This window comes from Oncorhynchus masou, chromosome 11, assembly GCF_036934945.1.
Source record: "Oncorhynchus masou masou isolate Uvic2021 chromosome 11, UVic_Omas_1.1, whole genome shotgun sequence".
NCBI lineage: Eukaryota > Metazoa > Chordata > Actinopteri > Salmoniformes > Salmonidae > Oncorhynchus > Oncorhynchus masou.
In genome coordinates, this window is record NC_088222.1 from 19,936,718 (window position 1) to 20,077,467 (window position 140,750).

A 140,750-nucleotide genomic window follows, 5' to 3' on the forward strand; every position below is an offset into this window, starting at 1 on the left:
TGGGCTACTGCTGTGTGGGATGCCCATAGTTCCTGCTGTGCCAGCTACTCTGCCTTTGCTGAGGAATTCAAACGAGTGTTTCAAGGCCCAAGCAGTGGTTCTGACTCAGCCAAACAGCTCCTGACTCTCCATCAAGGTTGGCGCAGCGTGACGGACTATGCCATCCAGTTCCGCACGGTGGCAGCAGCGAGTGGCTGGAACAACGAGGCGCTCACGGTGTGCTTTCTGAAAGGCCTTTCCGACACTATCCAAGATGAACTGGCCACTCGGGAACCACCGGACAATCTCGAGTCCCTGATCAAGTTGGCCTCACGCATTGACCAGCGTCTGAGAGAGAGAACTCAACCGTAGACCTCTAGCCCCTATCAGTCCCAGCTCCGAGTCCCCACCTTTATCATCGCTGGCTCCACCGGAACCCATGCAGGTCCTACGTGCCAAGCTACTTGTATTTTCCAGAATTCCCCGAGTTCTACTCCCGAGTCTTTAGAATCCATCGACCTGACCCGAGTTCCCGAGTGTTACCATGACCTCAAACTGGTGTTTAGCAAACAGAGGGCCACCATGCTACCACCCCATAGACCTTACGATTGCCCCATCGACCTGTTTCCGGGCACTTGCCCCCCCAGGGGTCGGATCTTTTCCCTATCTCCACCCGAACGAGCTGCTATGGATACCTACATCAAGGACGCTCTGGAAGCAGGCCTCATGCGTCCATCCACCTCCCCGGCGGGAGCAGGGTTTTTCTTTGTGGCCAAGAAAGACGGTGGATTACGTCCTTGCATCGACTACCGGGGACTCAATGACATAACCGTCCGTAACCGTTACCCGCTACCCCTTATGGCCACAGCCTTCGAGCTGCTCCAGGAAGCAGTTGTTTTCACTAAGCTTGACCTGCGGAACGCATACCATCTTGTGCGGATCAGACCTGGTGACGAGTGGAAGACCGCTTTCAACACGCCTACTGGTCACTATGAATACTTGGTGATGCCCTTCGGCCTGACCAACGCCCCAGCGGTGTTCCAAGCGCTCATAAACGATGTGCTTAGGGATATGCTTAACATATTTGTGTTCGTTTACTTGGATGACATCCTCATCTTTTCGAGCTCCCTTCAAGAACACACTAAGCATGTCAGACAAGTACTCAAACGCCTCCTGGACAGCCATCTGTACGTTAAGCCGGAAAAATGTGAATTCCATTCATCCCGAGTACAATTCCTGGGATTTGTAGTGGAACCCGGTCGAGTCCAAATGGACCCTAGGAAGGTAGGGGCGGTAGCGGATTGGCCCACCCCCAAATCCGTTAAGTATGTTCAGCGTTTCCTGGGCTTCACAAACTTTTACCGCAAGTTCATCAAGAACTTCAGTTTGGTGGCAGCTCCTCTCTCAGCTTTAACCAAAGGTGGCAATGCAAGGTTTTTGTGGGGAAGAGAAGCTGAGACGGCCTTCCAAGGACTCAAGCAGCGCGTCCTCTCTGCTCCCATCCTGATACTACCGACTACGGATGAACCATTTGTGGTGGAGGTAGACGCATCAGAGGTTGGTGTTGGAGCTGTCCTGTCTCAGAGGGGTGAAGACAAGAAGCTTCATCCGTGCGCTTTCTTCTCACACCGGCTTACCCCGACTGAGAGGAACTACAATGTGGGGATCGTGAACTCCTAGCGGTTAAGATGGCATTGAAGGAATGGAGACACTGGCTCGAGGGGGCTTCTCACCCGTTTCAAGTGCTTACGGACCACAAAAATCTGGAGTATATCCAGCAGGCGAAGCGATTGAACTCTAGACAAGCTAGATGGTCTCTTTTCTTCAATCGATTCCAGTTTATCCTCACCTATCGGCCCGGGTCGAAGAATCTCAAACCGGATGCCCTGTCCCGAGTCTACGCTCCTGCCATTCGAGATGACACGGACATGCATGTCCTTCCTGCTGCTAAGATTGTGGCTCCGATCTCGTGGCAAGTTGAGGATACCGTGAGACGTGCTCAAGCTAGCGAACCGGACCCTAAAGGAGGCCCTGCCAATCGGTTGTTTGTCCCCAAGGCAGTGAGGACTCAGGTCCTTCTGTGGGGGCACTCCTCTCGCCTCACCTGTCATCCGGGCGTAGGTCGCACCTTGGAGTTCATCCAGCGTAAGTTCTGGTGGCCTACCATAAGAGAAGACGTTGCCACTTTCGTCAATGCCTGCCCCGTGTGCTGCCAGGGCAAATCTTCTCACCTCCGCCCTCAAGGACTCCTTCACCCTTTACCTGTTCCCCACAGACCCTGGTCCCATATCTCATTGGACTTTATTACTGGACTTCCTCCATCCCATGGCAATACTACTGTCCTAGTCATAATCGACAGGTTTTCAAAGGCGGCCAGGTTCGTCCCTCTGACTAAGTTACCTTCTGCCAAGGAAACGGCTGAGTTGGTAATTAATCATGTGTTCCGAGTCTTCGGCATTCCTCAAGATGTGGTTTCTGACAGAGGTCCCCAGTTCGCCTCAAGGTTTTGGAAGGCCTTCTGCCAACTCATGGGGGCTTCTGCCAGTCTATCTTCAGGGTACCATCCGGAGTCCAACGGCCAAACAGAGAGGATGAATCAAGAGCTGGAAACCACCCTCCGATGTATGACTCGTGACAACCCGTCCACATGGTCATCCTTTATTGTTTGGGCCGAATACGCGCACAACACCTTGCGCTCCTCCTCCACTGGTATGTCCCCGCACGAGTGTCAGTTTGGCTATGCTCCTCCATTGTTCCCGGACCAGGAGGCAGAAGTCAGAGTGCCTTCAGCCTTGAGGTTCGTCAGACGCTGTCGGCTTATGTGGAGGAAGACCCGTCTTAATCTGATGCGTTCCTCACAGAGGTATCAACAACAAGCCAACAGACGTCGCCGTCCCGGGCCTACCCTGCGCCCCGGCCAGAGAGTCTGGCTTTCCACAAGAGACTTACCTCTACGGGTGGAGTCTCGCAAGCTGTCCCAAAAATACATCGGTCCCTTCAAGGTTGCCAGGAGAGTTAACCCAGTTTCTTATCGCCTACACTTACCCAGATCCCTTAAGATTAATCCCACATTTCATGTGTCATTGTTAAAACCTGTTGTTTTTTCTCCCCTTGTCCCGGCAGACAGACCTCCCCCTCCGCCTCGTGTCATTGGAGGCCAGCCGGCTTATACCGTCCACCGGATACTGGATTCCCGCCGGGTGCAGCGGTCCTGGCAGTATCTGGTGGACTGGGAAGGCTACGGTCCTGAGGAGCGCTCCTGGGTTCCTGCCAAAGACATCCTGGACCCTGACCTCATTCGTCAGTTCAGGGTCCTCCACCCTGAGAGAGCTGGTAGGAACGTCAGGAGCCGTTCCTAGGGGGGGATTCTGTCAGGATTTGGCCAGGGTTGTTCCGGGTTTTGGTCAGTAGATGCCCCCATTGTGCTTTTTGTCCCTATGTTTTTCCCTTGATCCCCATTATTATTTGCACCTGTGTCTCGTTTCCCCTGATTGTATTTAAACCCTTTGTTTCCCTCAGTTCTGTGCTCTGTGTTTGTATGTTAGCACCCTGCCCTAGTGTTCTGTGTGCTCTTGTCGATTCCGGGTGACGTTCTTGTGGTATTCTGTTTTTTGTTTTTGTTTATTTTTTGGTGAGTTTCTTTTGAGTTCTTTTTGTGTTTTACCTACCACCTTTTGGATTTGCCATTTTTTGTATTTTAGGATTTTTTCTTTATTAAATACACCGTCTTAAGTACTGCTGTGTCTGCCTCATCTTCTGGGTTCTGCTGTCTATTCGTGGCTCAGTTGGTTAAGTGACTGTTTCTCACTCCGGAGACCCAGGTTCGAAACCGGGTCCTGACATAAGTATTTGATCACCTACAAACCAGTAAGAATTCCGGCTTTCACAGACCTGTTAGTTTTTCTTTAACCTCTAGTGACGCCCCATCCCGCATGCGGGAGCGTAATCATCGACTGATACTAATTAGCATAACGCAACAGACATAAATATTCCTAGAAAATATTCCTATTCATGAAAGTCACAAGTGAAATATATTGAGACACAGCTTAGCCTTTTGTTAATCACCCTGCCATCTCAAATTTTCAAAATATGCTTTAAAGCCAAAGCTAGACAAGCATTTCTGTAAGTTTATCGATAGCTTAGCATAGCATTTTGTCCAGCTAGCAGCAGGTAACTTGGTCACGGAAATCAGAAAAGCAATCAAATTAAATCGTTTACCTTTGATGAGCTTCGGATGTTTTCACTCACGAGACTCCCTGTGAGATAGCCAGTGTTCATTTTTTCCAAAAATATTATTTTTGTAGGCGAAATAGCTCCGTTTGTTCTTCACGTTTGGCTGAGAAATCGACCGGAAACTACGGTCACGAAAACGGTGAAAAATATTCCAAATTAGCTCCATAATATCAACAAACATGGCAATCGTTGTTTATAATCAATCTTCAAGGTGTTTTTCAAATATCTATTCGATAATATATCCACCGGGACAATTGGTTTTTCAGTAGGACCGATTGGAATAATGGCTATCTCTGTATTTTACGCGAGAGTCACTCTGAGAGTCATCAGGTGACCACTTACACAATGTAGCCACTTACGGGTATTATTCAACATAAATGCGTAAAACTACGTCACAATGCTGTAGACACCTTGGGGAATACGTAGAAAAAGTAATCTGGTTGATAGCCCATTCACTGCTCAATAGGGACGCATTGGAACGCAGAGCTTTCAAAACACGAGGCACTTCCGGATTGGATTTTTCTCAGGCTTTCGCCTGCAATATCAGTTATGTTATACTCACAGACAATATTTTTACAGTTTTAGAAACTTTAGAGTGTTTTCTATCCTAAGCTGTCAATTATATGCATATTCTAGCATCTTGTCCTAACAAAATATCGCGTTTACTTTGGGTATGTTATTTTTCCAAACATGAAAATACTGCCCCCTTGTCACAACAGGAAGTCCTCCTGTTCTCCACTCATTACCTGTATTAACTGCACCTGTTTGAACTCTTTACCTGTATAAAAGACACCTGTCCACACACTCAATCAAACAGACTCCAACCTCTCCACAATGGCCAAGACCAGAGAGCTGTGTAAGGACATCGGGAATAAAATTGTAGACATGCACAAGGCTGGGATGAGCTACAGGAAAATAGGCAAGCAGCTTGATGAGAAGGCAACAACTGTTGGTGCAATTATTAGAAAATGGAAGAAGTTAGAGACGACGGTCAATCACCCTCGGTCTGGGGCTCCATGCAAGATCTCACCTCACGAGGCATCAATGATCATGAGGAAGGTGAGGGATCAGCCCAGAACTACACAGCAGGACCTGGTCAATGACCTGAAGAGAGCTGGGACCACAGTCTCAAAGAAAACCATTAGTAACACAGTACGTCTTCATGGATTAAAATCCTACAGCGCACGCCAGGTCCCCCTGCTCAAGCCAGCGCATGTCCATGCCCGTCTGAAGTTTGCCAATGACCATCTGGATGATCCAGAGGAGGAATGGGAGAAGGTCATGTGGTCTGATGAGACAAAATTGAGCTTTTTGGTCTAAACTCCATTCGCCGTGTTTGGAGGAAGAAGAAGGATGAGTACAACCCCAAGAACACCATCCCAACCGTGAAGCATGGACGTGGAAACATCATTCTTTGGGGATGCTTTTCTGCAAAGGGGAAAAGGCACCGTATTGAGGGGAGGATGGATGGGAACATGTATTGCGAGATCTTGGCCAACAACCTCATTCCCTCAGTAAGAGCATTGAAGATGGGTCGTGGCTGGGTCTTCCAGCATGACAACGACCAGAAACATACAGCCAGGGCAACTAAGGAGTGGCTCCGTAAGAAGCATCTCAAGGTCCTGGAGTGGCCTAGCCAGTCTCCAGACCTGAACCCAATAGAAAATCTTTAGAGGGAGCTGAAAGTCCGTATTCCCCAGCGACAGCCCTGAAATCTGAAGGATCTGGAGAAGGTCTGTATGGAGTAGTGGGCCAAAATCCCTGCTGCAGTGTGTGCAAACTTGGCCAAGAACTATAGGAAACGTATGATCTCTGTAATTGCAAACAAAGGTTTCTGTACCAAATATTAAGTTCTGCTTTGCTAATGTATCAAATACTTATGTCATGCAATAAAATGTAAATTAATTACTTAAAAATCATACAATGTGATTTTCTGGATTTTTGTTTCAGATTATGTCTCTCACAGTTGAAGTGTACCTATGATAAAAATTACAGACCTCTACATGATTTGTAAGTAGGAAAACCTGCAAAATCGGTAGTGTATGAAATACTTGTTCTCCCCACTGTATATGTTATATTTGAGATTCTTTAAAGAAGCCACCCTTTGCCTTGATGACAGCTTTAAACAGTCATTCTCTCAACCCGCTTCACCTGGAATGCTTTTCCAACAGTCTTGAAGGAGTTCCCACGTATGCTGAGCACTTGTTGGCTGCTTTTCATTCACTCTGCTGTTCAACTCATCCCAAACCATCTCAATTGGTTTGAGGTTGGGTGTTTGTGGATGCTAGGTCATCTGATGCATAACTCCACCAATCTACTTCTTGCTCAAATAGCCCTTACACAGCCTGGAGGTGTGTTGGGTCATTGTCCTCTTCAAAATAAAATTATATTCCCACTAAGCACAAACGAGATGTGATGGCGTATCACTGCAGAATGCTGTGGTAGCCATGCTGGTTAAGTGTGCCTTGAATTCTAAATAAATCACAGACAGTATCACTAACAAAGCTCCCTCACACCATCACACCTCCTCCTCCATGTTTCCCTGTGGGAACCACACATTGAGAGATCATCCGTGCACCTACTCTGCGTCTCACAAAGACACGCGGTTAGAACTAAATATAAAACATTTGGACAGATTTCCCTGGTCTAATGTCCTTTGCTTGTGTTTCTTGGCCCAATCAATTATCTTCTTATTATTGGTGTTCTTTAGTAGTGGTTTCTTTGCAGCAATTCGATCATGAAGCCCTGATTCACAGTCTCCTCTGAACAGTTGATGTTGAAATGTGTCTGTTACTTGAACTCCATGAAACTTTTATTTGGGGTGCAATATAAGGTGACGATTTCTGAGGCTGGCAACTCTAATGAACTTATTCTCTGCAGCAGAGTTAACTCTGGGTCTTCCTTTCTTGTGGCAGTCTTCATGAGAGCCAGTTTCATCATAGCGCATGATGGTTTTTGCGACTGCAAAGTTCTTTCATTTTTCCGGATTGACTTACCTTCATGTCTTAAAGTAATGATAGACTGTAGTTTCTCTTTGCTTATTTGAGCTCTTCTCGTCATAATATGGACTTGGTCGTTTACCAAATGGGGTTACCTTCTGTATACCACACCTACCTTGTCAAAACACAACAGATTGGTTCAAATGCATTAAGAAGGAAAGAAACTCCACAAATTAACTTTTAACAAGGCACACCTGCATTCCAAACACACCGCCCGGGCAACGAAGGAGTGGCTTCGTAAGAAGCATTTCAAGGTCCTGGAGTGGCCTAGCCAGTCTCCAGATCTCAACCCCATAGAAAATCTTTGGAGTGAGTTGAAAGTCCGTGTTGCCCAGCAACAGCCCCAAAACATCACTGCTCTAGAGGAGATCTGCATGGAGGAATGGGCCAAAATACCAGCAACCGTGTGTGAAAACCTTGTGAAGACTTACAGAAAACGTTTGACCTCATTGCCAACAAAGGGTATATAACAAAGTATTGAGATAAACTTTTGTTATTGACCGAATACTTACTTTCCACCATAATTTGCAAATAAATTCATTAAAAATCCTACAATGTGATTTTCTGGATTTTTTTTCTAATTTTGTCTGTCATAGTTGAAGTGTACCTATGATGAAAATTACAGGCCTCTCTCATCTTTTTAAGTGGGAGAACTTGCATGATTGGTGGCTGACTAAATACTTTTTTGCCCCACTGTACATAAGGAATGTGGGGACAAGACAGGGAATCAACAGGCAGAAGGGTTAGACACTAAAGCTAGAAAAAGAACAGAGGGAGCAAAGAAAGAGGAAGTTACTAAGAAAGAAGAAGTAGCCAAGAGTATCTAATGCCCACTCTAGGAGAGATAGCCAAGAAGGGTTGAGGTGAGAAAAGACAAAGGACCCGTAAGAGAGAAGACAGAGGAACCTAAATGTTACAACTGTAGCAAGCCAGGACATTTTGCCAAGGAGTGTGAAGAACCATGCATGTACTGCAATAAGGTGGGCCACAATCACTGAGACTGTAGAAAGAATAAGGACAGAAAGGATAGGAGGGGGTGCAAAGGCAAGAACAGAGAGAAAAAGGTCAGGTGCCTACAGCCAGACTCAGAGGAGGAATAGAGAAGAAAGAACAGAAAGGAGCAGAGTATGTAATAGTGACTCTCGGGGTAATTGTAGACCAGCATAGGGGAGGATTCAAGGGTAGGAAACCTGGGAAGGACAGTGGTAAATGTACCAGGAGCGATTGGAAATGTTTTAATTGTGATAAAACTGGACATTTTGCTAGAAACTACAAGGTACCTGTTCCAACTGTCGTAAACTAGGGCATATTTCCCGAAACTGTGAGACCAAAGGGTTAGGAAGGAGAGAGGATAAGGGGACATACAGAAAGATAGTGAGAGACAGAGACAACCAAAGCGAGAGCAGAGTGAGTGAGTTCATTGGAATTTTAGTTTTTTAATTAAACATGTGAATTATTTTGATAAAGGAATGTCCCGGGAACCTGCGATAAAACATGCAGGAAATGTTTGACTATTTTTCTTTAATTTGTCTAACATCGTAAGAAACACTTCTTTGAAGGGTTTGTATGACCTATGACCTCTATCATGACTTTCCATTGTGGTTTGATCACCTCATTGGAAAGCTATTTGGATGGAGAATTTAAGGTCATTTGCAATACTGATTTCAAGGTAATTCCTGAAATTGATTATTATGATAAAGTTTGAAGTTCTTAGACATATTTGGAATTTGGGACCAATGTGAAGAAAGAAAGGGCATTGCCTTTGACTAAGGGTAGGCTTCCTTAAGTCAACATCCTAATGATTTATTCTGTACTAAGTTTGAAATGTTTATTTGACCGGTAATATCACTTTTTGAAGTTTTTGTCTGATATAACGCTGACCAGAATTAGCGTTTGGATATGTATACCAAACCTGCTAACAAAAGAAGGTATTTGGTCATAAATAACGGACATTTTCGAACAAAACAAACATTTATTGTGGACCTGGGATTCCTGGAGTGCTTTCTGATGTAGATCATCAAAGGTAAGGCAATATTTATCATGTAATTTCTTATTTATGTTGACGCCATCTTTGCGGCTGTGGTGTTTTTACTTTTGAGCACAGTCTCAGGTTATTGCATGCATTTTATTTTTCCGTAGAGTTTTTTAAAAATCTGACACAGCGGTTGCATTAAGGAGAGGTATATCTATAATTCCATGTGTATAACTTGTATTATCATCTACATTTATGATGAGTAATTCTGTTGAATGATGTGGCTATGCAAAATCACTGGATATTTTTGGAACTAGTGAATCGAATACGCCAATGTAAACTCAGATTTTCTGATAAATATGAACTTTATCAAACAAAACATGCATGTATTGTGTAACATGAAGTCCTATGAGTTTCATCTGATGAAGATTATCAACGGTTAGTGATCATTTTATCTCTATATGTGATTTTCCTCTCTCTCTCTTTGGCTGGTAAAATTGGCTGTGTATTTTAGTGAGTTGTTGGTGACCTAACATAATCGTTTGTGGTGCTTTCCCCGTAAATCCTATTTGAAATCGGACACTGTGGTGGGATTAACAACAAGACTACCTTGAAAACGATATATAAGATCCATGTATGTTTGAGGAATTTTAATTATGAGATTTCTGTTCTTTTGAATATGGCGCCCTGTACTATCACTGGTTGTTGTTATATCGCTCCCGGTAACGGGATCTTTAAAAAAAAAAAATATTTTACCTTTATTTAACCAGACAAGTCAGTTAAGAACAAATTCTTATTTTCAATGACAGTCCAACGCTCTAACCACTAGGCTACCCTGCCGCCCCATCTCAAGCCATAAGAAGTTAATAAGGAGAAGTATATCTCTAATTCCATGTATAATAGTCGTATCTTTATCAATGTTTATTATGAGTATTTCTGTAATTTGATGGGGCTCTAAGCTAAATTTTCGTATGTTTCAGAACTACTGAACGTAACGCGCCAATATAAAATGAGATTTTTTAATATAAATATGCACTTTACCGAACAAAACATACCTGTATTGTGTAACATGAAGTCCTATGAGTGTCATCTGATGAAGATCATCAAAGGTTAGTGATTAATGTTAGCTCTATTTGTGCTTTTTGTGACTCCTCTCTTTGGCTGGAAAAATGGCAGTGTTTATTCTGTGGCTTGGTGGTGATCTAACATAATCGTTTGTGGAGCTTTCACAGTAAAGCATTTTTGAAATCAGACACTGTGGCTGGATTAACGTGAATTTTATCTTTAAAATGGTGCCTAATACTTGTATGTTTGAGAAATTAGATTTTTGAGATGTATGTTGTTTTGTATTTGGCACCCTGCAATTACATTGGCTGTTGGTGAGGGGTTCCGCTGGTGGAACGAGGCCCCGCTAGCGGAACCCCTTTCCCAAAGAGGATATTTAACCTCTTGAAGCTAAGGGGCACTATTTTTATGTTTGGAAAAATAACGTTCCCAAAGTAAACAGCCTATTTCTCAGGACCAGATGCTAGAATATGCATATAATTGACGGATTGGGATAGAAAACACTCTAAAGTTTCCAAAACTGTCAAAATATTGTCTGTGAGTATAACAGAACTGATATTGCAGGCGAAACCCTGAGAAAAATAAAAGCAGGAAGTGACCTCTATTTTGAAAACTCCATGTTCCATAGCCTCCCATTGCTCCATTTAAAGGGATATCAACCAGATTCCTTTTCCCATCGCATCCTCGAGGTGTCAACAGTCTTCAAACATAGTTTCAGGCTTTTATTTTGAAAATGAGCCAGAAAGATAACATCGCGTCAGGTGGTCACATGAGTTTTGCTCGCGCAACAGAGCTTGGACAGCTATTATTTTTCCCTCTCCTACTGTGAAAGACATTTGCGGTTGATATATTATTATTATATATTTATTATATATTTTAAAAACAACCCGAGGATTGGTTATAAAAGAAGTTTGACATGTTTCTGTTGACATTACGGATATTATTTGGAATTTGTCTGCGTTGTCTTGACCGCTCTTTCCTGTGGATTTCTGAACAGAATGCGCCAAACAAACGGAGGTATTTTGGATGTAAAAATAATCTTTATGAAACAAAAGGAACATTTGTTGTGTAACTGGGAGTCTCGTGAGTGAAAACATCCGAAGATCATCAAAGGTAAACCATTAATTTGATTGCTTTTCTGATGTTCGTGACCAAGCTACCTGATGCTAAGTGTACTTAAGGTTTTGTCATGCGATCGATAAACTTACACAAATGCTTGGATTGCTTTTGCTGTAAAGCATAATTTCAAAATCTGAGACGACAGGTGGATTAACAAAAGGCTAAACTGTGTTTTGCAATATTGCACTTGTGATTTCATGAATATTAATATTTTTAGTAATATTATTTGACTGTGGCGCTATGCTATTCAACGGTTGCTGATGACAATTATCCTGCTTAAGGGATGGGTAGCGTCAAGAAGTTAACATAAGTCTACCATCAGTCCAAGGCTATGCCCTATCTTTCTTCTCATTGGTTCAAATTACTACTATTTCAAAGAGCTATGAACTCGTTCATAATTATCATTTACCTTAAAATCAGTAACACAAATGACCTCAAATTCATTATCCAAATGGCCCTCGCATGAGGCTGATCAGACCACAATGGAAAGCCATTATAGAGAGCAAAGGTCATACCACCCTTTTACAGTTGTGTTCCATACTATATTAGACAAACTAAAGAACCCTTTATCTAAAGAATTCACATATTTAAATAAAACTCAGAAAACAAAACTTAGAATATCCCATATGTGATTGTAGCCTAGTGGTTAGAGTGTTGGACTAGTAACTGAAAGGTTGCAGGTTCAAATCCCCGTGCTGACAAGGTACAAATCTGTCGTTCTGCCACTGAACAGGCAGTTAACCCACTGTTCCTAGGCCGTCATTGAAAATAAGAATTTGTTCTTAACTGACTTGCCTAGTAAAATAAAAAAATGACCTTTTGTGACTAGGGGGCAGTATTTTCATTTTTGGAGAAAAAAAACGTTCCCGTAATAAACAGGATATTTTGTCAGGATAAGATGCTAGAATATGCATATAAATTGACAGCTTAGGTTAGAAAACACTCTAAAGTTTCCAAAACTGTAAAAATATTGTCTGTGAGTATAACAGAACTGATGTTGCAGGCGAAAGCCTGAGAAAAATCCAATCCGGAAGTGCCTCATGTTTTGAAAGTGCTGCGTTTCAATGCGTCCCTATTGAGCAGTGAATGGGATATCAACCAGATTACTCTTTCTCCGTATTCCCGAAGGTGTCTACAGCATTGTGACGTAGTTTTACGCATTTATGTTGAAGAATACCCGTAGGCGGCTACATTGCGCAAGTGGTCACCTGATGCTCCCAGAGAGATTCTCGCGTAAAATACAGAGATAGCCATTACTCCAATCGGTCCTACTGAAAAACTAATTGTCCCGATGGATATATTATCGAATAGATATTTGAAAAACACCTTGAGGATTGATTATAAACAACGGTTGCCATGTTTCTGTCGATATTACGGAGCTAATTTGGAATATTGTTCGCCGTTTTTGTGTCTGCACGGAGCTATTTCACCGACAAAAATAATATTTTTGGAAAAAAGGAACATTTGCTATCTAACTGGGAGTCTCGTGAGTGAAAACATCCGAAGCTCAACAAAGGTAAACAATTTAATTTGTTTGCTTTTCTGATTTCCGTGACCAAATTACCTGCTGCTAGCTGGACAAAATGCTATGTTAGGCTATCGATGAACTTACACAAATGCTTGTCTAGCTTTGGCTGTATTTTGAAAATCTGAGATGACAGGGTGATTAACAAAAGGCTAAACTGTGTCTCAATATATTTCATTTGTGATTTTCATGAAAAGGAATATTTATGTCCATTGCGTTATGCTAATTAGTGTCAGATGATGACAATAATAATAATGATAATTCCACTGTACTCCCTCAAATCATTAGTTTTACATTTCCTCAATGGTTATATGTAAAACCCCATTCAGTCTGTCTGCAAACAGTCTCCCAAAATGCTTGATAGGAATATCCTGCCATTCGACACACACAACTGTGATTATGTGCACTGTCCCTTTAAAATAAAATAAACTCTACCTGTAATCCACTTTGCGGACCTGTCATGGTTCCACGTAATGGAAACAGATTATAATGTTAGTATACCTTAACTTCCTGTTCAATTGCACTGGTGTTACCTAAACAATCAAACCAAAAATCAGTAACCGGAAACTATCACAAAACTTTTACGATTCAACTATTCAGACCTGAATCCCTTACAGCCAAATATAGCCCAGCGCGCACAACCAACCAGTGATGCCCACCTAGCAATTGTGTTGCTAGATTTAGCATCTTTTCAGACTACCCTGACAAATTTAGCTACTTTTAAAAATGTATTTGGAACTTTTACCAACTTTTGACTCAAAGCTATAATGCACACATTTTCCCTCTAAATGACACAAACAATTTTCTCTGTCCCACCCTCAGTCACAACATCATTGCCTGGCTGCAGAAGTTCATTGTGAGTGACATCAGCAGCAGGCGCTCAGTCTGTGCCCAGGCAGCAGAAATTTCAGCGAATTGCAAATCATTGTAGGCTGACTGCAGCAGCAGTAGTAGTACGGGTTCGACAAGCCAAACCCAATGAATATAGTTGGTCACGAATGTTTGATCTTGAACAGAACTTACAACATCATTCAACATCTTTCAATCAAAATTGTACTGGCAGAAATACAGAAAAGAGTGAGAGTCTGTACCTGAACAACTGTAAACAATTTGAGTAACGTTATTGTGTATTCTACATAATGACGCAGTTTTACGTTCTCACGCAATGATATCACAACGTCATTTAGCAACAAATCAACCTGCCTCCAGCAATTTACCCTGAACATTAGTTGGCAACACTGCAACCAACTCTCTTATTCCTGCCTCTGGGCAAAAATATACCCCCTACTCAAACTGAGTTCTGCTTTAATTCTATCGTAAGAGTAAAACCAAACTTTACAACTTTCTCTACTCAAATTTAAAAGTACCATGTACTTCGCTAAATTTATAACGTATCAGTCAATCCATAACAATAAAAATATTTAGATGGGCACAACTATCGTAATTATCTCTCCATTATTATTTAGAATTCATTAGATTTAGGTAACGGTCTCTTCTATGATTCAGCATTTTGAATACGACTCCATTCTCAATACGTTATTCCAGCAGACCATTTAGGCAAGACAACGTATTACATCGAAATCGCCTCGCTATTTAGAATGAATTAGTCCTTCAATTTAACCTAAACATGCTATTAAAACGTTCAGTTTCTATCTTAACTTCTTGGTGACGGGGCAGTATTTTCATGTCCAGATGAAATGCATGCCCAAACTGCCTGCTACTCATCCCCAGAAGATATGATATGCATATTATTAGTAGATTTGACTCTCGCCTTTCTGCTAATATACTCCAGATCAATTGCTGTTAGATCTTAGTATGTTAGACTGGCTAATGTATCTTGACCAATTTAGTGGTTAGGTCTCAACATTAGATAGTTTATTGGTAGTGGCAACAGATACCTTGGGTTATTACGGACCCCCTTCTGCTGCTGCCTAGGTGGCTCTACACCCAATTCCTATTTTCCAATTGTCTAGAATACTACCTATTATCAGGGTTCTCTACACAAAATTCTAAAAATAGGTCACCAGGTAAGAATGTCCTGTGGGATTTTTAAAATCAACACCTAAACTACACAAAAACAATCAAATATATTTCTGAATGTAGCCCGAGCGTCAATTCTCCAGAAATCGTGACTAAAGATTTACTGACCTTCTCGTAGACTGGGAAAAGAAATATAGTTTAAATCTCGTCACCACCTCTGCCGTGTACCAGTTCACCACGAGCCTGAAATAAACCCTCAATTCAGAGGTCAGGTCTTTGTCTTACGGATCCTGGATCCACCGTGCACGGTTTTCAGAAGTTCATTTGGACGACATAGGCAGGTTTTGAGATCCAGGTCGAAGGACCAATTGTCATGAGAATTATGTTCTCAATGTTCATAAACCAATTCAATTAAACTACTCAGTCTGCTAAATCATGATTGGTAAAATACTGACTGAAATGAAAACAGACAGAGGCCCAGTCTACAATAGTCAAATGTTTATTCACGGGAACGTTCTGGCGTGCACAGTACAAAGACCTTCATTTTATAGCGACACACATACTTCCACACAAAACATTAGGTATCCTACTCCCACACTGTCCTGCTACCCAGCCGATAAGGATTAGGGGAGTCCGTGAGAATAACTTCTTCCCACCCTCCCTCAAGATAGGGGGAGACCCTGGGAAGTTCTCAGTGCCCCCAGCCAAGGTCGGCACCGAATCTTGCTCAGACAGTCTGTTATCAAGATACTAGACATATTGTCACCAAAACATTCATTCTGATTAAGAACTACACTCCCGGATATACAGTGCCTTGCGAAAGTATTCGGCCCCCTTGAACTTTGCGACCTTTTGCCACATTTCAGGCTTCAAACATAAAGATATAAAACTGTATTTTTTTTGTGAAGAATCAACAACAAGTGGGACGCAATCATGAAGTGGAATGACATTTATTGGATATTTCAAACTTTTTTAACAAATCAAAAACTGAAAAATTGGGCGTGCAAAATTATTCAGCCCCCTTAAGTTAATACTTTGTAGCGCCACCTTTTGCTGCGATTACAGCTGTAAGTCGCTTGGGGTATGTCTCCATCAGTTTTGCACATCGAGAGACTGAAATTTTTTCCCATTCCTCCTTGCTAAACAGCTCGAGCTCAGTGAGGTTGGATGGAGAGCATTGTTGAACAGCAGTTTTCAGTTCTTTCCACAGATTCTCGATTGGATTCAGGTCTGGACTTTGACTTGGCCATTCTAACACCTGGATATGTTTATTTTTGAACCATCCCATTGTAGATTTTGCTTTATGTTTTGGATCATTGTCTTGTTGGAAGACAAATCTCCGTCCCAGTCTCAGGTCCTTTACAGACTCCATCAGGTTTTACATTTACATTTTACATTTAAGTCATTTAGCAGACGCTCTTATCCAGAGCGACTTACAAATTGGTGAATTCACCTTCTGACATCCAGTGGAACAGCCACTTTACAATAGTGCATCTAAATCATTAAGGGGGGGGGGTGGTGAGAAGGATTACTTATCCTATCCTAGGTATTCCTTGAAGAGGTGGGGTTTCAGGTGTCTCCGGAAGGTGGTGATTGACTCCGCTGTCCTGGCGTCGTGAGGGAGTTTGTTCCACCATTGGGGGGCCAGAGCAGCGAACAGTTTTGACTGGGCTGAGCGGGTCCTGTATTTGGCTCCATCCATCTTCCCATCAATTTTAACCATCTTCCCTGTCCCTGCTGAAGAAAAGCAGGCCCAAACCATGATGCTGCCACCACCATGTTTGACAGTGGGGATGGTGTGTTCATTGTGATGAGCTGTGTTGCTTTTACGCCAAACATAACGTTTTGCATTGTTGCCAAAAAGTTCAATTTTGGTTTCATCTGACCAGAGCACCTTCTTCCACATGTTTGGTGTGTCTCCCAGGTGGCTTGTGGCAAACTTTAAACAACACTTTTTATGGATATCTTTAAGAAATGGCTTTCTTCTTGCCACTTCCATAAAGGCCAGATTTGTGCAATATACGACTGATTGTTGTCCTATAGACAGAGTCTCCCACCTCAGCTGTAGATCTCTGCAGTTCATCCAGAGTGATCATGGGCCTCTTGGCTGCATCTCTGATCAGTCTTCTCCTTGTATGAGCTGAAAGTTTAGATGGACGGCCAGGTCTTGGTAGATTTGCAGTGGTCTGATACTCCTTCCATTTCAATATTATCGCTTGCACAGTGCTCCTTGGGATGTTTAAAGCTTAGGAAATCTTTTTGTATCCAAATCCGGCTTTAAACTTCTTCACAACAGTATCTCGCACCTGCCTGGTGTGTTCCTTGTTCTTCATGATGCTCTCTGCGCTTTTAACAGACCTCTGAGACTATCACAGTGCAGGTGCATTTATACAGAGACTTGATTACACACAGGTGTATTGTATTTATCATCATTAGTCATTTAGGTCAACATTGGATCATTCAGAGATCCTCACTGAACTTCTGGAGAGAGTTTGCTGCACTGAGTTTGCTGCCCAATTTTTCAGTTTTTGATTTGTTAAAAAGGTTTGAAATATCCAATAAATGTCGTTCCACTTCATGATTGTGTCCCACTTGTTGTTGATTCTTCACAAAAAAATACAGTTTTATATCTTTATGTTTGAAGCCTGAAATGTGGCAAAAGGTCGCAAAGTTCAAGGGGGCCGAATACTTGGGCAAGGCACTGTATAATTCTACTGACTAAACCCACACACAGCATTAAAATAATCTAATGATTCTAATCAATTTCATACAATCATATGGTTTCAGAGTGTAATATTGTAATATCTTATTAAAACATATCCCATTAACAGTGTGCAAAGCTGTCATCAAGGCAAAGTGTGGCTACTTTGAAGAATCTCAAATATAAAATATATTTAGCTTTGTTTAACACGTTTTTTATTTCTAAATGATTCCATATGTGTTATTTCGTAGTTTTGTTGTCTTCACTATTATTCTACAATATAGGAAGTAGTAAAAAATTAAGAAAATCCCTGGAATGAGTTGTTGTGTCCGTACTTTTGGCTGGTACTGTACAGTATATATATATTTTACATGTATTTAACCCCTTATTTTAGGCACTAAACTATCTCCTATCTCTATATATACTGTACTTCCATACATTTTTTAACTGGTGTCCAGCTACCTTCAGACTAGTGTTGTGAGGCTTGTGTGCGTCCTAGAGCAAAACAATTGACGTTTGTTTTCCATATATGGGTCATATTATTGTGCAGTCCAAACTGTTAGAAGGCTACAGACAGAAGTTGGGAGTTTGGCTGTACCGACTTCAGACGAGTCCCATGATGCTTGTGGGGGCCGTAGAGCAGAACGGAGAACACCATAGTTTTCATGAGAGTCCCATCTTTCCATCTTTCCATAGTTTCTAGGCCGAACCGTTCAGACGCTACAGACTGATTTTCCTAATGTATCATGGTCTGACAAACCTCGCTCTAGCTCTGCCACCTTTCACTGCAGATGCAGAGGGGCGAAATCAGTGGATGCAGTGGATTGCAAAAAAAAAAACATCTCCAGCTTAAATAGCTGGATTTTGATGGGGATGTTTCTATTATGCTAATTAATTTCTGCTAAGGCGGGGCCATTGACTCTAGGGGATTAATCAATAATAATAATAAATAATAATAAAATCCCATTTAGCAGACGCTTTTGTCCAAAGCGACTTACAAGTCGGCTGGGGCCACTACTTTCACATATGGGTGGTCCCAGCGGGAATCGAACCCACGACGCTTGGCATTGCAAGCGCCATGCTCTACCGACTGAGCCACACAATCAATGCTGGGAGATGCTGGGAAATGTTGACGCATAATTTATTTTCTTTATTGTCTATAAAATATACACAGAGTCCACAAAACATTAAGAACACCTGGTTAGTCTATGTCATGGAAAGAGCAGGTGTCCTTAATGCTTTGTACACTCAGTGTATATATATCATAGTTGAAGTGTACCTATGATGAAAATTACAGGCCTTTCTCTCCATTTTTAAGTGGGAGAACTTGCACAATTGGTGGCAGACTAAATACTTTTTTGCCCCACTGTATATATATGTATATATATATTTTTAAATAGAAACAATTACAGAGGCCCGGACCTCGTTGTCCTCATATGTAGTTACGGCCATGGCTACCTGGACAGATGTCTGTGCCTCTTTCCACCTTCCCTCTCCAACCAGGCAGTGTGTCTCCCTCCATCTCCCCTCTCCAACCAGGCGGAGTGTCTCCCTCCACCTCCAACCAGGCGGTGTGTCTCTACCTCCACTTCCCCTCCAACCAAGTGGTGCATCTCCCTCCACCTCCCCTCTCCAACCAGGCGGTGTGTCTCCCTCCACCTCCCCACACCAAACAGGCAGTGTCTCCCTTCACCTTCCCTCTCCAATCAGGCGTTGTGTCTCCCTCCACCTCCCCAACCAGGCGGTGTGTCGCCCTCCACCTTCAACCAGGCGGTGTGTCTCCCTCCACCTCCAACCAGGCAGTGTGTCTCCCACCACCTCCAACCAGGCGGTGTGTCTCCCTCCACCTCCCCTCCAACCAAGTGGTGGATCTCCCTCCACCTCTCCTCTCCAACCAGGCGGTGTGGCTCCCTCCACCATCCCCCTCCAACCAGACGGTGTGTCTCCCTCCACCTCCCCTCTCCAATCAGGCATTGTGTCTCCCTCCACCTCCCCAACCAGGCGGTGTGTCTCCCTCCACCTTCCCCGTCCAACCAGGCAGTGTCTCCCTCCAGGCCAAAGAAGCGAACCCTTGCTCCCTGGGTTCCCTCCACATGTTTGCTAACTCTGCACCGACACCACTGGCCCTTTTAAAAGCACAATTATTCCCCCCTCCAGACACTCACTTCTCACCATTTTAGTAAGCCACTTATAGACAATTTGGCAAAGGTGTCAGACTCTTAGACCTTAAGTGTGCCCATAAATTCTGTCACTTGGTTGCAAACATTTAAACCTCTTCCCCCAAGGTGTCTGTTTGCTTGTTTTTTGACTCCGTGCAAATGTAGCTTCCACACCTTTTTGGTGAATCAGGTGTGACTGGATGTTAAAGAAGCCATTTCTTAGGGAGTTGGGTGCGCTAATTGCTTTATATGTGCCACCCTGGGTTCAAACAAAGCACATTGGGCTGGTGTGGTTAGGGTTAGAGTGGCACCTCGGCGGGTGGTGAAGGTAAAATGGGACCAGGGTTTTAGTTCAAGGCGGTAGCACCTCTGTTAACAGCATGTGTCTAAATGAGTGTGTGTGGGGTCGGCTTAGGATCGGGGTAAGCTCTGTATGTTGAGCAGTTACTGCCTAGACAATCAGAGGCATTATCTGGTTCTCCCTGCTCAGAGAAACTTCCTTAGTAGAAACCGTGTGTTGAGCTGTTTAAGCCCAGCCTTTGAGAAGTCCCCCCCCCAGCTTGAAGCTCTCTTTGTCATTAATAATAAAATATAACTTGTTTTGAAAACCAGTTGTGGCACGGTTCGATTTAGGCTCATCAGAACTTGATGTGTGCAGATTTAAGGATCCAGAGGGCAATGGTAGGTTTCCTGGTTTAGCAGCACAGCGTGCTGACACTACCTGTGATGAGTGAGTCTCTGCCCTGCGTACTCTCAAAGCCTGCGTCCCAGGGAAAAGGCATGTCTGCAGACTATTGTGGATAAATAATACATAAAGTTAGGCTATATGAGTGAACACTCACACATGAATACAGACGTTACACACAGAAATAAGAGATAAAGAGAGAAAGCTATTTGCCCGTATATGATTAGATTTGCCGTGGATAGATCATTTCAAACCCACATTATAACTGACATACCTACCTGTGTGTAAATGTACCAGAGCAGGCTCTAGGATCCCACAAATTCTGATTGCAAATTGGCAGTGGAACTCAATCTCCCTGACCTGGGTTCATGAGCGAGCACCACCACACTATGTGTGATCTATGGGTAAGAAGTTGGCCATCCATCTTGCAGCAATTTAGCAGCATGCGTCTTGTACAGTGAATACATTAATCAGTTCTGATTCTGGGCCAGTCTATTAGGCACAACTTTTGATGGCACGGTTGAGGCATAATGAACAGAGGCAGGAAATGTTGCGGACATCAGTAAATTACTCAACAATCAAATGTGGTTGCCCAGATATCCCTGGAGGTTTGGGAAAATCATGGGCCTGTGCTGCATAGATGCATGTTTGGCTGAAGACAACACCAAATCAAATATTGACACCACATCAGTAGCAACACTGACTGATTAGAAAACGTCATAAATTATTGGGTGATGAATTACAACAAACCCTTGGACAGCTTTATAACTTTTTCAGAGACAAGAGATCATCTTTCTACAAGCCTAGTTTTTATTTGTACCTATACTTTTATTTAACTAGGCAAGTCAGTTAAGAACAAATTCTTATTTTCAATGATGGCCTAGGAACAGTGGATTAACTGCCTTGTTCAGGGGCAGAACGACAGATTTTTATCTTGTCAGCTCGGGATTCAATCTTGCAACCTTTCGGTTTCTAGTCCAATGCTCTAACCACTAGACTACCTGACTTCATTGCCAACTTCATCAACACATCTTTCATATTTTTTATTTTCCCCAAACTTCCTCTATGTCCCTATAAAGTCCAGATGCAAAGCCTAGAGACAGGGTATTGATTAGTATGACTTACCTTTACTGCAGTTGAGTTTGATGACTTCACAAAGCAATAACTCACACAAAGTTGAACTTCTGTCTATAATTTAGCCAATATTGTGTGTGACCATAATGTTGGTAAGTCCATACTGCCACCTACCAGGGGCTGAGAGAATTGCTATGAAGAGGTTTCCACATTTCCAAAGAGATGTTTAATACAGTATATGGTAAATAGTAGACCTCTTCACTGGTGAAGTAAAGATATATGGTCAATGACACCATTAACATAGTGCATGCGAATCATAATTCTAAAACCATTTTCCTGAACTTCGTCAAACTAATTTGAATGATTTGAGTTGGACCTCACAATCTTGCACTGGCTTCAATGCACTGGAAGGCTGAGTGCAGGGTTCCCCAACTGGTGGGGAATATGGCCCACAGGTGGTTTTATTTGTCTCCCCAAGTTTTCTGAGCACAATTCTTTTGAATTATAATGTTTTATTGTTGGACATAAAAGACTGTAAAAAACACAGGAAATCAACCAAGTAATTTTAATTTAAGAAATCTGTTTGAAAGTATTCCCATGCAAAATAGAGAGACACGTGATCATATACAAATGTAAGCAAGGTTTGAAATTATTATGTTTTAGTCAAACATATCTCTTTGGGCTTCTTGCGGTCAATTTGAGGTCTACAAATGATTTGTAAATATGTTCCGGCTCCCCGACCATCCACTCAAGAAACAAAATGGCCCACAGCTGAGTCTAGCTGATGATCCCTGGCCTAGTGCCTGCACGAAACTGCCTGATTTGAGGAAATATGGTAGTAGGATTGCAAAATCACTTTCCCACATTTCCAAGGTTTTCCAGAAAATCTGTTTTGGAAGCTGGGAATTTTGGAAAAGTTACCAGAATTTGCAACCCTACATGGGAGTGTGGTTGACTTAAATCCTTGAAGTTCTACAGGTTTTATCATTGCCTCTCCTAGCAACAATTCAGCCATTAGCCCACCAGAAAAACAAAAAATTGAGAGGTTATAAAGATCTATTGTTATGAGTCATGAGATGTGTACTAGTCTGTTGGAGCTTGGATAATTCAGTCAGTATATGGCAGAGGTTTATAGTGGTGGCTCTCTGTTCTAGCCCTAGGGGATGATAGTGGGCCAGGGGAGGAAACTCTAAAGGGTCGTGCCACTGGGAAGAGGAAAATGGAGCGGATAAATTACCCGAAATTCAGCTGGCAGCACATCTGAGACCACGGCACAGCAAGGAAAATCGGTTGACGTGAGTGTGTCGGGTGCATACCAAAAGGAGCTGTCAATGTCCTAAGGTCAGCACAGGCCTGTGGGGAAGTAGAGTGCCCTCCACCCTTGTCAGCCCATCTCCTAACTTCCCTGAATCTTTTAAAAGAACAGCTTTCCTGTACCGAGATAAAGCAGTGATGTTAATATGAGTTTCAGGAGAAATTAGAAAACCACTTTCAGGGTAGATTACAATCATAAAGAACCGCAGGTACCAGTCATTGCTCGTCTGAAGGCACAATAATATGGACATAAAATGAGTGTGTGTCAGCAGGAGCATGACTGTGCATAAGTTACAGTAGATGTCCGCAGGGTACAATAACCTTATTTCCACTTCTCTGAAGCACATTATCAATTTCAATTATCAATAGAATGTCTTCAGGAAAAATCAGATTCTCATCTCAGCCTCAATATCTTCCTATGCCACATGATGACTCGCTAGCAGCTAGCTGGAGGGTGATTGATAACAGGAAACAATTGAGAATGACTTCCAAGAAGTCAAAGCAAAGACAAAAACTTCTTATTTGTGCTTCCTGTCTGTACCACAGACTAAAGGACTTCCGTCAGTGAGGCTACAGCAGCAGTCAGTGAGGCTACAGCAGCAGTCAGTGAGGCTACAGCAGCAGTCAGTGAAGATACAGCAGCAGTCAGTGAGAGTACAGCAGCAGTCAGTGACACTACAGCATGAGTAAGTGAGGCTACAGCAACAGTCAGTGAGGCTACAGCAGCAGTCAGTGACACTACAGCAGCAGTCAGTGAGGCTACAGCAGCAGTCAGTGAGGCTACAGCAGCAGTCAGTGAGGCTACAGCAGCAGTCAGTGAGGCTACAGCAACAGTCAGTGAGGCTACAGCAGCAGTCAGTGAGGCTACAGCAGCAGTCAGTGAGAGTACAACAGCAGTCTGAGAGGCTACAGCAACAGTCAGTGAGGCTACAGCAACAGTCAGTGAGAGTACAGCAGCAGTCAGTGAGGCTACAGCAACAGTCAGTGAGGCTACAGCAACAGTCAGTGAGAGTACAGCAGCAGTCAGTGAGGCTACAGCAGCAGTCAGTGAGGCTACAGCAGCAGTCAGTGAGGCTACAGCAACAGTAAGTGAGGCTACAGCAGCAGTCAGTGAGGCTACAGCAGCAGTCAGTGAGGCTACAGCAGCAGTCAGTGAGGCTACAGCAACAGTCAGTGAGGCTACAGCAGCAGTCAGTGACACTACAGCAGCAGTCAGTGAGGCTACAGCAGCAGTCAGTGAGGCTACAGCAGCAGTCAGTGAGGCTACAGCAGCAGTCAGTGAGGCTACAGCAACAGTCAGTGAGGCTACAGCAGCAGTCAGTGAGGCTACAGCAGCAGTCAGTGAGAGTACAACAGCAGTCTGAGAGGCTACAGCAACAGTCAGTGAGGCTACAGCAACAGTCAGTGAGAGTACAGCAGCAGTCAGTGAGGCTACAGCAACAGTCAGTGAGGCTACAGCAACAGTCAGTGAGAGTACAGCAGCAGTCAGTGAGGCTACAGCAGCAGTCAGTGAGGCTACAGCAGCAGTCAGTGAGGCTACAGCAACAGTAAGTGAGGCTACAGCAGCAGTCAGTGAGGCTACAGCAGCAGTCAGTGAGGCTACAGCAGCAGTCAGTGAGGCTACAGCAACAGTCAGTGAGGCTACAGCAGCAGTCAGTGAGGCTACAGCAGCAGTCAGTGAGGCTACAGCAGCAGTCAGTGAGGCTACAGCAGCAGTCAGTGAGGCTACAGCAGCAGTCTGAGGCTACAGCAGCAGTCAGTGAGGCTACAGCAGCAGTCAGTGAGGCTACAGCAGCAGTCAGTGAGGCTACAGCAGCAGTCAGTGAGGCTACAGCAGCAGTCTGAGGCTACAGCAGCAGTCTGAGGCTACAGCAGCAGTCAGTGAGGCTACAGCAGCAGTCAGTGAGGCTACAGCAACAGTCAGTGAGGCTACAGCAGCAGTCAGTGAGGCTACAGCAACAGTCAGTGAGGCTACAGCAGCAGTCAGTGAGGCTACAGCAGCAGTCAGTGAGGCTACAGCAGCTGTCTGAGGCTACAGCAGCAGTCAGTGAGCCTACAGCTACAGCAGCAGTCAGTGAGCCTACAGCTACAGCAGCAGTCAGTGAGGCTACAGCAGCAGTCAGTGAGGCTACAGCAACAGTCAGTGAGGCTACAGCAACAGTCAGTGAGGCTACAGCAGCAGTCAGTGAGAGTACAACAGCAGTCAGTGAGAGTACAGCAGTAGTCAGTGAGAGTACAGCAGTAGTCAGTGAGAGTACAGCAGCAGTCAGTGAGAGTACAGCAACAGTCAGTGATGCTACAGCAGCAGTCAGTGAGAGTACAACAGCAGTCAGTGAGAGTACAGCAGCAGTCAGTGAGAGTACAGCAGCAGTCAGTGAGACTACAGCAGCAGTCAGTGAGAGTACAGCAGCAGTCAGTGAGGCTACAGCAGCAGTCAGTGAGGCTACAGCAACAGTCAGTGAGGCTACAGCAGCAGTCAGTGAGGCTACAGCAGCAGTCAGTGAGGCTACAGCAGCAGTCAGTGAGGCTACAGCAGCTGTCTGAGGCTACAGCAGCAGTCAGTGAGCCTACAGCTACAGCAGCAGTCAGTGAGCCTACAGCAGCAGTCAGTGAGAGTACAGCAGCAGTCAGTGAGGCTACAGCAGCAGTCAGTGAGGCTACAGCAACAGTCAGTGAGGCTACAGCAGCAGTCAGTGAGAGTACAGCAGCAGTCAGTGAGGCTACAGCAGCAGTCAGTGAGGCTACAGCAGCTGTCTGAGGCTACAGCAGCAGTCAGTGAGGCTACAGCAGCAGTCAGTGAGGCTACAGCAGCAGTCAGTGAGGCTACAGCAGCTGTCTGAGGCTACAGCAGCAGTCAGTGAGCCTACAGCTACAGCAGCAGTCAGTGAGCCTACAGCTACAGCAGCAGTCAGTGAGGCTACAGCAGCAGTCAGTGAGGCTACAGCAACAGTCAGTGAGGCTACAGCAACAGTCAGTGAGGCTACAGCAGCAGTCAGTGAGAGTACAACAGCAGTCAGTGAGAGTACAGCAGTAGTCAGTGAGAGTACAGCAGTAGTCAGTGAGAGTACAGCAGCAGTCAGTGAGAGTACAGCAACAGTCAGTGAGGCTACAGCAGCAGTCAGTGAGAGTACAACAGCAGTCAGTGAGAGTACAGCAGTAGTCAGTGAGAGTACAGCAGCAGTCAGTGAGGCTACAGCAGCAGTCAGTGAGAGTACAGCAGCAGTCAGTGAGGCTACAGCAGCAGTCAGTGAGAGTACAGCAGCAGTCAGTGAGAGTACAGCAGCAGTCAGTGAGAGTACAGCAGCAGTCAGTGAGAGTACAGCAGCAGTAAGTGAGCCTACAGCAGCAGGAGGTGAGGCTACAGCAGGAGTAAGTGAGGCTACAGCAGCAGTAAGTGAGGCTACAGCAGCAGTCTGAGGCTACAGCAGCAGTCAGTGAGTCATGAGCCCTCAAAATGCTCCTCCGTCTCCTGGAGGGGAAAAGAGGGGGGTTCTGTAGCAATCTGAAAAAGGGGTGGAGGACAGCCCCAATTCTCACACAGACAATTTACCTCTACCTACATGTACAAATTACCTCGACTAACCTGTACCCCCGCACATTCACCCGGTACTGTTACCCCCTGTATATAGCCTCGTTATCGTTATTTTATTGTGTTACTTTTTATTTTATATCTCTAGTTTATGTAGTAAATATTTTCGTAACTATTTTTTGAACTGCATTGTTGGTTAAGGGCTTGTAAGTCAGCATTTCACGGTAAGGTTGTATTCGGAGCATGTGACAAATAACATTTTATTTGATTTTAGGGTCTCTGCATTGGCTGCCTGTGAGTTTTAGAGTTTCAATCCACGATTGTGCACTCCAATACATGTCAGACATGCTTTTAAGTTATGTACCCAGTAGGTCCCTCAGGTCCTCTGACACAGGCCTTTTAACTAGTCCAAAGCCTAGGACCAAGAGGCATGGAGAGGCAGCCTTTAGTTACTACGCCCCACGGCTCTGGAACAGCCTGCCAGAGGACCTGAGAGGAATGTGGACATATTTAAAATATATCTTATTAAAACACACCTTTTTAGCGTTGCCTTTCCTTAGGGTGCTTTTCAGTCGTGCAGTTTGTATTGTTATTCTTTAGGTTTTTATCCTCTTCTGTTTGTTGTGTAGTAAATATTTCAGATTTTTTTGCATTCCATGTCTGAAATGTGCTGTATAAATAAAGCTTGCTTTTTAATTATAATAAAGAAATAGCTAAAGCAACACAATATGGAGAAGGGTTTGATCGGAACATGGGTGGGTTTACATACTAATAAGAGTGTTGGACACAGAGCTATACTCAACCCGTTGTACGAAAGATCTGTGTTATAGCGCAATTGTAAGGTAATTTCTGATTGAGCCGACATATGCAGAGTTTACCGTGAATGCGGTCTCAGCGAAAACGGGAACAATGCCTATAAATTAAAATTGCGCTATAGCGCAGATCTTCCGCGGTACTGATTGAATCTAGGCCTGAGAGGAACAGACGTGAATAATGCCTGAGATGGGGCATTGTGACGGTCCAGACTTTTATACAAAAGGAGGATGTCATCAGGGCTGTAAATGCAGTCTACTGTCAGGCTAGTAGAGATAAATCCTTATCTAATAGCCATTATCCAACACAACTATCCATGCCTGGGGTAACCTAAGCAGCTACCCATATCAACATCCATCTAATGCTCTACAACTTCTATAAATAACAAGCTAGTTTTGCAGAGAACAAACTATTTCCACCTGCTTTACATCACCAAAAGTGGTGTGTGTATGTGTGTGTGTGTGTGCGTGTGTTGAAATCAGAGCCTAGACATTCTTTATTGTTTGGCAGAAGCCCCTCTGTCATCATAATTGATTACCTCTATCATCCTAAATGATTATTGATCAATTGATCAAGGGCCCTTGTGCTCTCTGGAGGGATGAAATAAAAAGTAATCATCACCACAGCCATTCAATGCCATATTTATGGATAAGGGAACAGGCGAGGCATTCACAATTTATTGAAGTGGGTGAAAAGCAATTGGCAAACAAACACAAAAATCTGTTTGAATTACAAAAACAAGTTGGAAAACAGGAAGCACAAAGGACATGAATCCTTCCTTATCCCTTTCTAATTTAAAACATTCAGGCAACGCTTATTAACTTCTCTGTCATTGAGGGAGGAGTCTTCTTTTTACCTTATTAACAAGAGTTATTTGAGAAACTCTTAGGCTCCATAGGCATCCCAATTCTGATATTGTTTTCACTAATTGGTCTACGGACCAATCAGATCAGCTCTGAAAATAATTTGATGTGAAAAGATCTGATGTCATTGGTCCAAAGACCAATTAGTGGAAAAAATATCAGAATTGGGCTGCCTGTCTAAACACAGCCTTAGTGACCTGCGACAAAAGGGCAACTTCATTCCTGTCTGTACCGTGTACTTAGTCTGAAAGATCAAGTACTCATAGATATTGTAAATGTAATCATTTCGAAATGTATTCCAATGGGTAGTATGAAGATGTAGTGCATAATCCTAAATCATTTAGGCTGCGTTTACACAGACATCTCAATACTGATATTTTGCCACTAATTGGTCTTTATTTTTTTCTCCATTGGAGAAAAGAACAGAATTGGGCAGCATGAGTAAACACAAGCTGTAAAAAAAAAGAATCCTGTTGTTTTTACAGTAACTTACTGGCAGCTAGTTACCTGTATGTTACTGTAAAACTAAAAAAGTACAGTATGTACTGTTAAACCCAAGTTTATTTGGAATTTATGGTAACATATTGTACTTTTCCTTTTACAGTAACTTACTGCCAGGTATAAAAAAACATGTTTACAGTGCAGCATCAGAGGAGCCTTAGGTGCAGAAATGTATGATAAGAACATCAAGTACAGCACTTTGGTTGGTTTGGGTTATGTACAGTATGCCATCCATATCTGGAGCTATCCTGCATATCACAGCTCTGATGTAATTGTACATCAATCACAGTGATCATTCTATGGAAGTACACTATGTGTAAGATATGTCACATTCCATGTAATTGTGACAATCCTGTGTGTTCAACCCACTAACATACTCAGTTATTTATCATTGGATGCATCTGCTGCATTGTTCCTTGTAACATTGCAGTTGTACAACCGTAAAGTTGCTTGTACTGAAAAGAGTTCAGATTTCCTAGGCTGTTGAAAAGACATGATTTGTAGAGGACAACAGTGGAAGTGAAGGGCTGAAATAGTGCAGTTGTTACACTTATCAGTGAGATCATACAGCACTTGATTTAAACGTAATACAGTACAATAAACAGCACCACAGACACATTGGAGCCATACTTATCTAGGACACACTGTACTCAAATCTTGAGTGATTGTATCAGATGCTTGTTTAAATTTTGGGGGGAGATGTGTTAGAAAAGGTACTAACGAGTCTTAGCCCCTCTATACATAAACTCTCAGCCAGTTTTGGGCAAGTCTAGGGGTCAAATATCCCCTCCCCTTCTGAAATTTTAAAGATGTGGGCACCTGCGAAATCGTGATTTGTCCAAATGATCAATGACATAAAATCTGCATACCGGTTCAAAGTTTCTCGTTAGTCGTCAGATCCCACAGCCTGTGGACAGATGCTACTACCATTTACTGTATGTTACGAGCATCTGTCATCGAGAGATTAGAGTTCTTACTTATGCGTAAAGAATTTCACAATGCAATACAATACATACTGTACTGCTCAGGTATAGTAAGTAGGTGGATGAAGTGGATTGAATGAGGCTGAGCAACTTGCTCAACATCCCAAGAGCCTCACATGCTGCCATACCAACACTGAAATGGTTGCATGTTTCATCCCCCCAAAAATCAAGAAACAATACCTTATACAGCTTACACTATAATGATATTGCAAAAGCACGGAAGAAGAACACTGCAATATAACTTTTAAACCCTTCAAGAATCAAGACAAATCTGTCAGGCTTCAACACAAAAAGAGCTGGCACAAAACAAAGATGTAACAGGTAATCTGCAGAGACCATATATTCTTGCAGACTATAGAGTTTGAACAGGAGGACAGCATGAGGAAAGTGCATTAGTCACATGGGTATGTTCTGTCCTCAGAGAGACTACCCAGAGCTCTGATACCACATCACCCTTCAAGTACTGGATTATTGCTTAATGAGTATAATTGTTGAAGCAACGAAAGGTGGCTTTCATTATTTTAAAAGTCAATTCGGTTCATAAAGTCATATTGAGTTAAAAAGACTCCCAAGGGAATATGGTGTAAATGAGGACAAAAACCCACAATTGGGTAAAATTGGCATTCACAGATTGCAGATACTAAAAAGGGCCTAGGTTATCACACACAATATTGAATTCATACAAAAACCACCAAATAGGGTTGTTAAAAAATACAACCGCCAAACTTTGTTTTAATTTATAAATGTATCTTGAAAAATCTTGCATATATTTGAAAATATTACTTTTATAATTTGAAGTGTCGCTAAAGCATTTAGCAGTGTTCTTCTTTGGTTGATTTTGGAAGTTGCATGCAGAGATCTAAAAAATGATTTTGATTATATCATGAACACCATTAGCCTGGCTGACGCGACTCACATGGTACACAGCCGAAAGAGAGCTGTGACACAATGGTCTGGAGAGGAGTCTGTTCGTAAATGCAGTATTTGCGCTGAAATGGGTTGAGCTTTGATTGGTTCCCTCAAAAATGGCTTCTTTCCTGGGGGGTTGAGACCTCACGTTGTTTGGTTTTGAAAATCCAACAGTTGTATTGGAAGGGACGGCGCTCAGGGGCTGTGAGTGGTCGTGCCGACAACATCAAAATAGCCTTTTCATACTGTGAAGTCAGGAGGACTTCGAGTCAGGTGTTAGCCAGACTAGAAAACTAAAAAACATTACAAAACGAACACTGCTAGGTCAAAGGTAGGATGGCAGTCGAATCTATTGACTGCCATCCTACCTTCGTCTTCATAGCTCCCTGCTGACAACATTTGTAGACAGATGAAGAATGTCTTTTATTTCTATTTGTATCATTATCTTTGCTTTTGATGGGCACACGTGCACTGTAGTGTGATAGATCAGATAGGTTAGGAGACCAAGGATATAGTTTCTATGCGTCTCCTCTCCAGCATGGTCAGTAAACAGCTGTTCCATTTCAGACACTTCATTTGGCTTCTGTTGGCATCTTGCACATCATCAGAATCTGCTTCAAGGCTTTCTGAACATCCTCATCCATCTGACCCTGTAAGGAATAAAGTAATGGTGACATAACATTAAAACCACACCTGCAACGTTTAATATAAGATCATATACAGAGTACACAGTATGCATAAGAACATACCTGGACGGCGTATAGGAGATGCATCCTGTAGACGGACACTATCTCATGGTGCTGCCTCTTTGACTCCTATAGTAAAAGAGATGCAGAAACAGGTTAGTGTGTTATTTTTACACATAGCAGACACTCTTATCCAGAGTGCCTTACAGGAGCGATTAGGGTTAGGTGCCTTGCTCAAGGGCACATTGGCAGATTTATCGCCTAGCCGACTCGAACGAGCGACCTTTAGATTACTATCCCAACTCTCCTAACCACTCTAGGCTACCTGCCACCCAATTAGCTAGTGAAATATCCATCAGCTATAAAACCATGTTGAAATTGCTCAGAATTATGAAAGATAACCATCAAAAATGAAGACTGCATATTCAGTCAAACCCCCAGCAGTGACATAGAAAAAACGCATAATCTTCAGTAGACTTTCTAGATCAGCATCTACATTGTCTTTAGTCATAGCTATCTAAGTACTTCCAAAGAAACAGGGTGGTCAATAACTAAGAAGCCGTGTGTACTGCAGCCTGTGAGAAGCAGCCACAGATGGGGAGATACAGCCCGATGGGCACAGACATCAGTTCAACCTCTATTTTAAATGTACATTTAGTTGAGTTGTCAACTAATGTAAATTCAATGTGAAATCAACAAAACATGTCACCATGTAATTGGATTTAGGTTAAAAGATTAAATTCCCTTATGTTGATGACTTTTTGCAAATCCAATCAGTTTTCCACGTTGATTCAATGTCATGACATATAATGTTTTTGTTGAAATGACTTGGAAACAACGTTGATTCAACCAGTTTTTGGCCAGTGGGAGTATGATCCAGTTTGGCCCAGTCCACATGCCTGTGACTCATTATGTCTTAGACCAGAGGAGGCTGCCCTGTATCAGGACATTAGATGTCTTGGCTCTAAAAAACTAAAGATATTGGCTAATCATGACAGTACAGAGATTCACAGTAACTCACCCAACTGTTAGCTTCCAACTGTCTGACAGATGTTCCAGGAAAGCATTTCATTTTAGGAATTTGTGTGAAATGGTATATCCTGTCTTCTGTCTCTGATGCTATCTGAGTGAGGTTGAATGCAGTATACTGATTGTTGGTTGAATAAGCCATATTATATATAGTTTGAATGAGTATGACTTACCCCTAGCTGGTACTGCAGCTGCTTGACTTGCTGCTGTAGGTTGTCCAGCTGCTGCTGCTGCAGGGTCTGCTGTCTCTTGGCTGAGCCTGCACTGTAAGACAGCTGGGATAGGCTGTTTAAGGCATCCTTTAACTTCCCCACCTCTCTCGACAGGTCATCAATCTGAGACACAAACATGGGGATCAATAAAAGTGCTTGGACAAAACCGCTTTTCTATCATAACCAAAGACGAAACAAAATGTCATAAGAAAGCAAAATAGAGGGATACCTCTCTAAACTCTTTAAAGGTCCAATGCAGAGGTTCTCTATCTCAATATAAAATCATTTCTGAGTAGCAATTAAGTACCTGATTGCTTTCAATTAAAATGCTCAAAAAGAAACACAAATTCATTTATTAGCAAAGAGCAATTTCTCAAGCAAGAATTGTCTGAGTGGGGACGGGAAAATTGAAAATGGTCAATTATTGGCATAGGGGTTTGGAACTCTCTTATTGGCCTATTAACTAATTTAACACCTGGTGATGTCACCAGGCAGACCAAAACTCCATCCCACCAACATATAGACTGAAATTATAGGTGGTCTTTTTCAAACAGCTCTTGCACTAAAAGGGCAAAATCAAAATTTTAAGAATTTCAAAGTATTATTCCAATCATAGTGTGGAAATACATATACAACACAGGGAATTCACATGTTTGACTGCACTGTGCCTTTAAGTGTTTCCTTTGCCAAACCAGGGAATTTGCTAGCTATTCATTACCATTGAACATTGTATAAAGCACTCTACCAACAGAAAGCAGTAAATAACAAACCTTCTTATTCTTCTCTCTCTCTGAGCTGACATGTTCCTCCACCAGTTTCTTCAGCTGAACAATTGCATCCTGGGCTTCTCTGAGCTTGGTGCTCAGAGTGTGGTTCTCCTTCTCCCTGCTGATGGCCAGCTCCTGCAGGGCCTCCCTCTCACTCCTCCCCTCCCTCAGTTCTTGCCACGCTGCAGCCGCCTCCAGAGCCATCTCATCCTGCTTCCTCAGGGCCCCCTGGAGGAGCTGCGTCAGGTTGCCCTCCTCCTTCTCCAGGCCCTCTCTCATCTGCTGGTGCTCCAGCCGTGATATAGAATCATCCTTCTCCATGGTCAGTCTGTTCTGTAGGGTGTCCACCTGCAAGGTCCTCTGGGACAGCTGTTGTCGTAGAGCATCTGCCTGGGCCTCCAAGTCCTTGATGGCGCTGCCTAGAGAGGACACCATCTGGGTATGGTCAGATAACGCCACTGACTCCTGAGCCTCAGCCTCCTGCTTCAGGAGGGCAATCTCCTCCAGAGAGGCTGAGTACTTGCTCTGTGTGTCGGCTAGCGATGCCTGCAGCTCCTCTACTCTGCTTCTCAGCATGGCCTGCTCCTTGTCTGGCGAGGCTACAGGGCTGCCAGGCTTAGACTTGACAGCCCGGATCTCCTCCAGATGGTTCCTGGTGGAGCTCAGTTCACTCTTGGCCTCACTGTAGGACTTGGATAGTTCCAGCAGGCGGCGCTGCAGCCCATCGATCACGCTCCCCAGCTCGCCTTTCATCTCCTCAAAGTCTTTAGCTGCAGCCTCCACGGGGACCGTCCCCCTCAGAGCCTCCTGCAGCATCCTGATCTCCTCCTGCGCCTCCTTGTACCGGTCCACCAGCAGGCTCTTCTCCTGATCACCGCTGTCGTCTGCTGCCTTCAGCCTGGCCTCCTGCTCTCTGATCCGGCCTACATCACTCTCCCTCTGCTGCTCTGACTGGGCCAGCTGGGACCTCAGCTCTTTCACTTCCTGCTCCAGAGAGCTTCTCAGTCTCTGGAGCTCTTGCTCTGTCGTTTCAATTCCTCCACCATCTCCTCTTTCAATATGTGCCATGAGGGCCAGCACCTCCTCTCTGGCCTGCTGGTGTTTCTCCTGTGTCTCCGTCAGCTTGGCCTGGAGCTCTGCTAGACTCTCCAGCAGCACCTCCCCCTCCCTCCCTGTCTCCTCCCCCTGCTCAGGTTTGAGCCTGGCATGGAGCGTGCGGTTCTCCTTCTGCGTCTCCTGCAGTTTGGAGTGGACTCTCCCTAGGGTCTCCCTCAGCAGTCGGATCTCCTCCTTGCCTCCCTCCTTCTCTCGCCCCCCACTCTCTTCCTCCTCTTGTCTCACGGAGGAGCTACTGAGCTCCAGGGCAGACCCCTCAGACATGTCCTCCTCCTCCGTCCCCTGGGGCTGGAGCAGGGACTCGCTGGGGGACTTGTGGGTGATGTGGTAGGAGGCATTAGAGTTCATACTGTTGGGGCGGGACGAGTCCTCTTGGCTAACCTCACCTCCCTGGGGTGACGGACGCTTCTACAGAGAGATGTAGATAGAAGGAAATATGAGATGGGGAAAGATAAGTAAACAAGATTTAGTTATTAAGTGGATCTTTCTTAGGTAGAAGGCGTAATTACAGTAAACACCACACAGGGATATCACCATATTTCACCATATTGGGATATCTACGTCCCTGGAATGACAAGTTATATTGAGTATCTGGCTTACCTTGAGTATTTGGGCTAACTGCTGGTTCTCCAGAGACAGAGCTGTAATCTTGGCATGTAGGGCCACTACCAGAGCTGAGTCTGCCTTCCCACCGTCCTCTGCCTGTATCAACACAATTATACAGTTAACATACAATGGTTTGGACCACCAGGGAATATTATGTTAGGAGTTTGGGACATCTCATGAAACTTACATCACACTTCCATTAGCAATATCTGAGGTACATGTAGTAATATTAGTCAACATTTCAGACTGTGTTAAGTAAAGTAGTGCAGCGGGTGGTTAACTTGTACTGTAACTGACTAGATTACAGTGTGGGTTTTTGAGCTGCTGTGCTGTGTAAATGGATTCCAGAGAGAGAGAAATGGGAACGAGAAAGCTAGTGGACTGGGATCAAAGCGGCGCAGGCCAGTGATATTAAAGGCCTGCGCTGTAGATGTAACTCGCCTTGGGCTCCTGACCCGGCTCCGTCTCAGTCTGGCTTATAGTCACAGTCTGGTCCACAATCTGCTTCAGATTCTCAATAGTCTCCAGCAGCATGCACTTCTCCTCATATAGCTTCTCCACCTCCTCCCTCTGAGACATGCCATGCAACTCCCCTTCCTGACAGACAGAGATAGGAGAGGGAAAGAGGAGGGGAAGAGGGAGACAGAGAGCGAGCAAGAAAGTTATTCAGGGAGGGAGGGAGAGCGAGCGAGAAAGTTATTCAGAGAGGGAGGGAGAGCGAGCGAGAAAGAAAGATATTCGGGGAGGGAGGGAGAGCGAGCGAGCGAGAAAGATATGCAGAGAGCGAGCGAGAAAGATATGCAGAGAGCGAGCGAGAGCGAGCGAGCGAGAGAGAGAGAGCAAAACCAACATGAACAAAAGTTGGTGACACAGAAAATAAAACATGATGGAAAACAACCAAATGAGAGGCCTAATAATTGATAAGAAATGTTCTTGATTGTAAGTGCATGTACCTTATAATTAAATATTTTAAATCCACAACTTTTACTGGAGACTGGAGTTTCATTTGGGGTCATGTACGCGGGAGAGTTGGGACTAGACATCTAGAAAGTTTGGAAACATGAATTACATTTCTTATTGTTTACTCCTGCATTCTGCACCATAGACACAGTAATTACTATCTATACATACAAATACACTCACACAGACAGAAAAACAACCCTAATGCAGCACTGAATTCAAGAGTCCTTGAATAAAAGCAGCAGGGTGAGGCTCCGAAAAAAACAAACACGGGAATTCAAACAGAACCCGACAAGGTAAATACATATTATAACGTTTAAGAACTCCATTAAGAGTAAAATGGTACCTGACACAAGCAGGGCTGAGGACCATTCAAAAGGGACCCAAAAAGGAAGACACCAGACAGAAGGGAGACAGACAGACCAAAAACAGACAGGCAGACCAACAGACAGACAGACAGACTGACCGACCAACATGATGACAGACAGACAGACAGACAGACAGACAGACAGACAGACAGACAGACAGACAGACAGACAGACAGACAGACAGATATGCTTTTACCTGCACAGGGCTAATGGGAGGTGGAGGTGCTTTTCGTTTTTTGGGAGTTGTGCTTGGATCGCCACCCAACCTAGCCACTTGATCATGCTGAGGTGTGAGTGAAGGAGTGGGAAGAAAGAGAAGAACAAAAACAGAAGAACGATCCGCAGTTTTTAGTTCAGTAAGTTAGTGAAAGAGAAGAATCATCAAACATTTGGAGAATTTGTGATCAAAGAGAAGGTATTTATTGAGGAGTAACAAGGCCCTGAAGATGTATCTGTTTGGCTATAAGGTGTTATATTCGTGCTCATACATGCTGCTTGAGGTGCATTTCAAAATGAGTCATTACGTAAAAGATTCATAAGGTTTAAACAAAGCTATCCTCTCATTCAAGATAAGGTTGTCAATGATGACGCTACATTGGAAAGAGGTTGGTTTGACTGTCTAATGTGTACTATCCGTTCTGATTAGACTAATAGGTGTAATGTATCACGTTGATATCAAGTTAAATGTGTGTAGGTTCAATGATTAGGAAAAACTGGATGCAGTTGTGAAGCTTGGAAGAAGATAGAAAGATTGCACAAGCTGCCCTAACTTACCTGAGGAGATTTGGGGGACTTTGGGGTGTCTGTGTATAGGAAGGAGAGAGGGGAAGAACAACATTCAAGACACAGCCTGAAGATGGCAGTGTTGGATAAATTCTGCATGACAGGCCAACTGAAAAGTTGCATTTCAAAGCTTGACCACAAGGAGGTCAATGATGTATCTGGGTCGATTATGGAGGAAAGGAAAGAAAAGCCTGAAGTTCTTCTAGTCAAAGCATCTCTCTTTTTATGACTTTACAGAGTGAACAATAGAACAATGCTTCATGTTACAACCATTTACATGCATCCGAAAGCTTGAATTTCATAACTTTCAGTCACCTCAAATGGATTTGAAGGGAAATTAAGTCTGAAGGAGTCTGCTCGAGTGTCTGGTTAATTGCCTCATAGTAAAGCTCAATCAGTACTAAAGACAGTTCCTATCTCACCGCTGTCTGAGTGTGCACTGTGCAACTCGGCAGTGAGGACGGCCCTGATCTCACTGCTGCCAGACAGCTTGGCGTAGTGCAGAACGTCATGACCCAAAGAGTCCACAGCCTGAAGAACAGCTCCTCTCTGGACCAGAACCTCCGCTACAGACATACTGCTGCTCTCACTGGCCAGCATCACTGCTGTCCTGTATCAAACAGTCAGAAATAGTATAATCATCATCATCACAATTACTCATCATTAACATATTCTTCATCATCATCATCATCCTCATCACCATCATTACCATCAACCACAACATCACCATCAGGGTATTATTATGTAATGTGCTTGAAGACACCCCTGTAATGATTAAATTAAGTTATGAAGTAGAATGCACGTGAGATCTGCCAAATGACTCCTTCCCTACCTGCCGTTCTTATCACACGCGTTGATGTCAGCTCCCCAGTCCAGGAGGCTGCTACAAACATCAGCATGGGCGTGTCTGGCGGACAGCAGCAGGGGGCTGAGGCCATCCTGCAGGACACACACACATCATAGTTCACTACCAGTATACTGCATACTGTGTGTACAGATGCCTTGATCATAGTAACACGGAACAGAAGTTTGCATACTGTACTGACATACTGAAGTTCACATAATGTACTATAAAAGGCTCCATGACCTTGTTTCTCGGGAAGTGAAAGGAAGAAGAGGAAGAAGTGGTTGGAATGTAAGCTTTGCAGTACATTCAGCTGGTGTACTCTAGAAGATAGTACATTGTTTGGTCTGCTGCAATGAAAGCATACCATACTAGAAACAAGCTGTTTCAGTCATGTAGTCCATGGCCACAATGCAATTCCAAAGACAACACTATGAGCAGTAACAGGCTGGGCTACATCCTTCAGCATCCTGCTAAAGTAGAAGCATGACTTTATAGCTCCAACCTCCACTGAAACATATGAAAGCAAAGCAGCCAAGTCCTTTTATTGTATCCTCTTGGCACACTGAGTTGGCCATTCTCCCCCACAGCTCAGCGAGAGGGGAAAAGAGAGAAATAAAAACTTACTCTACCCCCCCTCTCTCTCTCTCTACCAGGCAGCCACACACACCCACATACACAAACCCCTCATTACACCTCCACAAACATCCGCCACTTCTCTGACGCACAGACAGTCCTCACTATCAAATAATGCACGCAACACAACACAGTCAGCCAGCCATGTGTTTTTTTTCTGTCTATATTTCTACCTTTCTTTCCCAGGGTTTGGCTTGCCTTATTAACAAGGTTCAGGAAACTGACACCTCATCAAAAGCAGAGTCAGGCAATATCTACAGGCCCAGTCTTCGCTTCACGGAACATTACACACTGCACTGGGCGTTGACTCGTTACTTAACAGGATCATATGGATCTACTGTCTCACTGGTAGATGGAAAATGTTTCAAAATTACATAATAACACTTAAAAGGACAACCATAAACGTGAAATACTAATGGCTGACGCTAGACTTCATACTCAACTTCATAACTTCTACCATAGATTAAAACCAGGAGCCAATTGAAAAATAATTTCACCAATGTACTTTCCCCAGAGACACACCACACATCACAACCCGTAGGTTGAGTGATTTCTCTGGTGATACAGTGAGCTCCAAAAGTAGAGACAGTGACACATTTTGTTTTGTTTTGGCTCTGTACTCCAGCACTTTGGATTTGAAATGATAAAGGAACTATGAAGTTAAAATGCAGATGGTCTGCTTTCATTTGAGGGTATGTTCATCCATATCAGGTGAACCGTTTAGAAATCACAGCACTTTTGTACCTAGTCCCCCCATTTTAGGGGACCAAAAGTATTGGGACAAATTCTCTTATATGTCTATTGAAGTAGTCAAAAGTTTAGGATTTGGTCCCAAATTCCTAGCACACAATGACAACGTCAAGCTTGTGACTCTACAAACTTGTTGGATGCATTTGCTGTTTGTTTTGGTTGTTTTTCATACTATTTTGTGCCCAATAGAAATGAATGGTAAATAATGTATTGTGTCATTTTGGATTCACTTTTATTGTAAATAAGAATAGAATATGTTTCTAAACACTCCTACATGAATGTGGATGCTGCCAAGACTAGGGAAAGTCCTGAATGAACTATGAATAATGATGAGTGAGAAAGATGCAGACGCACAAATACATGGATAATAACTTGTCAAATGTGCTGACAACCAGCCATGTCCACGTGGTGAGGCTTCTGACAGCCAGGTGTGAGAACACTGACAGCTCTTAAACACCAAGAATGACCTCCGATGATTCTTGGTGTATAAAATGGAACCTTCAGAGCTGCTTAAAGGGGGGCTGAACTTCCTGATTTAGCATCGGTTTCAATTCTCCTCATTGGGAAATGCGACTGAGAACGAGATTTGGGTTTTGGAGGCGTGCTTTGATGTGGGTATCTTGTGTGTTTGTTTGAAAGTGAGAAGCGTTTGTACTTTCACTCCACCAAAACAGTACACAGTTACAGTCACTCATCCTTCTAGATAACTTGAAACAGTCTAACCAGGTCTTGTCTGGAAGTAGCCTAGACTAGCTAGCAAGCTAGCCAAATTCTTTTGCCAATTAGATTCAGCCGGTCAGTGTGCAACCGTGGCAAAAGTTGGTTTGACTTTGGATAGCCTGTCTGTAGGGTCAGTTAGAGAATGTCAATAAATTATACAATAAAAATTGGACAATTATTTCATATTGCACACCTTTTTGTTGTCTTATTTGTATATGAATTCCTACAATTTATAGTTGTTTGTGGATTTTATGTCATTGAAATGTGGAGCTATTGATAGTTTCAAATGTTGTCCCATTTATATTGTATAATTTACAAATGGTCCGTAACTATCCCCTCTGCATTGTGATCGGGTGGCGTGCAGCTGTGCTCCAAACTGATGATTAGTTGGGTGTTGCAATCTGTGGGAATTTGGGTAGGATTTAAATAAAAACCAACCTAAGGAAAACTGCTACGGTACCATTCATTCTGACATACATTTTAAAAAAACTAATTATCTCGCAAATCTCAGTTTTGGACGATACTGAATTTATGACCAAAATTATCTTAAGTACACTTTGTAGTCAATTTGAACACTAGAATAAAAGTTTCTGACTCATATCGACGCAACATAAGCAGTCATCAAAAGGAGAAGTTGCTTACTATGTTCAGACCACACAGTTTCCACCTCATACCTTATTCTTATTCACTGGAATGACCTTTGGTAAATAACATGGGAATCTTTTCAGACCACACTGTACAGTTTTAATAAGTGTTTGTATGTCTGTAGGTGAGAGGACAAAATCAACCTTGGTAGGAAAGAGGAAACATTACTAGCCATTGTGTGCATGTCACGTTCTGACCTTTATTTCCTTTGTTTTGTCATTATTTAGTATGGTCAGGGCGTGAGTTGGGGTGGGCAGTCTATGTTTGTTTTTCTATGATTTGGGTATTTCTATGTTTCGGCCTAGTATGGTTCTCAATCAGAGGCAGGTGTCATTAGTTGTCTCTGATTGAGAATCATACTTAGGTAGCCTGGGTTTCACTGTGTGTTTGTGGGTGATTGTTCCTGTCTCTGTGTTTGCACCAGATAGGGCTGTTTTGGGTTTTCACGTTTCTTGTTTTGTTGTGTTTATCTTTGAATTAAACATGAATCAGAATAACCACGCTGCACTTTGGTCCGCCTCTCCGTCAATGGAAGAAATCCCTTACAGTGCAGGTGTGACAAATATGACATTTGACACTCCTGGAGAATCTAAATGGGGATAGGAAATATGTCAGAGTCCACTGGAAATGTGTCAGACTTGCTTAATGGTACACTACTAACATATATCACAAAGGGTACAGCTATTATGCGGGTTTCTAAGGATTTATATGCCAAAAAAACAAAGCTCTGGCAGCCACAGAGCGTGACTGTTTTCATACTCTCGCAGTCTGGGGGATGAGAAATAGGTGGTCTGTACCTCATGCCTAAATAAAGCCACAGGATGGCATCTGTGATTGAGGCCAGCGGAGCAGAGGCTGTCTGCCAGGGCCCAGGAAACCTATGTAACAATCTGACATTTAAGCCATGTGTAATCTCAGCACTCAGCAAAGTGCACCACAGAGAGCTGTGGCTAAGGCTGTCTGGCCTGACACACAGAACTGTGGCTAAGGTTGTCTGGCCTGACACAGAGAGCTGTGGCTAAGGCTGTCTGGCCTGACACAGAGAGCTGTGGCTAAGGCTGTCTGGCCTGACACAGAGAGCTGTGGCTAAGAAGGAGAGGGTTAATCATGAAGGAGTGGGTACAGGGTCCTAGCAAAGCCACAATGTTACATTCATTACAGGGCCTTTGGAAAGTATTCAGACCCATTTACTTTCCCCACATTATGTTATGTTACAGACTTTTTCTAAAATGGATTCAAATATATATATAATCCTCAGCAATTTACACACAATAGCCCCCCATAATGACAAAGCAAAAACTGTTTCGAGGCACAGATCTGGGGAAGGGTACCAAAACATCTGCAGCATTGAAGGTCCCCGAGAATACAGTGGCCTCATCATTCTTAAATGGAAGAAGTTTGGAACCACCAAGACTCTTCCTAGAGCTGACCGCCCGGCCAAACTGAGCAGTTGGGAGAGAAAGGCTTTGGTCAGGGAGGTGAGCAAGAACCCGATGGTCACCCGATGGTTTCCCATCTTCCTCTGTGGAGATGGGAAAACCTTCCAGAAGGACAACCATTTCTGCAGCACTCCACCTATCAGGCCTTTGTGGTAGAGTGGTCAGACGGAAGCAACTCCTCAATAAAAGGCATGTGACAGCCCGCTTGGAGTTTGCCAAAAGGCACCTAAAGACACTCAGACCATGAGAAACAAGATTCTCTGGTCTGATTAAAAAAATATTGAACTATTTGGCCTGAAAGCCAAGCGCCAGATCTAGAGGAAACCAGGCACCATCCGTACGGTGAGGAATGTTGGTGGCAGCATCATGCTGTGAGGGTGTTTTTCAGCGGCAGGGACTCGGAGACTAGTCAGGATCGAGTGAAAGATGAATGGAGCACAGTACAGAGAGATCCTTGATGAAAACCTTCTCCTGAGCACTCAGGACTTCAGACTGTGGAGAAGGTTCACTTTTCAACAGGACAACGACCCTTAGCACACAGCCAAGACAACACAGGGGTGGCTTCGGGACAAGTCTCTTGAGTGTCTGTGAGTGGCCCAGCCAGAACCTGGACATGGACTAGATTGAACATCTCTGAAGAGACCTGAAAATAGATGTGCAGCAACACTCCCCATCCAACCTGACAGAGCTTGAGAGGACCTGCAGAGAAGAATGGGAGAAACTCCCAAAATACAGGTGTGCTAAGCTTGTAGCGTCATACTGAAGAAGACTCAAGGCTGTAATCGCTACCAAAGGTGCTTCAACAAAGTGCTGAGTAAAGGGTCTGAATACTTATGTAAATGTAATATTTCCGTTTTTCTATTTTAATAAATGATCAAACATTTCTAAAAACCTGTGGTTGTTATGGGGTATTATGTGTAGATTGAGGGGGGAAAAAAACAATTTAATCAATTTAGGAATAAGGCTGAAACGTAACAAAATGTGGAAAAAGTCAAGGGGTCTGAATACTTTCTGAAGACACCGTATGTATGTGTGTGTCCCACTTGCAAGTGAAAGGCATGAGTGACTACACCTCATCACCATCCTGTATAATACTGAGATACTTCTGTCTCTGTGTGTTGTACCGGTACGTTGACATGAACATGGTTTACAGGCAACCACACTATAAACATCCACTCCTCCATAACCGTGAATGTTTAAGAACTCTATGTGTGACAAGGACATTTTGTGGGGACATTTTGCTGGTCCACATGGAAAAAGGCTATTTTAGGCTCAGAGTTTAGGGTTTGGGTTATAATTAGGGTTCGAACTATGGTTAGGTTTAGGGGTTAATGTTCGGGATAAAGGGATAATTAGTCAATTAAGCCCGTTATCTACTTACCCAGTGGATACCATTTGTATGTCTCTGCGTGCAGTTTGAAGGGAGTTTCTAACTAGCATTAGCACGATGACTGGAAGTCTATGGTAACTGCTAGCATGCTAGTAGATACCAAAAACTGCCAGTCATTGCGCTAACGCTAGTTTGCTTTGGCCCGCGAAACTACCTCTAACTTCCTTCATACTGGACGCAGAGACTTACAAATGGTATCCAATAGTTCATCAGACTATGGGGAAGTAGATAAAGGGCTTAATTTTCAAAATCCCGAAGTAACCCCTTATGGTTAGGGTTTAGGGAAAGTAGGATTTTGAATGGGAATAAATGGTTTGGTCCCCACAAGGATAGTAAAACAAATATATGTGTGTGTGTATGCATTTCCACAGTACATAAGCTACAGCTCATCCCACTGAATGTGAAATGCAGCCAAATTACATTCTTTGACCTGACCTTGCTGACGACAGTCTCCATCACCTTCTAGTGTTCTACGTCACACATACTCTGTAAAGTTACAAAACCTCTCAACAAGGATACCTACTGCTCCCTATCTCCCGCCCCAACTGTTTCTCTGTCTGAACAGCAGGCTCTGCCCACACAGCTAAAGTATCTCTGTTCAGATGGCATCAAAGCCCATTTATACCTGATGGATAGATCACACTGTGGCGCACTACACAATTACACTTGATTGTTTCTGAGAGACAATTTTGATTGCAGCAATTGCTCTCTGACAGAGACACAACACAGTCATTTTGTGTGTTTACCATCTAGAAGATTCAGACATGATAACAAGCTCACAGTAATGAAGACGTGTCCGGCTTTGAGTGGGGCAAGAAAACAATGGACTTAAATGCTCTGACTGGTGTGTGACTCCCTTTCAGGACCCTCCAGAGCCCAGTGTTCAGAATAACAGTGTTCATTGCTATTTTAGAACCAGGGAGGATAGATAAGAACCCACAGATTGATTGGAGAGGGTTTTTTCATCTACATTACAGCACCCAAGTGCTTATTCTTATACTTCTGCAACAAAAGTTAACATCTTTGATTGTGCCAAATGGATTCCTTTGTTAACAAAATAGTTTTCTAATTCCCATCTTGTTGTGTGTATAATTTTCTCTCAGGTGTTATAAACTTGGTAATGCAGGATTTGAGAAACGTTTAAAACAATCAAGTATTGAGGATTGTATGTAACACGAACCCTCACTAAAGGAAGAGTAGGATTCTCTATGGCAGATTTTAATCAGAGGTTCTGAATGTGCTGTATTGGTTATTTAAGCAATAAGGCCTGAGGGGGTGTGGTATATGGCCAATATAACAAGGCTAAGGCTGTTCTTATGCATGACGCAACGCGGAGTGCCTGGACACAGCCCTTAGCCATGGAATATCCTCTCTGTGCACCGAACCAGTCAGCGGGATTATATTCGACAACATACGGTGATCGATACATAAATAGTCATGTTAAACATTCATGAAAATACAAGTGTCTTACATGTTTCGAAAGCCTAGAATCTTGCTAATCCAACTGCGTTGTCAGATTTAAAAAAGGATTTACTGCGAAAGAATACGATGCGATTATCTGAGGACAGAGCCCCATAAAAAAATGATTTCAACCAGCACAGGCGCAACAAAATCACAAATTGCAATAAAATAAATTTGTACCTTTGACGATCTTCCTCTGTTTGCAATCCCAATGCTCATTGTTACACAATGAATGGTCTTTTGTTTGATAAATTTAATTTTTATAGCCTAACACTAAATATTTTGTGAACTGCTTGTGTCGTGAATTCCGTCTCATTCAATTTTTGACGACACAGTCGCTGTAAATACACACACTAAACGTGACTTTATCCAGTCATGTTTGGTTTCATTGCAATCAACTGGTTGTTTGTAACACAACCAAACACGATGGGTCGTTTCGCGGGACGTATTGACTGAAAGAAACCGATTTGCAGACAACAAGTAATGACATCATTGTGCACCAATGATATGACCGCTGTTTCGTTGATTGACTATATTTGAACCCAATGACCACTGATCGTCTTGAAATCTAGCTTGGTCAATAGCCAATAAGCTGAGGTAAACGGCAATATGTAATGGTTATGTGTTGGAAGACCAACCCATGTAGTAAACTCCGGCGTAAAGAGGGTCATTCGCCATTGAAGATTCATACTGGAAGAAGCCACACATGTTACGCACAGCACTATTTTGGTAAAGCGCATCTTCAGCTGTTTATACATCAATCAGTATGGCGACAAAGTCAGGGAAAGCTAAATCTAAGTCTAGATATACAGATGTACACACAATTTTAGAAGAAATTGATCGGGAAAGTGAGACAGATTGTTGGAGGACGATTCATTTAGCTAGCATAGCTTTGATTCCCAAATGGAGGAATATTTGAACGGAGAGGACATCGTTTTGGACTGGTAAGTTTGAAATTAATAATCTAAAATATTATTTGTGATTTTTAAATTTTTTAGTCGCAATATATAAAAATGTAATGAAATGTGTAAAGTACACGTTGGCTATACATTGTGGGTGGGGGTATGTTTGTATGTATGTGTATGACCCATGGCCTATGTTTATATGTATGTGCATGACCCATAGCCTATGTTTGTGTGTGTATATATACATATTGTGGATTAGAGGGAGCATGGCCGAGATGCGTGTGTCTGCCGCTCCATCCCACCCCCACATGAAATAGCCTATTTGAGGCTGTTGGGGGAGGGCAGGCCCACAACAATGGCCGAAGTGAAATGGAGACAGTAGATACAGCTGGTCTGTCATAATATAATAGAGACAGTAGATCTAGCTGAAATGTCATAATATAAAATAGACATATCTAGCTGGTCTGTCATAATATAAATGAGACAGTAGATCTAGCAGGTCTATAATAATATATTCAACCTTATGTTACCTGTACTCTATATATATCTGTTTATTATACCTGTTGATACAGGGCTCATATGTGAAACTATTCTAACTGAACATTTTCTTTCACAGTGACACTGACTCTGAATGGGAGCCCCCAGTGACAAGGTGTCCATCACCCACTGAAGCTGGTTCATCCAGCCGGACACCTGTTGTCTCAGCGCTACTGGGGCATGGACGGCAAAAAATGTCTCCATTCCAACTGCAATAAAGGACTACAACAAGAGCATGGGAGGTGTGGACCTGTCAGATGCGCTGATAGGCTATTACAATGTTATCCATAAGACGATGAAAGACGATGAAATTCATCCTACACCAGGAATTCGCCAAGAGCTGTGGAAAGCCCCCCATCTCACAGCTAGCCTTCAGAAGAGCTGCTCATCAAGGAGCTTGCTGACTACAGTACCACAGCACCACTGCACCATGTTCTGGCTCCTCTACCGCTGTCCCTTCTGCTCCTGCCACAAGTGGTGTTCATCTGCCCAAATGTATTTCTGCATCACCTGCACTACATGCTTGGTGACCCTTTGCTTTACAGCAGAAAGAGACTGCTATGGCACCTGGCATCAGCAGCACAATATTGTGTAGAGGACTGAGGGTCTTTCCAAATATTGAAAGTGCTATTTTGTAAATGTATATATATATATTTTCATGTTTTTTCTCCATTTTGGGAGGGGGGAGGGGGGTGTTAGAATACCATTTTGGTATTTTGTATATAGTTATTCCATTCAAAATGTATAACTTCACCAATTTGGCCACTTGGGTACATTTGGGCAACTTGTGTGGGACACCTGGGTGACTTCATGATAAATGTCATGTAGCACACTCATTTTGGAAGTTATCATTCTGAAACTTTGGCACAGGTACCGTTGCCCTCTTATGATTTTCACTGAAGTTGTCCCCATCATCCTATCTGAATGTTTGTTTTGTCTTGTTCATTTTAAAGATGATGATACAACAATTAAAATAAGAAATTTATGTTTTTTTCATTGTATTATCTAAACCAGATCTATTGTGTTATATTCTACTACATTCAATTCACATTTACACAAACTTCCGAGTTTGTTCTTTCAAATGAAACCAAGAATATGCATATCTTTGGTTATGGGCCTGAGCTACAGGCAGTTAGATTTGGGTATGTCTTCAGGCTGAAATTGAAAATAGTAGGGGGGTAGCTGTAAGAGGATATTGGCCATATATCACAAACCCCCGAGGTGCGTAATTGCTATTATAAACTGGTTACCAACTTAATTAGAGCAGTTAAGTTAAAATAAATATTTTGTCGTACCTGTGGTATACAGTCTGAATATACCCTGGCTGTCAGCCAATCAGCATTCAGGGCTCAAACCACCCAGTTCAAGTTATACATTCTTAAACATGTATCTCCATTGTAGATTACTGGATCAGAATAACTGTAAAAAATAAAAACATAAAAGTCCACACAGCTCTTTACAAGACCCCTGTGCTGCAATTAATGTAATTGGGAAAAAAGCATGGGCATTTTTAGATGTCAATGAATGTGTGCTGGGAGAGTTGGTCAGTGAAGCTGGCGAGAGGGAGGGAGACATCTTGAACAGCAGGGATGTGGCCTCACACATCCCAAAGAGGAGCTGAAAGAAACCACAGACATGTAACCTCGCCCGAATGGAGACCACAAGTTCGCTGCTACTAGGGCTGACCCCATTTAGTCGGCTGGTCAATTGTTTGGTTGATAGGCAGTTGGTCAACCGAGATTGTAAAATCTATTCCGGAGAGGACTGCGCAAAGAGGTCCAGATGGAGTTGGCGTGTCAGGAGGACATCCTTGGATGCAGTCATCGCGATGGCCATCCGTCTCGATAACCTTCTTCGGGAGCGCCAGTGCTCACCTCCCTCCTTTGTCCATCCAGAGAGAGAGAGCCTGAATCCATGAAGATAGGGTCCACACACCTCCCTGCAGCAGAGCTGCGTCGAATGGGAGACAGCTGGGGCTCTGCACATATAGTGATAAGGAGGGGCACCAACTCCAGCGATGTTCGGTGCGTCCCAGCCCGGGATCCATAAGAGCAGAGGGGCGGTCATCTGATCATCCGACTCCCAGGAAAGGCATAAGTACTCCGTCATCATCATTTTCCGAAAGACCGCTCCTGGTTCCCATTTCACTGGTTGGGTGTCCCACATGTGTTGCGTCTACCGCTCTAGTGGATTCCGGTGCAGCAGGGAACTTCATCGACCAGGCCCATGTCTCCTTCATGAAACTCTCCTCGTACCCACTCTCCTCTCCTCTTCCGGTCCTCGCTCTGGATAATCAACCAGTGGGATCCGGCATTATCACCCACGTCACAGCACCACTCACCTTCACCATGGGATCCATGCACCAGGAGAGCCTTCCCTTCCTCATCATCACCGCACCAATGCACAAAGTCCTGCTCGGCCTCCCGTGGCTCCTTCGTCATAATCCCACCATCTCCTGGTTGAGGACAGAAATAACCAACTGGTCACCCGGATGCCAGAAGACCTGTTTTCCCTTGTTTTGCGGTTGAGAATCCTGTGGTTACCCTCCAGCCCGACATCCCGGAGGTTTACCAGGATCTTCAGGAGGTTTTCTCCAAGACTCAAGCCACCTGTCTCCCTCCTCATCGCCCCTGGGACTGTGCATCGACTTTCTAAAAGGCTTGGCGATGCTGCGCAGCTGCGTCTACCCTCTCTCGGTGGCTGAGACAGAGGCCATGGAGGAGTACATGCAGAAGGCTCTCCAACAGGGGTTGGCACACATAATACCCATGCAAGGCATGCTCCTATACCCTCCTTTTTTCTTGATTTCCAGTAGTTTCCACAACTAAGTCAAATGTCTTCCACAGATCTGACTTCCACTTTCCCTCCTGAGCAACCAGTAAACATTTGCCCATTTCAAGTTTCTTTTTCACATGCTCCGCATCCATTTTGCTGTCGTGTCAATGGTTTCAATGTGTTACTGTTTTTGAGAGTTTGTAATAATCCATTTACTGATGTCAGGCCCTATTGGTCACATACATGCGATGGTTAACATGTTTCACGTAAAGAGAGCAAGGGTTGAGGGAATAGGGAATGTTTTTCCTAAAAAAAATAGGGATTTCGGAAACAGAACTTTTCAGTCAGAAACAAATAAGAAACTAAATGGCTGAAATGATGTTGCAGCTTTAGCATGGACAACGCAATACACTTGCTGTGCTGTGGTGCCTTTTCGCTGCAGTAGGGAGGAGAGCGAGACAACGTGCGCCAGTCACACAGTAATTTGCTGTAATTTTTTAAAACAGTGTGAACATTGGGCTATTTCTTGAGTCATTTGTGTGTCTTAATTATTTAATCAAACAGTGTGCTTAAAGCATCATACAAGCATATGTAGGCAATTTTATTCAAACACATAGGGTGTGTCTGTCTATATATGGACACATAAGTTTCAACATTTCAACCAATCGATTGGTCGAGAGACAGGATAACTCTCGGTCAACAAAGTTTTTTTTAGTCGGGGACGCAGCCCAGCTACCACAACACAAATACGCAATGCATGCCTCTCACACACAGCAAACCCACATCACACACACAGTTAACACCACAATAACATGACATCAACCAAAGAAACACACACTCACATGCACACCCCCACACAGTAAGTCAGAGGATGTTAGTTTGTTTGTCATGTTTAAAGCACAGCAGAACCAGAACAATAGGACTACTGCATGCTGCATTTATGTGGAAGTATTTTCCCTATTTCTTTAGTTTGAGTTGAAGACCTTCAAAGAAGCCCTATACAAACAATAACTTGAACTGAATGAGGGAACTGGACTGTATCTGATTGAATGGCATACATACCATGTCTCTGACGTTCACTGGACACTTGTGCTCACATAAGGTTTGGACAATCACAATGTTTCCACTGGCAGCTGAGGGAGAAAATGAAATAATCATTTGAACACCTAAAATGCCTTGTCTACCATGGAGTTATATATGGCACTAATACAAAACAACATATTTTGATCTCCCACAGGAGCCAGGCATGACTACTTATCTAGCCGTTCATTGCCTGAATAGAACTCCACTGTGTCCAACATGGTGGAATTATCCTACAGTTGTTCATAGCTGGAAGTTGGGACCCTGGAGATAATTAGGCAGAACCTGGCAATAGAGAGTCTCCTGTGTAATTGATATGGTCCTTTATACAGTTCTCTTTGATCCAGGTCTTTCATCCAAAGATAAAAGCATCCCCTGCCGGCTGAAAGCTCTCTAAAATGGTAGCAAACTCTTCAGTATGCCTCCAATTTCACAAACACTAACAACTGGAACAGCTGTATCTGTATCGAATATCTGTCTAACTAAGTGGCCTATTCATTGACTAGTGTCACAGTGAGTGTACAGCGAAAGATGTTCTTCTTTGAGCCATTCAAGAGTACAGTACATGTATGGTTCACTCCAGGCTTAGAAACATTCCTGTCATCTACTGTACGGAGACACATAATGGGTAGTCTGGTGTTAGAGCTGCAGCTAATCTTCGGTAATCATCAGCAGGCCTTTTAGCTGAGGTACAGCAGGGTGCAATTGATGGATGGTCAGATAGATTGGTACTGTCATAGTTGCAGCTGGAGGACCACAACAGAAAGAGGGGAATGGGGATCAGGTGCTTAGTAGATACGCTATCTGCTGCTTTGCGCCTAAGAAGAAGAATCATTGTGACGTATTATCCTCCTAGTTTGATGGATGTCAATTTAAGTAATACAAATTAATCTAATTTCAGGTTGAATCTTTAATTATTGGCTAAATTACAATTTCCCAGCCATACCTTTTCATACCTTTATGTAGGCATTATAGAGCCCTTAATCATAGGTATAACACTCATTAAGTTATATCTAACCAAGTCTTACCTGCGTGGTGAAGGGCTGTCTTCCCTGAGCAGTCCAGAGTATCCAACACACATTTACTCTGGTGGGAAAACACAGGTTTATGTCAACATCTATATGACCATATTATTTCTTTATCACTGTGATGGTTGATCTGAAAAATGTGACTGAGCCTTAATGAACTGTGTTTGCTAAGAGTATGTCAGATGTTTTTGAGATGCATGTCAAAAATGTTATAAATTGATTGGCATTTTAATGAGGGAAATAAGTATTTGACTCAATCAGAAATATTTCTGGCTCCCAGGTGTCTTTTATACAGGTAACGAGCTGAGATTAGGAGCACACTCTTAAAGGGAGTGCTCCTAATCTCAGTTTGTTACCTGTATAAAAGACACCTGTCCACAGAAGCAATCAATCAATCAGATTCCTAACTCTCCACCATGGCCAAGACCAAAGAGCTCTCCAAGGATGTCAGGGACAAGATTGTAGACCTACACAAGGCTGGAATGGGCTACAAGACCATCGCAGCTTGGTGAGAAGGTGACAACAGTTGATGCGATTATTCGCAAATAGAAGAAACACAAAAGAACTGTCAATTTCCCTCGGCCTGGGGCTCCATGCAAGATCTCACCTTGTGGAGTTGCAATGATCATGAGAACAGTGAGGAATCAGCCCAGAACTACACGGGAGGATCTTGTCAATGATCTCAAGGCAGCTGGGACCATAGTCACCAAGAAAACAATTAGTAACACACTACGCCGTGAAGGACTTAAATCCTGCAGCGTCCGCAAGGTCCCCCTGCTCAAGAAAGCACATATACATGCCCGTCTGAAGTTTGCCAATGAACATCTGAATGATTCAGAGGACAACTGGGTGAAAGTGTTGTGGTCAGATGACACCAAAATGGAGCTCTTTGGCATCAACTTAACTCGCTGTGTTTGGAGGTGGAGTAGTGCTATCTATGACCCCAAGAACACCATCCCCACCGTCAAACATGGAGGTGGAAACATTATGCTTTGGGGGTGTTTTTCTGCTAAGGGGACAGGACAACTTCACCGCATCAAAGGGACGATGGACGGGGCCATGTACCATCAAATCTTGGGTGAGAACCTCCTTCCCTCAGCCAGGGCATTAAAAATGGGTCGTGGATGGGTATTCCAGCATGACAATGACCCAAAACACACGGCCAAGGTAACAAAGGAGTGGCTCAAGTAGAAGCACATTAAGTTCCTGGAGTGGCCTAGCCAGTCTCCAGACCTTAATCCCATAGAAAATCTGTGGAGGGAGCTGAAGGTTCGAGTTGCCAAACGTCAGCCTCGAAACCTTAATGACTTGGAGAAGATCTGCAAAATCCCTCCTGAGATGTGTGCAAACCTGGTGGCCAACTACAAGAAACGTCTGACCTCTGATTGCCAACAAGGGGTTTGCCACCAAGTACTAAGTCATGTTTTCCAGAGGGGTCAAATACTTATTTCCTTCATTAAAATGCAAATCAATGAATAACATTTTTGACATGCGTTTTTCTGGATTTTTTTGTTGTTATTCTGTCTGTCACTGTTCAAATTAACCTACCATTAAAATTATAGACGGATCAATTCTTCCTCAGTGGGCAAACGTACAAAATCAGCAGGGGGATCAAATACTTTTTACCCTCACTGTACCACAGTTATGTCATGCTGAATAATACTAACTAACAACAGTTCATGCACAGATAATGTGTTCTTAATATCTGAACAACACAAAAATACCTGAACTACAATAGGACTTGAACCAGCTGTCCACTGTACTGTACTGTACTGTTTTCCACAAGCTATAAATATTGCTCCTGCAGAAGCCTTTTATAGTGTTATTTTATGTATGGCTAAACTGAGGTCATATCAGGGTTGTGTGGAAGATAGAGAGGGGTTCACGTGTTAGATCAGCAGATACAATGCCTTGCGAAAGTATTCGGCCCCCTTGAACTTTGCGACCTTTTGCCACATTTTAGGCTTCAAACATAAAGATATAAAACTGTATTTTTTGTGTGAAGAATCAACAACAAGTGGGACACAACCATGAAGTGGAACGACATTTATTGGATATTTCAAACTTTTTTAACAAATCAAAAACTGAAAAATTGGGCGTGCAAAATTATTCAGCCCCTTTACTTTCAGTGCTGCAAACTCTCTCCAGAAGTTCAGTGAGGATCTCTGAATGATCCAATGTTAACCTAAATGACTAATGATGATAAATACAATCCACCTGTGTGTAATCAAGTCTCCGTATAAATGCACCTGCACTGTGATAGTCTCAGAGGTCCGTTAAAAGCACAGAGAGCACCAGGCAGGTCCGAGATACTGTTGTGAAGACGTTTAAAGCCGGATTTGGATACAAAAAGATTTCCCAAGCTTTAAACATCCCAAGGAGCACTGTGCAAGCGATAATATTGAAATGGAAGGAGTATCAGACCACTGCAAATCCACCAAGACCTGGCCGTCCCTCTAAACTTTCAGCTCAAACAAGGAGAAGACTGACCAGAGATGCAGCCAAGAGGCCCATGATCACTCTGGATGAACTGCAGAGATCTACAGCTGAGGTGGGAGACTCTGTCCATAGGACAACAATCAGTCGTATATTGCACAAATCTGGCCTTTATGGAAGAGTGGCAGGAAGAAAGCCATTTCTTAAAGATATCCATAAAAGTGTAATTTAAAGTTTGCCACAAGCCACCTGGGAGACACACCAAACATGTGGAAGAAGGTGCTCTGGTCAGATGAAACCAAAATTGAACTTTTTGGCAACAATGCAAAACGTTATGTTTGGCGTAAAAGCAACACAGCTCATCACCCTGACCATACCATCCCCACTGTCAAACATGGTGGTGGCAGCATCATGGTTTGGGCCTGCTTTTCTTCAGCAGGGACAGGGAAGATGGTTAGAATTGATGGGAAGATGGATGGAGCCAAATACAGGACCATTCTGGAAGAAAACCTGATAGAGTCTGCAAAAGACCTGAGACTGGGACGGAGATTTGTCTTCCAACAAGACAATGATCCAAAACATGTTTGCAAAATCTACAATGGAATGGTTCAAAAATAAACATATCCAGGTGTTAGAATGGCCAAGTCAAAGTCCAGACCTGAATCCAATCGAGAATCTGTGGAAAGAACTGAAAACTGCTGTTCACAAATGCTCTCCATCCAACCTCACTGAGCTCGAGCTGTTTTTCAAGGAGGAATGGGAAAAAATGTCAGTCTCTCGATGTGCAAAACTGATAGAGACATACCCCAAGCGACTTACAGCTGTAATCGCAGCAAAAGGTGGCACTACAAAGTATTAACTTAAGGGGGCTGAATAATTTTGCACGCCCAATTTTTCAGTTTTTGAATTGTTAAAAAAGTTTGAAATTTTCAATAAATGTCGATCCACTTCATGATTGTGTCCCACTTGTTGTTGATTCTTCACAAAAAAATAGTTTTATATCTTTATTTTTGAAGCCTGAAATGTGGCAAAAGGTTGCAAAGTTCAAGGGGGCCGAATACTTTCGCAAGGCATTGTACATTAGGACAGACAGGAGGATCACCAGGCAGAACACAGACAGATATCACATGCCTCCCATCACAAGTTGTGTTAAAGTCAGTCAGTGAACTCATCTTCACATTGGTCAGAGTGCATTTTTAAATTGTGATTCAACAACAAGCACAACTGTTTTAGCTCTCCGGCATAGAAATCACCCATCAATAAGGGTGATAATGAACTACCCAAGAACAAATCAATGGCTTCATCCGATACAGTCAGTGAGTGAGTTATCGGTCACCATTTATGTTTGCAGTTTCATTCATTCAGTAGCTCCATCTTACCTGTATAAGCTTTTTGGCACACTCCTGATGGTTGTTTTTGGCAGCGAGGTGTAAAGCACTAAAACCTGAGGAGAAAAAGACATCCAGGTAAGACATATTTTCGTTGCATTCAACTCCCAAGTACAAATCAAATCAAACTTTATTTGCCACAGGCGCCGAATACAACAAGTGTAGACCTTAACATGAAATGCTTACTTACAAGCCCTTAAACCAACAGTGCAGTTCAAGAAGAAGAAAAAATATACCAAGTAGGCTAAAATAAAAAGCAATGATAAAAAGTAACCCAATAAGAATAACAATAATGAGGCTATATACAGGGGCACCGGTACTGAGTCAGTGTGCGGGGGTACAGGCTAGTTGAGGTAATCTGTACAGGTAGGTAGGGGCGAAGTGCCCATGCATAGGTAACAAACAAACAGTGAGTAGCAGAAGTGTACAAGAGGGGGGAAGTGTCAAGGTAAATTGTCCAGTGGCGATTTTTATGAATTTTTCAACAGTCTAATGGTTTGGGGTTAGAACCTGTTGAGGAGCCTTTTGGTTCTAGACTGCATGCTCCGGTACTGCTTGTCGTGCGGTAGCAGAAAAAACGTCTATAAGTTGGGTGACTGGAGTCTGACAATTTTATGGGCTTTCCTCTGACACTTCCTATTATATAGGTTCTGGATGGCAGGAAGATTGGCCCCAGTGATGTACTGGGCCGTTCGCACTACTTTCTGTAGTGCCTTACGGCCAGATGCCGAGCAGTTGCATAACCAGACAGTAATGCAACTGGTCAGGATGCTTTCGATGGTGCTGCTGTAGAAACTTTTGAGGATCTGGGGGCCCATGCCAAATCTTTTCAGTCTCCTGAGGGGGAAAATGTTTTGTCATGCCCTCTTCACGACTGTCTTGGTATGTTTGGACCACGCAGTCATGGGTGAACAGGGAATACAGGAGGGGACTAAGTACACACCCCTGAGGGGCCCCAGTGTTGAGGATCAGCGTGGCAGACGTGTTGTTGCCTACTCTTACCACCTGAGGGTGGCCCGTCAGGAAGTCCAGGATCCAGTTGCAGAGGGAGGTGTTCAGTCCCAGAGTCCTTAGCTTAGTGATGAGCTACGTGGGCACCATGGTGTTGAATGCTGAGCTGTAGTCAATGAACAGCATTCTCACATGGGTGTTCCTTTTGTCCAGGTGAGAAAGAGCAGTGTGGAGCGCAATATAGATTGCATCATCTGTAGATCTGTTAGGGCGGCATGCAAATTGGGGTGGGTCTAGGGTTTCTGGGATAACGGTGTTGATGTCAGCCCTGACAATCCTTTCAAAGCTATTCATGGCTACAGACGTGAGTGCTATGGGTCGGTAGTCATTTAGGCAGGTTATATCCAGGTGTGGAGTGCGATTACATATCTGTAACCACTAGCAGTCATGTCTATAACCACTAGCAGTCATGTCGATAACCACTAGCAGTCATGTCTGTAAACATTATCAGTCATGTCTGTAACCACTAGCAGTCATATCTGTAACCACTAGCAGTCATGTCTGTAACCACTAGCAATCATGTCTGTAACCACTAGCAGTCATATCTATAACCACTAGCAGTCATATCTATAACCACTAGCAGTCATATATGTAACCACTAGCAGTCATATCTCAACCACTAGCAGTCATATGTAACCACTAGCCTCTAACCACTAGCAGTCATATCTATAATCACTAGCAATCATATCTGCAACCACTATCAGTCATGTCTGTAACCAATAGCAGTTAAATAATCATTTGTTTTTAACTGACTTGCCTGATTAAATAAAGGAAAAATGAAATAAAAGAAATATCTGCAACCACTATCAGTCATGTCTGTAACCATTGGCAGTCATATCTAACCACTAGCAGTTAAATATATAACCATATCAGTCATATGTAACCATATCTGTAACCACTAGCAGTCATATCTGTAACCACTAGCACTCATGTCTGTAAACACTAGCAGCCATGTCTGTAACCACTAGCAGTCATATCTGTAACCACTCGCAGTCATATCTGTAACCACTAGCAGTCATATCTGTAACCACTAGCAGGCATATCTCAACCACTAGCAGTAATATATGTAACAACTAGCAGTCATATCTGTAACCACTTGCAGTCATATCTATAACCACTAGCAGTCATATATGTAACCACTAGCAGGCATATCTCAACCACTAGCAGTCATATCTGTAACCACTAGCAGTCATATCTGTAACCACAAGCAGTAATATCTGTAACCACTAGCAGTCATATCTGTAACAACTAGAGGTCATATCTGTACCCACTAGCAGTCATATCTGTACCCACTAGCAGTCATATCTGTACCCACTAGCAGTCATATCTGTAACAACTAGCAGTCATATCTGTACCCACTAGCAGTCATATCTGTAACCACAAGCAGTAATATCTGTAACCACTAGCAGTCATATCTGTAACAACTAGCAGTCATATCTGTACCCACTAGCAGTCATATCTGTACCCACTAGCTGTCATATCTGTAACCACTTGCAGTCATATCTATAACCACTAGCAGTCATATATGTAACCACTAGCAGGCATATCTCAACCACTAGCAGTCATATCTGTAACCACTAGCAGTCATATCTGTAACCACAAGCAGTAATATCTGTAACCACTAGCAGTCATATCTGTAACAACTAACAGTCATATCTGTACCCACTAGCAGTCATATCTGTACCCACTAGCAGTCATATCTGTACCCACTAGCAGTCATATCTGTATCCACTAGCACTCATATCTGTAACCACTAGCACTCATATCTGTAACCACTAGCACTCATATCTGTAACCACTAGCACTCATGTCTGTAAACACTAGCAGCCATGTCTGTAACCACTAGCAGTCATATCTGTAACCACTCGCAGTCATATCTGTAACCATTTGCAGTCATATCTGTAACCACTTGCAGTCATATCTGTAACCACTAGCAGTCATATATGTAACAACTAGCAGTCAAATCTGTAACCACTTGCAGTCATATCTATAACCACTAGCAGTCATATCTGTAACCTCTAGCAGGCATATCTCAACCACTAGCAGTCATATCTGTAACCACTAGCAGTCATATCTGTAACCACTAGCAGTAATATCTGTAACAACGAGCTGTCATATCTGTAACCACTTGCAGTCATATCTGTAACCACTAGCAGGCATATCTCAACCACTAGCAGTCATATCTGTAACCACTAGCAGTAATATCTGTAACCACTAGCAGTAATATATGTAACAACGAGCTGTCATATCTGTAACCACTTGCAGTCATATCTGTAACCACTTGCAGTCATATCTATAACCACTAGCAGTCATATCTGTAACCACTAGCAGGCATATCTCAACCACTAGCAGTCATATCTGTAACCACTAGAAGTCATATCTGTAACCACTAGCAGTAATATCTGTAACCACTAACAGTCATATCTGTAACAACTAGCAGTCATATCTGTACCCACTAGCAGTCATATCTGTACCCACTAGCAGCCATATCTGTAACCACTAGCACTCATATCTGTAACCACTAGCACTCATGTCTGTAAACACTAGCAGCCATGTCTGTAACCACTCGCAGTCATATCTGTAACCACTAGCAGTAATATATGTAACAACTATTAGTAGAATCATACTTGAGAAAAGTTTTTGGGCAGATTAGTTCTACAGGGAATGCTCACCTACAGTATGCTCAGGATAGACTCACGTTATGTAAGTAGCTCTGCCTTTAAATATTCATCTGGATCTCAAATCAAATACATGCGCCGAATAAAACAGGTGTCCACCTTACAGTGAAATGCTTACTCAAAAGCCCTTAACCAACAATGCAGTTCAAGAAATGCAGCTAAGAAAATATTTACCAAATAAACTAAAGTAAAAAATTATAAAAAGTAACATAATAAAATAACAATAACGAGGCTCTATACAGGGGCTACCGGTACAAAGTAAATGTGTGGGGGTACAGGTTGGTCGAGGTCATTTGTACATGCAGGTAGGGGTAAAGTGACTATGCATAGATGATAAACAGCGAGTAGCAGCAGTTTAAAAAGAAATGGGGTGGGTGGGTGTGGGGGGGTGTGTCAATGCAAATAGTCTGGGTGGCCATTTGTTTCATTGTTGGGCAGGCACAGTACCAGGTTTGTAGTCCACTAACCTGAGGCGTCTATGACAGATGTGTCTGCTCCATGGGCCAGCATGACTGCCAGACATTCAGTTTGACCACGGGTGGCAGCCACATGGAGACTGTATGGGGAGAGAGAGACCGCACAGAGCAACAACATGATCAGTCTAATACAAGGGAGATTCAACAGGTCATTGGATGAATAAACAGAAAGTACAGCAATCAAATCTGAAAAAAGAAATCCCTACAATTCCTTCTATAAAAAGAAAATGAAGGTAATTGACATCGGTCAATATAATTTTCACTGGCTAGATCTGCTTCTTTAATTAAGGTGGAAACATCAAGAAAATGTTAAGTAGTGTGGGGACTATTGAATTCTGTGCTAAAGAATGAGTTTATTCAGCATGCGCCAATGTACTGATTATGTTCTGAGTTTTGCCTTTCACATGTGTTGTTAGAACAGGGTTAGTGCACTGTTGTGGATCAATGAGCATTGCTCTCTAGGCCATCACGCATACTCACAGAGCTAACACACACACAGAGCTAACACAGGCAGCTGGGTTACCCATAGGACCCCTCCACTGAAGAACTTGAAGACAGAGCAATTACCATTGCTATAGAGGATGTATTCACTACATTGAAACAGGAAACAGCATAACAGATTTGGAAGAGAAAGCAAAACCATTTCTTCCAAATAGTTGTTGTCACTTATTTAATGAACAGAGATGATCTAATATAGGAATACTGAGAAAAGCAAGTGTTTCATTGACCTTTCTCGTGAAATGTATTCCCCTCAGAATGGAAAGCCATTTAAAACACACTTGCCTGACGAACATGTTTGATATGCCTGGCACAGACCGATAACTTTCAGGGGTAATTCTGTTTTCTACAACAGCTTCCTCAGATAGCCCACATTTCAACACCAATTACACTTCCTCAAGTACATCAATTGCTAGGTCCATGCAGGGAAATTGTAATATGCTTTACCTCATTTCTATCAGCATGTTAAAGCCTGTTTAGGCTCGGGACAATACTGCCTCCTTTGGATGAATTGCGTGCCCATAGTAAACTGAAAAAAAATTGCTAATATATGCATATAATGGATAGAAAACACTCTAAAGCTTCTAAAACCGTTTGAATTATGTTTGTAAGTATAGCAGAACTCACAGGGCAGGCAATCTCCCAAACTAGTTTTGGCATCCAGAAAGTTGGGGCAACTTTGACGTCATCGCCCCACCCTTCCCAACCAACTATGGATCTGGAAACACTTTCTATGTCTTCCACGAGATGTCCTCTATCAATAGAGCGTTTAATTGTGCAAATCCCGCGAGCTTTGACAGGCAAAAGAGTGGGTGTCGCGAGAAAATACATGCGCGTTCGAGCGCGAATTGTACACAGTCATCCCTCCATTCCAGATTGTCTGAGAAGAATTGCTTTTGTCCGGTTGAATCGCAAATTGTTTTGTACGTTTATAACATCCTAAAGCTTGATTCTGCACTTAGTTTGACCAGTGTAGTCAACATATAATATGTAATTTTGAAGTTTCGATGCGCAACTGTTTCTGGACCAGAAGTAATTTTGGATGCATTTCAGCTGAAACGGTTAGCATATGCTCCTATAACTACACACGAACTTAAACAAAACAATGTATTGGGTAAGTATGACTCCTTCCTCTACATTCTGATCGAAGACCAAAGGGAATATTTATGTTGTAATTTTGTATTTCTGTTGACTCCAACATAGCGGAGAAATATTGCTTACGTCTGAGCGCCGCCTCAGATTATTGAATAGTGAACGAATTCTGTAACGTTAAAAAGAAATGTGACAAAGTGGTTGCATTAAGAAGCAGTGTATCTTTCTAACTATATGTAGAACATGTATATTTAGTCAAAGTTTATGATGTGTATTGCTGTTATCTGGCGTTATCTGGCGGAGCTATCTATAATTTCTCCGGACATTTTTGAGGATTTTCTGAACATGGCGTCAATGTAAACGGAGATTTATGGATATAAATTGCATATTATTGAAAAAAACATAAATGTACTGTGTAACATGTCCTATTACTGTCATCTGATGAAGATCTCAAAAGGTTAGTGAATTATTTTTCTTTTAATCCTGCGTTTGTGATTGCATCTTTTGTTCGACAAAATGGCTACATATCGTCTGTGTCTTTGTGGTGGTTTGACATACATATGTGCTATGTTTTCGCCGTAAAACATTTTAGAAATCTGACTCGCTGGGTAGATGAACAAGGTGTTTATCTTTCATTTGAGCTTTTGGACTTGTTAATGTGTAGAGGTTAAATATTTCTAAGAATATTTTTGCATTCTGTGCGCCACCTTTTGAGTTGAGCGGGGGGAGGTGTGGTGCCCTTGGGGAACGTGTAGCGTGAACGCGTTAACTTCTCTAGGATAGGGGGCAGCATTTGGAATTTTGGATGAAAAGCATGCCCAATTTCAACTGCCTGCTACTCATCCCCAGAAGATAAGATATGCATATCATTAGTAGATTTGGATAGAAAACCCTCTGAAGTTTCTAACTCTGTTTGAATCATGTCTGTGAGTTTATCAGAACTTATGTAGCAGGCGAAACCCTGAGGACAAACCATTCAGATTTTTTTTTTTAGGTCACCCTGTTTTCAATGAGGTTTCATTCGGAATTCAGATTTCTAAGGGACTTGCTTGCAGTCCCTACCTCTTCCACCTCTTGGTTGAGGTTATTCCTTTGTGTAATGAAGTACGGCCATCTTGAAAAAGTGTCACTTCATGTGTACTGTTTGATAGAGGTGCAAGATCAGAAAGCATGCTTGAGTTTGTTTTCTTCCTGTATTGAACACAGATCATCCCGTCTTCAATTTTATCGATTATTTACTTTTAAAAAATACCTAAAGTTGTATTACAAAAGTAGTTTGAAATGTTTTGGCAAAGTTTACAGGTAACTTTTGAGATATTTTGTAGACACATTGCGCAAGTTGGAACCGGTGTTTTTCTGGATCAAACGCACCAAATAAATGAACATTTTGGATATATATGGATGGAATTAATTGAACAAAAGGACCATTTGTAATGTTTATGGGACATATTGGAGTGCCAACAGAAGAAGCTCGTCAAAGGTAAGGCATGATTTATATTTTTATTTCTGCGTTTTGTGTCACGCCTGCAGGGTTGAAATGTTCTCTCTTTCGTTTTCTATGGTGCTATGCTCAGATAATAGCATTGTTTGCTTTCGCCGAAAAGCCTTTTTGAAATCTGATATGTTGGCTGGATTCACAACACGTGTAGCTTTAATTTGGTATCTTACATGTGTGATTTGATTTTTATGGGAATTTATTTGAATTTGGTGCTCTGTATTTTCTCTGGATTTTGGCCAAGTGGGACGCTACCATCCCACATATCCCAGAGAGGTTAAATGTGCAACCAGAGGGAAAAATACTCTAGACCACCTTTACTCCACGCACAGAGATGAGTACAAAGCTCTCCCTTGCCTTGTTTTATAGGCTATCAATGAAAGGCCATTGACCATCACAGGTCTCTAACCATGATAAAATCTCAAACTAATCTAACTCCACATGACTGAGTCCTTTTTCAACAGAAGTCGTCTCAAGATACTGTATCTAGGGTAGTTCAGTTCAGTACAGTAGCATCTCCAATAGTGACAGGGACTATGGCTTATCGATCTGAACATTTGCCTGGGGGCAATTCTATCACTATCAACTATTGTAGATGTGTCATTATAGAATATCTAAGTACTGTAACTTCATTGCTGCACTCAAAAGGTATCAATATTGGAATGTTAGATGTTTCAGGGAAGATGAGCAGAAATGTGATTGATTTTAACAATAAACATTACTATACTGATATTCCACATTGTCCCTCAATTCAGTTTGCACAACACACATCCTTAGCGGTCCCTATTCCGTTTCTAATCTGTGTCTGACCAAACCCTGTCCCTCAACCCTTGATACTCACGCTGACTTGCCCTCACTGTCCAGTTTGAACGCGCTGGCTCCTTTCTTGGTGAGGAGGGAGGCCACCTTCTCTACCTCCCCATGTTCCACAGCTGCCATGAGGCGCTCATCATTTTTGCTCCATTCATGGGCCTGAGGAGAGAGAGATATAAAACATCACAGAGGTTAATGCTTCTCATTCACAGTTGAATACATCTATTACTGAATCATTACTGTTCAAACCTGGTGTGGCGAAAACCACAGCCCCTTACCCGTTGTAGACAATTAGCATAAAAGATGAAAGACGTCATAGCTGTTTGTTGGTTTTACTCCACCGTGAACCTAAAGCAATTCAGCCTGTGAACGCGGCCAGCCATGTCTCTCTGGTAACCTCTAGTCTAGAGGGTGATTATCCCATTTAGGCTTAATCCTTTAGTAGGGAGCTTCCCATTACATAACCTTAGGAAAACACGTTTCATTATGGCATATAGGCATTAGGCATGCTGAACCAGAGCTCTGTTTCAACACCATCAACAGAAGATTGTTTCACTTTCAACATATTTTCAACCTTGAAGACTGTGGCCAGTCATGCGAAACGCTTAGCCTATACTTTGCTTTCTCACCTGAAACCATTGGATCGTATTTCTGTGATAACACAATGCCTAAGGAAGCCAGAATCCCCCTGCACCTAAACCATGAAATCAATGCCTCAAATGAAAGCTTCTCTCAGAGATTTACATGGGCATGAATTTCACCAGAGCCCATGAACGGTTGAAATCACCGAAAATGACTAATGTCCTAAACTCAGTTGCAGTCCATTTTCACAACGAATTTCCCACATTTGCAACCCTGATTGACTGTCAAGACATACAGGGCTCCAGCCTGACCTCATAGTGAGGGCTGTGTGTTTTCTGAGGTGACGGGCTGGCCTCAACTCACAATGCTCATAAGGCTTGAGCAGCCATGACCCATTCACTTTCATCTATTCGTAGGGTTAAGGCACTGGCTTAACTGTTAGGAATGGGACCAGTCTGAAAGAGAAATGAACCAGTACACTACACACACACACACACACACACACACACACACACACACACACACACACACACACACACACACACACACACACACACACACACACACACACACACACACACACACACACACACACACACACACACACACACACACACACACAGAGAGAGAGAGAAAGGAGGAGGGGAAGTAAGGTGCATGACGCATGTACTGAGCTTTACAGATCTGACATCTTTATTTGATCACTCATTTGTCACCTAATGCAAAATCTAAAGTTTGTAATTTCCACTTAAAAATATGCCCTAATGACTTGATTTGCCCCAACCCCTACAAAAATGTAATAATCCACATAATAATTTACGTTTCCTGTTGCTGCAAGATTATTTTTCTGCTGTGAGAAGCAGGGTCAAATCAGGATGGTGCACCTGTATGTGCTGCTTTGAAATAAACTGTCTGGTCTGGTAGCTCGCATCAATTCAGTTTTTTTAGGGCCATGATTCTTCAATAGAAGTGTCATCATAAGTCAAGATTTCTATGAGACAGACCTTTCACAAGGCCAAGAGGTTTTAAAGTATATGAATGGTAGGAGATGCTATTCCATGGTGTCCTTTCCTACGCTATTTCAAAGTTAAGCTATGTTGTTAGTTCTACCATCTCTACACTGCCACGTGAGGAAGGGGCCTGTAAACTCAGGTATGCAGAGATGAGCTGCAGAAAGAGCAGAGGGTTAGGGCTGTGATGGGTATTGAATAACTGTGTAACTGACGGTTACGGATAAAGACCGCCATGGAAATAAAATAAGTCAACTGTTTAAATAGGCCTACATAAAAAAATAAAATGTATTAACATGTAGATAAACTTGACCTAATAGCGGGAGTGTTTACTAATGATTATAAGCAATTTATTTGCTAACTTAATCTGTCTACATCTCCTCCTCTTTCCAACATTTGTTTGATGCACCAGCAGCTAATCCATTAGTATACGGTCTGGTATACAGTATGTTATAAACTGGGACGTTCGAGCCCTGAGTGCTGATTGGCCCGACAGAAATGGTATATCAGACGTATACAGAATTTTTAAGCTCTGAGACAAATGAGACATGGATTTTGTGTCTAATTCAGAGGCTGAATTGGCAAGCCAAAATATTGAAGTGCCTTTGAATGGGGGATGGTGTGTCAAGAATGGTCCACCACTTTAAGGACATCCTGCCAACTTGACACAACTGTGGGAAGCATTGGAGTCGACATGGACCAGCATCCCTGGGGAACGTTTTCGGCACCTTGTAGAGTCCATGCTCTGACTAATTGAGGCTGGTCTGAGGGCAAAAGGGGGTGCAACTCAATATTAGGAAGGTGTTCCTGATCTTTTGTACACTCGTTGAATATCACCCTTAACTTTTCTCTGCGGTGTATGTGATAGGCTACATTGATGTAGCATCATCCTATATGTAGACCCTATCCTACAGAAAGGATTTGAAGCTAAGTTTTTCATACGTTTTTCGTAAAGGACAAATTTGATTTGCTTACGTGTCTGAGTGAGATGTGCTGCAGGTGGCTTTGATTGATGGGTAATTTTAGGTGGGTGGGTGAGCATGTATGAGTTCACTAATTCTCTATATCCATTCAAAAAGCTTCCCTGATATAGGCCTAGACTGTCTGGACTTCATCTCTTTAATCAGCGGTGTCTTGTCTGCATATGTGCTGGGAATGATGACAGGAGCCAGTTTTGAATTTCTTCTCTTATTAAATGGGGTGCAACAGACTGAAATGTTGCCAAGCTCCTTTCATGATTCATCCTATAGGATGCATAGCCCATATTCTAATCTTCTCAGCTGCATATTATTTTTCCAGTAGTATATGATTTTTCTCTCATTACTGCATCCATCCTCTCTAGCCACTTTGAACAACGAATTGCCACAGAGAATAACCGTAGAAACGTTGGTGACCTTATGCAAATTGTTCGGAAAAGTGGAGGGAAAAACGCATCGAACTTGGTGTGAATGGTTTCGTGCGTCAATATCGGGATCTGTATTTTTTCAGAAATCCTCTCCTATCTGACATTCCTTAATTTGTATACTAGACTAATATTTAGAGGTAGTAACTTGAATAATAATAATAATGAAATGATACTGATAATAACGAAGTGTAATGTTAATAGTGAAGTTGCAGAGAAAAACCAAGTGTTTCTTTTGAGTCTGATATGTGCCAATCCCCCCCAACAGTACTATTGGTGGCCATGTACATTGGCCTGGCCAATTAACATAACCTCAAATTCCAAGACGATCACGGTCTCACACCCATTTGAAGTCAATCACTCCTTTTACATTTAAACACTTGACCCCCAATACATGTATAAATATTTTACTATAAATTGTGCTTTCCTGTATTATACTTCTGCAAGAATTATTATCCTATTCCACTGAGCAATTTACTTTATATTCGTATTCTAATCTTTTATTATTTCTCATTGTTGCTGCATTGTCGAAGAAAGAAGCTGTAAGTAAGCATTTTATTGGATGGTGCATACAGTGTGTATCCTGTACATATGACTAATAAACAATGTCAAATTATGTTACAACGTTCAATTTTGGGAATATTGTAACAGAAGACAACTCACAGACAGTCTGGGAATAACAAACCTTACCCAACTCCACACCGGCAAAAGGCACTATTTGACCTGGTAAACACAGCAGGGTATGACTAAAAACTAACATACCTAAGTGGACAAATAAGTGAAGAAATCTGAAACCTCTTTACAGCTGACTGGTTTCCAACTTCCCAAACATGCATCTGGATTTAGACAACTGGTTTTCTTTGATAAACTCAGACCAGTCTCTGTTACAGCATTAGGTGAGACAAGTCTAGCGGTACCAATTAGTGGACGCATGTTTCTGCCCTGTAGAACTCCTGCTCTTAGTAGTGGTTAAGTGGTGAAGGAGATATACTGTCAGGAAGATCTGACATTGTTGTTATATGTAGAGATGAATCCTCTTATAAACATCAAGCTCAAGTACTGTAACAGCAGACTAGTCAACACATCTGAAAGCTGTGATCTGTAGATAACCTGATATGTATATAGTCTGGAGAAAGGCCCTTTTAAAGCTCCTATAGATGTACAATATGACATATTGTGCACTGCAGGAACATAAAAAGTGAATTGTTAAATCAAATATCACAACATTTGTAGCATGTACAGTGCCTTCAGGAAGGATTCAAACCCACTGAATTATTCCACATTTTGTTGTGTTACAGCCTGGATTCAAAATGGACTACATATATATATATTACCCATCTACACACAATACCTCATAATGATAAAGTGAAAACACTAAGAGCTTTGCACACCTGGATTCAAATTCTTTGAGCTCTGTCAAGTTGGTTGTTGATCATTGCTAGACTACCATTTTTAAGTCTTGCCCCAGATTTTTAAGCAGATTTAAGTCAAAACTGTAACCAGGCCACTCAGGAACATTCAATGTCATCTTGGTAAGCAACTCCAGTATTTGGCCTTGTGTTTTAGTTATTGATCTGCTGTAAGGTGAATTCTGTACAGGCTTCCTTCTTTTCACTCTGTCATTTAGGTTAGTATTGTGGAGTACCAACAATGTTGTTGATCCATCCTCAGTTATCTCCTATCACATCCATTACACTCTAACTGTTTTAAAGTCACCATTGGCATCATGGTGAAATCCCTGAACAGTTTCCTTCCACTCTGGAAACTGAGCTAGGAAGGACACGTGTTTTTAGTGTTGCTACTAGGAGGTCGGCCGATTAATCGGAATGGCCGATTAATTAGGGCCGATTTCAAGTTTTCATAACAATCGGAAATCGGTATTTTTGGGCGCCGATTTGCCGATATATATTTTTTAAATATATATACACACCTTTATTTAACTAGGCAAGTTAGTTAAGAACACATTCTTATTTTCAATGACGGCCTAGGAACGGTGGGTTAACTGCCTTGTTCAGAGGCAGAACGACAGATTTTCACCTTGTTAGCTCGGGGGATCCAATCTTGCAACCTTACAGTTAACTAGTCCAACTCAATAACGACCTGGCTCTCTCTTGTTGCACTCCACAAGGAGACTGCCTGTTACACGAATGCAGTAAGCCAAGGTAAGTTGCAAGCTAGCGTTAAACTTATCTTATAAAATACAATCAATCATAGTCACTAGTTAACTACACATGGTTGATGATATTACCAGATATTATCTAGCGTGTCCTGAGTTGCATATAATCTGACTGAGCATACAAGTATCTAAGTATCTGACAGAGCGGTGGTAGGCAGAAGCAGGCACGTAAACATTCATTCAAACAGCACTTTTGTGCGGTTTGCCAGCAGCTCTTCGTTGTGCGTCAAGCATTGCGCTTTTTATGACTTCAAGCCTATCAACTACCGAGATGAGGCTCGTGTAACCGAAGTGAAATGGCCAGCAAATTAGTGCGCGCTAATTGTTGCTGTGTTGCTGGTTCAAGCCCAGGGAGGAGCAAGGAGAGGGACGGAAGCTATAAGCTAAGTTACACTGGCAATACTAAAGTGCCTATAAGTGCCTACAAGAACATCCAATAGTCAAAGGTTAATGAAATACAAATGGTATAGAGGGAAATAGTCCTATAATTCCTATAATAACTACAACCTAAAACTTCTTACCTGGGAATATTGAAGACTCATGTTAAAAGGAACCACCAGCTTTCTTATGTTCTCATGTTCTGAGCAAGGAACTGAAATGTTAGCTTTCTTACATAGCACATATTGCACTTTTTCTTTCTTCTCCAAAACTTATTATTTAAACAAAATTGAACATGTTTCATTATTTACTTGAGGCTAAATTGATTTTATTGATGTATTATATTAAGTTAAAATAAAAAAAATGGGCTGATTAATCGGTATCAGCTTTTTTGGTCCTCCAATAATCGGTATCGGTATCGCCGTTGAAAAATAAATCGGTCGACCTCTAGTTGCTACCATGCTGTGAAGCTGTCTTTGGTCTCTCTTTATGTAGTGTTGTGGTGTCTCTCTTGTCGTTATGTGTGTTTTGTCCTATATTTTTATTTTTAATCTGAGCCCCCATCCCCACAAGAGGCCTTTTGCCTTTTGGTAGGCCCTCATTGTCAATAAGAATGTGTTCTTAACTGGCTTGCCTAGTTAAATAAAGGTTCAACAAAATAATTACAAATTAAATAAATAACGAATGGGGATATTAACACACCATCCAAAGTGTAATTAACCATGCTCAAAGGAATATTCAATAGGTGCCCTTCGCAAGGCATTGGAAAACACACAGGATCTGTTAAGATGGCGCCGAAGAGGATAGCTCACGTTTTACATGCCCATAACCAATTGTGCCCCAAAAAAAATTGCATGGTTTGTAACTTATTTGTTTTACTTATTTTGTACATAATGTCTCAAATGACCGAAAATAAATTTGAACATCAGAAGTGGGATTATTCAAAACGAACTGGAAGAAGATTTTTCCTTTAACGAGACCAATGAGAAAAATATACTGTTCTCCTGGGAACAGTCCCAGATCCCTGTCATTTGCGTGAAGAAAAGACGAAGGAAAAGGATGCAAATCGGTTGCCTTTTGAGAATCCATAGGCGAGCGAGTAAACTCCCACTGCCATCAATTCTACTTGATAACATGCAATCATTGGAAAATAAAATTGATGAGGTACGATTATCCTACTGTTGGCGTCAGCTAAACTTTGAACATTGAGATATTAAATAAATTATAGAGAAGATGCATTGAATAGAAAGAGTGCAAGAGAATGGGTTTTGTGTCAGAAGTTAAGGGTTCTCTGTAGAAAGCCAGAAGGGTTTGCAATGTGTTTGATGGAGGAGAGGAGAGTGATGTGTTGATATAGGGCAAACAGATGGATATCTGTGGATTAGGTGAAGGAGGGGTTGAGGTCAGGGGTTGAGGGGTAAGGTCAGTTCCCCTTAAGGGAGTAATCAGAGTTAGCATCTGGTTATCTTATTTCTCTTGGGCATAAACTAAGGATTGGAGAGAGGGAGTGTCTTAAGTAGGATGTATATAACCAATGGAGAGAAATGTTTTGCTGTCTGATTACAGATGTACAGAACCTTTGGGAAGAATTAAACTTGGTTAAAGCTTCTCTAGTGTCCGTGGGTTATTTACTCTGAAAAATAAGAACCTAACACTACCAACAGGACATTAAGAACTGTAATATCTTATGTTTGAGTCGTGGATGAACGACAACAAAGATAATATAGAGCTGGAGGGATTTTCAATGCACCGGCAGAACAGAGAAGCCATGTCTGGCGGGGGTGTGTTTTTGTCAATAACAGCTGGTGCGCAACATCTAATATTAAAGTAGTCTTGAGGTATTGCTCGCCTGAGGTAGAGTACCTTATGATACGCTGTAGACCACACTATCTACTAAGAGAGTTCTCATCTATATTATTCGTAGCAGTCTATTTACCACCACAGACCAACGCTGGCACTAAGACCGCACTCAACCAACTCTATAAGGCCATAAGCAAACAAGAAAATGCTCACCCAGAAGCGGCACTTCTAGTGGCCAGTTTTTCAGGTTCACCAGGTTTTCACATGTGCAACCAGAGGGCCACCTTTACCCCACACAGAGATATGCATACAAAGCTCTCCCTCACCCTCCATTTAGAAAATCTGATCATAATTCGATCCTCCTGATTCATGCTTACAAGCAAAAACTAAAGCTGGAAGTACCAGTGACTCGCTCAACACATAAGCGGTCAGATGACATGGATGCTACGCTACAGGACTGTTTTGCTAGCACAGACAGGAATATGTTCCGGGATTCATCCAATGGCATTGAGGTGTATACCACCTTAGTCATCGGTTTGATCAAGAAGTGTACCGATGACGACGTCCCCACAGTGACCGTACGTACATATCCCAACAGAAGCCATGGACTACAGGCAACATCTGCATCGAGCTAAAGGCTAAAGCTGCCTCTTTCAAGGAGCGGGACACTAATCCAGACATCTAAAAGGAATCCCGCTACGGCCTCAGATGATCCATCAAACAAGCAAAGCGTCAATACAGGATTAAGATTTAATCCTACTACACCGGCTTCGACGCTCGTCAGATGTGGTAAGGCTTGAAAACTATTACGGATTACAAAGAGAAACCCAGACGCGAGTTGCCCAGTGACGCGAGCTAAATGCCTTTTATGCAACACTAAAGCAGGCACGAGAGCACAAGCTGTTCTGGATGACTGTGTGATGTCGATGTGAGCAAGACCTTTAATCAGGTCAACAATTCATAAACCCGCGGGGCCAGCGGGCCTAAATTATTACTACCCCAGCACTCACATCAGTAGCCATGAAGTGCCTTGAAAGGCTGGTCATGCCTCACATCAACAGCATCCTCCCGGATACCCTAGATCCACTCCAATTTGCATACCGCCCTAACAGATCTACAGATGATGCAATTGTAATCGCACTCCACACTGCCTTTTCCCACCTGGACAAAAGGAACACCTATGTGAGAATGCTGTTCATTGACTACAGCTCAGCGTTCAACACCATAGTGCCCACGAAGCTCATCACTAAGCTAAGGACCCTGGGACTAAACACCTCCCTCTGCAACTGGATCCTAGACTTCCTGCCGGGCCGCCCCAGGTGGTAAGGGTAGGCAACAACACGTCTGCCACGCTGATCCTCAACACTGGGGCCACTCAGGTGTGTGTACTTAGTCCCCTCCTGTATTCCCTGTTCACCCACGACTGTGTGGCCAAACACGACTCCAACACCCTCATTAAGGTTGCTGACGACACAATAGTGGTAGGCCTGATCACCAACAACGATGAGACAGCCAATAGGGAGGAGGTCAGAAAACTGGCAGTGTGGTGCCAGGACAACAACCTCTCCCTTAATGTGAGCAAGACAATCGTGGACTACAGGAAAAAGGCGGGATGAACAGGCCCCCATTAACATCAATGGGGCTGTAGTGGAGCGGGTCGAGAGTTTCAATGTCCTTGGTGTCACCAACAATCTATCATGGTCCAAACACACCAAGACAGTCGTGAAGAGGGCACGACAAAACACGTGTCCCCAGATCCTCAAAAAGATCTACAGCTGCACCATTGAGAGCATCCTGACCAGTTGCATCACTGCCTGGTATGGCAATTGCTCGGCATCTGACCGCAAGGCGCTATAGAGGGTAATGCGTACGGCCCAGTACATCACTGGAGCCAAGCTTCCTGCAATCCAGGACCTATATAATAGGCGGTGTCAGAGGACTGTTTTCTCTGCTACCGCACGGCAAGCGGCACCAGGTCGCCAAGTCTAGGAACAAAAGGCTCCTTAACAGATTCTACCCCCAAGCCATAAGACTGCTGAGCAATTAATCAAATGGCCACTGGACTATTACATTGACGCGCCCCACCCCCTTCCATTTGTTTTATACACTGCTGATACTTTGATACTGTGTTTATTATCTATGCATAGTCACTTCACCCCTACCTACATGTACAAAGTATCTCTAACCTTTACCCCCGCACACTTACTCGGTACCGGTACCCCCTGTATATAGCGTTGTTATTGTAATGTTATTGTGTTACTTTTTATTTATTTTTTTACTTTAGTTTATTTGGTACATATTTTCATAACTCTTCTTGAACTTGTTGGTTAAGGGCTTGTAAGTAGGCACTTCCCGGTAAGGTCTTCACTTGTTGTATTCGGTGCATGTGACAAAAAGTTTGATTCGATTTTTTGAAACCATCCCTGGTCTTTGTGGTTGAATCTGTGTTTGAAATTCAATGCTCGACTGACGGATCTTGGAGATAATTATATGTGTGAGGTACAGAGACGAGGTAGTTATTCAAAACTAATCTTGCCATAACAAAGGGGTTATTAAATACTTATTCACTCAAGACATGTCCACTTTTCATTTTTTATTAATTTATTCATATTCATTCATTATGGGGTATTGTGTGTAGGCTCCATTTTAAATGCAGGCTGTAACAAAACAACATTTAGAAAAAGTTGGTGCGAATAATTTCTGAAGACACTGCATGTACTCACAAAAATGCTTTTATACCGCATGAATTTGTCGATGTGTTGTGATTGAACAGTGGTGTTCACTGCTTACTGTGGACAGTGCTTGGTTTATAAATTAATGTATCCCTTGCTGTTGTAACACTAATGAGCTGTGCTGGTGAAGGACCTTGTGACCTGCAGTTTGTACACAGCAGGGCCCCAGCAGGGGCCAGGGGAAAGTAGAGCAGCGAGGTCAGCTCTGATAGATACTGTAGAGGGGCTGGGTGTCTGCTAGCTGTTATCGTCTCTGTCACTATTTTTGGTATGCAGCGTAATGAGACACGGCTCTGCAAGAGATTTGGGAATAGCCAGCGCTATTCCAGTCGGCAAGGCTAACTACAGCCAGCTAGTTGAGGTTAGGGAAAAGTCAAGCCGTAAAATCCAGCAGCTAATCACACGCAATTTCTTGGTAATTAAATATCTGATACAGTGACTGTTACAGGATAGACAGAGAGAGTTGAGTAAGACAGACAGACATTAAGTAGGGCTGTGACGATTATAGATTTTTGGTTAACGATTAATTGTCATGCAAATTACCACGGTTACTGTCATAGCTAATTGTCATTTTTGTTGAAAACATCTTTGAGCTTGTAATGTATCATAATGCATCTTTGGAAATTATCTACAACATACATAATGAATACTTTGGTGACATCTCAAAAATAAAATGGTTTTGACAACTTGGAACTTTTGGAAATTAAGATTCTCCTGACCACGCTGTTATGTTCATAGAATTATAACAAATTTTACCCTCTACATGAATAAAAAACTGCTATTCTAAACTATATCTACTTGAAAGTAAAGTTGAATCCCACCCCTCCTAAAATTGATTAAGTAAGTAGCCAAGCAAGAGCCTTGGCTTGTGCGAGCTGGGACAGCTCATAGGGCAGGAACCTCCTGTTTCTCTAGCGTGTGGCAACTTGATGTACCAGTACACCCCCTGGCCAGGACGCTAGTCTAACGCCGGTCCTTAACCCCAATCTATGTATACATTTTTTTGTTCACGATTATTGCACATAATTTTCTATTATACAATTATTGTGCCAGTCCTAACAGTCAGTTCAGTGAGGGAGTGAGCCAGATCAAGACACAGACTAAGGCTCTGGCGTCAGACCAAGGCTCTGGCGTCTGTCCTCATGCCTCGCGCCACTTTCGACCCCATCGTTCACCACATTCTTTGAAAACCCTAATAGGTCTACGAGGACAAGTTCCTGCCTGGTTTAGATCTTGTCTATCAATAATACACCAGTCTCAACGTCAACAGTGAAGTGGCGACTCCGGGATGTTGGCTTTCTAGGCAGAGTTGCAAAGAAAAAGCCATATCTCAGACTGGCCAATAAAAAGAAAAGATTAAGATGGGCAAAATAACACAGACACTGGACAGAGGAACTCTGCCTAAAAGGCCAGCATCCCGGAATTGCCTCTTCACTGTTGACGTTGAGACGGGTGTTTTATGGGTATCATTTAATGAAGCTGCCAGTTGAGGACTTGCGAGGCGTCTGTTTCTCAAACTAGACACTCTAATGTACTTGTCCTCTTGCTCAGTTGTGCACCGGGGTCTCCCACTCCTTTTCTATTCTGGTTAGAGACAGTTTGCGCTGTTCTGTGAAGGGAGTAATACACAGCGTTGTACCAGATCTTCAGTATCTTGGCAATTCCTCACATGGAATAGCCTTATTATCTCAGAACAAGAATAGACTGATGAGTTTCAGAAGAAAGTCCTTTGTTTCTGGCCATTTTTAGCCTGTTATCAAATGATGATGCTCCAGTGCCACGCCCTGACAATAGAGCCCTTGGTGTTCTCTATGGTGCAATAGGTCATAGCGTGACTAGGGGGTGTTCTAGTCTTGAATTTATATGTTGGTGTGAGTATGGTTCTAATTGGGGATCATACTTAGTGTGGTCCTTTTTCCACCTGCGTTTGTGGGTTGTTTTGTTTTGGTTTAGGCTATGTGCGCTACGAACTTCACGTTCGTTTATTCTTTGTTGTTTTTTGAAGGTTCACTTTAATAAATATGTGGAACTCTACTCACGCTGCGCATTGGTCCGCACATTATGTATGCAACGAACGTGACAGAATATCCCACCACTATAGGACCAAGCAGCGTACCATGGAGGTAAAGGAGAGCTGGACATGGGAGGAAATAATGGGTGGATGCGAGACCCTTCCTTGGCGGGAGTATAGGAGGACAGCGACGACACCGGGGTCCGCGGCCACAGAAACCCCAAGATTTTTGGGGGGGAGGCACAAGGGGCTGTCGGTCGAGCCGAGGATAGAGCCAGAGACTGTCGGGGAGTCAATGGAGCTGTTGGAGGAAGGAGATCGGAGAGAAATGTTGGTCAGGTGTATTCTGCAGCGCATTCGTCCTGAAGATCGCCTTCCCAGCCCGGTACGTCATGTGGCGGTTCCTCGCACTCGCCCTGAAGAGCGTGTCATCAGTCCGGTGAAACCTGTGCTGGCTCCACACACCAGGCCTCCAGTGCGCCACCCCAGCCCGGTATGTCCTGTGCCGGCTCCCCGCACTTGCCCTGAAGAGCGTGTCATCAGTCCGGTGCCACCTGTGCCGGCTCCATGCACCAGGCTTCCAGTGCGCCTCTCCAGCCCGGTACGTCCTGTGCCGGCGCCCCGCACTCGTCCACCAGTGCGTGTGTACAGTCCGGAGTCTTCAGCGACAGTTCACGGTCCAGAACTTCCAGCAACAGTCTACAGCCGGTAACCTCCAGCGACGGTTCACAGTCCTCAGCTTCCAGCGACTGTCAACGGTCAGGAGCTTCCAGTGACGGCAACGTTCCGGAGCGTCCAGTGACGGTCAACGGTCCAGAGCTTCCAGTGACGGTCAACAGTCCAGAGCTTCCAGTGACGGTGAACGGCCCAGAGATTCCTGCGCCGGTGCCATGGCTGGAGCCTTCCTCTGTGCCGGTGCTTAGTCCAGGCACGCCGTCCAGTCCCGCTCCATGGTCGGAGCCTTCCTCTGCACCGGTGCCCAGTCCAGGCACGGCGTCCAGTCCTGCTCCATGGCCGGAGCCTTCCTCTGCTCCGGTGCACAGTCCGGGCATGGTGTTCAGCTTGGCTTCAGGTTCAGATCCGCGGTCTGAACGGGAGCTACTTTCCACCCTAACCCTCCCCATCCAGGTTCAGGTTTTGCAATCGGAGTTCGCACCTTTGGGTGGGGGTACTGTCACGCCCTGACCATAGAGAGCCCTTGGGGTGCTCTATGGTGCAATAGGTCAGACTAGGGGGTGTTCTAGTCTTGAATTTCTATGTTGGTGTGAGTATGGTTCCCAATTGGAGGCAGCTGATGACCGTTGTCTGTAATTGGGGATCATACTTAGTGTGGTCCTTTTCCCACCTGCATTTGTGGGATATTGTTTCATTTTGGTTTAGTGCTATGTGCACTACAAAACTTCATGTTTGTTTATTCTTTGTTGTTTTTTGTAGGTTCACTTGAATAAATATGTGGATTCTACTTACGCTGCGCCTTGGTCCGCTCATTATGTATACGACGAACATGACATGCAGATACTCAACTAGTCTAAAGGCCAGTTTTATTTCTTCTTAAATGAGCACAACAGTTTTCAACTGTGTTAACATAATTGAAAAACGGTTTTCGAATGATCAATTAACCTTTCAAAATTATAAACAGGAGTGACAGGTGGCTGATAATGGGCCTCTGTGCGCATATGTAAATATTTTATAAAAAATCTGCCATTTCCAGCTACAATAGTCAATTACAACATTAACCATGTCTACACTGTATTTCTGATCAATTTGATGTTATTTTAAGGACAAAAAAAGTGGCTTTTCTTTCAAAAACAAGGACATTTCCAAATGACCTCAAACTTTTGAATGGTAGTGTATATATACAGTGCCTTGCGAAAGAATTCGGCCCCCTTGAACTTTGCGACCTTTTGCCACATTTCAGGCTTCAAACATAAAGATATAAAACTATTTTTTTGTGAAGAATCAACAACAAGTGGGACACAATCATGAAGTGGAACGACATTTATTGGATATTTCAAACTTTTTTAACAAATCAAAAACTGAAGAATTGGGTGTGCAAAATAATTCAGCCCCTTTACTTTCAGTGCAGCAAACTCTCTCCAGATGTTCAGTGAGGATCTCTGAATGATCCAATGTTGACCTAAATGACTAATGATGATAAATACAATCCACCTGTGTGTAATCAAGTCTCCGTATAAATGCACCTGCACTGTGATAGTCTCAGAGGTCCGTTAAAAGCGCAGAGAGCATCATGAAGAACAAGGAACACACCAGGCAGGTCCGAGATACTGTTGTGAAGAAGTTTAAAGCCGGATTTGGATACAAAAAGATTTCCCAAGCTTTAAACATCCCAAGGAGCACTGTGCAAGCGATAATATTGAAATGGAAGGAGTATCAGACCACTGCAAATCTACCAAGACCTGGCCGTCCCTCTAAACTTTCAGCTCACACAAGGAGAAGACTGATCAGAGATGCAGCCAAGAGGCCCATGGTCACTCTGGATGAACTGCAGAGATCTACAGCTGAGGTGGGAGACTCTGTCCATAGGACAACAATTAGTCGTATATTGCACAAATCTGGCCTTTATGGAAGAGTGGCAAGAAGAAAGCCATTTCTTAAAGATATCCATAAAAAGTGTCGTTTAAAGTTTGCCACAAGCCACCTGGGAGACACACCAAACATGTGGAAGAAGGTGCTCTGGTCAGATGAAACCAAAATTGAACTTTTTGGCAACAATGCAAAACGTTATGTTTGGCGTAAAAGCAACACAGCTCATCACCCTGAACACCCCATCCCCACTGTCAAACATGGTGGTGGCAGCATCATGGTTTGGGCCTGCTTTTCTTCAGCAGGGACAGGGAAGATGGTTAAAATTGATGGGAAGATGGATGGAGCCAAATACAGGACCATTCTGGAAGAAAACCTGATGGAGTCTGCAAAAGACCTGAGACTGGGACAGAGATTTGTCTTCCAACAAGACAATGATCCAAAACAATAAAGCAAAATCTACAATGGAATGGTTCAAAAATAAACATATCCAGGTGTTAGAATGGCCAAGTCAAAGTCCAGACCTGAATCCAATCGAGAATCTGTGCGGGGAGAACTGAAAACTGCTGTTCACAAATGCTCCCCATCCAACCTCACTGAGCTCGAGCTGTTTTGCAAGGAGGAATGGGGAAAATAATTCAGTCTCTCGATGTGCTAAACTGATAGAGACATATCCCAAGTGACTTACAGCTGTAATCACAGCAAAAGGTGGCGCAACAAAGTATTAACTTAAGGGGGCTGAATAATTTTGCACGCCCAATTTTTCAGTTTTTGATTGTTAAAAATAGTTTGAAATATCCAATAAATGTCGTTCCACTTCATGATTGTGTCCCACTTGTTGTTGATTCTTCACAAAAAAATACAGTTTTATATCTTTATGTTTGAAGCCTGAAATGTGGCAAAAGGTCGCAAAGTTCAAGGGGCCGAATACTTTCGCAAGGCACTGTATATATTTAAATCCATAGCTGCTTTTTTTCCCATATTCGTAACATTGCAACAATCCAAAACTTTCTGTCAAAATATTATGCAGAAAAGATAACCCATGCTTTTGTCACTTCAAGATTAGACTATTGAAATGCTCTACTCTGGCTATCTGGATAAGGAACTAAATAAACTTCAGCTAGTGCTAAAGTTCAGCTGCTATCTTGACTAGAACCCCCCCAAAATGGCATATTACTCCAAAGCTAGTCCTGTTATGACTAGGGCTGATTTCAAATTGTACCTACAAAGCCTACAACCTACAAAGCATTACATGGACTTTCTCCTACATATCTCTTCAATTTGGTCCTGCCGTACATACCTACATGTATGCTACGGTCACAAGATGCAGGCCTCTTTATTGTTCCTAGAATGTCTAAGCAATCAGCTGAAGGCAGGGCTTTCTACTATAGAGCTCAATTTTCTTTGGAATGGTCTGCCTATCCATGATGAACCACCCTTGCTGTCTCTGCCTGGTCGGCTCCCCTCTCTCCACTGGGATTCTCTGCCTCTGAACCTATTACGGGGGCTGAGTTACTGGCTTGCTTGCGCTCTCCCGTGCCTTTCCTAGGAGGGGTGCAATTATGTTGTGCCAGGCTTCTCTCACAAATCAAATCAAATTTTATTTGTCACATACACATGGTTATCAGATGTTAATGCGAGTGTAGCGAAATGCTTGTGCTTCTAGTTCCGACAATGCAGTAATAACCAACAAGTAATCTAACTAACAATTCCTAAACTACTGTCTTATACACAGTGTAAGGGGATAAAGAATATGTACATAAGGATATATGAATGAGTGATGATACAGAGCAGCATAGGCAAGATACAGTAGATGGTATCGAGTACAGTATATACATATGAGATGAGTATGTAAACAAAGTGGCATAGTTAATGTGGCTAGTGATACATGTATTACATAAGGATGCAGTCGATGATATAGAGTACAGTATATACGTATGCATATGAGAAGAATAATGTAGGGTAAGTAACATTATATAAGGTAGCATTGTTTAAAGTGGCTAGTGATATATTTACATCATTTCCCATCAATTCCCATTATTAAAGTGGCTGGAGTTGAGTCAGTGTCAGTGTGTTGGCAGCAGCCACTCAATGTTAGTGGTGGCTGTTTAACAGTCTGATGGCCTTGAGATAGAAGCTGTTTTTCAGTCTCTCGGTCCCAGCTTTGATGCACCTTTACTGACCTCGCCTTCTGGATGATAGCGGGGTGAACAGGCAGTGGCTCGGGTGGTTGATGTCCTTGATGATCTTTATGGCCTTCCTGTAACATCGGGTGGTGTAGGTGTCCTGGAGGGCAGGTAGTTTGCCCCCGGTGATGCGTTGTGCAGACCTCACTACCCTCTGGAGAGCCTTACGGTTGAGGGCGGAGCAGTTGCCGTACCAGGCGGTGATACAGCCCGCCAGGATGCTCTCGATTGTGCATCTGTAGAAGTTTGTGAGTGCTTTTGGTGACAAGCCGAATTTCTTCAGCCTCCTGAGGTTGAAGAGGCGCTGCTACGCCTTCTTCACAATGCTGTCTGTGTGAGTGGACCAATTCAGTTTGTCTGAGATGTGTATGCCGAGGAACTTAAAACTTGCTACTCTCTCCACTACTGTTCCATCGATGTGGATAGGGGGGTGTTCCCTCTGCTGTTTCCTGAAGTCCACAATCATCTCCTTAGTTTTGTTGACGTTGAGTGTGAGGTTATTTTCCTGACACCACGCTCCGAGGGCCCTCACCTCCTCCCTGTAGGCCGTCTCGTCGTTGTTGGTAATCAAGCCTACCACTATTGTGTCGTCCGCAAACTTGATGATTGAGTTGGAGGCGTGCGTGGCCACGCAGTCGTGGGTGAACAGGGAGTACAGGAGAGGGCTCAGAACGCACCCTTGTGGGGCCCCAGTGTTGAGGATCAGCGGGGAGGAGATGTTGTTACCTACCCTCACCACCTGGGGGCGGCCCGTCAGGAAGTCCAGTACCCAGTTGCACAGGGCGGGATCGAGACCCAGGGTCTCGAGCTTGATGACGAGCTTGGAGGGTACTATGGTGTTGAATGCCGAGCTGTAGTCGATGAACAGCATTCTCACATAGGTATTCCTCTTGTCTAGATGGGTTAGGGCAGTGTGCAGTGTGGTTGAGATTGCATCGTCTGTGGACCTATTTGGGCGGTAAGCAAATTGGAGTGGGTCTAGGGTGTCAGGTAGGGTGGAGGTGATATGGTCCTTGACTAGTCTCTCAAAGCACTTCATGATGACGGAAGTGAGTGCTACGGGGCAGTAGTCGTTTAACTCAGTTACCTTAGCTTTCTTGGGAACAGGAACAATGGTGGCCCTGTTGAAGCATGTGGGAACAGCAGACTGGTATAGGGATTGATTGAATATGTCCGTAAACACACCAGCCAGCTGGTCTGCGCATGCTCTGAGGGCGCGGCTGGGGATGCCGTCTGGGCCTGCAGCCTTGCGAGGGTTAACACGTTTAAATGTTTTAATCACCTCGGCTGCAGTGAAGGAGAGACCGCATTTTTCCGTTGCAGGCCGTGTCAGTGGCACTGTATTGTCCTCAAAGCGGGCAAAAAAGTTATTTAGTCTGCCTGGGAGCAAGACATCCTGGTCCGTGACTGGGCAGGATTTCTTCCTGTAATCCGTGATTGACTGTAGACCCTGCCACATGCCTCTTGTGTTTGAGCCGTTGAATTGAGATTCTACTTTGTCTCTGTACTGACGCTTAGCTTGTTTGATAGCCTTATGGAGGGAATAGCTGCACTGTTTGTATTCAGTCATGTTACCAGACACCTTGCCCTGATTGAAAGCAGTGGTTCGCGCTTTCAGTTTCACGCGAATGCTGCCATCAATCCACGGTTTCTGGTTAGGGAATGTTTTAATCGTTGCTATGGGAACGACATCTTCAACGCACGTTCTAATGAACTCGCACACCGAATCAGCGTACTCGTCAATGTTGTTATCTGATGCAATACGAAACATGTCCCAGTCCACGTGATGGAAGCAGTCTTGGAGTGTGGAGTCAGCTTGGTCGGACCAGCGTTGGACAGACCTCAGCGTGGGAGCTTCTTTTTTTAATTTTTGTCTGTAGGCAGGTATCAGCAAAATGGAGTCGTGGTCAGCTTTTCCGAAAGGGGGGCGGGGCAGGGCCTTATATGCGTCGCGGAAGTTAGAGTAACAGTGATCCAAGGTTTTTCCACCCCTGGTTGCGCAATCGATATGCTGATAAAATTTAGGGAGTCTTGTTTTCAGATTAGCCTTGTTAAAATCCCCAGCAACAATGAATGCAGCCTCCGGATAAATGGTTTCCAGTTTGCTAAGAGTTAAATAAAGTTTGTTCAGAGCCATCGATGTGTCTGCTTGGGGGGGGATATATACGGCTGTGATTATAATCGAAGAGAATTCTCTTGGTAGATAATGCGGTCTACATTTGATTGTGAGGAATTCTAAATCAGGTGAACAGAAGGATTTGAGTTCCTGTATGTTTCTTTCATCGCACCATGCCTCGTTAGCCATAAGGCATACACCCCCACCCCTCTTCTTACCAGAAAGGTGTTTGTTTCTGTCGGCGCGATGCGTGGAGAAACCAGTTGGCTGCACCGCTTCGGATAGCGTCTCTCCAGTGAGCCATGTTTCCGTGAAGCACAGAACGTTACAGTCTCTGATGTCCCTCTGGAATGCTACCCTTGCTCGGATTTCATCAACCTTGTTGTCAAGAGACTGGACATTGGCAAGAAGAATGCTAGGAAGTGGGGCACGATGTGCCCGTCTCCGTAGTCTGACCAGAAGACCGCCTCGTTTCCCTCTTTTTCGGAGTCGTTTTTGGGTCGCTGCATGCGATCCATTCCGTTGACCTGTTTGTAAGGCAGAACACAGGATCTGCGTTGCGAAAAACATATTCTTGGTCGTACTGATGGTGAGTTGACGCTGATCTTATATACAGTAGTTCTTCTCGACTGTATGTAATGAAACCTAAGATGACCTGGGGTACTAATGTAAGAAACAACACGTAAAAAAAAAACAACTGCATAGTTTCCTAGGAACGCGAAGTGAGGCGGCCATCTCTGTCGACTTGAGTGTGTCGAGTCACTGACGTGATCTTGCAGTCCAGTTTTGGCTCATGCGGAGGGGGAGATCTTTGTGGGCTATACTCTGCCTTGTCTCAGGGTAGTAAGTTGGTGGACTGTTGATATTCCATTGGTGGTGTGGGGGCTGTACTTTGGCAAAGTGGGTGGGGTTATATCCACTTTGGACAGGGCCACCTCTCCTATCTAAGTCTTCAGTATCTATGCTGCAATAGTCAATGTCCCAGGGGCTAGGGTTGCCTGCCCTATCTGGTGTAATTTATCTGGTGTCCTGTGTGATCTTAGGTATGCTCCCTCTAATTCTCCCATCTCTCTCTCTCTACTCCCCTTCCCAGAAGACCTGAGCTCTAGGACCATGCCTCAAGACTACCTGTCTTGACGATTCCTGGCTGTCCCTGTCCCCGGTCCACATGTTCCACCTGGTCGTGCTGCTGATCTAGTTTCTGCTGTTCTGCCTGTGGCTATGTTGACCTGACCTGACCTGTTCACAGGAAGACCTACCTTGTCATGTTACTAATCCAATTTGTTGTGTTCACTCTCTCGACCTCTGAATGCCTGGCTATGAAAATCCAAATGACATTTACTCCTGAGGTGCTGACCTGTTGCACCCTCTATAACCACCCTGATTATTATTTGACACTGCTGGACATCTATGAACATTTGAACATGTTGAAGAACAATCTGGCCTTACTGGCCATGTATTCGTATAATCTCTACCCCTCAGAGCCTGATTCCTCTCTAGGTTTCTTCCTAGCTTCCTACCTTTCCAGGGAGTTTTTCCTAGCCGCCGTGCTTCTATATCTGCATTGCTTGCTCTTTGGTGTTTTAGGCTGGGTTTCTGTAAAAGCACTTTGTGACAACCACTGATGTAAAAAAGGGCTTTATAAATACATTTGATTGATGAAATTTGATTGATCGGTCAGTATAGTAAAATAACCAGTAGTAGGTGGTATTGCAGCAAGAGGTGAACCAGAACAAGACACAGACAGTAACAGACTCGGTCAGTGTAAAGTAAAGTAAGGGAGTGAACCAGACAGCCAGATAAAGGGACTATAGCGGCTGCAGACAGAATGTGCAGGAGGGTTAACACTAACCACAAGGATTACAGATGAATAAAGATACACAGTGTAGCTACTGTATTTGGTGACAGGCCTGCTCTGCTCTATTCTCCAACACCTCTGACATATAGACTGGGGTCAAAGTCCACATTAGCTCCCTGACCATTAGGCCTACACTCCATCTAGATGTTCACATTTAGAAAAAGGTATAGAAGAAAGTTGTTTCACAGTTATTATTAATTGTTTTGCATATACTGTGTTTCTTCTGATGAGGAGCCTGCAGAAAAAAAATTCACAGTTTCAAAACTCTGCCGTTCCGACCTACATCCACATCCAGAGTTCACAGTTTTCTTTAATTTGCACCCAGGGGATGTCTGTGGAACTGTGGTTGCACCAGCATTACTCAAACTGCAGCTGAACAGAGAAGAACATCATAAAACTTAAAAAGACTAATGTGCTCCAGAACTGACCAAACAGAACAATGAACAATATCGTGTAACTGTACTATGTAATACGGTAGATGAGACAGACACACAGGAGGAGGGCTACTGCTGCAGTGGTACAGTATGTGGATGCCTTAATAACATTATATTTGACAGATCTACAGTAGAGGACTAAGTAAAGCGGAATGCAATGCTCAAGTTTCAAAGGAAGTGACATTCCATGGAATGGAATTCAAAACCACTGTAATATTGTCATGACTGGATGCTGTGGTGCCATAAAATGCACAACAGTAAACGCCGCAATTAAATGTAATATTAGTGCTTGCAAATGCTAGAGCACAGTAATACACACTTACCAGTGCCTTCAAAAAGTATTCACACTTTACTTATAGAACACTCAGTCACTACACTAAAATCTATATATTTTGGGAGGGGGGGTTCACATACAAATATTTAGCAGATGAAGTGAAATGCTTGTATAATGTAAGAAATTACAAACACAAAAACAAAATACTGCAAAGTTGCTTAGGAGCTAGAAGCAGAGCTGCCATGTCTGTCGGCGCCATCTTCCATCAGCCCTTGCACGAGGCACGAAATTCCTCCCTGCTCAGAGCTTAGGGCCTGACTTATAGGGGACCAGTGCAGATTTACACGCATTTAAAACAAATCTGGAGCAACGGCTAATCCAGAGTTTACCAAATGAACTCTTAACTCAGAATACCGTATCCGGCTGCATCAGGGGAGCCCCAACAAAAAGCATGGAAACACTAGCTACAGATCAGAAGAATGACATGGATCACATTAGTGATGGGTAGGCATGGGTCGACTCGGGCTAGAATATGCTTTTTTTGTCTAACATGAACAGGGAGACAGGTGATCAGTTTGAGTGGGGTTTGAGGCATATGATTAGACTCAAACTCATGCAAAAATGAAAGGGTAAACAATTGAACAGATTTTCAATTAGTTTTGGATGCATGTAAAACTGAACCAAGATTAGCTACATCAATTCAGAAACCGAAAGCCCAGAGAGATTGTGTAAAATGGCCCAGGTCTCTTTTGAGTCGGGGCCAGGCCCTGGAAAAACAAGAAACACTCAACTTTATTATCAGGAGGGGCTTGTGTGGCTAAAATGACGATCAGGGAAAAGAAAGACATGGGACAAACATAACCCCCACCCTAAACAACAGGTGTGGTCTATTCTTTTTTTTTAAATTTAACCTTTATTCAACTAGGCAAGTCAGTTAAGAACAAATTCTTATTTACAATGCTTATCATCAACCCAAAACACCCAAGTACTTATAATGGGGAACGTGTTCAATTTCGGCTCCATTCAATGTGCAAATATGCAGGTCCTCAAGGTCAATATAACAAGACCTAGAGAACAATATAAAGTTGGTTTTATTAGCATTTAGTACTAGTCTCAAAAATCTTAGAAAAGGCTGTTGCGCAGCAACTCACTGCCTTCCTGAAGACAAACAATGTATACGAAATGCTTCAGTCTGGTTTTAGACCCCATCATAGCACTGAGACGGCACTTGTGAAGGTGGTAAATGACATTTTAATGGCATCGGACCGAGGCTCTGCATCTGTCCTCGTGCTCCTAGACCTTAGTGCTGCTTTTGATACCATCGATCACCACATTCTTTTGGAGAGATTGGAAACCCAAATTGGTCTACACGGACAAGTTCTGGCCTGGTTTAGATCTCATCTTTCGGAAAGATATCAGTTTGTCTCTGTGAATGGTTTGTCCTCTGACAAATCAACTGTAAATGTCGGTGTTCCTCAAGGTTCCGTTTTAGGACCACTATTGTTTTCACTATATATTTTACCTCTTGGGGATGTTATTCGAAAACATAATGTTAACTTTCACTGCTATGTGGATGACACACAGCTGTACATTTCAATGAAACATGGTGAAGCCCCAAAATTGCCCTTGCTAGAAGCATGTGTTTCAGACATAAGGAAGTGGATGGCTGCAAACTTTCTACTTTTAAACTCGGACAAAACAGAAATGCTTGTTCTAGGTCCCAAGAAACAAAGAGATCTTCTGTTGAATCTGACAATTAATCTTAATGGTTGTACAGTCATCTCAAATAAAACTGTGAAGGACCTCGGCGTTACTCTGGACCCTGATCTCTCTTTTGAAGAACATATCAAGACCATTTCAAGGACAGCTTTTTTTCCATCTACGTAACATTGCAAAAATCAGAAACTTTCTGTCCAAAAATGATGCAGAAAAATTAATCCATGCTTTTGTCACTTCTAGGTTAGACTACTGCAATGCTCTACTTTCCGGCTACCCGGATAAAGCACTATATAAACTTCAGTTAGTGCTAAATATGGGTGCTACTATCCTGACTAGAACCAAAAAAATTGATCATATTACTCCAGGGCTAGCCTCCCTACACTGGCTTCCTGTCAAAGCAAGGGCTGATTTCAAGGTTTTACTGCTAACCTACAAAGCATTACATGGGCTTGTTCCTACCTATCTCTCTGATTTGGTCCTGCCGTACATACCTACACGTACGCTACGGTCACAAGACGCAGGCCTCCTAATTGTCCCTAGAATTTCTAAGCAAACAGCTGGAGGCAGGGCTTTCTCCTATAGAGCCCCATTTTTATGGAACGGTCTGCCTACCCATGTCAGAGACGCAAACTCGGTCTCAACCTTTAAGTCTTTACTGAAGACTCATCTCTTCAGTGGGTCATATGATTGAGTGTAGTCTGGCCCAGGAGTGGGAAGGTGAACGGAAAGGCTCTGGAGCAACGAACCACCCTTGCTGTCTCTGCCTGGCCGGTTCCCCTCTTTCCACTGGGATTCTTTGCCTCTAACCCTATTACAGGGGCTGAGTCACTGGCTTACTGGGGCTCTCTCATGCCGTCCCTGGAGGGGGTGCGTCACCTGAGTGGGTTGATTCACTGATGTGGTCATCCTGTCTGGGTTGGCACCCCCTTGGGTTGTGCCATGGCGGAGATCTTTGCGGGCTATACTCAGCTTTGTCTCAGGATGGTAAGTTGGTGGTTGAAGATATCCCTCTAGTGGTGTGGGGGCTGTGCTTTGGCAAAGTGGGTGGGGTTATATCCTTCCTGTTTGGCCCTGTCCGGGGGTGTCCTCGGATGGGGCCACAGTGTCTCCTGACCCCTCCTGTCTCAGCCTCCAGTATTTATGCTGCAGTAGTTTATGTGTCGGGGGGCTGGTGTCAGTTTGTTATATCTGGAGTACTTCTCCGGTCCAATTCGGTGTCCTGTGTGAATCTAAGTGTGCGTTCTCTAATTCTCTCCTTCTCTCTCTCAGAGGACCTGAGCCCTAGGACCATGCCCCAGGACTACCTGACATGATAACTCCTTGCTGTCCCCAGTCCACCTGGCCGTGCTGCTGCTCCAGTTTCAACTGTTCTACCTTATTATTATTCGACCATGCTGGTCATTTATGAACATTTGAACATCTTGGCCATGTTCTGTTATAATCTCCACCCGGCACAGCCGGAAGAGGACTGGCCACCCCACATATGCTCTCTCTAATTCTCTTTATTTCTCTCTCTCGGAGGACCTGAGCCCTAGGACCATGCCCCAGGACTACCTGACATGATGACTCCTTGCTGTCCCCAGTCCACCTGGCCGTGCTGCTGCTCCAGTTTCAACTGTTCTGCCTTATTATTATTCGACCATGCTGGTCATTTATGAACATTTGAACATCTTGGCCATGTTCTGTTATAATCTCTACCCGGCACAGCCAGAAGAGGACTGGCCACCCCACATAGCCTGGTTCCTCTCTAGGTTTCTTCCTAGGTTTTGGCCTTTCTAGAGAGTTTTTCCTAACCACCGTGCTTCTACACCTGCATTGCTTGCTGTTTGGGGTTTTAGGCTGGGTTTCTGTATAGCATTTTGAGATATCAGCTGATGTACGAAGGGCTATATAAATAAATTTGATTTGGTTTGATTTTAGTTTAAGAACAGTAAGCGATTTTTGAATTGAGTCAAAACCATGTTGAAGGTCATGAATGGCCTGCTGTACTGAGAGGACATGGGAGTAAATAAATACCATCCACGTAGACATGAATGTTACAGGTTAACAGAAATACCAATATTATTTATAAAATAACGAACGTGACACAGACTTTATTCTATGAGTTTTAGTTGCACATATAAAGTCTGTTATGACCACGTATACACTACCGTTCATAAGTTTGGGGACAATTAGAAATGTCTTCATTTTTTAAAGAAAAGCACTGTGGCCCCTTTCTTAACAAATCAAAAACTGAAAAATTGGGCGTGCAAAATGATTCAGCCCCCTTAAGTTAATACTTTGTAGCACCACCTTTTGCTGCGATTACAGCTGTAAGTCGCTTGGGGTATGTCTCTATCAGTTTTGCACATCGAGAGACTGAAATGTTTTCCTATTCCTCCTTGCAAAACAGCTCGAGCTCAGTGAGGTTGGATGGAGAGCATTTGTGAACAGCAGTTTTCAGTTCTTTCCACAGATTCTCGATTGGATTCAGGTCTGGACTTTGACTTGGCCATTCTAACACCTGGATATGTTTATTTTTGAACCATTCCATTGTAGATTTTGCTTTATGTTTTGGATCATTGTCTTGTTGGAAGACAAATCTCTGTCCCAGTCTCAGGTCTTTTGCAGACTCCATCAGGTTTTCTTCCAGAATGGTCCTGTATTTGGCTCCATCCATCTTCCCATCAATTTTAACCATCTTCCCTGTCCCTGCTGAAGAAAAGCAGGCCCAAACCATGATGCTGCCACCACCATGTTTGATAGTGGGATGGTGTGTTCAGGGTGATGGCTGTGTTGCTTTTACGCCAAACATAACGTTTTGCATTGTTGCCAAAAAGTTCAATTTTGGTTTCATCTGACCAGAGCACCTTCTTCCACATGTTTGGTGTGTCTCCCAGGCGGCTTGTGGCAAACTTTAAACAAGACTTTTTATGGATATCTTTAAGAAATGGCTTTCATCTTGCCACTCTTCCATAAAGGCCAGATTTGTGCAATATACGACTGATTGTTGTCCTATGGACAGAGTCTCCCACCTCAGCTGTAGATCTCTGCAGTTCATCCAGAGTGATCATGGGCCTCTTGGCTGCATCTCTGATCAGTCTTCTCCTTGTATGAGCTGAAAGTTTAGAGGGACGGCCAGGTCCTTGTAGATTTGCAGTGGTCTGATACTCCTTCCATTTCAATATTATCGCTTGCACAGTGCTCCTTGGGATGTTTAAAGCTTGGGAAATCTTTTTGTATCCAAATCCGGCTTTAAACTTCTTCACAACAGTATCTCGGACCTGCCTGGTGTGTTCCTTGTTCTTCATGATGCTCTCTGCGCTTTTAACGGACCTCTGAGACTATCACAGTGCAGGTGCATTTATACGGAGACTTGATTACACACAGGTGGATTGTATTTATCATCATTAGTCATTTAGGTCAACATTGGATCATTTAGAGATCCTCACTGAACTTCTGGAGAGAGTTTGCTGCACTGAAAGTAAAGGGGCTGAATAATTTTGCACGCCCAATTTTTCAGTTTTTGATTTGTTAAAAAAGTTTGAAATATCCAATAAATGTCGTTCCACTTCATGATTGTGTCCCACTTGTTGTTGATTCTTCACAAAAAAATACAGTTTTATATCTTTATGTTTGAAGCCTGAAATGTGGCAAAAGGTCGCAAAGTTCAAGGGGGCCGAATACTTTCGCAAGGCACTGTATAGTTGAATGAACTAAAGAGGAACAATGGGTACATTTGAAGATGTGCATGCTCACATCCAAAAACTTTTCACGTGTATATTTTCAAAGGATGGAGCTAAGAACATTAACAACTTCATACTTAAGAACACTATAACAATATATTTTAATTTAAATAGGAAAGTCAGTTAAGAACAAATTCTTATTTTCAATGATGGTCTTGGAACAGTGGGTTAACTGCCTTGTTCAGGGGCCGAACGACAGATTTGTACCTTGTCAGCTCAGGGATTCGATCTTACAACCTTTTGGTTATTAGTCCAATTCCATAACCACTAGGCTACCTGCCACCCCCAATATGGAAGAAAATTTAACTTATTTTCTACAAGAACCAATATCACTCCCTAAAATCACAATCCTATGGAACAATCCTTGGATGGGTTTAAAGGATTCACTGATACATTGGTCCACATGGAAAACTAAAGACATAGTAGAAACTGTAAATTTGTTGTTAATGAATACATTTATTTTCATGACAGAATTAAAAAGCAATTTTGGACTGACCAATGTAAAATGTTCAAATACATGCAACTTAACATATGATGTGACATTTATATTTGAAATCTTTTGGACATCAGAGCAATTTTGAAGGAATCCTATTTGAGTCAGAAAAGGATATTCATATGACAGTTTTTTAAACTATTGGAACAAAGACTTAAAAATAAATGATATTGGAACAGGATGGAGGGAATGTTGGAACATAACTAACAAAATTACAATTAACAAAAATGCATGCTTAATCCAGTATAAATTAAAGTATAGAATGTATTATACGAGAAAAAAATCTCATTCTACAGCACAACGGAGAGTCATGTCTTAAGTGTAAAACTAACAACGGCTCAATAATCCATGCCTTCTGGGGGTGACGTCGATAAACAAAATGGTGGAGCTTGAGGTCAGGGTAGGTCGTCATTGTAAATAATAATTTGTTCTTAACTGACTTGCTATGTTCAATAAAGGTTAAATAAATGTGGCAGAGAGTGATGAGGATGCTGGAGATGGGGTTGTGAGCAGGTGGGTCTGGGCATGTTCTTTTGATGTTTGAGTGCGTTTGTATGCTGTCTTGTATATGTGTTTGTTTGGCATTGTTTGAAGAAGAAGAAAACCATTGTTAAAAAAAAGGTATGCACACATTGTGTCCTGTCCGTTAGACTGTCCATGAACAAATTGCAAGATGCCTAAACTAGCCTATTTCAGACAACCATAAGAAATGATCAACCCTATCAAATGCCTTCGACAGGTCAATAAATGAGGCAGTACATGATTTTATGGTCTAAAGTCTAAACAATAAGGCACATCATCTAATAAAAGTGTAGCCGCTGAAACTTTGCTATGTCCAGGTCTAAAAACAGACTGGTGCTCATTAAGAACAGAATGAGAAGTAAAAAGCTGAGAGTTGGCCAGGGATACTAAAATTTGCCAAGGCAAGATGGCTTGGAAATTGGACGGTAGTTATCGTAATCAGAAGGATCTCCGCCTTTGTGTAGGGGGGAGGATTTGTGCCATTTTCCAGATCTTAGGGATAACACCAGAAACAATTGTCAAGTAAAAAAATATAAATGAATGATTCTGCAATAAGTGTGGCAGAAAACTGCAGCAAAAAGGGTAAAGTGAGTCAGCCCCAGTTGATTTTTTAAATAGTGATCTTCAATAAGGCACTTAGTACATCATAGACATAAAATGGTAGAAATTAAAATGAGGAATGTGTATCTGGGAATGTATCGTTCTCTGCAACCTGGCTTGAGGTGAGTTAAGGACTCCCTCTACTGGAATCAGAGTTTTCAGAAGCAATTTTTTAAAAATAAGTGGCCTGCTTAGGCAAAGTGGTTATTAAAAGCACCACAAAATGTCCATATTATGGGACCAGAGGCCGTCAAAACCTGCTTGGGCAATGACGGGGTGGAGTATTGTTTCAATGATTTGACTATCTTCCAGAAGGCAGCTGGATTTACACCATTCACAGGTATTTTAAGAAGTATGTACATTCAGCTTTTCTAATCAGGGATAGACATCTATTTCTCAAGCGTCTGAGGGACTGCCAGTCAGACGAAGAATCAGTCAGCCCAAGCTGAATTTCTCTCCTGAAGTTTCTCTGATAGTTAATGTGTGAACCAGGAATTAGCTTTATCCTTTAACTTTAGGTTATTGAACGGTGAATACTTGTCTGCAATACAGTTTAGCAAAGAAGTAAAACAATTTAGAGCCTGATCCGAGTCAGAAATCTGTGTTTCATCATTTTCCTTCAATTCGCAAGAGGCTGAATGTACAGTTGAAGTCAGAAGTGTACATACACCTTAGCCAAATGTTTTAATTTAAACTCAATTTTTCACAATTCTTTACATTTAATCCAAGTAAAAATTCCCTGTCTTAGGTCAGTTAGGATCAAAAATTTATTTTAAGAATGTGAAATGCCAGAACAATAGTGGAGAATTATATATTTAAGCTTTTATTCCTTTCATCACATTCCCAGTGGGTCAGAAATGTACATACACTCAATTAGTATTTGGTAGTATTGCCTTTAAATTGTTTAACTTGGGTCAAATGTTTTGGGTAGCTTTCCCACAATAAGATGGGTGAATTTTGGCCCATTCCTCCTGACAGAGCTGGTGTAACTGAGTCAGGTTTGTAGGCCTCCTTGCTCGCACACGCTTTTTCAGTTCTGCCCACAAATGTTCTATAGGATTGAGGTCAGAGTTTTGTGATGGCCACACTAAATACCTTGACTTTGTTGTCCTTAAGCCATTTTGCCACACCTTTGGAAGTATGCTTGGGGTCATTGTCCATTTGGAAGACCCAATTGCGACCAAGCTTTAACTTCCTGACTGATGAATTGAGATGTTGCTTGAAGATATCCACAGAATTTTCCTCCTCATGATGCCATCTATTTTGTGAAGTGCACCAGTCCCTCCTGCAGCAAAGCACCCCCTATAACGTGATGCTGTCACCCCCGTGCTTCATGGTTGGGATGGTGTTCTTCGGCTTGCAAGCCTCTCCCTTTTCTTCTGAACATAACGATGGCCAAACAGTTCTATTTTTGTTTCATCAGACCAGGGGACATGTCTCCAAAAAGTATGATCTTTGTCCCCATGTGCAGTTGCAAACCGTCGTCTGGATTTTTTATGGCGGTTTTGGAGCAGTGGCTTCTTCCTTGCTGAGCAGCCTTTCAGGTTATGTCGATATAAGACTCGTTTTACTGTGAATATAGATACTTTTGTATCACGGCTGGATGTGATACAGCCTGGATTCAAACCAGGGACTGTAGTGACGCCACTTGCACTGAGATGCCGTGTCTTAGACCGCTGATTTCATGTGAGTGTTTCCTCCAGCATCTTCACACGGTCCTTTGCTGATTGATTTGCACTTTTCGCACCAAAGTATGTTCATGTCTAGGAGTCAGAACGTGTCTCCTTCCTGAGCGGTATGATGGCTGTGTGGTCCCATGGTGTTTAAACTTGCGTACTATTGTTTGTACAGATGAACGTGGTACCTTCAGGCGTTTTTGTTAAGGAAATTTTTACCTATAATGACTAATTATGTATGCATTTCCTAACCCTAACCCTAACCCTAACCCTATATGTACTAATCAGAATACTATTATGTTACTGTACATGTATGAATTTTCTTTCTTGATCCCAGTACTGAATATAATGAATGAATGTGGTCAAGAGTAGAACAATGACGGTCTGTTCCTTGGTACAAATTAATGAACTATATCTCCAGACTGACTAGAATGCTTATCTACACTGGCTGACCTTGGCTCTAGGCGAGGAGTGAAGGCTTGAGAACTATAGAGCCTTTCTACCAGTGTCAAGAAGAGACGGAACATTTAGAAAATGCTGACGTCATTTTCAGTTTATAACCTGTGGTAAAATGTGTAAGTACTCAGTACACTCGAGAATAAACTCTGCTGTTTGATTTTGAGACTGGTCTCTGTCTATTATTATAGAATAAGGGTCTTACAAGTCCTTATGAATGGACAGAGTGTTTAATTTAATTGGATATTAAAACATAGAGTAATTTAATTCCTTTAACAAATTGGTCCTTCGAAGCATGGATCTAAAAATCTGTCCCTGCCATCTGGAGGTCGTACGCCGGAAAAATCGTGCACGTTATTAAAGACCTGGCCCCTGAATGGAGGATAAAAACAGGCCGGTATACACTACAGACGGCAGGTACGGTGACAGATCCAAACGAACAGTGTTTTTCCCAGTCTGCAGCAGGTCAGTAGCCTTTATTCTCGAATTTGGGAGGGATTATTTAGGATATTTATTGATTAAATGTTATAAAGGAGTTGATCAATAATTTGATCAATAATAGGTGCTTGAATATTCTGAACAAATACAATGGGTTTCTACCTTGGGTTTTAACCAAAATCGATAGGAAGGAAACAGGTCTGAAATTGACCTGTGGTAAGGTGCACTACCATAAATAAACTAGAGCTTAATAAATCCTGGTTTTGCAAGCCAGAAGGTTATTAAGGAGGGGTATAGTACGCATTGGAGAATTAGGACACATGTTCCGTACAAATAAGATAGCCATTAATTCAAAAAACATACCTAAATAAAGTTTGAACCTGAGTTGTCTATCTGTATATGGGAAGTAGTCTGACTATCAAGAAGTAGCAGATAAGATATATATAAAACAGGTGAGGATAAATTAGGTTGGGTGAGAAGGCAGGGTAATTCTAGGCGAACAGAATAATTGAACCTGTACAATGCTGAAAGAAATGAATATCCAAAGGAGAGGTTAACTTAGTCTAGAGTAGTGAGATATGAGATATTAACATTGAAAGTCCCAAGGAGAATATCCTACGGGTGAAATGTAATGTCCGATCAAAAGTAATCTATAGACGTGGTTTACAGGAAGGAAAATACATACTGATTATCTTTAAAGAGACATACAAATAGTCAGACAGAAAAGCAACTAAAAGTAGCTAAGTAACGGTAAATTGCAAATTCATAGAAATACACGCACATATAATGTAAAATTAAATATAGAAAGGCATAGATAAGTGATTAAATACCATAGCTACTAGTAACGGTAAGGATTAAGGATGGGTGGAAATTCCTAAAAAAAAAGTGTCGGAACTAATAGGAGATTACCGTTATAGGAGAACAAAGAGAATGGAAGGGAGGCATCCAAAATCTGACTCAGACAAAGAACCTGAATAGAAGCTGATTTAAATTAGGATGATTTTCTGGGAATTCTCAGTGTCGAAGTTTTACGACTACAGACAATTATAATGATATGATTATTGGCGGGAAAACACAATCGTTTTAATAGCGGGACACCAAGGTACGTATTTCAGCTTTGAAACCAATAGACTAAAATTGATTTTAGATGGTAATTCATCTATTTGCATGTTTTGCCTGAAAAATACGGTCGCCAGTGTTTGTATAAAATATGAACTGAAACGGTTAAATATGTTAGATTGAATTGGAAAAAGAAGTCATTAAAAATAATGCCGAGACAAGTTCGATGTAATACGCCATTTTGCCCAAAATGATCTGCTGGAATAATGTATTGAGATGGGAGTCGTATTTAAATAAATGTATTATAGAAGAGAAAGTCATCTAAAGTTAAATGTAGGGAATAACGGAGAGATACGATAACCAGAATGTTATAGCTCTTTATGAATCGACTGACATACGATAAATTTAGCACAGAACATGGTACGTCTAAATGTTAGGGTATAGAAAGTTGAGAAGTTTGGTTGGTTTTACTTTTTTGATTAGAATTTAAAGCTGAACTCAATCTGAATAGGGAATATCTATTTTACAGAGGCAGGCAGATTTGTGGCGTGGTTTTACGTTGAACAACATCGTTCCTCAAATTTAAACAGAGAAAATGGGTTGTGGCATTTAGAGGGAAAATGTGTGCATTATAGCTTAGAGTTACTTTTCAAAAGTGGCTAAAAGTTCCAAATATTTTTTTTTTAAAGGAGCTAAATCTCGTAAGGATAGTCTGAAAAGATGCTACAGCTAGCAACGGAATTGCTAGGCATTCAATGGGGCTATATAGTGCAACGCTTTGGACTATAAAATAGGTAAGAATTGTTTAATCGTAAAAAGTTGTGATTGTTTTCCCGAGTATTGATTTTTGGTTAGGTAACGCCAGGAATTCGAACAAGAAGTTATATATATAGCACAGATATATATATAAATAATATGTAAAAAAAAATATGTTTTTCATTACGGGGAACAAGTATATGTCTTATCTTAAAGGGACAGTGCACATTTATCACAGTGGTTTGAGTGTATGACAGTGTATAAAATATTTTGGGACGACAATTTGAAGATAGACTGATTGAGTTACATGAAACATCGAGGGATTTAAAACGAATGATGTGAAGGGATTATCATAATTATTAGGTTTCGTTGTTGTAGTAAAACGTTTGGGTTAAGGGGATTTCCCTGTTCCCAGAGACAAGATATCTTAAAAGGGGTACACTCACATATGGATTATTAGGAGTTTTAATTAGACAAGTGAATAACGTATTAGGAATAGAGTCATAATTAAAATACCAAGTCAAAGACGAGACAGTTACTTAGATCAAAATGAATTCTAAATAATAACGAAGAGACCCTACGATTTATGCCCATCGAAATGTTTTTATAAAATTAGCAAATTTACGGATTGGGCTGAGGTTGAGTGCGTGTTGATGACATCACTCACAAAGCAGTTTTGTCGCCACGGAAATTATGTTGTGGGGGTAACGGAGAAAATTGGTTGTCTTTTAGAAGGAAAATGCGTGCATTATTGATTTGAGTCACTTTTCAGAAGTTCAAGAAAGATGCTAAAAACGAGCAGCTGATTCGTTAGGTGGGCATCAGATTTGTGGCGTTTATTTGGACTGCATTAGGCTATGAGAAAGGGAGACTGGATGTCTGAATCGTAAAATATTGTGATAATGGATTCTGATGGTTGTTGATTCCGGGTTTGATTGTTTGTGTAACACCAGTGAATTTGAGCACTGTTTCCATTGTGTGGAAGCATGTTAGGGTATTTATGTTGAAAAGCAACCTCTATAGAAAAACATAATTGCATATGTTTCAGGAAATTATCTAGGTTGAATTTGGTTATTTGAGCTTTTCCTCTGATACGTAGACATCTGTAACGGGCAACTTGTTTTTTCTTGAGGAACTAGCAGATGTAAACGTGAGTCTCTGAGTAATTTTGTCATCTGAAGCATTATAGTAGTGAGCTTTCAGTATAGTTTTTGCTGATAAAAGTGTTTTTTTTATTTGGTTACTGGTTATGGTCAATTTTAGGGTTTGATTTAACTTAGTTATCTAGGTTGAACTTAGTTAAATCAAATTAAGTAGGATTCCTTATTCCGGGACGGATGGAAGTTATCTAAAATATGTAAATTAAAGGAGCCATGGGAGAATGCGATTGCATTTTTATTAAATATCTGGGATTAAATTACGGATTTCTTACACTGAGAAATGTACGACATTTGCGGCAGAGGGAAAAAGTAATGCATTGGATAATAATGTTATCAGGTTAATTGTATTTAAGGGTAGCATGTTCATTTAAGTAAACATATACATAGACATGTTTAAAACTTATGATTAATGATTTGAGTCAAAGGGGAATTATCATTAGGTTTAGTTTATAGTTCACTTTTGAGTTTCTGAATCGAAGTAGCATAGTGAATGCTAGTTAGGTGTGTTGTGTTCCATAAACGACCAAATTGAAAAAGGCCTGGAAGTTTTGATTATCCATTAAGGTTTGCAAATATATACTCATAAAACATTTTTTAGGACTATTTGTTTTAGTGCAAAGGTATTTTAAAGAGGCACGCTCACATATGGAACTTTATGAGTTTTTATTTTATGAGTTTTAATTACACAAGTTAATTTTTTAAAATTTCTTTTAAGGATAAAGGGTTCTTTAATATGTCTAATGTAGTATGGAACATGACTATAAAAGGGTGGTATGACCTTATCATGGCTATCTTTTGGGGTCTGATCAGCCCCGGGGGAGAGCCATTTGTATAATGAATTGTGGTCAGTTGGGTTACTAATTTTAAGGTAAATTAGTTATAATGGAGTTTTAGTTTGGGGTTTAGAATTATTGTTTGAATCACTGAAGAGAAAGTGTTTCAGGATTCCGTTTTACAATATTAGCTGTGAAGTTTTTGAATTGGCTATTATGGATTTGATATTACAACAGAAAATAATAATATTTATCATTGAGAATAAATAGGGGTGATAAATGAATGTAGATAAGGTATTCCACACTATGCAACATATATTAAATTCATGTTATTGTCAGATAGAATACTGAGGATCCCTGAAGGAAAGAGCTTGTAAGTGTAGGAAGGATTTTAATATGGTTAGCATTTGTTTAGACTCTGTTTAACTATTAGAAGGTTTTTTAAATATTATTACATGTAACAGGAATATAGGACATCTGTGGTGATTTAAGATTATTGTAAGGATTAAGATAGATTGATTAAGGAAATGTAAGGACTTTAGAGATTGCCACTTATAGACATGTTTTTTATAAAAATCTATGATTTTAGATAGTCAAACAGTGAGACGCTTAGTGGCATTTTGAGAGATAGGAGAGAAAGGAATTACTGTTTAAATCGGTAAATATATATATTTAAGAACATATATAAATAGCACAGATACTTCTTAAACTAGATAAGACAATTGACAGAGAATTGAGATGAATGGATGCCCAAGGGAGAATTGGACATACATGATAATGTCAGAAAATAAGGATAATTTACTAATCCTACCTAAGTCATTATTTAGGGTATATAAGGTTGTTACCTGGGCAGAGCCAGGTATCAAAAGGGGGGTGGGTAAGTTCATGGCCTATTGGATAAGAAACTATGTGAGAAACTGTTTGTTAACCAAACCTGTATGTCCAGGATTTTATGCATTACAGGTGAACTACAGGTGAAGTCACTCAATCCAGTCCCCAAGGCTTGTTGGGGGGACCATACCAAGGACTCCTGGTGACAGCTAGCTGAAAGAGCTACCCGGATTCATATCGCACGGCGGTAGGGTAAGACACATTGGCACTTGCGAACAATAAACAGTGTTCGAGAGGAGAACTGGAATTAACAGAATTCCGGGGCCATCTCTCGAATGAAGTAATCCTCCCTGTCCTATCACCCCTGTTTTTGTTCATAGAAGTGAAGGTGTGTCTGGCTCTTGCTAGTGATGTGTTCTCGGGGAGAGGGTGGGGCTTCACATGGAAGCTGTTTGTCTGAGCTGTCTTATCGTGGGTGCCATATTCCTGATACAGCACGTCCTACCTGAGTATGCGGAGAGTGGTAATTTGACCCATGGTTTAGACGATGAGGATTTTGTTAGAAAACAAGCATAAGAGATCCCTAGATCTGGGTAGACAGGAAGTTAGAGTAGAGGTTGGGAAGGATCTCTCAATGGAGTTTTATGTAGACCAAATGGGGTCTCTAACTACATGGCAGTCTAGGACTCTGAGCCATTATGGCATATATCGGAACAGGTTCCCATATTGATCGTGGACACAGGTCATAGCTCATTTGGAGAGTGAGGGCTATATGAATCCACTCACCCAGTATGGAAGGAGGTGGAGTATAGTGAAGGGGAGAGTTTTTGATTGTAATCCAGAGAGAGGGATGTGTTGCATAAAGATACGCCTAACCCTTTAAACAGAAATGAAGGAGGATCTAGGGTTGTGGTATGATGGATATGACCAGGTCTTGGTCGACACCCTAGTACGGTTCTGGGTAGAGGAGTTTAAGCCAGTATGGTAAAGCTGTTCACAAAAGCAGGAATGCCAGATAATGACAGTTGCATTGACTTGCACGATTTATATCCACAGGTTCCTCCCTTTACAGTGACCGGAGGAGATTATTACCGTTTGGCCCGGTACAGTACTCTTGGGAAATGATGTCAGGGCGAGGTTTTACCAACAGATTGGACAGGATTATGCTCCCTTGTACATTTGGGAATGCCTTTCACACTCATTCAACACCGAGACATGAAGTTTAGCCAAATGGGAGAAAAGAGCTACTCCATCCGGGTCTCCATCCGAGTCTATTGATGACAAAGTATACATTGATAACATTGGGGTTCCACGAGGGGTGCCAGATGAGTTCAAAGCAAGAAATCAGATCCTAGCAGGATTAGAGTTAAGCATTTCCGGGTGGTCTACTCTCAATAAGAACGTGGACTGGATTAATTATATTTATTATAATCAACAGCGCTTTAACAATTATACCAGAGATGCTATTAAAGGTTTTGCAGAACAGACTAAAGCAACCAGCCTGATGGCTTGGCAGAATAGAATTGCATTTGATATGTTATTGGCTGAAAAGAAAGAAGTATGCGTGATTATCGGGACCATGTTTGTGCTTACAAATAACACAGCTCCGGACGAATCAGTGCCCGAAGCCTCAGCTGGTTTGACCACCCCTGGCTCACGGTTTGGCAGAAAACTCTGGGGTGGATACTTCTCTGACTAATTGGTTTGATAGTATGTTCGGAAAATGGAAAAAATATTATGATCACTATATTATGGGCTGCATTCACCTGTGTGACTGTTTTAGTTTTATGGGGCTGTTGTCTAATTCCCTGTTTACGAGGCCTTATTTCCAGGACTCTGGAGAAATCAATGACAATAGATGGTGAGGTACCAGCCGATTCCAGGTTCTGACCCGTGGAGTGCTGAATGTATGTCTACAGAACAAGTGGACGAATCTGGATCCTTCATCTGCGGGGAATTTGTTTGAGGAGACCATTTGTGATGTTTAGGGAGGCTAGGTTGTATCACGTTTCAATATTAGACTGTTTTTTTATGAAGGTTATAACGAAAATCCTGATAAGAAGAGTTATGATTCTGATGTAGGCCTGAGAAACAGTTATGGCGAATGCAAGTATGGGGTTATGTTTAGGTGATGTTTGATGTCAAGAAATATTTCTAATAAAAATAGAAATAGGCTTTTTAATATAACTACAATGTGTGATTGGATGTATAATATTTAATCAAAGGGTGGATATGTTAAGGGAATTTTTACCTATAATGACTAATTATGTATACATTTCAATCAGGCCTGACGAGTCAGAATACGATTATGTTACTGTATATGTACTCATCAGAATACTATTATGTTACTGTACATGTATGAATTTTCTTTCTTGATCCCAGTACTGAATATAATGTGGTGAATGTGGACAGGAGTAGAACAATGACGGTCTGTTCCTTGGTACAAATTAATGAACTATATCTCCAGACTGACTAGAAAGCTTATCTACACTGGCTGACCTTGGCTCTAGGCGAGGAGGGTAGGCTTGAGGGGGCACTACTTTCATGTTTGGAAAAATAACGTCCCAAAGTAAACGGCCTATTTCTCAGGACCAGGTGCTAGAATATGCATATAATTGACTGCTTAGGATAGAAAACACTCTAAAGTTTCTAAAAACTGTCAAAATATTGTCTGTGAGTATAACAGAACTGATATTGCAGGCGAAACCCTGAGGAAAATACAATCAGGAAGTGCCTCTTATTTTGAAACCCTTCTGTTCCTATGCATGCCTACCCTCCATTTAAAGGGATATCAACGAGATTAATTTTTCTCTGGCTTCCCTAAGGTGTCAGTCTTTAGACAGTTTCAGGCTTTTATTTTGAAAAATGAGCGTGAAAGATCACATTGCGTAAGTGGATAGGTGGGGGCTCTCAGAGTGAGTTTTTACGCTACAGAGTAAAGCCGCCATTGTTCCTCCCACTGTTATTGAAAAACCTACACACTCGGTTGATATATTATCGAATATATATTTTAAAATCTACCTGAGGAATGATTATTAAAAAAATTGACATATTTCTGTGGACATTATGAAGACTATTTGGACATTCCGTCTACGTTGTAGTGACCGCTCTTTCCTGGCTACTCATGATTGTACTTCCGGCGCCGACAGAGATGGCCGCCTCGCTTCGCGTTCCTAGGAAACTATGCAGTTTTTTGTTTTTTTTACGTGCTATTTCTTACATTAGTACCCCAGGTCATCTTAGGTTTCATTACATACAGTCGAGAAGAACTACTGAATATAAGATCAGCGTCAACTCACCATCAGTACGACCAAGAATATGACTTTCGCGAAGCGGATCCTGTGTTCTGCCTTTCAACCAGGACAACTGAATTGATCCCAGCGACCCAAAAAAACGACTTCGTAAAAGAGGGAAACGAGGTGGTCTTCTGGTCAGACTACGTAGACGGGCACATCGTGCCCCACTTCCTAGCATTCTTCTCGCCAATGTCCAGTCTCTTGACAACAAGGTTGAGTCAAGGGTAGCATTCCAGAGGGACATCAGAGACTGTAACGTTCTTTGCTTCACGGAAACATGGCTCACTGGAGAGACGCTCTCGGTGGCGGTGCAGCCAGCGGGTTTCTCCACGCATCGCGCCGACAGAAACAAACACCTTTCTGGTAAGAAATCGGCGGGGGCGTATGCCTTATGGCTAACGAGACGTGGTGTGATCACAGAAACATACAGGAACTCAAATCCTTCTGTTCACCTGATTTAGAATTCCTCACAATCAAATGCAGAACGCATTATCAACCAAGAGAATTCTCTTCGATTATAATCACAGCCGTATACATTCGCCCCCAAGCAGACACATCGATGGCTCTGAACAAACTTTATTTGACTCTTTTCAAACTGGAATCCATACATCCTGAGGCTGCATTCATTGTAGCTGGGGATTTTAACATGGCTAATCTGAAAACAAGACTCCCTAAAATGTATCAGCATATCGATTGCGCCACCAGGGCTGGCAAAACCTTGGATCACTGTTATTCTATCTTCCGCGACGCATATAAGGCCCTGCCCCGCCCTCCTTTCGGAAAAGCTGACCATGACTCCATTTTGCTGATCCCTGCCTACAGACAGAAACTGAAACAAGAAGATCCCACGCTGAGGTCTGTCCAACGCTGGTCCGACCAAGCTGACTCCACACTCCAAGACTGCTTCCATCACGTGGACTGGGACATGCTTCGTATTGCGTCAGGCAACAACATTGACGAATACGCTGATTCGGTGTGCGAGTTCATTAGAACGTGCGTTGAAGATGTCGTTCCCATAGCAACGATTAAAATATTCCCTAACCAGAAACCGTGGATTGATGGCAAAATTTGCGTAAAACTGAAAGCGCGAACCACTGCTTTTAATCAGGGCAAGGTGACTGGTAATATGACTGAATACAAACAGTGCAGCTATTCCCTCCGTAAGGCTATCAAACAAGCTAAGCGTCAGTATAGAGACAAAGTAGAATCTCAATTCAACGGCTCAGACACAAGAGGTATGTGGCAGGGTCTACAGTCAATCACGGACTATAAGAATAAATCCAGCTCATTCACGGACCAGGATGTCTTGCTCCCAGGCAGACTAAATAACTTTTTGGCCCGCTTTGAGGACAATACAGTGCCACTGACACGGCCTGCAACGGAAACATGCGGTCTCTCCTTCACTGCAGCCGAGGTGAGTAAAACATTTGAACATGTTAACCCTCGCAAGGCTGCAGGCCCAGACGGCATCCCCAGCCGCGCATTCAGAGCATACGCAGACCAGCTGGCTGGTGTGTTTACGGACATATTCAATCAATCCCCATACCAGTCTGCTGTTCCCACATGCTTCAAGAGGGCCACCATTGTTCCTGTTCCCAAGAAAGCTAAGGTCCTGTACTCCCTGTTCACCCACGACTGCGCGGCAACGCACGCCTCCAACTCTATCATCAAGTTTGTGGACGACACAACAGTGGTAGGCTTGATTACCAACAACGACGAGACAGCCTACAGGGAGGAGGTGAGGGCCCTCGGAGTGTGGTGTCAGGAAAATAACCTCACACTCAACGTCAACAAAACTAAGGAGATGATTGTGGACTTCAGGAAAAAGCAGAGGGAACACCCCCCTATCCACATCGATGGGACAGTAGTGGAGAGGGTAGTAGGTTTTAAGTTCCTCGGCATACACATCACAGACAAACTGAATTGGTCCACCCACACAGACAGCATCGTGAAGAAGGCGCAGCAGCGCCTCTTCAACCTCAGGAGGCTGAAGAAATTCGGCTTGTCACCAAAAGCACTCAAACTTCTACAGATGCACAATCGAGAGCATCCTGGCGGGCTGTATCACCGCCTGGTACGGAAACTGCTCCGCCCACAACCGTAAGGCTCTCCAGAGGGTAGTGAGGTCTGCACAACGCATCACCGGGGGCAAACTACCTGCCCTCCAGGACACCTACACCACCCGATGTTACAGGAAGGCCATAAAGATCATCAAGGACAACAACCACCCGAGCCACTGCCTGTTCACCCCGCTACCATCCAGAAGGCAAGATCAGTACAGGTGCATCAAAGCTGGGACCGAGAGACTGAAAAACAGCTTCTATCTCAAGGCCATCAGACTGTTAAACAGCAACCACTAACATTGAGTGGCTGCTGCCAACACACTGACTCAACTCCAGCCACTTTAATAATGGGAATTGATGGGAAATGATGTAATGATGTATCACTAGCCACTTTAAACAATGCTACCTAATATAATGTTTACATACCCTACATTATTCATCTCATATGTATACGTATATACTGTACTCTATATCATCTACTGCATCTTTATGTAATACATGTATCACTAGCCACTTTAACTATGCCACTTTGTTTACATACTCATCTCATATGTATATACTGTACTCGATACCATCTACTGCAGGGGTGTCAAAGTCAAATGGACGGAGGGCCAAATAAAAAATTTAGCTACAAGCCGAGGGCCGGACTGTTCGAATGTTCATTGAAAAATTTTTAAATGACGCATATAGTCTAGTGAACCTAATTGAACCTACTGAAAACCTAACAAATATATTCCAATATGATCAGATAAATAAAGCAATATTTTCTTATGGCTCTGTCAGTAATCTTTAATTTTCAACAGACACAAAAGACAAATTTCCTTTATATAAAAATCCCCATAACATGAACATTAAATGAAAGAAACCGGTATTCAAGGCACCATCAGTAGCCTATATTTTCTATTTTAGCAAAAGTGGGCTAAATTTACTTCAAAGAAAAAAACAATAATAGCAATTTTCTATCATCCACTCAACTGAAATATTTTTAAAATATAATTGGATTGAAATACAATAAAATAAAGTGCAAAAATCTATTAATCAAAAACAACACTTTGTTTAAGGAGAAGTAACATGCAGTGAAAACAAATATTAAACTTTAACTTTTAAACTTGAACTGAGTAAAAACTCTAAATATGTGATTGCACAGTAATGTTCACTTGTTTGAGGTTGAGGGTGATACTTGGTGGTGTCCCATCTTTTCCACAAGTTCATCAATGTTCGGGGTAAGGCTCTGAGCTGAGGAAATCCTCAGAATTGAGTGGAGGTGTTCAGCAGTAAGTCGACTTCTGTGTGATGTTTTGTTCAGGTTCATCAAAGAAAAAAATTGTTCACACAGGTATGTGCTGCCAAACATAGACAACGTTTGAGCAGCCTGGATGCGCAGCTGGGGCATTGTGTCGGGGAGGAAACGGGCGAACTCCGCAGCACCCACTGCCGCATATTTTGCCCTCAGTGCATCATTGCATTGGAGGTCAATCAACTCCATTTGGAGGTTTGGTGGTGAGCTTTCCACGTCAACAGCAAATGGGTTACCGAGCAGTTCCAACCTGCTTTTTTGTGCTTCAAAGTCAGCAAATCGGCGTCGAAAGTCAGCGGCAAGCATACCTATTTTATCAGCCAACTGTGCGCTCGGGAACGCACTGGTAGAGAGCTTCTCTTTCATGGTCTGGCAGCTGGGAAAGTGGCTCAAATTTTCTTTCCGCATCTGCGTCTCCCACAGAGTCAGTTTGGTTTTAAATGCCTTCACTGTACTGTACATATCAGAGATGACATGATCCCGACCCTGCAGCTGCAAGTTCATTGCATTCAGATGACTCGTAATGTCACACAGAAAAGCCATTTCACACAGAAACATTTCGTCTCGGAGTTGTGTTGTGTCTTTCCCTTTGCTGTCCAAGAACAGACAAATCTCCTCACGAAGCTCGAAACATCTTTGAAGCACCTTTCCCTGGCTTAGCCATCGCACCTCTGTGTGATAAGGCAAATCACCATGCTCCGTTTCTAACTCCGTCAGAAATGCCTTGAACTGGCGGTGATTCAAACCTTTGGCTCTGATAAAGTTAACTGTGCGCGTGATGATGCTCATTACATGCTCCATTTTCAAGGCTTTACCGCACAACGCTTCCTGGTGTATGATACAATGATAAGCTGTCAGCTCACCTGTCGCGTTTTCCTCTTGCATCTTTTCCCGTATCTTCGCCACCAGTCCGCTCCTGTGTCCACACATCGCAGGTGCTCCGTCGGTTGTCAAACCCACGAGTTTTTCCCAAGGCAGCTCCATCTCATTTACACATCTTGACACCTCTTCATACAAATCATGCCCCGTAGTTGTGCCATGCATAGGACGTAAAGCCAAAAACTCCTCTGTCACGCTTAGGCTGGAGTCCACTCCGCGGATGAAAATTGACAACTGGGCAATGTCAGAAATGTCGGTGCTCTCATCCACAGCCAAGGAATATGCAATGAAATCTTTTCCCTTTTTCACAAGCTGCTCTTTTAGATTGATGGACAACTGGTCTACTCTCTCGGCAATGGTGTTTCTGCTCAGACTCACATTTAAAAAGAGTTGCCTTTTTTCTGGGCAAACTTCGTCACAAACTTTAATCATGCAGTTTTTGATGAAATCCCCCTCCGTAAATGGCCGGGCTGATTTAGCGATCTCTTCTGCCAAAATAAAACTGGCCTTGACAGCAGCCTGGCCTTGTGATTTGGCTTTTTTGAACAGAGCCTGTCGAGATTTGAGGCCTCGTTTTAATTCCTCTGCCTTTTGTAGCCTTTGTTCCATGTCCATATTCTTGTTTTTGTCCGCGTGTTTCGTTTCATAATGTCGTCTCAGATTATACTCTTTCAGTACCGCCACACTTTCTCCACACAGAAGACACACAGGTTTTCCAGCTACCTCCGTGAACATATACTCCGACTCCCACCTTGTTTGAAACCCCGGTTCTCAGTGTCCACCTTCCGTTTTGCCATTTTTGATGGGTATCTGAAAGTTAATTTTACTGTGATGCTGACGACTGCTGTGCCAATAAATATTGAAATGAAGCAGCCTACTGCTCGGTGCGTCACCGTTGCATTGTGGGAAATGTAGTATTGGTGCGTGTAAAAGATCTGCGGGCTGCCGGCTTGCTGCGGTCTGCGGGCCGGTTCTAATAATAAATCAAGATCATCCCAGGGGCCGTAAAAAACCTTCTCGCGGGCCGGATGTGGCCCGCGGGCCTTGACTCTGACATATGTGATCTACTGTATCTTGCCTATGCTGCTCTGTACCATCACTCATTCATATATCTTTATGTACATATTCTTTATCCACTTACACTTGTGTATAAGACAGTAGTTTTAGAATTGTTAGTTAGATTACTTGTTGGTTATTACTGTATTGTCGGAACTAGAAGCACAAGCATTTTGCTACACTCGCATTAACATCTGCTAACCATGTGTATGTGACAAATAAAAATTTGATTTGATTTGATTTTTGATTTGTAAATGATGCTCACTGGGTCACACCAGTTTAGCAGCACAGCTTTCCCTGGATAGCAGAGATTAACCATGAGAAATGCAGATGCAGCATTTCTGGAAACTGCTTCAATTGCACTGTTGTTTTCCAGTCAAACAAAGATGAGGACATCTTGCAAAGTTCTATCCCGGATGCAATTTCCTTAGGGCAAAAGTACACTAAAGCCATAATCTGCAGCCCAATAGATTTTATTCTGCTCTACATTTTGATGAAATCCATAACAGAGAGAGAGGGCAATGAACTCAACATCAAGCAGTCCATGGAAAGTGTGTTCCTTCAACATCCGTATTCCTGTAAATACTGCAAAACAAGGCATATACTTTCTACACAATACTAAAGTATATGGGGTGTTCTGGATTGCCATTCCACCCAAATTTTCCAATATGTAGACTTGTTCTCAATCCAATGCTCACTATACTGGACTGTGCCAATTATTCAATGATTACTTCTCCACACAATAAGAGCAACATACTGTAAGACATACCTGCAGCTTCTGGTATTCTCACTATACTACAGTAGCATCCAAGTCTGGGGTCTGGTCTGAGCGACTTCCACTACGGCCTGCTGGTCAAATCATCAGCCTAGATTTATACTGATACCAGTAAGTGCAGACAGACAGCAGCTGTAAAAGTCACTCTCTTTCTCTGCTCTGGACCCCCAAAGACAACCGAAACCCCAGAGCCATGATCTAGCGTATGCCTTACTGTGTGTAGACTAGTATGCTTTTCATAATTGAAATGTGAGTAAAGTTTTATACTGGAGCAAAAACTTGCTACAGGCAATGCCATATGTCTCTCAGTCTCAGCAAAGAAAACTGTACAAAACAATGATCAGAGGAACAGCTGATGACCTGAGTTTTGACACCAATGCCAATGTGTCCCTATGGGTATTGTCTGTCTACCACCACAACGATGCATGTTTGTGTAGAAAGTGTGGCAAGTATAGTATCTACAGCCTTACGATAAACAACTAAAATGTTCATTGCAAGCACTTCCTAATACAAAGCATATGCACAATGTCCCCAAACAATGCCTCCGTTCTACTAAATAACAGCTGAAACTGCTTAAGCAGTCTCAAATAGACTTGAGCCGTGACAGACCTGAGCCGTGACAGACATGACAGAAACTCTAACCAACATAAGGGACTGGAAACCACAGAGAAATCATGGCTAAACAAAGACCATATGGTAAGTTTCAGACAGACTTCCACTCTCAGATACTACAGCACAACAGTGTTCTTTTTTCATACAAAATTATACATTTTCCCATATATCACCTCATGGTATAAAACATCTAAAAATGTGTTTGAATGCACAACCGCACATTTAGTCAAATTATATTTAGAGCCTATTTAGACTAGCAATCGCAGATAATTAAAATTATGCAAACACACTCTACTGTATACAGTATTGCCATGGCATCAACAGTTGCTACATAAACAACTGCTATATATTAGAATTTCAACATTTCCTTTTGCCTTAAGTCCCAGAGTCTCAGTTGTTCCCTCCCCATCACCACAGAGCTGACTCTGAGCTTGGCTAGATGGCCTTCACTTATTGTGAAGGTTCTGAGCAGGCCAAGGCAGAGTACAGACAAGGGACTGTTGTTGGAGGAGCGCTGAGTCAGAGAGAGAGCAGGGAGCCAAACACAAAGTCACAGACATAACGTGGCATATGCATCTATGTATATGCTATGGGTCGAAGAGTAAGAACAACATGTTTTCCCTCATATGTGGTCTTGGTGAAGATGTTGGTTTTCTGAACCATTGCAGTTGGTGGAGTGAGGTTCATTGTGCAGGAGTTTCCTTACATTTACGTCCCAGAGCAGAGGCCTATTTGTCACTTTTGAAGCATATATAAAAAATTGCCCGAGTACTACACTTCCTTTAACAAAAATAGCCTGTTCTATAAATAAACATTTCTGAAAAGACTGAATGCCTGTTCAGAAATTGGGGTTGAGGAAAAACACCTCTCCCTCACAGACACACATTCATACATGTAACATGGTTACTGTAAGGCATGTGAATATCTTTTTCTTCTTCTTCTTACCCTGAATCTATGCAGTAGGAGGAGCAACTGACAAAATACCAGCTAAATCAGATGACTGAGGAATGTTATGAGAACAACAAATGGACACAAGGTTGCCAAATCTTTACAGATAGCAGTATGACCTTGTCATTGATCTCATGCCAAGCTTTTCACCTGAACTCTTTCAGTTCACTTGGCATGGATCCAGTAACACAATATGCTCCAAGTTAACATTAAAGTGAGGCCTTCCTTGACTTCTCTGCTCCCCACTGCTTACATTTCTCTCTTCCTCTGCTCTAGTAACTGTGATCATTGGCATGTACCATTACCTCGTTCCTGGCGATACAGTAACCGACACCTGCCTGAGCCCAGGGAGGCAAGGAACATTTGATTTATTAACACTTTTTTTTCATCATGGTGTTCAAACAGAGACAGAATTAGTGCCACACTAAACATCTCCAACATCCACAGAGTCATTCTATACCATGCTCAAGGTTAGAGTCAGCTCAACCTACAATTATTGAGTCAAGCCATCTGTTGTTGACCAGAAGTTCCCCTACTGTCTCTCTGCTTCTGTAAACAACAGATAAAGAAATCGCATGGTCCTATTTTTAATAGACTCAATGCAGTGTTTGGGCTGTCTCTGGGAACCCCCCCTAAGACAAGCCTCGAGGATCCATCCCCCCACACCCCTTCAGGCAGCCCAGATTAATGCCCTACTACACTGGTTTACTGTCATTGTCCCCCATTAAGAGGCCTTTCAGTGAGATGACAGCAATAAGAGACAGTCTGCTCTGAGATCATTCTAAGCCATTCAGACAGCTGTGTTTGGTGAGTCGAGGATGCATAATCCACCACACACATGAATTAGGCACAGGCTGGAGAGGGTTGTGGAGGGGGCAGTGTGTTTTTACAAGCCTTACTTAATCCCTCTGAGCAGCCAATGCAGGGCAGCTGGGAGCAGTGTAATGTTTAAACTGTATGGTAGTAAGCTAAAGAGTCTGTCTGGGAAGGAGAAGGGTAATGTAAGAACACTCTAAGGGACATTTCTACTAAGGATTTACCTAGGTGTTTAAGTGACTTCTGTTTCCATCTACGTGGACCGACACCAGTGTCTCATTGGCCAAGATGACAACCTGCTCTGACTTGGAGCCAAGGCAAGGCCCTGGGTACTTTTCATCTGTCATTTACATAACAATGGCTAACTATGAACTTTAACACCTCCTCACAAAGCAACAGTCTTGAGTGATGCAGAGGTTGTTGATACTGCTCACCACAAGTCTTTAGGAAACACAATAACACTAGAGCTCAGATTAACATAAAACACTGGCGATACCCTGGTGTGAGGGTAAGTCTAGATGGAAAAGCACGATTCTCATATTAATTAATGGAACGACATTGACTACACTCCCATGATTTATATTTCACTAATATTTCAAATGAGGAATATTGTGAAATGTGTAGGTGTGTGGTGCATGATAACTTAGCCAGACCAGAAGGCAGCTAGCTGCTGTAAATCACAGAGACCTCGGGAATAGGGCTCCACAAGGACTCTAATATCGTAGTACTTCAAAAGGCTTGAACTCCTCCCTGTCCCATTGATGCACCCAGCCAGTCTCATTCCTTTTGCTGAACCACTAACAGATTCTATGACTGGTCACCTGCAGTTTGACCAGGTCTCAAGTTCTCTCCTGATTGGCTCTGTAGTCAAGATGCTGCTGTGGATTTCTGATTGGTGCCTAGGATGGAGCAGACTGGATATAACCTGGTTTCTGGGAATGTGCTTGGCCATTAACCACAGACAGACTTACTGAGACAGAAAAACAGGGCCAAAAACAGGGCCAAAAAGGCTTAGGCTAAAATTCTAACAATGTATTGACAGACACAAAAATATGCATGAGCTCTTCTCCTTTAGGATGACCTTGTATAGCTAGGAACTGTAAGACACCTGCTACTGTTTTTTGTTGTTTTTTCTTTACCAGTGAAACTTCTTTTTAGACATGGCTTGCTTCCAGATATAACAGTTTCCTTCATGCAACATTGTGTTTAATACTAAACTGGGAGAGTACATTTACACCACCTGGCCCTGTCAATACATGTCTACAATAAATGATCCAGTTCCAATTAGAGTGTTGAAGGCGCTTGCACTTCGTAACAGCCTCAGGTCAATGCAACACTGTCTAACCTGTATGAAACAGTTGCAACAGGGTCTAGCCTAACCAGTACGATAAAGTTGCAGCAAAATAGGCTAACCTGTAACAGACTGGAGGTGTCAGGTGAGGACATGCCTTTAGAGGATTACTGTCTGGTCTGTCTCCTATTTCAAAACAAAAAGATGCACTTGGGCCGTGAGAAACAGGGGGGCGGGGAGGAGGTGCATAGGGAAGGGTAGCTGGGACTAGGATGTACTCTATGAACTTTAAAGACACAGCTGGAAGCGCTGAGCAATACTTTTTAATTACTGTAGACACTCCACTTAATTCCTGATCATTCTTGATCAAGTATGTTTGTTTATTCCATGTGTAACTCTGTGTTGTTTTGTGTCGCCCTGCGTTGCTTTATCTTGGCCAGATCACAGTTATAAATTAGAACTTGTTCTCAACTAGCCTACCTGGTTAAATAAAGGTGAAATAAAAATATATATATATTTTTTTTAATTCTCAGCTGAGTTGCTCATTAACTTGAATCCCTATTGCAGGTAGATAGTTGTAGGTTAAAGGGATCCTGAAAGACATTTAGCATTGATTTGACACTAACATTGTGGTAGTTCTTGGATAAAATAACTATTATATTACAAGGGCTATTTGGCAAATGGCTGACTTCATACAACTATTTATACTGGCATTCCTTGTTTTTGTGAAAAGAATGAATGTCTGGCTCTGGAATGAATTCCACTGCAAGGTCAAGCTGACACATAGCCCTAAAATAGAATCAGGATATTTTGTTTCTATTGCTCTTGATGAGCTCTTTATAAAAAGCACAGTATGTGGTATTGCTGAAAGCAAAATGAATGTGGTCTGTGGAGCTAGATGATCCACAGTAACCCCACTACTACAGTATATGAGGAGGGTTTTCTCAGTCAATAGACATAATGACACATGGGTATGGTATTGACTAAGGCTGTCCATCTATAGGCCACATAGAATATGTATGGGCCAATAGCTCAACTTGAAAACCTCTCATGAGACACTTCTCAAAACTAGTAAATTCATATGATGGGGTGAATTCTATGCAAAACCAGAATTCAACCAAAACATAATAAATCTGTTATTAAAAAGGCAGGTCTTCAACTGCTTCAGATATTTTTTTCATGAGTGAACACTTTGGAAAGTGTGTTTAAATGTATTCAGTCCAAGACTCTTCCACAACCGCCAATGGCATGTTTCGCCAGAGAGAATGAGAGTTGACTATCGGATCACAGTTTAGATAATTTTCTATCTACTAACACTAAGGGGACCAGTGGAAACAGTAAACTGTAGCCAATCTTGTGGACAGAATATGATTTTTTTTAAATAGCAAAGCAAGTGTGAGAAGTGGTTATGTGGGTGTTAACTATCAAAGAGGATGGTTACAGAGATACGGACGGACTGTTCCTAAGCAACCTAAATGTGAAAAACACCCACGGGTTGCAACTCCCACTGTTAAAATACATTAGTCAGCCATAAGCAATGGTTATGTTTTACAACAACAGCATCAGATACAATACCCTGTTATTTGTAGAAATAATATTTGCATATAGGCTCTCACTAATAATTACAAGCTAATAAAGGTTTCTAGGTTTATAATCTATGTATATCTTATTTCCGTATGTCATATGGGCACATTAATAGTACTAAACAGAGTACTTTCCTATAGACAATCACACCCCACAACTGCCTTGGGCCTATTGAAAACTCAAAGTATTCCAGTGACTCAGAAGGAATCTTCAACTCCTACATATTTCAGTGAAGGTATTCTGCCTTAAAAATCCATCTGTTAAAAACATTGGAACTGTTCTGAAATGTACATTGATTTATGAAATGTAATGTGTTAAAAAAAAACTCTAGTTGCCTTACTTTGGGTTTATCCCCAGCTTCCAGATTAGGTACGTACTCATCCAAGATGACGGATGTACCCAATTTAAAGTGTTTAAATCGCCCCCTTCATAGCCACACTTCCTCTCTGGCCCTGATGCCATCTGATTACAGTCACTGTCTTCATTTTTTATTTAAACTTTATTTAAGTAGGAAACTATTTAACTGTGACTACTGATGAGTCATACTCAGTGGAAGTTAGTCACTCCCTGTAGGATCTTTAGGAAACACAGCCTGGAAAAGTCACTCCCAAATGATTCAGTCACAACTATGGAGAAACTACCATGGAGGCTGTTACTGAAATAGCTTTATGGCAGAGGGCTTCATTGCTATGACAGTCACAGAGCCATACGGATCGATGAATGAATGAAAACATTCTGTCAGGCAAGAACATACCACCACAACCGCAAAACCCCATTGAAAAGTAATGCATGTTCTTACATCGCTCTTCCTAAACTTTGCTTTAAAACTCTTCATCTTAGGCCTGGTCCATACAGTTTCCCACGTGTCCAGGTGAGCCTCTGAAACAAAACAAAAATGAGTTACACATCTTATACTTTTAATAAGTCGTCTCTAAAGTGCAACAGGGCGAGGCAACATGTGCAAATGTAACACTTTTCTCTGATTTCATGGTAACTTATTTGAGAGTTGCCCCTTATTATTATGCATGTGTAACTGTGTAATTTTAACCATTTGCAATATAAACGTGTCTTGCACTCATCCGCGCAATAGCCTTCCCAGCACTAATGAATAAAAACAAACTATGGGACAGAACGTATAGGCTGATGCAAAGTCTCCATCGCGAGTCCCATGGCACGGTTTGAAGTTATTTTGAGGTGGTTACAGTAACGTTAGCCTGTAGCAATAGATTGCTGTATATAATTGCTACAATTAGTGCACAACGTTCAACGGCAACATATTGTATTTGTACTCCGATACATTTGTATCATTCAACCACGCTTGCTCTTTAGCGAAATATAGGAACAGCTAGCAAGCTAACAATTCAGTCTAGCATCAACTTTGTAAATAATGTATGAACACACTGCACACTTACCCTTTAAAAGTTGGGACTCACAGTAATGTTCTGTTCGACAGCCTACAGATTTGACTAAATTGTCAGGCGGTAGAAATATATTAAAATATAATCGACAAACAAAAAAGGAATAGCTAGTGTGAACAAATAGCCCGCCTAGATAGGCTATGCTGGCTAGGTTCAGGCTGAATACATTAAAAGTTGGACGATTCAAGTGCCTATCGCTTTGCTCCGGAGCTAGCTCTCTCTGAGTGTTACTCGAGTTGAAATGGTGACGTCATTCCTCCCCCGTGACCAAATATTTCTGCATATTCCCAATCATGAATAAACCTTTTGTAGGCTAAATGTGCAATTGAATTATAATATTGTGTTCATTGTAATATTTGACAACAATTACAACAGGTAAACACTGTTTACAACACCAACGTGACTGATCACACTTCTCTAATAGGTAGACAGCAATAGCATATACGCAAAAGCACACTACATTTCTCCTAAAGGCTGCGCCCCATAGGTATGCGCAAAAATTGCAACACTACTGTATAAGCTACAAATAGACAGTGTTCTGCCCTTCTGTCTATTTTTCATATTTTCACCGACGCAAATCTATTCTATCACTGTTAACATTAATTGTTTTACTTCCGAGATGGTTTATGTCTGCTTTAATGCTTTGTCTATCCATTGTGAACATCTGTGATATCATCAGGCTCTTGCTCTCTCAGCTCAGCAGAATGGTTTACTATACAAACATTTAGAAACCAAACATCAGTGCAATCTAGCCTCACCAGATATATAGGCTATTTCATGGTAGACCTACAGCATTTGAATCATCATGAAGCCATGTTACAAAGACATCTGGCTGGATTAATGAAGCAACAAAAGTTGCCTGTGGTAGCCTACATCTGTCCATCTAATCCACATTGCCATAAAGGCTGTCACCAGCCTGGATAGATTTTGGTTCTACAGTCAAGGCCCCAAGACACAAGCGACTTAAGCGGTCGCTTATTAATTACTTATTATAAGTAATTAATTTGCATTTTATTGCATGACATAAGTATTTGATCACCTACCAACCAGTAAGAATTCTGTCTCTCACAGACCTGTTAGTTTTTCTTTAAGACTCCCCCTGTTCTCCACTCATTACCTGTATTAACTGCACCTGTTTGAACTCGTTATCTGTATAAAAGACACCTGTCCACACACTCAATCAAACAGACTCCAACCTCTCCACAATGGCCAAGACCAGAGAGCTGTGTAAAGACATCAGGGATAAAATTGTAGACCTGCACAAGGCTGGGATGGGCTACAGGACAATAGGCAAGCAGCTTGGTGAGAAGGCAACAACAGTTGGTGCAATTATTAGAAAATGGAAGAAGTTCAAGATGACGGTCAATCACCCTCGGTCTGGGGCTCCATGCAAGATCTCACCTCGTGGGGCATCAATGATCATGAGGAAGGTGAGGGATCAGCCCAGAACTACACGGCAGGACCTGGTCAAAGACCTGAAGAGAGCTGGGACCACAGTCTCAAAGAAAACCATTAGTAACACACTACGCCGTCATGGATTAAAATCCTGCATCGCAGGCAAGGTCCCCCTGCTCAAGCCAGCGCATGTCCAGGCCCGTCTGAAGTTCGCCAATGACCATCTGGATGATCCAGAGGAGGAATGGGAGAAGGTCATGTGGTCTGATGAGACAAAAAAAGCTTTTTGGTCTGAACTCCACTAGCTGTGTTTGGAGGAAGAAGGATGAGTACAACCCCAAGAACACCATCCCAACCGTGACGCATGGAGGTGGAAACATCGTTCTTTGGGGATGCTTTTCTGTGAAGTGGACAGGATGACTGCACCATATTGAGGGGAGGATAGATGGGGCCATGTATCGCGAGATCTTGGCCAACAACCTCCTTCCCTCAGTAAGAGCATTGAAGATGGGTCGTGGCTGGGTCTTCCAGCATGACAACGACCCAAAACACACAGCCAGGGCAACTAAGAAGTGGCTTCGTAAGAAGCATCTCAAGGTCCTGGAGTGGCCTAGCCAGTCTCCAGACCTGAACCCAATAGAGCATCTTTGGAGGGAGCTGAACGTCCGTATTGCCCAGTGACAGCCCTGAAACCGGAAGGATCTGGAGAAGGACTGTCATGCAATAAAATGCAAATTAATTACTTAAAAATCATACAATGTGATTTTCTGGATTTTTGTTTTAAATTCCGTCTGTCACAGTTGAAGTGTACCTATGATTTAAAAAATACAGACCTCTACATGATTTGTAAGTAGGGAAACCTGCAAAATCAGCAGAGTATCAAATACTAGTTCTCCCCACTGTATATAGGAACTCGGTTAGCTCTCAACTTACTGTTGATAGTTAGAATAGTACAAGGTTGGAATTTGTTTGTTCATCAGCAGTTTCTCTTGTTATGTCAGTCACTCAGCTAACAATTTAAGATTGGTAAATTAGTCAAACCAGCTATCTAAACTTGTAGTAATCATGGATGAATACCAACTGGGCACGAAACCAGGCTGGCTCAGTATAGTTCTCAATCAGAGACAACGATTGACAGCTAACTCTGATTTGGAACCATACCAGGCCAAACACATAGAAATACAAATATAGAACAAAACAGAATTCACACCCTGGCCAAACTAAAACTAGAAACATACAAAGCAATCTACGGTCAGGGCGTGACACAGGGTACTTCCAGTTGACTCCGATTGATTTTTATCACTCTCACTCAGATATCATCAATCTGGCAAAATGTGTAGAATTGCAAGAAATTAGCTGTAAAATTGCACATTTTTTCTCTCTACCCCATGGCAAAATGAGTAGAATTGCATGAAATTTGTTGCAAAATGATCTCTCTGTCCCAATGCAAATTGTGTAGAACTGAAAAAAGAAATGGACGGCCAGAAAACTTGCTTTAAAACTGCAACACTTTCTCTACGTCCCATGGCAAAAGGTGTAAATTGTAAAATTGAAGGACATTTTCTTTAAAACATTTATTTTCTCTCGGTCATCAACAGGAGGGGCACTAAAATGTTTTTCCCGCAAGGTAGATCTCGCTCAGGGCCCGAAAAGGCTCGGGCCGGCCCTGCCTACAATACTGGGCTGGAACAAAAACATGCACACCCTATAGGTCTCAACACAACGACCAGTACTGAAGAACAGCCTCTACCAGTCTGACCTCAACTTTGCCTCAGAATGTTGGATATTGAGCTTACTCTACCCTGGAGATTAAAGGAGCATCATTGCTCCAGTCTCATTCATGATGTAATAGCAGTGAAATATCATCCACTGAGAGTTTTATGGCAAGACTTTAGCAATTGACGAGGGGCATGAGCAAAAAGGGATTGAATAGTATCGGTCTTCTCCTTTTTTTCCATTCTGTTTAACTGTTAACAGAGATGGGCAATTACTGCACCAAAACCCTCCTTCTATGTGGGCTTTGTAGTCAGGACTGCATAATACCCGGAGTGAGATTGCATCAATGTTGCACGCTCTGCAGGGATTACACTGTTGGTGCTGTTACACTATGGGAAGTGCTTTCTATAAATCTGTCCAGTAGATGGTGGTAATGCTCTGTAATTTCCTCTCTACTCATTCATCCTCACTATGGTGCTGAGATCGTGTAGGGGTGTGCGGGCTGAAAAGTGCAAGATGCTCTGCTCTCCAGATATATACACTCAGTGGACAGTTTATTAGGAACACCCATCTAATACCGGGTCAGACCCCCCATTGCCTCCAGAACAGCTACAGATACGCTGTGGCGTTCAAATGTTGCACAATTGGTATCAAGGGCCCTATCGTGTGCCAGGAAAAAAATTCCCCACATCATTACACCACCACCACCAGCCTGTACCGTTGACACCAGGCAGAATGGGGCCATGGACTCATTCTGCTTATGCCAAATCCTGACGCAACAGGAACTGGGATTTGTCGGACCAGGCATTGTTTTTCCACTCCTCAATTGTCCAGTGTTGGTGATCGCGTGCCCACTGGAGCCGCGTCTTGTTTTAAGCTGATAGGACTGGATCCCGGTGTGGTCGTTTGCTGCAATAACCCATCCATGACAAAGACCAACGAGTTGTGTCTTCCGAGATGCCAGTCTGCACACCACTGTTGTACTGCTCTGTTATTTGCCTGTTTGTGGCTCACCTGTTTGCTTGCATGATACTTGCCATTCTCCTTTGACTTCTCTCATCAACGAGCTGTTTTCACCCACAGGACAGCCTCTGACTGAATGTTTTGTTGTTTGTCGCACTATTCTCGGTAAAACCTAGACACCCTTGTGTGTGAAAAGCCCAGGAGGCCGTCCATTTCTGAGATACTGAAACCGGCGCGCCTGGCACTGACGATCGTATCACGCTCAAAGTCACTTCGGTCACCCGTTTTGCCCATTTTAACGTCCCATCTAACAGCAACTGAATGCCTCAATGCCTGTCTATCTGGCTATTAGATGGCCATTCTCTGGCCTCTCTTGGCCTAGAGAAGAGTTTGCTTGTCTAGGTCATAGTGGGGAGACTATAAAGACACTCTTGACTTGTAAAACGACTAACCAAAATCTAAAACTGACCCTTACCTTAACCTTAGCCTTAACCAAACCACTAAACCTAACCTTAACCCTAAACCTAACCCTAATCCTAACTTTAATTTAATTTGAACCAATTTGGTAATAAAATGTTGGTTTGCAGGTCAGGAGTGTCCGTATAGCCTTTTCTGTCAAGAGTAGAACCCACCTTTAGGCTTCTACTCTTGGATTTAATAAACTGTCAGCTCTTACATTGATTGAAGCCTTTTTCCAGAAGCCTTTTCGGCGAGCATTACTTTGACATGACACATCCACAGAAAAGGATCTCATGACAGCACAGCAGTCATCAACATTTTGTATGTTTATCTTGATATTTTCCCCCAATTTCCACAGGTCTTTTGGGAATAAGATTGGTACTGAAAGTCCTGCTGCAGTCCTACAGCAACAAGAATTCTGCTCCCATGAGTCTCTCCTCTCATTAATATTTTAGTCCTTTTCATCCATCCTTAGTCTGATGTTGGTGTTGTAATATTTGGAAAATCAAGAATACCACTATATTCATTTTAGAAATAATGGTAGACCGAGAATAGTTTTATTGTCGGAGAAAATAAATCCTTCAAACTAGCTGCTTTTCTTGTTTTATGGATTTTGTAAATTATTAAGTGACAGGACCTGTTTTACTGCATAATGAAATATATTTTGCAAACAAAACAAAAGTTAATTATTGTGCTTGTCCTTGCTGTGGTCTTCACTGTGCTGTGGTCTTTATACTGTAGTGCATTCTTGCCCTTTGAATCTTCACATCTATGCATAATGTCAATGTGCTATGGGCATCCAAAATCTGTGTGTACAAAGGCAGCGACTAGCATGTACTGCCCAGCCCAATGCTTAATGTTTACCTCACCTCATCCATGTAGCCTACCTAATGTAGCCTGCCTTAGTTTTAAGTCAGCTTGAGAATGCATTGAAAAGCCCACTGGAAAGCCCCTCTCTATTTTTCATTGAAACATGCATCCTCTAGAAAGAAAAAGAAAACTGTTAGGAAAAAGTTGGCACCACTCTAGTTGCACATTTGATCTTTCATGCAAAGTAGCTAGACCTCATGGCATCTACCTGGTTCAAAAGGTAATTAACCATGGAAAAATGCCCACACAGTATGTTGCAAAAAAGTGGTAATAAATAGAGTTAGATCTATCAGTACCCCCACACACCATAACTGGCAACGTCTGCCTTTGTTGTCTTGACTTTGTTGTCTTGACTTTGTTGTCTTGACTCCTGCCATTTGGGGCGGCAGGGTAGCCTAGTGGTTAGAGTGTTGGACTAGTAACCAGAAGGTTGCAAGTTCAACATCCCCAAGCTGACAAGGTACAAATCTGTCGTTCTGCCCCTGAACAGGCTGTCATTGAAAATAAGAATTTGTTCTTAACTGACTTGCCTAGTTTAATAAAGAAAAGAACAAAAATACCCCCCTGCTGTTTAGCACCAGGTAATTATCTTGTGATGATGACATCCAGACTTTTTCTTTTAAAGGTAATATACTATACCACATCCTATGTCTGAAATGGATATTGGTGTATCTTGCACTACATGATGCAAGCGTCCTCATGGCATCTTCAATTAACAAATATATTCAGACATCAACCTGAATAGAACTATTGATGCCGCATGTTCTACTAATGAGGCCCTAATGTGTCTACAGTTACTGTGATTAATTCAACTTGATCAACATGATGTTTTCTGCCTATGTTTTGTCACTGTAGGTGCCCGGCATATAGTCCTCCTCTATGTCCACCCACTGTGTGTCTTTGCTGCTCGTCAGAGTGAGCTCCAAGGAGGGCTGTCACTGATTTCTTAGACTCCACAAAGAAACTGCAATTCGAGGCACAGTTTTTCTTGTTCACATTATGCAGTATACTTTCCTCTGAACTGGCCATTTCAAAATAGTATAATCACACACAATATAAATGAAAGCAAAAAAACTATTATTTTTACAGTACGGTGTTATGTATGGTGTCCTTGCCTGAACTCTGTAAATATGATACTGTATTACCATGGTGTTAATACAGGCTATCAGTCAATTAACCCACCCCTTACAGTATCACCGCCTGGTACAGCAACTGCACTGCCACCAACTGCAAGGCTCTCCAGAGGGTGGTGTGGTCTGCACCGGTGGCACACTGCGTGCCCTCCAGGACACCTACAGCACCCGATGTCACAGGAAGGCCAAAAATATAATCAAGGACATCAACCATCCGAGCCACAGCCTGTTCACCCCGCTACCATCCAGAAGGCAAGGTCAGTACAGGTGCATCAAAGCTGGGACCGAGAGACTGAAAAACAGCTTCTATCTCAAGGCCATCAGACTGTTATATAGCCATCACGAGCCGGCTACCACCCGTTTACTCAGCCCTGCACCATAGAGGCTGCTGCACATACATAGACATGGAATCACTGGTCCCTTTAATAATGGAATACTAGTCACTTCAATAATGTTTACATACTGCTTTACTCATTTCATATGTGTATACTGTATTCTATTCTACTGTATGTTTGTCAATGCCACTCCGACATTGCTCGTCCTCATATTTATACATTACTTAATTCCATTCTTTCACTTTTATATTTGTGTGTATTGTTGTGAATTGTTAGATACTACTGCACTGTTGGAGCTAGGAACACAAGCATTTCGCTACACCCGCAATAACATCTGTTAAATATGTGTATGTGACCAACACAATTTGATTTGATTTGATTTGAGCTGCTGTTAGAACCCACTGGTCTCGGAGTCCCTCCACAAAGGTGACTATATCGACCTGAAGGGACACCATCTTTAAAGACCTCATTATAGACCTGAAGGGACACCATCCATGGCTTGGAGTGAGGCTTGACCTCATGTCCTCCCACGATGGTAACCTCAGAGCAAGCTGTGTCACAGTAGATACAGTACAGCACAGTGCTTTAGAGTAACACAACGTGATAGCCACTGACAGATTGAAAGATGGAAATAAAGGTAACTACTTGCTAATTTCCAAACAGAGGCAATCAAGAGGGTGGTTTGCACTAGTGTTCCCCAAAACATATGATTCTGCTGAATCTCTCCATCCTGTGGCCTGGTAGAGCAGCCCACTGAGTCCATGGAAGAAGGCACCTTGTATGTGTTCAGCACGAGGGGTGAGGGGGCTGAGATAAGATAGGGCTCTGCTTTTACTGTGGTTCTTTTTTTTCTCTTGTGGTTTTGATTTTCAAGTTTGGAAAATACAAACACAGGGCCAATATGCTGTTCACACCACCTGCAGACGATGCCTTGGTTTTGACAACTTTGACTTGAAAGATGTTTTCTCAAGACTGTGTTTCTGGTCTCTTCCCGACTGTTACACTGCTTGCAAAAAGTGTGAACTAGCTGGAGAAGCGTGTCATGTGTTTTAGCACGTACAGTATTTACAGTGCCCTCCGTAATTACTGGGGCAGTGAATCATTTTTTGTTATTTTAGCTCTGTACTCCAGCACTTTGTATTTTAAATTATACAATGACTATAAGGTTAAACAGCAGACTGTCAGCTTTACTTTGAGAGTATTTTCATGCATATTGTGTGACCCGTTTAGAAATTACAGAACTTTCTGTACATAGTCCCCACATTTTCGGGGAGAAAAAGAATTATGGCAAATTCACTTGTGTTTTTTCAAGTATTCAAAAGTTTAGTATTTGGTCCCATATTCCTATATTCCTATAAATCAAGCTTGTGACTCTACCAATTTATTGGATGCATTCGCTGTTTGTTTTGGTTGGGGGATTTTTCAGATTATTTTGTGCCCTATAGAAATTAATGGATAAATAATGTATTGTGTCATTTTGGAGTCACTTTTATTGTAAATAAGAATGGAACATGTTTCTAAACACTTCTACGTTAACGTAATCATGCTACCATGATTACGGATAGTCCTGAATGAATTGTGAATAATGATGAGTGAAAAAGTTACAGAGGCACAAATATCATACACCCCCCAAAATGCTATCTTCCCCTGCTATTGCAATGGTGAAAGGTTAGCGTGACTTGAAAGTATGATATTTGTGCGTCTGTAACTTTCTCAGTCTTAATTATTCACGATTAATTCAGGACTATCCGTAATCATGGTAGCATCCACATTAATGTAGAAGTGTTTAGAAACATTTAAAAGTGACCGCGTGGACAGTCAGCGTCTTGACAAGTTGCTATTTATGTATTTATATCTTTCTCACTCATCATAACTGTTTAGAAACATATTATATTCTTATTTACAATAAAAGTGACTCCAAAATGACACAATACATTATTTACCATTATAAACTGGGTGGTTCAAGGTTGCATCGTGCCTAAACATGTATTTTTACTGCTCTAATTACATTACTAACCAGTTTATAATAGCAATAAGGCACCTCGGGGGTTTGTGATATATGGACAATTGTCACGCCCTGACCTTAGAGATCCTTTAAATTCTCTATTTGGTAGGTCAGGGTGTGACTAGGGTGGGAAATCTATGTTTATATTTCTTTGTTTTTGGCTGAGTATGGTTCCCAAAAAGGAGGCAGCTGTCTATCGTTGTCTCTGATTGGGGATCATACTTAGGCAGCCCTTTTTCCCACATTTAGGTTGTGGGATCTTGTCTTTTTGTGTTGCTTACATGTATAATTAAAGAAAATGTACGCCTACCACGCTGCACCTTGGTCTTCATTTAACGATGGACGTTACACCAATATACCACGGCTAAGAGCTGTGTCCATGCACTCTGCGTTGCATCGTTCATACGACCACCCCTTAGCCGTGGTATATTGGCCATATGCCACACCTCCTCGGAAATTATTGCCCTAATTATACCATGGCATTGTTGAATACTCCTTTCTGATTGCCGTTCTAGAGCATGTATTATTTCCCTATAACACACAGTGTATTTGCATGGTAGAAGTCAATGGCTATAGTTCATTTCCACATGTTTTGTTTGAGCTGCTTTTAAAAGCAAAAGTCAAATTGAAAACAGTATTGGTATTGTTGAATTTGATTTTCATAATAGCAAACTAGTACTGATGGTTTGGTAAGCCAAACTAGCAAGTCTATGATTACCATGGCAACTACTGTAGCCATCTAGTAAACTTGCTAGCTACTTCAGTGGATGTTGAACACATTTCTACCAGCAAATGAACACATTTCTAGTGGAAAATGTGTTAAATTATAGCCATGGTATGAAAGGGATAATCAACTCCTGGGCTCTATGCGTTCTCTGGAAAATAATGCAACTCTGTGGAAGGTCAGTTACACACCTTCCACGTTTTTCATTATTTTCCATAAAACAAACACATAGCCCCTCTTTGATTATACCTTACTTAGTTTCTATTGCGAACCAAATAATCTGCAGCACAACCAAAACAAACAGCAAAGGCATTCAACAAGTTTGTAGAGTCACAAGCTTGATTTAATCATTGAGTGCTAGGAATATGGGAAACAAATTCTAAAGTTATGACTACTTTAATACACATAAGTGAATTTGTCCCAAACTTTTGATCTCCTAAAATGGGGGGACGATGTACAAAAAGTGTTGTAATTTCTAAACGGTTCACCGGATATGGATGAAAATACCCACAAATTAAAGCGGACAGTCTACACTTTAACCTCAGAGTCATTGTTTGATTTAAAATCCAAACTTTTGGAGTATAGAGCCTAAAGATGAAAACATTCTTCACTGTCCCAAAAATTACAGAGTGCAGTGTATACATTGCATTCGGAAAGTATTCAGACCCCTTGACGTTTTCCACATTTTGTTACGTTACAGCCTTATTCTAAAAAATCTACACACACTACACCATAGTGAAAAGAGAAAACAGGTTTGTAGAATTTTTTCCAAATTATTTAAATAAAAACAGAAACACCTTATTTACATAAGTATTCAGACCCTTTGCTATGAGACTCGAAATTGAGCTCAGGTGCCTCCTGTTTCCATTGAACATCCTTGAGTTTCTACAACTTGATTGGAGTCCACCTGTGGAAAATACAATTGATTGGACATGATTTGGAAAGACTCACACCAGTCTGTATAAGGTCCCACAGTTGACAGTGCATGTAAGAACAAAAACCAAGCCATGAGGTCGAAGGAATTGTCCGTAGAGCTCCTTGACAGGATTGTGTTGCTGTACAGATCTGTAGAAGGGTAGCAAAACATTTCTGCAGCATTGAAGGTCCCCAAGAACACAGTGACCTCCATCATTCTTAGTGGAAGAAGTTTGGAAACACCTAAACTCTTCCTAGAGGTGGCTGCCCGGCCAAACTGAGCAATCTGTGGAGAAGGGCCTTGGTCAGGGAGGTGACCAAGAACCGAATGATCACTCTGACAGAGCTTCAGAGTTCCTCTGTGGAGATGTGAGAATATTCCAGAAGTACAACCATCTCTGCAGCACTTCACCAATCAAGCCTGTATGGTAGAGTGGCCAGATGGAAGTCACTACTCAATACAAGGCCCATGAAAGTGCACTTGGAGTTTGCCAAAAGTCACCTAAAGACTCAAGATTCTCTGGACTGATGAAACCAAGATTCAACTCTTTGGCCTGGAGGAAACCTGGCACCATCCCTACGGTGAAGCATGGTGGTGGCAGCTTTTTTAGTGGCAAGGACTGGGAGACTAGTCAGGATCAAGGGAAAGATGAGCGGAGTAAAGTATAGAGAGATGCTTGCTGAAAACCTGCTCCAGAGAACTCAGGACATCAGACTGGGGTGAAGGTTCACCTTCCAACACGACAACGACCATAAGCACACAGCCAAGACAATGCAGGAGTGGCTTCGGGACAAGTCTCTGAATGTCCTTGAGTGGCCCAGAAAACCCCTGGACTTGAACCTGATCAAAACATCTCTGGAGATACCTGAAAATGGCTGTACAGTGACGCTCCCCATCCAACTTGACAGTGCTTGAGAGGATCTGCCAGAAGAATGGGAGAAACTCCCCAAGTAAGGGTGTGCCAATTTTGTAGCTTCATACCCCAGAAGACTCGAGGCTGTAATTGCTGCCATAGGTGCTTCAACAAAGTACAGAGTAAAAGGTCTGAATACTTACATAAATGTGATATGTCAGTATTTATTTTTAATACATTTGTAAACGATTCTTAACCCAGTTTTTGCTTTGTCATTATGGGGTATTGTGTGTAGAAAACCATTTAATTCATTTTAGAATAAGGATGTAACGTAACAAAATGTGAGGAAAGTCAAGGGGTCTGAATACTTTCCGAATGCACTGTCTCATTCAGACCAGACTCAAATTGAAATAGTGTACATGATAAATTGATAAAAGTTTGATTTAAGGTGGATTGTCATGCCCTGACCTTAGAGATCCTTTTAAGTGGGCCAAGCCTAAGGTGGAGCGGGGTCCACGTCCCGCACCAGAGCCGTCACTGCGGATAGATGCCCACCCAGACCCTCCCCTATAGGTTTAGATTTTGCGGCCGGAGTCCGCACCTTTCGGGGGGATGGTACCGTCACGCCCTGACCTTAGAGATCCTTTTATGTCTCTATTTTGGTTTGGTCAGGGCGTGAGTTGGGGGTGGGCATTGTATGTTGTGTGTTCTATGTTTTCTATTTCTGTGTGATTGGCCGGGTGTGATTCTCAATCAGAGGCAGCTGTCTATCGTTGTCTCTGATTGAGAACCATACTTAGGTAGCCTTTTCCCACCTGTGTGGTGTGGGTAATTGTTTTCTGTTTTGTGTCTTTCTGCACCAGATAGAACTGTTTTGGTTTTGTTCGTGGTCTTCGTTGTTTTTTTGTTAATCAGTGTTCAGTTCAAATAATAAAGATGAACCGGTACCACACTGCACCTTGGTCCTCCACTCCTTCCAACAGACGTTACATGGATCTTCTTAAACAACACTTGTCTAAGGCTGTTACTTAAGGTTTAACACTGTTTGTTTTAATAAATGTAACGACGTGTAATCTAAAATGTAATCTACGCAGTGCTGTAAAGTACTTAAGTAAAAATACTTGTTATACCGTAAACTTAAATTAAGACCAAAAAGCACATATTGACTTTTTGGCTGTGAAAGTGCTTGCTTCTCAGTCAGACACAGCAGAGCAGAGATACTTCCTGTCAACACTGTTCACTCACAATGTTTATTTTTATTTTTATAACAGACAGTAATGTACTATTTTCAAGGCAATGCCGTATGAGTTTGAAGATTTGATTTTGTCTCAGATGATTTTCTAAATCTCTAATGTGTCATGTTAAATATGTTGTCTTGCTTAATTCATTGTCATTCTTGAAATGTTAGCGCTGTGTAAAGATATCAAACATTTAAAGACACAACTCTTACACTGTAAAATGTGTCACTTTAAAAAGTTTTTGAAACTGACAATCAAACTTAAGTTTAGACCGAGGGCTGAGTTGTTACCTTTCTATCAGTTCAGAGACAGGGGTCTGGTGCAACAGTAGATCACCTTTCATCATATTTCAGAATTCTTTGAAGAAGAGTAGCCCGAAGAAGTATATCTTATCAGCCGCATTACCTGAGATAAAAGTGTCTTGCTTAATCCGTTGTTAATTAACTTTGTCTCTGTTTTAGGCCTACCTCATACCTGCAGATTATACACATATTCATCTTTATACTTTCTGTGGTGATCTTTTAAACTTCAAGACACTTGTATTTTTGTTTTCCCATTAGTTCTATCATAGACAAGCAAACAGACAATTAATGGCCAGATTGTTCTTTATGCTCTGTCAAAGATGTACAGCACACCATCCAATCCGTTTCCTTCTGCACTCAAAGTTGACATCTAAGACATTGTCAACTCAACTGTCCTTGAAAATGTTTCCAGTTGTAGACACGGATATGGACTGTTTTGTTTTTGTGCAATTAGAAATATAATTTCTGTTCTATGTAGTCACACAAACACACACACACACACACACACACACACACACACACACACACACACACCCCCACACACACACACACTTCATTGACAAGGAAAATACTAAGCAACTACAGTTCAGTATGTCTTTGTTCTACTTTAACTACAGATGCTCCGGGTGTATGAACAATAGTTGGCGAAGAAAACTCACTGGAGGAAATGTACTGCAGACAACCTTGATAAAAGATGAAGAAAGTCAATTGCAACTTCTATAACTGTTGCAACTGCTTTTGAACAATTGAAGGGGCCAAATGTTAGTTGTTGTTAGACACAAAAACATGTCAGATGACCTGGGAAGAAAACTGCCATATGACAAAGATAATAATAACTGTGGGGGGGGGGGGTGCTTATATTAGTCCTGTTACACACAAGTGTGTAATGGAAACATTTGCTTTGTATATTTCAACTCCCAGGGGCTCCATTATACAGCACCCCTGGAGCAATTAGGGTTAAGTGCCTTGCTCAAGGGCACAGCAACACATTTTTCTAATTGTCAGCTCCAGTATTTCAACCAGCAACCTTTCAGTTACTGGCCCAACGATCTAACCTCAAGGCTACCTGCCACCAGTATAGAGCGTGAGGTTAACTGTTCAAACAAGGTATAGGGACTATGTGGTGTGTATGAGTAACTTGTGGTCATCAACTCTCTTCCCAACTTCTGAGTTGAAGATGACAGACACATAGAGACTAAGAGTTTACAAAACGTTCACAGTATCTTTCTCTCACTGTTTTATCTGATGACAATAACAGTACATCTAAAATCTCACAGGGAGGCTAGCTCGCATTATACCTTATAAGTAACCTCATAAGAAGCTGATAGCAATACACAAAATAGTGTTAGAGCATTGGGCCAGTAAGTGAAAGGTTGCTAGATTGAATCGCTGAGCTGACAAGGTAAACATCTGTTGTGCTGCCCCTGAACAAGGCAGTTATCCCACTGCTCCTAGGCTGTCATTGTAAATAAGAATTTGTTCTTAACTGACTTGCCTAGTTAAATAAAAATAAATAAAAATAGTGTGGGGGGGAACTATATGCATTTTTACCTAAGGAGAGAACAGGAAGGATAACAGTCCAAAGTTTGGAAGAAGAAGATAAGAGATACATTTGAATGCCCATGGGACACAGCTCCTTCTTTGACCGACCCTATTACCATGGTCATCCATTAGCCTCGAGGTAAAAAAAAATTGAATAGTCTGAATTAATTGACTAGGCTGTCAATCAAGAGTCCTAGGGGGGTGGGGTTATTCATTTTCTTCTGTTTTTGAGAATACTAATTATTTTAATTGGTCCAGTATAAAAACTACTAAGCAGAATACAGATTGGCAGCTGAAGATGTTTCACCTGAATATCTGTTTTCAAAGCAAGCTGCTGTTTTCAAAGCAAGCTGGAACAATTGAAGCAAGGTGACATATTTTAAGTTGCAATGCCTCAAGAGTATGTAACATAGGTCGCCAGGTGACAGTGTCAGAAAATAATATTGCTGGATGTAATCAATTTTTAGAGGCCATTCTCAAGAGGAAGCGATGATAAATGATAACAAGCATGCTTTCATGTAAGACACCTACACAATGTCCTTCAAATCCTTCTACTGGGTTTGCTGTGCGTGTGTGTGTGTGTGTGTGTGTGTGTGTGTGTGTGTGTGTGTGTGTGTGTGTGTGTGTGTGTGTGTGTGTGTGTGTGTGTGTGTGTGTGTGTGTGTGTGTGTGTGTGTGTGTGTGTGCATGCATGCGTGCGTGCGTGTGTGTGGTGAGTAATAATAATAATAAAAAGCTATTATTGTAACCTGTGTTGTATCACCTGAAATTCATTTAGACCTTCTCTTCACTACTGCCAAATGCATTACTTAATTGCTAACAAAATATTCAAATTGGGAAAAATGAACAAAAATAAAAGGTAATAGGAATAGATCAAGCTAACTACCTCTAGGGTATAATTTTGCCATAAAAATATTATAATTTAGATGTGAAATAGTAAATCATGCCTCACACACTGTATTTTGCCTCTAGGTAATTCATATCATGTAAATTATTAATGTAGTTTTCTGTACTCAGCTGAATAGAAACAGCAGAGAAAGTACACTATTCAACTGAAAAAGTTAAATCTTCAATTTTACATATCAGCTGGGTGTCTCTCCACAACATGCTCTTAGATGTTCCTGTGTTCAGTGCTGTAGCAGAATTCACTGATTATTCTCATGCTGTCATGACATATTCTTGAATAAATAATGCAGTCTGAAGGAGAAAAAACTTGTTTGATAATTTTACTTTACAAGCATTTCGCTGCACCTGCTATAACATCTGCTAAACTATGAACGCGACCAATAAATATTGATTTGATTTAAAGATGAAGGTACGATGTCACCTGAGAATTTAAGTGTTAAAAAGAGTGCAGCATAAGGTGATATAACAGAGACCAGGATCAAATTGTCATAAATGTAATACATAGTTTAAAGTTCTAAATCATATTCATGATAACCTTGGGTTGGCATTAGGAAAGAACTCAATTTAAGTGTAACTAAACTTTACAATCTTTCACCTAAGAGGCAATTTTGTAAATAGTTGTATATAACGTACACTCAGGGATGGGGAGTAACAGATTACATGTAATCTGTTACATGTAAGGGATTACAAAAATGGTAACTGTAATCCGTTACATTACCAGCAAAAATATTGTAACCAGATTACAGACACTTTTGAAAAACTAGATGATTACTTCAAGGATTACTTTTAAATTCAGAAAGGATGTCTGCGGAAAAAAATATTTGACACTTTTCTGTTTTCTCAATGACATTCAAATCAGCATTGAAAAAAAGGGCAATTTTAAGTTTGTTGCACCTGAGCGGGTCTGACCACAGGTCAAAGACCACTACGATGACACACCAAATGTGTTTGATGGATCCCGGGAAAAGAGCAGGAAAAGGCTTTTGTTGGCTACAGTCCAAGCTATGTCTTCCAATGGTACGACTGCTGTCAGCATCCAAAGATTATCCAACTTGAATAAATGCTTGGTGATAAGAATGAAAGCAGAGGTTTAGTCTACGGCGATACGGATATCACTTATTATTGATATACAGTGGCGGATTTTGGTATAGGCGAAATGGGCGGCCACCCGGGGCGGCATCTTGCGTGGTGCCTGCACAAAAGAAATCCTAATGGTGACATTTGCACAATCGGTTTTCTATTGCTCAGGGAGCCATACAAGCAAGAACCGCCGCTGACTACATACAGTAGCGCACTGATGTGAATCACACTGCTGCTCTCTCATTTAACTATTTGCGCATTACTGATTGTGGTTGTTGTGGATGGCTCTTCACAAATCTAAATGTGTTTTTGACCACAATAATTGTTGAATTCAAGAAGTTTAAACTGCCTGTCAATCATTGTTTTTGACACCAGTGGACAGCCAGTGAAAAAATGGGCTCTTGCATCAGCTGCATAGTGCGATCCCAGCCTATGGAATAAAAGTGGTACTTTTCATGCTCAATCTAATTCATGCTGATCTAAATAATAATAATCGGACTCATGCTCAAACTTGCACACTTTTGATAGACTTAAAAGAGCAATCCGTAATTGCTACATACATTTTTAGACGTATAAATTATAGATATATAAAGATGTATTCTTGAAGAATATAACTTACATATCCCTCTTGAGCTTAGATCAACTTTCACACTCCATGAGAACCCAAAATATAAGCTTGTTTTATTCCAATGTTTGTAAACATTATACATGTAAACAAGCACTGTAGAGCCTCATAACATGGTTAAAACAATACTTTGTATATCATGGATGGTCAGTCCTATTTATCTGAAAGTGGTTACATTTCTCCAGGCACATCCCTCAGCTTTGTACCAAAACCGTTTTGTTATTGTTTAATCTCTCGATTTGCCCTCTAAACAGCTGCATATTACCTAGATATCAAAGTGTCACCAACAAAAGGTAAACAATAGGCCTCTAGCAAATGCAGCATTTGGCATTCTTTTTACACGTGTAAATAGCACTTTTCAGTAGTGCACAAAGCATGCCATTCCATGAGCGCAGCATTCATTTTTCAACTTGAATCAATGAGCCCAATCAGTCCTCCATGACAAGAAAATCACAAACAACAGAGTAGGGCTGGCTAATAAGTCCTTAATTTTGGGGTCATGCTCATGTAAAACAATTTGGCGAATCTATACTTCCATATTTCCAAGTCCTATTCTTGAAGATCAAGGGGTATAACAATTATTGGAAGGACTGGAATACTGATAGACTTTGGATTTTAATGTAAAGATGAATCGTATTATTTAATCGTATTATATGTAGTAGAAAGCGATGGGTTAGAAGAAGCCTACTATACATAACCAACCCATAAAGTCAAATGTAACATCCATATATGGCCAGCTATGTAAACTTTAACATTGATGTATCCTGCAATAGATGACATTAAATTGGTAATATACATTTTTGTCTTCTTCTAATGCCTCTTAGGGGTAAAGTAATCTAATTACGTTACTGAGTTTGGGTAATCCAAAAGTTACGTTACTGATTACAATTTTGGACAGGTAACTAGTAACTGTAACAGATTACATTTAGAAAGTAACCTACCCAACCCTGTGTACACTTACAGTTTGTGTCACAGTAAAGGCCTTATGCGCCACAGGTGACAAGGGGCTTTATGTAAGTAAGAGTGCCAAAGCCCTTATTCTGGGTCCTGTGATGTGAGACCCTCAATAAGTATTGTGGTAAAACAAGAAAATAAAAATGATTTCCTACTAAGCAGAATACAAATTGATTCCACTGAGTATGTGTATTCAAAGCAAGCTAGTACAATTGAAGGAAAGTGACTTATTTTAAGTTGCAATGCCTCAAGAGTATGTGACAGAGGTTGGCAGGTGACAGTGATAGAAAAGAGGATTGCGGGATGTGAACTTTTGTTAGAGGCCATTCTGAAGAGGAGACGGTAAACAATAACAAACATGCCTTCAAGTGAGATACTCACACCTACATAATACACAAAGTGTGTGTGTGTGTGTGTGTGTGTGTGTGTGTGTGTGTGTGTGTGTGTGTGTGTGTGTGTGTGTGTGTGTGTGTGTGTGTGTGTGTGTGTGTGTGTGTGTGTGTGTGTGTGTGTGTGTGTGTGTGTGTGCGTGTGTGTGCGTGAGAACACAAGAGAGATGTGGGGGTCTTGATATGGCTTTTGGACATGTGTTTCTATAATAGAGGAGCAGGTATCATGCATGTTTTTCTCCCCGGGGCTAAATCAAAGCTTTTTATTCAGAGGTGAATATAATCACACTGTGTCGCTCAAAGGTTTTGCCAGCAAAGCACAGTTCTCTGTTAACCCATATGTTAACCTTTCGCTTTCTTTTATTTGAAAAACAAATGCTTTCTTCTTCTTTCAACCCTTACTTTTCATCACTGCTCAAAGTATAACAGAAAGGACAAACCACCAATAGCCACGGGAAGTAGGAGTGCTGAAAAATTGTGATATAAAATATATATACAGTGCATTCGGAGCGTGTACTACAGTTTTTTAGATCACAGCCTTATTCTAAAATTGATCAAATTAATAATGAGGGTAAATGAGCAAGACAAAATACATAATAAGTGCTTTTGAACGGGGTATGAATCAACTGTTTCCAGTGAGTATCAAGAATGGTCCACCACCCAAAGGACATCCAGCCAACTTGACACAACTGTGGAAAGCATTGGAGTCAACATGGGCCAGCATCCCTGTAGAAAGGTTTTGACACCTTGTCAATATTAGGAACGTGTTCCTAATGTTTGGTATACTCAGCGTATATAAATGGTTTGTATAGACAATATGGACAGATATGAATAGAAAATGTGTGTACAGCAGTAGTTATATAGGATGAGCCATGACAGAATTCAGTATATTCATAAACAGTGGGAAAAACAGTATGTAAACATTATTAAAGTGACCAGTGTTCAATGACTCTATTTACAGTGCATTCAGGAAGTATTCAGACCCATTACATTCTCGCACATTTTGCTACATTACAGCCTTATTCTAAAATGAAATAAATAGTTTTTTTTATTACTTAAAAAACAAGTCTAAGCAATCTACACACAATAGCCCATAATGACAAAGCGAAAACCGTGTTTTTGAAATGTACAAATGTCTAAAAAAACTCAAACAGAAATACCTTAGTTACGTAAGTATTCAGACCCTTTGCTATGAGACTCGAAATTGATCTCAGGTGCATCCTGTTTCCATTGATCATCCTTGAGATGTTTCTACAATTTGATTGGAGTCCACCTGTGGTAAATGCAATTGATTGGACTTGGAAAGGCACTCACCTATCTACAGTGGGGTAAAAAAGTATTTAGTCAGCCACCAATTGTGCAAGTTCTCCCACTTAAAAAGATGAGAGTGGCCTGTAATTTTCGTCATAGGTACACTTCAACTATGACAGACAAAACGAGAAGAACAAAATCCAGAAAATCACATTGTAGGATTTTTAATGAATATATTTGCAAATTATGGTGGAAAATAAGTATTTGGTCAATAACAAAAGTTTATCTCAATACTTTGTTATATACCCTTTGTTGGCAATGACAGAGGTCAAACGTTTTCTGTAAGTCTTCACAAGGTTTTCACACACTGTTGATGGTATTTTGGCCCATTCCTCCATGCAGATCTCCTCTAGAGCAGTGATGTTTCGGGGCTGTTGCTGGGCAACACGGACTTTCAACTCCCTCCAAAGATTTTCTATGGGGTTGAGATCAGGAGACTTGCTAGGCTCTCCAGGACCTTGAAATGCTTCTCACAAAGCCACTCCTTCGTTGCCCGGGAGGTGTGTTTGGGATCATTGTCATGCTGAAAAACCCAGCCACATTTCATCTTCAATGCCCTTGCTGATGGAAGGAGGTTTTCACTCAAAATCTCACGATACATGGCCTCATTCATTCTTTCCTTTACACGGATCAGTCGTCCTGGTCCCTTTGCAGAAAAACAGCCCCAAAGCATGATGTTTCCACCCCATGCTTCACAGTAGGTATGGTGTTCTTTGGATGCAACTCAGCATTCTTTGTCCTCCAAACTCGACGAGTTGAGTTTTTACCAAAAAGTTATATTTTGGTTTCATCTGACCATATGACATTCTCCCAATCTTCTTCTGGATTATCCAAATGCTCTCTAGCAAACTTCAGACGGGCCTGGACATGTACTGGCTTAACTTCTTCGATATAGGGGGCGCTCTTTTAATTTTTGGATAAAAAAACATTCCCGTTTTAAACAAGATATTTTGTCACGAAAAGATGCTCGACTCTGCATATAATTGACAGCTTTGGAAAGAAAACACTCTGACGTTTCCAAAACTGCAAAGATATTATCTGTGAGTGCCACAGAACTGATGCTACAGGCGAAACCAAGATGACATTTCAAACAGGAAATGGCCCAGATTTTGAGGGCGCTGTGTTCCAATGTCTCCTTATATGGCTGTGAATGCGCCAGGAATGAGCCTACACTTTCTGTCGTTTCCCCAAGGTGTCTGCAGCATTGTGACGTATTTGTAGGCATATCATTGGAAGATTGACCATAAGAGACTATATTTACCAGGTGCCCGCTTGGTGTCCTCCGTCGAAATTATTGCGTAATCTCCAGCTGCGTGCATTTTACCATTTGCTTCAGAGGAGAAAGTCAACTGCCACGAATGATTTATCATTGAATAGATATGTGAAAAACACCTTGAGGATTGATACTAAACAATGTTTTCCATGTTTCTGTCGATATTATGAAGTTAATTTGGAAAAAAGTTCAGCGTTGTAATGACTGAATTTTCTGGGTTTTTTCTTAGCCAAACGTGATGAACAAAATGGAGCGATTTCTCCTACACAAATAATCTTTTTGGAAAAACTGAACATTTGCTATCTAACTGAGAGTCTCCTCATTGAAAACATCCAAAGTTCTTCAAAGGTAAATGATTATATTTGAATGCTTTTCTTGTTTTTGTGAAAATGTTGCCTGCTGAATGCTAGGCTTAATGCTATGCTAGCTATCAATACTCTTACACAAATGCTTGTGTAGCTATGGTTGAAAAGCATATTTTGAACATCTGAGATGACAGTGTTGTTAACAAAAGGCTAAGCTTGTGAGTGAATATATTTATTTCATTTCATTTGCGATTTTCATGAATAGTTAACTTTGCGTTATGCTAATGAGCTTGAGGCTATGATTACGCTCCCGGATACGGGATTGCTCGACGCAAGAAGTTAAGCAGGGGGACACGTCTGGCACTTCAGGATTTGAGTCCCTGGCGGCGTAGTGTGTTACTGATGGTAGGCTTTGTTACTTTGGTCACAGCTCTCTGCAGGTCATTCACTAGGTCCCCCGTGTGGTTCTGGGATTTTTGCTCACCGTTCTTGCGATTATTTTGACCCCACGGAGTGAGATCTTGCGTGGAGCCCCAGATCGAGGGAGATTATCAGTGGTCTTGTATGTCTTCCATTTCATAATAATTGCTCCCACAGTTGATTTCTTCAAACCAAACTGCTTACCTATTGCATATTCAGTCTTCCCAGCCTGGTGCAGGTCTACAATTTTGTTTCTGGTGTCCTTTGACAGCTCTTTGGTCTTGGCCATAGTGGAGTTTGGAGTGTGACTGTTTGAGGTTGTGGACAGATGTCTTTTGTACTGATAACAAGTTCAAACAGGTGCCATTAATACAGATAACGACTGGAGGACAGAGGAGTTTCTTAAAGAAGAAGTTACAGGTCTGTGAGAGCCAGAAATCTTGCTTGTTTGTAGGTGACCAAATACTTATTTTCCACCATAATTTGCAAATTAATTAATTAAAATTCCTACAATGTGATTTTCTGGATTTTTTCAAATTTTGTCTGTCATAGTTGAAGTGTACCTATGAAAATTACAGGCCTCTCTCATCTTTTTAAGTGGGAGAACTTGCACAATTTGTGGCTGACTAAATACTTTTTTTGCCCCTCTGTATATAAAGTCCCACAATTGACAATGCATGTCAGAGCAAAAACCAAGCCATGAGGTCAAAGGAATTGTCCGTAGAGCTCAGAGACAGGGTTGTGTCGAGGCAAATATCTGGGGAAGGGTACCAACAAATTTCTGTAGCATTGAAGGTACCCAAGAGCACAGTGCTCTCCATCATTCTTAAATGGAAGAAGTTTGGAACCACCAAGACTCTTCCTAGAGCTGGCTGCCCAGCCAAACTGAGCAATCGGGGGAGAAGGGCCTTGGTCAGGGAGGTGACCAAGAACCCGAAGGTTCCAGAGTTCCTCTGTGGAGATGGGAGAACCTTCCAGAAGGACAGCCATCTCTGCAGCACTCCACCAATCAGGCCTTTATGGTAGTGGCCAGACGGAAGCCACTCCTCAGTAAAAGGCACATGACAGAATAATTGGAGTTTGCCAAACGGTACCTAAAGGACTCTCAGACCACAAGAAGCATAGGTGGTGGCAGTATCCTGCTGTGGGGGTGTTATGTCAGCGACAGAGACTGCGAGACTGGTCAGGATCGAGAGAAAGAGGAATGGAGCAGAGTATAGAGGGATCCTTGATGAAAACCTGCTCCAGAGTGCTCAGGACCTCAGACTGGGGCGAAGGTTCATCTTCCAACAGGACAATGACCCTAAGCACACAGCCGAGACAATGCAGGAGTGGCTTCGGAACAAGTCTCTGAATGTCCTTGAGTTGCCCAGCCAGAGCCCAGACTTTAACCTGATCGGACATCTTTGGAGAGACCTGAAAATAGCTCTGCAGTGACATTTCCCATCCAACCTGACAGAGCTTGAAGGGATCTGCAGAGAAGAATGGGAGAAACTCCCCAAATACAGTTGTGCCAAGCTTGTAACTTCATAGCCAAGAAGACTCAAGACTGTATTCACTGCCAAAGGTGCTTCAACAAAGTACTGAGTAAAGAGTCTGAATAATTATGTAAATGTGATATTTCATACATTTTCAAAAATTTCTAAAAAGCTGTTTTTGCTTTGTCATTATGGGGTATTGTGTTAGATTGATGATTTTTACATTTTTTTTACCCATTTTAGAATCAAGCTGTAACATGACAAAATGTGAAAATGTCAAGTGGGCTGATTACTTTCCAAATGCACTGTATATATAATTATTTTTTTCTAAATATTTTTTCACAAAAGTAGTGCACTGGGTCTTGTATTAATGGACAGATATAGACCTTGTAGCAGGCCCCCCAAAAATGTTCAGCATCTCTGCTTTGGCAAAAACGGTAGTTGTGTAATTAAGAATAGTATCTTTCAGGATGCAATAGTTGGAATTGTAATAGTTATTGCCTTGTCACTTTCTCTGCGATTGTCATTCTAATGGAATCCATAATGAACAAAACCCTGTCCTCAAACATTTACATCAAAAGGTGCAATGTTATGGGCAAAGACACAAAGCATCCACCTCAAATTAAATATTGTTCTTCATCAAATAACATTGAAACAACCACCTTTTCTGCAGTATTAATTTACCATCCTTACAAACCACGTAATGTAAATGTATATTACTGATTGTACATTGGCCGGTCATCTAGGTTTGGAATCTATAGACTTTCCATCACCATGAAGAAAAACATGTGCAATACAGTAATTGAGTAGGCCTACAATGAGACATCAAGTGGTTTGTGATGATGTGATGTGATGACGTGGCTCAGATGGTAGAGCATGGTGCTTGCAATGCTAAGATTGTGGGTTTAATTCCAACAGTGGGGCAGTACGAAAATATATGCACTCACTACTGTAAGTAGAGTGTTTAGTAAAAGGAATGAATAGACCATTTCATGTTTTAATAAGTTTCATTTGCATAGTATTTCAAGAAACTGGAAAACCTAGTGGGGAGAACAAGTATTTGATACACTGCCGATTTTGCGGGTTTTCCTACTTACAAAGCGTGTAGAGGTCTGTAGTTTTTTGTCATAGTTACACTTCAACTGTGACAGACGGAATCTAAAACAAAAATCCAGAAAATCACATTGCATGATTTTTAAGTAATTAATTTGCATTTTATTGCATGACATAAGTATTTGATCACCTACCAACCAGTAAGAATTCCGGATCTCACAGACCTGTTAGTTTTTCTTTAAGAAGCCCTCCTGTTCTCCACTTATTACCTGTTTGAACTGCACCTGTTTGAACTTGTTACCTGTATAAAAGACACCTGTCCACACACTCAATCAAACAGACTCCAACCTCTCCACAATGGCCAAGACCAGAGAGCTGTGTAAGGACATCAGGGATAAAATTGTAGACTGGGCTGGGATGGGCTACAGGACAATAGGCAAGCAGCTTGGTGAGAAGGCAACAACTGTTGGCACAATTATTAGAAAATGGAAGAAGTTCAAGATGACGGTCAATCACCCTCGGTCTGGGGCTCCATGCAAGATCTCACCTCGTGGGGCATCAATGATCATGAGAAAGGTGAGGGATCAGTCCAGAACTACACGGCAGGACCTGGTCAATGACCTGAAGAGAGCTGAGACCACAGTCTCAAAGAAAACCATTAGTAACATACTACGCCGTCATGGATTAAAATCCTGCAGCGCGCGTAAGGTCCCCCTGCTCAAGCCAGCGCATGTCCAGGACCGTCTGAAGTTTGCCAATGACCATCTGGATGATGCAGAGGAGGAATGGGAGAAGGTCATGTGGTCTGATGAGACAAAAATAGAGCTGTTTGGTCTAAACTCCACTCGCCGTGTTTGGAGGAAGAAGAAGGATGAGTACAACCATGAAGCATGGAGGTGGAGACATCGTTCTTTGGGGATGCTTTTCTGCAAAGGGGACAGGATGACCGCACCGTATTAAGGGGATGATGGATGGGGCCAAAATCCCTGCTGCAGTGTGTGCAAACCTGGTCAAGAACTATAGCGAACGTATGATCTCTGTAATTGCAAACAAAGGTTTCTGTACCAAATATTAAGTTCTGCTTTTCTGATGTATCAAATGCTTACTGTATGTCATGCAATAAAATGCAAATTAATTACTTAAAAATCATACAATGTGAATTTCTGGATTTTTGTTTTAAATTCCGTCTGTCACAGTTGAAGTGTACCTATGATTTAAAAAATACAGACCTCTACATGCTTTGTAAGTAGGAAAACCTGCAAAATCAGCAGAGTATCAAATACTTGTTTTCCCCACTGTATATCAAGCAAGTATTTTTATATTCCACAAATATTATTTTGTACAGATAATTATCAGACTCAAGTCACAAATGCTGGTAAACACTCAAATAGATGTCGTATTTTTAAAAATCTCAAAAGTAGTGCACTGGGCCTTTACTAGTCTATATTAGTGGACCAATAGACTTCTTCAGCAGGGGCAAATATTTGTTTTCTGCATCGCAACACCTCCAACTCTAAACTACTTCCTGCTGCTATGAAACCACCAATATAAAAAGAATGGATACATTTTTATAAAGCATTGAATCATTTAGCATGGAATGTCTTATTAAAGAAGATTAAAATGTCCATTGAATGTATTTTATAGTTGTCAGCGTTTGATATCTTCCCTTTTCAAGGCTGTATGACTGCTATCAAATTTCAAAATCCTTTCAAAACCTTGCCATTCAGTTTTCC

General features: G+C 42.1%; 1 protein-coding gene across 1 annotated transcript; it reads right to left on the minus strand.

Annotated features, from left to right (window-relative positions):
• Nucleotides 1-27,808: 27,808 nt before the first annotated feature.
• On the minus strand, nucleotides 27,809-114,991 carry LOC135548284 (ankycorbin-like). The gene is made up of 18 exons (XM_064977728.1): nucleotides 114,767-114,991; nucleotides 114,154-114,233; nucleotides 63,055-63,185; nucleotides 59,120-59,208; nucleotides 54,956-55,020; nucleotides 51,141-51,198; nucleotides 50,095-50,165; nucleotides 37,763-37,869; nucleotides 37,353-37,540; nucleotides 36,922-36,950; nucleotides 36,344-36,430; nucleotides 35,773-35,862; nucleotides 35,261-35,416; nucleotides 34,814-34,915; nucleotides 33,101-34,621; nucleotides 32,292-32,453; nucleotides 31,153-31,218; nucleotides 27,809-31,053 (listed from the first exon to the last, which is right to left on the minus strand). Exons 2-18 carry the CDS (start codon nucleotides 114,187-114,189, stop codon nucleotides 30,976-30,978), a joined length of 3,036 nt encoding a protein of 1,011 aa, XP_064833800.1. The 5' UTR covers nucleotides 114,190-114,233; nucleotides 114,767-114,991; the 3' UTR covers nucleotides 27,809-30,975.
• Nucleotides 114,992-140,750: the final 25,759 nt, after the last annotated feature.

What these genes read in the sequence shown, in the direction of transcription:
- LOC135548284 (XM_064977728.1), bottom strand. Translation starts at nt 114,189, where the DNA reads ATGAAGAGTTTTAAAGCAAAGTTTAGGAAGAGCGAT. An exon ending in AGCCGGGTCAGGAGCCCAAG is followed by an intron (nt 34,916 to 35,260) that starts GCGAGTTACATC and finishes GTGTTGATACAG; the next exon opens with GCAGAGGACGGTGGGAAGGC. An exon ending in AGTTAGCCCAAATACTCAAG is followed by an intron (nt 34,622 to 34,813) that starts GTAAGCCAGATA and finishes ATCTCTCTGTAG; the next exon opens with AAGCGTCCGTCACCCCAGGG.